The following is a 144,179-nucleotide window of genomic DNA, read 5'->3' on the forward strand; positions in this document are numbered from 1 at the left end:
TGTGAATGGTGGATCCTGTATTATCTACTGTATATAGAGGTGTTATCATTCATTGCACTGGAGGAGGAGGAGGTGAGCTGTGAATTCACCTATTGTGAATGGTGGATCCTATGTTATCTACTGTATATAGAGGTGTTATCAGTGATTGTACAGGAGGGGGAGGAGTGAGCTGTGACATCACCTATTGTGAATGGTGGATCCTGTGTTATCTACTGTATATAGAGGTGTTATCAGTCATTGTACAGGGGGAGGAGGAGGAGGTGAGCTGTGATATCACCTATTGTGACTGGTGGATCCTGTGTTATCTACGTTATATAGAGGTGTTATCAGTCATTGTACAGGGGGAGGAGGAGGTGAGCTGTGACATCACCTATTGTGAATGGTGGATCCTGTGTTATCTACTGTATATAGAGGTGTTATCAGTCATTGTATAGGAGGAGTAGGGGGTTGAGCTGTGACATCACCTATTGTGTATGGTGGATCCTGTGTTATGTACTGTATATAGAGGTGTTATCAGTCATTGTACAGGGGGAGGAGGTGAGCTGTGACATCACCTATTGTGAATGGTGGATCCTGTGTTATCTACTGTGTATAGAGGTGTTATCAGTCATTGTACAGGAGGAGGAGGTGAGCTGTGACATCACCTATTGTGAATGGTGGATCCTGTGTTATCTACTGTATAGAGGTGTTATCAGTCATTGTATAGGAGGAGGAGGGGGTGAGCTGTGACATCACCTATTGTGTATCGTGGATCCTGTGTTATGTACTGTATATAGAGGTGTTATCAGTCATTGTACAGGAGGAGGAGGTAAGCTGTGCCATCACCTATTGTGAATGGTGGATCCTGTGTTAAATATCTATATATAGAGGTGTTATCAGTCATTGTACAGGAGGAGAAGGAGGTGAGCTGTGACATAACCTATTGTGAATGATCCTGTGTTATCTACTGTATATAAAGGTGTTATCAGTCATTGTACAGGAAGAGGAGGTGAGCTGTGACATCACCTATTGTGAATGGTGGATCCTGTGCTATCTATATATAGATGTTATCAGTCATTGTACAGGAAGAGGAGGTGAGCTGTGACATCACCTATTGTGAATGGTGGATCCTGTGCTATCTATATATAGATGTTATCAGTCATTGTACAGGAGGAAGAGGTGAGCTGTGACATCACCTATTGTGAATGGTGGATCCTGTGCGATCTATATATAGATGTTATCAGTCATTGTACAGGAGGAGGAGGTGAGCTGTGACATCTCCTATTGTGAATGGTGGATCCTGTGCTATCTACATATAGATGTTATCAGTCATTGTACAGGAGGAGGAGGTGAGCTGTGACATCACCTATTGTGAATTGTGGATCCTGTGTTACCTACTGTATATAGAGGTGTTATCAGTCATTGTACAGGAGGAGGAGGTGACCTGTGACATCATCTATTGTGAATGGTGGATCCTGTGTTATCTGCTGTATATATAGATGTTATCAGTCATTGTACAGGAGGAGGAGGTGAGCTGTGACATCACCTATTGTGAATGGTGGATTCTGTGCTATCTGCTGTATATATAGATGTTATCAGTCATTGTACAGGAGGAGGAGGTGAGCTGTGACATCAGCTATTGTGAATGGTGGATTCTGTGCTATCTATATATAGATGTTATCAGTCACTATAAATTTGTCTGTGATGATAATGAGATGACTACATCTAATATAATGTTCGGCTCAGAGTGAAAACTACAAAATTTCAAGATGTATTTTATTATAGAACAAGACATGAAAATTAAATAAAACATCATTAAAAATTGTTAAAATATATGTTTGACATAGAAAATGAATCCTTAGCTGTGCTGAAAACTCTGTTTCTCTAACTTTTCTAGTGATTGGTGGAGGTCCCAGGGGTCAGACCCACCGCTCTTATCACCCGTCCCGTAGAGGGGTAATGAGTGACTGTGGCAGGAACTGCTCCTTAATTGTAGGATTTAGAATTCTCATCAATGATTCCTAAATATCAGCTAATAGAGGAAACGCAGGTTTATAGGTCCTCGATAGACAGAGTGTGATGCAGAACATAGGAATCATTTCCTTCCGCTCCTTGCAGGAGTTTTTCCATTGGCAGAGTGTTGATGTCTTGTCTTGACTCGTCCAGTTCCTCCGGCGCAGGATCCTGAGCCGCAGCAGGTATGGGGGGGACAAAGTGTTGGCTTTGGATTGGGGTTGGCGTTGCTTGGTACGGTATTGAATGTGTTGCGGCAGCGGGAAGGCTCGGGATGGTCTGCGGCCATGGAAAGTAAGTCCATGGCGCTTGCTGCTCCGCATGTTCTAACTGGGTGGCGACACATGGAGACGGGTTCCTTGTCTGTTTGGAAGAAGTTTGTGATAAGTTTATGCTCATTGATCAGTCAATGAAAAAAAAAATAACCTCCATCCTTCACATAACTTCTGCAGCCAATCACTGCTACTATGTATGCCACCTGACGGCTGACGCCAGTGATTGGTTGCAGCAGTCACATGACTAATGGATGGGACATCATCAATAATATACCAGCAGGGACTACCTTTCCATTCATCTCATGCCGATGTGACTCATGGGATAGCGGATGGTGATTACATTACACAGCTGTCACCCACCTGTAACTGACACAGTCAGCATCAGCTCTGTCCGAGCCATTTTTAGCCCCAAGGGGTCCTCTGTTACCCCATGCACCCAGACACAGGGTCCAAGCTGGGTCGTTATGCCAGCAGGGTTACTATTGAAGGTTTCTGGGTCAACCATCTTGCTAATTAGCTAATTACAAAACTTTGCATAACTTTTTACATTCAAGTAATCGCAGGTCCCTCAGGGGCACTATGAAAAGTGAAAAAAAAGGCTTCATTTTTTCCTTTTAAATACTAAAAAAGCCCCCCAAAAATATTTAATAATAAATGTTAGTGATGAGCGAACGTGCTCGCCACTGCTCGGTACTTGCAAGAGCATCACTGTGCTCGACAAGCTCGGAGCTCGGCGAGTATTTCCAGGTTGCTTGGGTGGGAGCTCGGGTCCCCTCCATGCATGCTTGGCGCTCTTTGGAGAGCCAATGAATATGCAGGAATTGCCTGCCACACACTGTAACGCTGTAGCCATGTTGGTTGTGGGCATTACAGTGATTGGCTGGCGGCACAGCGTCATCAGGTCTATATAAGACCGGGCGCCACCATGCTCGTCACAGTCACTGCGGAATCAGGCAGAGTAGGGAGAGGTGCTGCTGCGTCAGTTAAAGATTTGCTTGTTTAGAGTTAGTATAGATATTCCACAACATATATATATATATATATATATATATCCAACTGAACTAACAGTCCTTCTGAGGACTAATCCAGCTGCATATATTCAGTGGTGATAGCAGGAGTTAGGCAGGCAGGCAGTGTGTGTGGCAGACTGCAGTGCATATAGCAAGAGGGTCCATTGAACGTCCTGTCAGTATAGGTATTCCACAACATATATATCCATCAGAACTAACAGTCCTTCTGAGGACTAATTCCGCTGCATATAATCAGAGCTAGGCAGGCAAGCAGTGCATGTGGCAGACTGCCGTGTGTGATACAGCACAAGAGGGTCCATTGAACATCATGTCTGCTGCTGCAGTAATAATTACAGATATTTGTAGACATACTCACAGATATCAGGAGCCAGGTCAAATCTTTTTTTATCTTAATCCTGGTTATTTGCTTAAAAAGCAATCCAGAGTATACCATTTTTCTGCTCCATTTGCTTGTTCTCACTGCAGAATAAAGCCAGATCTGTTCCATATTTCAGCTATAAAAATCCAGAAATTTGAACTGAACGTGGAAAATATTGGCCTCCTTTTCTATTCTGTTGCAGTGTGTCGGTCAAGCTATTCACACTAGGTGTCTGTGAAGAATAGTATTAGTAAATTACAGGCGTGCTATTTAAAACCGTGGTTCTCTTTCAGACATATCACCTATAAGACTGTTCCAAAATCAGCAATTTCTTCCATTTCCATTCTGTTGCAGTGTGTTGGTCAAGCTATTCACACTAGGTGTCTGTGAAGAATAGTATTAGTAAATTCTAGGCCTGCTATTTAAAATCGTGGTTCTCTGTCAGATGTATCACATGCAACTGCGTTCCAAAATCAGCCATTTCTCGTGAACATGGAAAATACTGTCCTCCATTTAAAATGGGCAAGGTGCGTGGCAAGGGACGGGGAAGTGGATGTGATGGTGATGGTGCATGCAGAGGCAGAGGACGTGGACGTGGGCAAGCTAAAATTGTGCCACAACAAACACCCACATCTTGTCGCTCGATCTTCCTGTCCCAATGTCTAGGGGACCGCAGTACACCACTATCGAACCCAAAGCAGTGTCAAAAGGTTATTGGTTGGATAGCAGATAATGCTTCCAGTCACTTAGCCACCACCACCCTGTCTTCGACACGCTCAAGTCTCAGTAGCCGTGAGTCTGGACCGCATATTTCTTACCCTGATCCTCCGTCCTCCCACCATGCCGAGTGCCCGGAGACAACTGATCCCACACTTGGACACTCAGAAGAGCTGTTCACTTTTCCATTTGTAGATTCGTGCCTCTTGCCTGGCCAGCTTCAAGAGAGTCAAGAGGAGAACATGTGTAGCGTTGCCCAAATATTGGAGCAGCCACGGTCACATGAAGGCAATGGTGGTAAAGTGCAATTACTGTCGCCAGAGGTCGATGATTATGATGATGAGACACAATTGCCAGAAAGTCAGGAGGAGGACCATGGTGCAGAAGTGGAAGACGAGGTGGTGGATGATATAGTAACTGATCCAACCTGGCAGAGGGACATACAGAGCGAGGACAGCAGCACATAGTGGGAGGGAGATGTAGCACCACAACAGGCAGGAAGAGGCAGCATGAAGGCCGCAGACACAAGGCGGGAAAGCGTTCCTCGTAACGCCAACCCGACGGAAGTTGCCAGAACAATTGTTAGGTTTCCTGAGTCTGGTTATTTTTTAAAGACTCTGTAGATAACCCCAAAAAGACCATTTGCACCATCGGCCAGGTCAGCATCAGCAGGGATAGCAAAACTAGCAGCCTGACCACCATCAGCATGATCAGGCACATGGCAGCAAAGCACCCGACTAAGTGGGCCGAACCCCAGGGTCCAGTAAGGGTCCAGCAACAGTGTCTGTGGGTGACACGACTGCTTCCGCTGTTGTGCGTGCACACCAATCCCCTGTTCATGGTGCATGCCAAGATGCCTCCCTCACTGCACCTGTCATTGCACACTCTCAAATTGCACCATCAGCAAGCACGTCCACATCCTTGTCCCAGCGCAGCGTTCAGTTGTCCCTACCCCAGTCCTTGGAACGCAAGCGCAAAGATGCAGACAATGCCCCACAGGCCACACTACTAAATTCACATGTTTCACGAATGCTTGTGCTCGAAATGTTGCCTTTTAGGCTCATTGAGACGGAAGCTTTTCGCAACCTGATGGCGGTGGCCGTCCCTCGGTTCTCGGTCCCCAGCCGCCACTATTTCTCTCGGTGTGCCATCCCCGCATTACACGAGCACGTGTCCCACAATATTAGACATGCCCTCAACAACGCAGTTACCGGGAAAGTCCACCTAACCACGGACACGTGGACAAGTGCTTCTAGGCAGGGACCGTACATCTCGCTGACAGCATACTGGGTTAATATAGTGGAAGCCGGGACCCAGTCGGACCTTGGGACGGAACACGTCCTCCCGACGCCGAGGATTGCGGGCCCTGGGTAAATCAGGGTTGCCCCCACATTCTACAGCTCCTGCACCACCTCCTTCTCCTCTTCAGCCTCCATCTCCGAAATGACCACATCAGTCGCAAGCTGGAAGCACTGTAGCATTGCCTCGGCCAAGCAGCAACAGGCGGTGCTGAAGCTAATATGCTTAGGTGACAAACCGCACAACGCTGAAGAGTTGTAGACAGCTCTGAAAGAGCAGGCAGATCTGTGGCTGACACCGCTGACCCTACAGCCAGGCATGGTCATGTGTGACAATGGCTGGAACCTGTTGGCGGCTCTGAGGCGAGGCGAGCTCACACACGTACAATGCCTGGCCCATGTGCTTAACCTCGTGGTTCAGCGGTTTCTCAAAACCTACTCGGGACTGCCAGATCTACTTGTCTGCTGTTTGCCCATTTTAGAAAGTCAGCTACAGCTTACGCCTTACCTTACCGCCCAGAAGAGGGCAGTTGTTGACTACCAGCATCAACAAGGTCGTCAGTATTCAATTCAGACTCCACACATAAGACATCAGGAGTGGACATGGATGTCAGACATATGTACCATCCTCCAACACTTTGAGGACTCCACCAAGATGGTGAGCGGCGATAACGCTATAATTAGCATCACCATCCCGCTTTTCTATAATCTGAAACGCTCTCTACTCACAATTAAAGGGGATGCATTACAGGCGGAGCACAATGAGATGGCGCAAGGAACTGTGGCCCCCCTGCGGGTTCAGTCGCCACAGAGGTGCTGCATCTCAACCAGAGGTGTGGTACCCCACTCTCAAGTAAGGAAGGAGTACCACCCGGGGCCCATCCGACTCGCATCCAACACTACACTATTCCAGGCCAGTAGGCAGAGGCAAGATGCACTTGAGTAATGCTGAGCCCTGTTCCTGGCTGGAATGGGGGGAACCAAGAGAGGGGGAACCATGTAGTGGGTGTGGGTGGAGGAAGCAGCACAGTGGAGCACAGGCAGAAGGAGTATAAAAGAAAGGGGTGGAACCATCTAGAGGGAGATTGAGAAGTGATTTGAGAGGAGAGAGAGCTCAGAGCAGGAGCTCCGCGGGAGCTCTGCTCAGGAAAGCAGGAGAGGAGCGGGCCTAGTAATAGAGGCCCAGGGAAAGGAAAGAAGGAAGAGTGAGAGAGGACGGGAGCAGAGGAAAGGCTCCAGAGAGACAGAGGGGATCCCAGGGGCACAGTGAGTGCAGGAAGGCACCCGTGCGCCCGATTCTACACGGTCGTGGAGGGATCAGACCGCAGAGAGGGGACCGGCCCCTAAACTAGTGGAGAACTACAAGGCTCAGCTAGAAACCGGAGGCTTCTGTACTTTCAGGGTGCAGTTGCCACAGCCACAATTAATTGCCAAAAAGGTAGCCGCACAGGATCCAGGGAACCCCAGGTTGCCTGCCAAGGTCTGAGGATACTGGCTTGGGACACTGATTTTGAAGCACAGGGCAGGAGGGTGAGAGCCAGTGCAGTGAGACGACCGAGAAAGGAACACAGAACGGGGTCCCGTTTAAGTACTCCTGAGAGACTTGAGAGTTGCTGAACCCCTTCCCTGGTGGACACAGGATGACGTGGGAGGTTACTCTAGTACTGGTAACCTGGAATTCAACAACTGTGAGTAAACCTTGAAGACTGCACCCCACTGTGTCCTAGAATTATTATCTGTGCCATCACCTGCCCTACACAGCACCAACATCTACCTCATCATAAAATCTACACTGCCCTGGAGCTTGGCTCCGCCTGTGGAGAGCTGAACCAACTCTGCTGCGTCACCACCAGCTCCAGAGGATCTGCATCGCAGTGGCGGCCCCATATAGTCGCATACCACAGGTTAGGTCACGAACATTATATATAAAAACTTTATCCCCTTTACTATAATCCCCTTTTATTGACCCCCCTGGGTCACGGACCGGGTCGCTGCCACTGTGACATCCCCCAGCACCGACCGGCCCGGCTATCGAGTACCCCACGGCCCAGGGGGCGCGTCAGAACCATACAGGGTGATTCCACACAGCCAAGCCTCATTTCATCCCAACATGGATTGGGTGACAATGAGGAAGAGGAGGAGGAGGAAGAACAGGAGCTAGTTTCATGCAATATAGACAGTACTACCTGCACAACTGTCATACCATCTGTTCAGTGTGGATGGCCTGATGACAGGGAGGAGGAGGATGAGGAGGAGAGCATGGTCAGTCGTCCTCTAGGCGAGGACATGGAAGTCTTGCCTCTTTGCAGTCTGGCACACATGGCTGAGTTTATGTTACGCTGCCTTACCCGTGACCCTCGCTTTGTCCAAATTTTGGGTGACAGTCATTATTGGTTGGTGACACTTCTAGACCCAAGCTACAAGGAGAACTTTCTGTTTCTTATTCCTGCGCAGGACAGGCCTAATAAAATGGGGCAGTACGAGAAGGCCTTTGTTGCTGAATTATTTAAAAAATTCCCATCTGAAAACCCTGGTCACAGTTCATTGCACAACCAAGGAGTACAGGCGAGAGAGACACACATGCAATCCAGCAGAGGCAGGGGAACACTGTCATAGTTCTGGGAGAGTTTTCTCAGACCCTCCCATCGCACAAGCCCTGATGCAAGGGGTACTCTCACAAGGAGGGAAAAGTTTGGGAAGATGCTGAGGGAGTACCTTGCCGACCGTACCAACGTCCTCCGTGATTCCTCTGTGCCTTATAATTATTGGGTATCCAAGCTGGATACGTGGAATGAACTGGCTCTCCATGCCTTGGAGGTCCTGGCCTGCCCTGCCGCTAGCGTTTTGTCAGAGCGGGATTTTCTTGCCACTGGTGGAATTATAACCGATAGGCGCATCAGCCTGTCAACTGAAAATGCTGACAGGCTGACTCTTATAAAAATGAACAAGGGCTGTATTGGGCCACACTTCTCAACACCACCGAAAGATAGCAGCGTAACATAAACTCAAATACAGTGTCTATTTTTTGGGAAGTCTAACTCTATTCCCATGCACCTCTGTCTTCACACCCAGACATGGGTATACGCTTCCTGATTTTGTCTATTTGCTCTTGTCCTCCTACTTCTCCGCATCCTCATCCTCCACCAACATATCACCACTGTATGTACCATATCAACATATCTATGTCTCTTGGAAGGAACATTGGAGTTCCTCCAAATTTTTGGCAGCCGTTGCTTCACTGCATAGGCAAACAGTAGGCCCACCTCTATGTGTCTTTAAATTGTTATTGGGGTTTTTCCTAAATTTTGGCAGCCGTTGGACTCACTGCATACCCTATAACTGAATAGCAGACCCTCTCCTTTCTAATGGGAACATGTTGTACTCGTTACTGTGGCCCAGCTCTATGTGTCTTTAAATTGTTAGTGGGGTTTTTCCTAAATTTTGGCAGCTGTTGGACTCACTGCATACCCTATAACTGTATAGCAGAACCTCTCCTTTCTAATGGAAACATGTCATTACTGTGGCCCAGCTCTATGTGTCTTTAAATTGTTAGTTGGGTTTTTCCTAAATTTTGGCAGCCGTTGCACTCACTGCATATGTAATAGTGGGGAAGGGCGTAGCCTTCCCTTGGTACTGAGATAGTTAAAGGAAGTGTTCCTGAAGTCAGACCTCTCTGAACTGTTGGTAGACCAAGCTAAGGGGTTAGCTTTAGTGGTCCAGTCAGTAGAGTAAAGGGGGAACTTAGTGCCTGATCAAGCCTTGAGTGACATAGGGCTTGTTCCTGGCATAGTTCCTTGTGGGCTGCAGTACCTGTAAACAGCCACAAGATGCCACTGTTCTGGGTGCAGATGTCAGGTTGAGTCTGCTAGCAGGGTTACAGACAGTGATGAGTTAATGCTGTGTGATGACAGCTCACCGAGGGTGGGCACTTTAGGAAAATTCCTGCTTAAGTTTCCAGAAAGCAGGAGGAGTCACTCAGTAAGAGATAGGACAGAGAATCCTACAGGCAGCCTGAGTATATTGGCTGCTAGGGTAGACGGGAGCTCCATACCCTCAGACAGTGGGATCACCAGTGTGCAAGTCTCCCTACGCAAGAGCACGAGTCCTGTTAGCTGGCTGGAGAAACTCATCAAAGGTAGTGAGGACCCGGGGCACTTCTAGTCTGCAGGAAGCAGAGGAAGATAAATAGGACTCCAGGCTAAGACGTGGGGGAGAGATTGGATCCAGATCACTGTTAGTATTACAGAAGAGTCTCTTGGGCTAGAGATAGAGTCACAGAGATGCTTCACTCAAAGAGGGAACCAGGGCTGAAGATGTTGCCAGCGCCTGTAAGAGAGATGATAACCTGTCGGGCCTTATCCATTATTTCTGCCTGTAAATATTGTACATATTCGTCTTCCCCAAGTAAAGTCCAAGTTCTGGTTAAGAACCTTGTGTCCTCTGAATTTATTGCTGTCCTGGTCCCAGAAGAGAAATGCCTGGAGACAGCCGCGATCGGATGGCTTGAAGTAAATGAAGAGCACCACATACACAGCCACACTTCAGAGGGAGGACACGTATTGTCTGTAGGGTGCCAGAGAGAGAGTGGGCTACAGCTCACCTACGACTACCTCGCTGGGGCACCTTACACATACCCTATAACTGTATAGAAGACCCTCACCTTTCTAATGGGAACATGTCGTACTCGTTACTGTGGCCCTGCTCTATGTGTCTTTAAATTGTTAGTGGGGTTTTTCCCAAATTTTGGCAGCTCTTGAAGTCACAGCATGGGCATTACCACTATAGGAGACCCGCTCCTTTATAATGGGAACATTTTTTTTACTGAGACCCTCCTCTATGTCTCTTCAAAGGGGTATTGGGTTGCGTCCATATTTTTAGCAGCCCTTGTAGTCACTGCATATTCAATAACAGTATAGGAGACCCACTCATTAATAATGGGAACAACAAAGCATAGCCGGCTGATGGCTCTCTAACAATAGCAAGGGCCGACTGCTGGTCCTTTAAGAATACTAATGGCCGCCTGATGGCCCTATAAAAATAGGCTTTATGATTTTCAGAGTCCCTCCATCATAAATAAAAAAGGATGTGTCTGATGATGATGGCGCGCGCATTTTGAAGCTTTTTTCACTGTTTTCAGAACATTAACAGTAAGAACATGGAAGAGTCCAGGAGCCATTTGGTGAGCTGCATATCCTGCTACATGTTCACAGACTTGCCAGTGGAAAAGCCAAACTTCACATGCCAGAAATGCAAGCTTGTGTCCCTGTTGGAGGAAAAGTTGCGAAATCTAGAAGAGAGGTTAACTACCTTGAAAATCATTAAGGAAGGTGAAGAGTTCTTAGACAGAGCAGAATTATCTCTTCATGATTCAGAAAGAGAAGAAATTCGAACTGCACCTGATGAAACAGAGGAATGGAAGCATGTGACCCACAGAAGCAGGAGGATCGAGAGGCAGTCAGCACCCATACTGCTCAGGAACCAGTACCAGGCTCTCACGCAGGAGAACCATGAAGAAATACCGCAAAATAAGACTTTGCCAGCAATGAATAACCTTGTAAGCCCTCAGAATCCTCCTGGATGGAGAAAGAAGAATGTTGTGAAGAAAAAACGGAGAGTGGTGGTCATGGGGGATTCCCTGCTAAGAGGAACAGAGGCCGCTATCTGCAGACCAGACATAACCTCAAGAGAAATGTGCTGTCTTCCAGGAGCAAAAATTAAAGATGTGTCTGACAGGATATCAAGACTCTTCAGACCTACAGATCACTACCCATTCCTGCTAATACATGTGGGGACAAATGACACCGCAAGAAAGGACCTGGAAACCATCTGCAGTGACTTTGAAGACTTAGGCAAGAAAGTGAAAGAATTGGGAGCGCAGGTGGTCTTCTCATCCATCCTCCCAGTGGATGGCCATGGAACAATGAGGTGGAATAAGATTCTACAGGTGAACAACTGGCTACGTCGATGGTGCCGTCAACAAGGATTTGGATTTCTGGATCACGGAATGAATTACCTATACGATGGACTACTTGCTAGAGATGGGGTGCACCTTACGAAGACTGGAAAACGTGTATTTGGAAGTCGCCTTGCTACACTCATCAGGAGAGCTTTAAACTAGAACAATGTGGGAAGGGAAGCAAAAGGCCAGAAAAAGCCATACAGCTGACAAATACTATTGAGATCTCTGCTACTGGAAGTGGAAAGGAAGAACAAAGACAAAACAATTTAAATAATAAAAATATGGGAGGAAGAGAAACCAATCACAAACTAAAATGTTTTTATACAAATGCACAAAGCATGGGCAACAAACAAGGAGAATTAGAACTACTAATGCAGGAAAAGGAATATGATGTCATTGGAATCACTGAAACTTGGTGGGACGATACACATGATTGGAATAAAAGGCTAAAAGGATACAACTTATTTGCAAGAAACAGACTTGATAAACGAGGAGGAGGTGTCGCATTGTATGTTAGAAAAGCGTATATCTGCACAGAGATTGAAGCTTCAGAGACTGGGAGTTCTGTGGAAACTGTTTGGGTAAGAATACAAGGAGAGAACAACGGAAAGGACACCATTGTAGGCATTTACTACAGGCCACCTGGGCAAGCTGAAGATATGGATGAACTCTTTATGTATCAAATGACCAAGTTCTCCAAAAAATATGACGTAGTGGTCATGGGAGATTTCAACTATCCAGACATTTGTTGGGAATCTCTCTCAAGTAAAACTAACAGGTCAAGCAAATTCTTATCCTCTCTTGCTGACAACTTTATCTTCCAAAAGGTAGGGGAGAAAACAAGGGGATCTGCTACTTTGGATCTAATCCTTATAAACAGGGAGGAAATGATTGAGGAGGTAAAGGTGGCTGGGACCCTAGGAGGCAGCGATCATGCTATTATAGAATTTTGGATAACTAGAGGAGGAAGACATGTGAAGACTTAAACTTCAAGGTTAGATTTTAGAAAGGCAGATTTTAAGAGACTCAGAAAGAGAATAGGAGGGATCCAATGGCTGGATGTCCTTAAGGACAAAAATGTCCAGGAAGGATGGGAAATTTTTAAAAATGAGATTCTCAAAGCACAATCGTTAACAATCCCGAAAAGTAGGAAGAATGGGAAGCATTTAAGGAAACCAGGATGGATGAACACAGAACTTAAACACATGCTAAAAAGAAAGAAAGAAATGTTTATTAAATGGAAAGAGTGAGGCATATCTAAAGAAGATTATAATGCAGTCTGCAGATCCTGTAGGGCACGTATCAGGTTAGCTAAAGCTGACAATGAATTAAGGCTTGCAAGAGATGTCAAAAGCAATAAAAAAGGATTTTGGGGGTATGTCAAAAGTAAAAGAAAAGTCAAAGATGCTATAGGATTTTTACAGGATGAAAATGGAGAAATGGTAAGAGAGGATGTTGAGAAGGCCAAACTTTTTAACTCCTATTTTGCATCTGTTTTCTCTCAGAAAGAAAATGTAACATCAACTAATCTTCACTGTCCTTTTAAAGGAATAGAGGAATCCAAGTTATCTGTAAACAGAAAGATTGTGAGGGAATATTTAGCTAACATAAATGAGTTCAAGTCTCCAGGTCCAGATGAATTACACCCCAGAGTACTGAAGGAGATTGTAGAAGAAATTTTAGAACCACTCTCCATAATCTTTGAAAATTCTTGGAGAACAGGAGAAGTCCCAGAAGACTGGAGAAGAGCAAATGTTGTTCCTATCTTCAAAAAGGGGAAGAAGGTGGACCCAGGGAACTATAGGCCGGTGAGTCTGACTTCTATACCAGGAAAGATCTTTGAACAAATTATTAAACAACATGTATGTAAGTACCTGGATAAGAATGAAGTGATTAACCAGAGTCAGCATGGGTTTGTAACTAACAAGTCATGTCAGACTAACTTAATTTCCTTCTATGACAGAATCACTGACTGGGTGGATCAGGGAAATGCTGTAGATATAGTATATCTTGACTTCAGCAAAGCATTTGACAAAGTATCTCACACCATCCTTATTGAAAAAATGACCAAGTATGCAATGGACCAGGCAACTGTTAGGTGGATTCATAACTGGCTTAGTGATCGGACTCAAAGGGTGGTTGTAAATGGCTTCACATCCAGCTGGATGAATGTCTCAAGTGGGGTACCACAGGGCTCCGTCCTGGGACCTGTATTGTTCAACATCTTTATCAATGATTTAGATGAAGGAATTGAGGGTAAACTGATTAAATTTGCTGATGACACAAAGCTAGGAGGGATAGCTAATACTAGAGAAGAGAGAGGGAAGATTCAAAAAGACCTAAATAAACTGGAGCAGTGGGCAGCAACCAACAGAATGGTTTTTAACAGGGAAAAATGCAAAGTACTACATCTGGGCAATAAAAATGAAAAAAGCATATACAGAATGGGAGGAATAGAGCTAAGCAACAGTACATGTGAAAAAGACTTAGGTATACTAATAGATCATAGACTGAACATGAGTCAACAGTGTGATGCAGCAGCAAAAAAGGCAAATACAATTCTGGGATGTATTAACAGAAGCATACAGTCTAGATCACGTGAAGTCATTATCGGTCTTTACTCCTCTTTGGTCAGACCTCATCTGGAATACTGTGTACAGTTTTGGGCACCACATTTTAAAAAAGACATAGACAAACTGGAGCAAGTTCAGAGAAGAGCGACCAGAATGGTGACTGGTCTGCAAACCATGTCCTATGAGGAACGGTTGCAGGATTTGGGAATGTTTAGCTTGCAAAAAAGAAGACTGAGAGGAGACTTAATAGCTGTCTACAAATATGTCAAGGGCTGTCACATTGTAGAAGGATCATCTTTATTCTCATTTGCACAAGGAAAGACTAGAAGCAATGGGATGAAACTAAATGGGAGGAGACACAGATTAGATATTAGAAAAAACTTTTTGACAGTTAGGGTGATTAATGAGTGGAACAGGCTGCCACGAGAGGTGGTGAGTTCCCCTTCAATGGACGTCTTCAAACAGAGGCTGGACAGAAATCTGTCTGAGATGATTTAGTGAATCCTGCTTTGAGCAGGGGGTTGGACCAGATGACCCAGGAGGTCCCCTCCAACTCTACCATTCTATGATTCTATGATTCTATCTCACACACCACATGGCCAGATAAGGTTGTAAAATGTTAAAATGACATTTCCCGGTGAATGCATTTGTCACGGTTGAAAGCAATATAAAAGTGCAAAAACGCATAAAAAATGCTACGTGTGAACATAGCCCAAGGTGTGGAGGAGTATTTTTGTTTTTGTATATTTATCTTGCCTTATATACAAGTCTTTACCCTGGAAAGGAAGTTCCTTAACATATTTCCCAGGAAAATCCATTTTGGTTTCGTTTTCGTATGTTTGACTATGACAGCAGTGACCTGGGAGTCAGAAATGCTTCCAGGGGTCTTCCCCATGCTGTTCCCATGTCATTTGAGCACTGTTCCCATCGATTTGGGCAATTTTTAGGCCCTCTGCAGACCGCCGGGGGGCCGCCGGAAAAATGCTCGGGTTTCCCATAGACTTACATTGGGCTCGTTGCTCGGGTCGAGCACCCGAGTATTCCAATTTGCTCGACTCGAACAACGAGTTCCCGAGCATTGTAGTGCTCGCTCATCACTAATAAATATCTATAAAATATATTAATAATAATAATCTTTTTATTTATATAGTGCCAACATATTCCACAGCACTTTACAATTCAGACAATTTACAGACATTATTATTGCTGTCCCGATTGGGGCTCACAGTCTATATTCCCTATCAGTATGTCTTTGGAGTGTGGGAGGAAACCGGAGAACCCAGAGGAAACCCATGCAAACACAGGGAGAACATACAAACTCCTTGCAGATGTTGTCTTTGGTGGGATTTCAAACCCAGGACCCCAACGCTGCAAGGCTGCAGTGCTAACCACTGAGCCACCATGCTACCCTTAGAATGTTAATATCGCTATAGTCATAAAATTGCAAACTTTTAAAATATCACATTGTTTATTCACCAGAGTAAATGTAATAAAAATTGAAAGAATTAATCCCACAAAAATACAGATTATGACCTGCAGTAAAAAGATAAAAAACAATATATAAACATATATATAAATAATAATAAAAATCATATACACTACCGTTCAAAAGTTTGGGGTCATTTAGAAATTTTATTATTTTTGAAAGAAAAGCACATTTTTTTTCAATGAAGCTAATATTAAATGAATCAGAAATACACTCTATACATTGTTAATGTGGTAAATGACTATTCTAGCTGCAAACGTCTTGTTTTTATTGCAATATCTACATAGGTGTATAGAGGCCCATTTCCAACAACCACCACTCCAGTGTTTTAATGGTACATTGTGTTTTCTAACTGTGTAAGAAGGCTAATGGATGTTTAGAAAACCCTAGAAAACCCTTGCACAAGTATGTTAGCCCAGCTGAAAACTGTTTGGCTGATTTGAGAAGCTATATAATTGACCTTCCTTTGAGCTAGTTGAGAATCTGGAGCATTACATTTGTTTGTTCTATGAAACTCTCAAAATGGCCAGAAAAAGAGAACTTTCATGTGAAACTCGACAGTCTATTCTTGTTCTTAGAAATGAAGGCTATTCCATGTGAGAATTTGCCAAGAAACTGAAGATTACCTACAACGGTGTGTACTACTCCCTTCAGAGGAGAGCACAAACAGGCTCTAACTAGAGTAGAAAGAGAAGTGGGAGGCCCCGCCACACAACTGAGCAACAAGACAAGTACATTAGAGTCTCTAGTTTGAGAAATCGACGTCTCACAGCTCCTCAACTGGCAGCTTCATTAAATAGTACATGCAAAACGCCAGTGTCAACGTCTACAGTGAAGAGGCGACTCCGGGATGCTGGCCTTCAGGGCAAGGTGGCAAAGGAAAAGCCATATCTGAGACTGGCTAATAAAAGGAAAAGATTAATATGGGCAAAAGAACACAGACATTGGACAGAGGAAGATTGGAAAAAAGTTTTATGGACAGACGAATCAAAGTTTGAGGTGTTTGGATCACACAGAAGAACATTTGTGAGACGCAGAACCACTGAAAAGATGCTGGAAGAGTGTCTGACGCCATCTGTCAAGCATGGTGGAGGTAATGTGATGGTCTGGGGTTGCTCTAGTGCTGGTAAAGTGGGACATTTGTACAAGGTAAATGGGATTTTGAATAAGGAAGGTTATCACTCCATTTTGCAGCGCCATGCCATACCCTCTGGACAGCGCTTGAGTGGAGCCAATTTCATCCTACAACTGGACAATGACCCAAAGCACACCTCCAAATTATGCATGAACTATTTAGCGAAGAAGCAGGCAGCTCCCATTGAGCTGTGGGAGCAGCTTGACCGTATGGTACGCAAAAAGTGCCCATCAAGCCAAACCAACTTGTGCGAGGGGGCTTCAGGAAGCATGGGGGGAAATTTCTCAAGATTACCTCAGCAAATTAACAGCTAGAATGCCAAAGTCTGCAATGCTGTAATTGCTGCAAAGGGAGCATTCCTGATGAAAGCAAAGTTTGAAGGAGAAAATTATTCTTTCAAATAAAAATCATTATTTCTAACCTTGTCAATGTCTGGACAATATTTTCTATTCATTTTGCAACTCATTTGATGAATTAAAGTATGAGTTTTCATGGAAAACACAAAATTGTCTGGGTGACCCCAAACTTTTGAACGGTAGTGTATATATTTGTATATATTTTTTATTATTATTATTATTATTTATTTATTTATTTTAAAAGGGTTGCACCCATCTTTATAGATGGGTATTGACAGATAGGGTTTGTAGGAACAAGCATTTTCATTTTTGCAATTTACTGCTTATTAAAATTTGCAGCCATTCTTGAGATAGTAATACTTTTCTTTTGCTTACAGTTCATTGCCTAGGAGCCCGACCACCGCTGCTGTCTAGTTTATAAGTACTGTGGTAACTCGGCTGAAGCTGCCAAGGATTAGCGATCCTGGCTGGCTTCAAAATAGTGCTTACCAGCTCAATAGAAAAGAGCTTGTAAGTGCTGCACTTGTTCTGATGTTTAGCGGCGGTGGTCGGTCTCCAAGGCAATGAGCTGTAAACAGGAAAAAAAGTGTTAATAGCTCAAGATCGGCTGAAAATTTTAAGAAGCAGTAAATTGTAAAAGTGTTAGTATTTACAAGCCCTATCTGACCACACCTGTTTATAAAGATGGGAATAACCCCCTTTAAGTCCCATTTTTGGGGGGTGAAATAAAGCAAATAATATAATTTCAATAGAGTTTGACTTACTGTGAAATTAGTTAGCAGAGGTTGTGAAGTGTATGTCAAGACTGAAGGTGGACCGACCACGGTGTAGCCCTGACACATCGGCTGGACATACATGTCCCCTGTGTAAGGGCAACTGACCGTCTCGTGTGAGATGTACTCCGGGCACGCCGTCCATTGGGTTATAGGCTGAAAGGAGGATGGCTGAGAAATCCATCCGGTGTAGAACGTGCCTTCGTCTTGGATTGGCAGTAGTGAGGTTGCAGTATCCAAATCCACATACGGAAGTTCAGTTGTGTTCGAGACTAGTAATAAACCATTATGGCATCGTTAAAAAAGGCTGAAATTTGGGATAAATGACTAAAGTAGTAAAAATGAATCCATTACTATGATTGATTACCTACTGACGTGTAGGTGGGAAGAGTCTGGTAAGACGCGGGCACCTAGAAACAAAGAGTCCAAGATGTAGTTTTGGTATATAACAGAGCAATAATGGCGAAGGGATGACGAGTTACGTCACCATATTGAGTCACCTTACCGTGGGCGTTATGCAGTTGGTTCCTGCTAATTTCCCTCTCTTTCTTTTCAGAAGTTCTTTGACGGGTTCCTTGACCCGCACACCCAAGTAAGGTCGGTTTTGGTGAAGCAGATGCTGATCTGAAGTCCCAGCTACAAGGAAAATAAAAGAAGATGTTCATTATTCAGACATGTTGAATCCTTTGCTTTTTTAAAAATATTTGTTTATACAGCTCCCATGCAAATGCATGTATCAAGCTGGTAACAGACTACACTGTCCACATCATTGGGTATCAGCGCTACACGGCTGGCCAGATCTCCCTGAACTCTGTGACAAACCTAGCTGTGGTATGACATTGGCTATCTCTACTACACTGCTAGCCAGTTCTGCCTTAACTCTGTGACAAATCTAACTGTGCTATATCTTTGGGTAACACTGCTATAACATTGGCGTGTTCTGCCTTAACTCTGTGACAATCCCAGCTCAACTATATATTTGGGTAACAATGCTACATCACTGGCCAGATCTGCCTGAACTCTGTGACAAACCTAGCTCTGGTATAGCATTGGCTAGCTCCTGCACTGCTGGCCAGTTCTGCCTGAACTCTATGACAAATCTAATTGTGCTATATCTTTGAGGATCCCTGCTACATCACTGGCCAGTTCTGCCTTAACTCCGTGACAAACCCAACTCTACTACATCTTTGAATAACGCTGCTACAGCATTGATCAGTTCTGCCTGGACTCTATGACAAACTCTGCTCTGCTATATCACTTGGTAATTGTGCCTAACCAGTATGCCAGTGCTGCCTAGGACTATGTTAAAAACTCAGCTCTGCTTTTTCGTATAGGTTTGTGCAGTCTGATACTGCAAATAATTGTGATATAAAATTAGTTTGTCTTCAACAGCCCCTAAGTAAGGATGAAAAATTTGCCAAAATTAGAATTTGGAAGATTTGCTCAAATTGGCATTAAATTTATTCGATATGTGTCACCCCAGGCCTGGATGCCACAAATATTAAAGGCTGTGTCTCTGAGAGCAGGAGGGAGGTCCCCTGGTCAGGGACCATTAGCATGCAGCACCTCCTGTCCCAGGCCAGTAGGGGGAGCAGGCTGCCCCTATAAAAGCTGGAACTGAGGGCAGTGTTAGAGAGACCAGGACCCACTTCTGAAGCATCCAGAAGGGTTCCTAGAGGAAAGGGACAGGTCAGCAGCAGCTGAGGAGTCCGGGAGGCAGAGGAGGAACAGCAAGCCAGGGACAGAGGCGACGAGAGCCGGTCCTGGCTGAGAGAGAACTACACAACCGGACACTGGGGTCCGAGGCTGTCAGGGTTGCAAGCCTGGCAGCAGATAACCAACCCGCGAGGGATTTCAGGTCCCTTGGCCTGAGAAGCCTGGAGGCTCCGCCACACAGAGGGACCGGTACAGCATGGAGAAGCAACAGGTACCTAAGGCCCGAGTCGCAAGCCATACAGGCGTAGTACACGGCCAGCTCAGGGACGTGGGCTATCACACCACGAAAAGGGGGATAGTCAGCAAGGGCAGAGAGAGAACGGTAGGCCTACCCACTCACCCTGACCAGTGGGGCTTGCCCGAATGCTCTCAGACACCCAGGCCCATTCCTACCTTGTACTCCTGTTGGGTCATTAGTACTAACTACAATAAAGACCCTGGACTGTTTGAAGCAGACTCTGAACCCTTATTATTGCGGGCTGCACCATCACCCCCAGCATCCTATTACACTGCCCTGAGGCTACACTCTTCCCGTGGGGAGTTATCCTATCCTTGTGCTGCATACCAACATCAGCCTCAGCGGTCTGCCTTGCAGCGGCGGTCATCCCTGACCGCAATCCACGGGTGGCGTAGTCGGACATTGAAAACCCTACAAATAGACCGCCACAGCATTTGGTCTGACCACCCTGAGCCACGGGATCGGGTTGCCACTACTACCCCCAACATTGCACTGAAGCCCGGTTCCGGGTGCCCCACGGCCCAGGGGGCGAGTCAGATACAAATCGAGTTATTTCGGATTTGGACTCCAGAGAATAAAAACCAAAAAAATGAAATGAAAAAAAATTATACTCACCTAGCCATGACCTTTCCACCACACTACTCTTTTCCGGTCCGATCATCTTCTTCTATCCAATCACTGGTGCAGTCTCTTCATAGTATGGACTAGTTGTCATGCGACATTGTTCCACATCACAACACCACATGGCCTGTTCTGCACCGTATGTGCCTTCGAAAAGACTGCATTGGTGATTGGACAGAAAAAACGACACACAAGAGCAGCATGGAGAATAAGTGAAGCCTGGTTGAGTACATTTTTTTTAATTTATTTTACCCTCTTCCTAGCAGACTATGACTTAGGGCACTTGCTTGCCAGAAACGCGCCAGTTTGCTACTCGTGGTGAATATTTTTTACTTCTTTCAATGGAATTCCAATAAAGAAGATTTGGGAAGATCTGGATAGGACAAATGTGCACAGATAGGGCAGTCCCTTACATAATAATATGGAGGTGAGGGTGATGGTAGCGCTCGCCTGTAAGGGTTGTGTAAGGAAATAACACCTGTAGAAGCCTGATGTACCATAGCTGCAGCCCAGTGGCTGGAGGAGATAACAGATTGGCAAAGCAGAAATGATCACGATGTACGGGCTGCGCTCATGGAAAGGATGAGATCAGGAGAGTATAAGCAAGGTCTCATATTCCAACGCGTTTCGGCGCCGGACCAGCGTCTTTCTCAAGGTAAAAAACAAGTGTAAAATTTGACATTTTAAACAATGTGGATGCACTGTTTTCCCTTACAAAATCCTTCCTGTCCTACCATAAGCCAGGCAAAGGTCACCCAAAGCGAGTCACCCAAAATATTGAATCCAAACTTTTTTGTAAAACTAGCCTCGAATGGATTTGGTCCTGCCTACCCCCGTCATTTCCACCGACACCCTTATCCGGTTCTGTACTGTTGATATAAAGTTTATGCTAAAAGAAACAACAAATGAACTACACCATAAAGATTTTTGTAGAATCGCAATAGAAGCTCCGTAAACCAAAGTTACAAGTGTAAATAGCAATATAAAGGTAATGTGCAGGTGGAGTGTTACTTTTTGTCTCCGAAGGTAAAGGGAGTATACGAGCCATAGGTTATTTACTCTGGAGTAAAGGTGACTTATGCAAAATGTGGTTACGAGAAATTAGTCAGTGAAGTGGTAAAATGCTCCAGCAAAGTACAGTGCTGTGAGCAAAGAGTACAGCGCTGAAAAGATCACAGCCCCCCAACATCCGAGAAACAGAACTTTCCTCCAGCATAAAAATATTAAAGATGCAAATTGGCAAAGGTATAAAGATATAGGGAGCAACATAAAATGCTATATAAGTTATCACTCTGCATGCACCAATGTTGTACAGGGCGGAACAAGTTGTTTTTGGCACCTCAGGGAAGCAATATTCCATAAAAAGCAGCATTATTGTAGCAGTAGTTTAAGCTGTGCCCCATTACTGTCAGCGCGATACCCCAACCCTCCAAGAATATTAGCCCCAATGCTCCCATGAAATCCAGGTCTCAATAAACCCACCTGCTCCTGGTTTCACCTATGCCCAGACACATATTCAGCCAAAAGCCATCTCAGCCGACTTTCCCATACACAGGAGCGCTCCTTTGTTCTCTATGACACATCGGCCGCCGGCTTATCTCCAGGAGAATAATGCGAACAGCAGTCCAAAATCGGACATGCGCCATCAGTAGGCCATTGACCCCATTCACTTTAGACTGTCGGCTGAACCTATTGATGTGAAAAGCACATTTTCCAGAAAATCCAGCAAAAAATCTTCTGGGTATGCTCTTCATTGGAACTTACCTGTTACTCACCTGTTCTGGCTCCAACACCAGGCTCTGCATCCTCCTCCAGCCTCAGCCAGCTCCCTCTGCACATCGGGTTAATATGAAAACCCAGTGTTCTCCTGTGTGCTCATGCTCTCAAGCTTTGTAGGTTGTCTCAGGCATCCATACAAATACTGTGGACCTCTTGAAAACCCATCAGTATAGCAGAGTAGGTTTGCAAGAGGTCTAATGTTGCTGCACTACTGTCCATATCATTGGGCATTTCTGCTAAACTGCTGGCCAGTTCTGCCTGAACTCTGTGACAAACCCAGCTCTTCTATATAATTGGCTATCTCTGCTACATCACTGGCCAGTGTTTCCTTAACTCTGTGACATACCCAGCTCTACTATATCTTTGGGTAACACTGCTACATCACTGTTCAGCTCTTCCTTAACTCTTTGACAAAGCCAGTTCTGCTATATCATTGGTTATCTCTGCTACATCACTGGTCAGTGTTTCCTTAACTCTGTGACATATCCAGCTCTACTATATCTTTGTGTAACACTTCTACATCACTGGCCAATTTTGCTTGCACTCTGTGATAAACCTAGCTCTGCTATATCTTTAGCATTGATCAGTTCTGCATGGACTCTATGACAAACTTTACTCTGCTATATGACTGGGTAATTGTGCCTAACCAGTGTGCCAGTGCTGCCTAGGACTCTGTGACAAATTCAGCTCTGCTTATTCGTTGAGTTAACTCTGCTAGACCTGTTTTGTCTCAGAACATCCTATGCCACTTAGCTCTGGTTCTTCCTCACTTAATCAACTCTGCTACATTGCTCCGAACCCTGCTACACTAGTTGCCATGACTTTTACTCTGCTTCATCAGTTCCAGTGGTTCCAGTTGCACTCCTCTTGTTACTGTTGTACTGCATCTGACTTCTATGGCATCATTCAATAGATGCCCTTTCTACCCGTGTCTGCCAGTGAATGCCTCTTCTTGGGATCTTTTCATGTGTTTGCAAAATCCACAATGATTTCATATTTTCATACTGAGTCACAGGAAACAATGAAATGAGAAATACAATCTACATCTTATCTACAGATGAAAAGAACATGTTACTTCTTCTAACAATACAAAGCCAAAAGATTGACACCTTTCCTCCCCAACATTCCTGCAAAGAACAAATACGCCATGAGAGGACAACCACAGCTCTAGCACGCAACCCGCCGAGACTATTCACTAATAAAAGATTTATTGCTTTACACTGCACTTTATAGATCTGTATTGAAGCGAGCTGGTTAAATCAGTGCAATATATAGTCAGGCTAACAGACGGGGATTAAATAAATGCACGATGCAATGAAACTCAATTGTAAAAAACATTTTTAGTCCCAAATACATGCATTAACAATGACCTGAAAGATGTACAACCCATCTGTTACTGTGATGGGTATTTAATGCTGCTGCTTTCTAATAAACCTTTATCCCACCCAGCTGTTAATTCACAGCTACACAGCTTAGTACTGATGTATAATGAATTCCATGCTGATGCTTTCTAATAAGTGTTTATCCCTCTCAGCTGTGGATTCACAGCTATACTGCTCAGTACTGATGTATAATGAATTCCATGATGATGCTTTCTAATAAGTGTTTATCCCTCTCAGCTGTGGATTCACAGCTATACTGCTCAGTACTACTGTATAATATATTCAATGCTGCTGCTTTCTAATAAGTGTTTATTCCACCCCAGCTGTGGATTAACAGCTACACTGCCCAGTATTGCTGTATGTCTTCCATTCTGCTGCTTTCTAATAAATGTTTATCCTACCCCAGATGAGGATTCACAGCTACACTGCTCAGTACTGCTGCAGAATGTCTTCCATACTGTTGTTTTCTAATGTTTATTCCACATCAGCTTTGAATTCATAGCTATGCTGCTCAGTACTGCTATATGATATCTTCCATGCTGTTGCTTTCTAATAAGTGTTTATCCCACTCCAGCTGTGGATTCACAGCTGCAAAGCTCAGTACTGATGTATTATATCCCTCATGCTGCTGCTTTAGCTTCTGACAATATACTACATAGAGACAGGAGAGTAAGAACCCCTCATGTCTGTGTGTCCAGTGCATAAGATACATTACAGCAGTCAGTCTATACTTACTAGCTCAAAGAAAATTTTAAATTAGTTAAGGAGTCTGCAGAGGAGAAAATTGCTGAAAATGCAGCAGAAGATTCATGTAATGACCAGAAATTGTGTTATTCTTCCTGTACATACACACAACAGCTTATTTTGAAAAATCACCTAAAAAACAGTTATGTCAAAAGATATGAAATCTGTCAAGGGGATACGCGACAGAGAGGGGCCAGAAGGTCGCAGCATCTGGATACACGAACTACGTAACTGATTAGAACTGCTTCACCATCCTATTATATAAAGCAGGTTTTCCTTTCTTTGCTCAGTCATTGCAAGGATTAATCAGTTTAGTTAATTTCCTGAAGCTCTCCATCCTGAATTGTCTCAGCTGTTCTGTGTTGGCTACTCCCCTCTGGTATGCATGCTCACCACTGGCACTTGGGAGTTGGCAGTGATAGTTTTTCCACTTCCTGGTTTGGAGTTGAAGGAGAAGTTCAGTGTTTGGAGCTGGCGGTTTGAGAGTTTTTCTGGAGATTGCTGCATGGAGTTTGTCTGCGTGTTTATCCTTATCTTCTCCCATTTGGTTTATGCTTCCTTTTTTCCTTTGTTTCCCACTCTATTGTTTTGTGAGTGTATTTGTATGATTGTAGTTTTCTTTTATCCCTGTCTGTTAACCCCTGTCTGTCTGATTAGTGTTTTGCAATATACTTCAGCCTCACACCTCCCTGGGTGGAGAAGGGAACAGATAAGGGTTAAGATAGGAGCATAGCAAGCCACCATCAGGGGTAATCTGGGGGACAGGGATAGCCTACGGTGCCCCTAGTTAGAGGTATCGTGTACGTACCTACAGTCCCTTGTTACTACGTGACAACATCCTTAGTAACAGATGTACTAAAAAATCTCTTTTTAAACAAATTGGACTCAGAATAGTCATTTTGTGGCTACATTTCAACTTAAGATAGTTTTGGTTGTGCGATCAGCTTACTTATTCTGGTTGCCTGCCTTTACTTTATTCACTATGGTAAATATTTCTGACACTTTTTTTATACTTTGTTGCCAAGTTCTAATGCCAGGAACAAATATTGACTTTTCTTCTGTACAGTCCTTCAAATTTTTGGCTAACCACAAGAATGTGAATATATAACAAATCGTCTGCTTGTTAGAAAATGAACAAACATAGCTCCAACCGCTTCTATGTTCTCGATTTAATACAATTTCACAATAAAGCGGGTTATTCCACATAATTTCTGCACATCGTGTAGTTACATGGGGGAAAAATGTTTAACATTGATGGATCAACTTATAACCCTCTATAGAATTGGCTTATAGATAAGCATTCAACATTTTTCTAAACGCTGGCATTGTACCTATCATTACAACCTCTTGTGGTAGGGCGTTCCATACATTGTCTAGGCTGTAACCGTAAAGAACCCTTTCCTATACTGATGTCTAAATTGACTTTCCTCCACAAGTAATGAATGTCCACGAATGTATTATATATTTACTGTATATATACCAGGATGTCTAATGGGATGGGCCAGTCTAAATATTGCACCAGGACCCATCAGACTCTAGTTATGCCACTGTTGAAGTGTTGTCCGGTGATGACAAGTTATCATCTATCCTGAGGATAGGTGATAATTTAATGATTGCGGTGGTCCAACCACCAGGATTTTTCCAGCAGCCCCATAAAAATAAATGGAGCTGCATTTGGGTGGCTGTCCTAAGACTCTATTTTGTAAAGGGGACAAATATTTTCCGATTTGCCGATTGGTGCCGACTCAGTGGTTGGACTTCTATCCTGCGCATAGATGATAACTTATTTCCCCTGCAGAATCCCTTTAATCTACTGCCTAAATATGTAAAGAGAGAGAGTCCTGCCTGCACTTTGTTTGTTACCCAGGGTCCCATATTAAAAAAAACTAAGGATATTAGAGAAGTAAAGCCGATACTTTGCTTTCTATCTACTCTTCTTATGAGCCTGCAATGTGTACATCAGCCAGGGCCGCGTACAACTTTGTAGTTTCATTTCTGCTTGTCTGATATTTTCAGGCCTCAGTTTTGGATGTCGCGAGTTATCCTCCTGCATATGTTACTTTCAGTTCTTGACTTTTTGTGTTTATTGGACAGATCATTTAGAAACATATTTCATATGGTTGTGGTTTTTCTGCAAATCTCGCTACGAAAATGAGATGACTTCATCTAAAATTGTGAAATATTAGGATTTCTACCCTGTCCTTTTTAAGGACTGGTCATAAAGGAGCTGTTTCATTGCAAAGCCCACATCACTGGTCTTAATCTGGGCCACTGGGGCTTGCACCCATTTGGAGCCCAAAATTATGGAAAGCAGCTGAATAGAATGCAGCTTGTTTCCTGTTAGGCTCACCAGGTGAGGTGAATCCTCCAAGTCCAAGGTCCTTGTGGGCACACGGGCCATGGGCGTTAGTGATACATATAGGTGGGGCACGCGGGATGCATAAAACTGAGGGCCAGGAGATCGCAGGTAGGTTGGCAGGATGTAGGAAAACGCAGGCTGAAGGGAGATGCCCAGGAGACCACAGGCAGGCGGAAGACGTCAGGAGACCAAAGCAGGCAGAGTGCAGGAAACCACAGGCAGGCAGAAAATGTCAGGAGAACAAGGCAGGCAGGTGGAGTGCAGGAAACTCCTGGCAAGTAGGCAGGAGACTTCAGGAGACCGCAGGCAGGCAGGTGGAGTGCAGGTAACTGCAGACAGGTGGAAGACGTCCAGAAGACAGCAGCTGAGCAGGTCATGGTGTTAGAGCAAACCAGAGTCTAGCAACACTTAATACCAAGACACAAGTGTATGTCTTTGGGAGCTTTATGTTGGCCTGGGCAGATGCTCACATGGGATCATGCTGTACCAAAAGAGTCTAGCGAACCAGGGTTAGGCAAGCAAGGCACAGATCCGGGACAGGTGAGTAACATTTTCTTGTTTATTGATTTGAGAATTAGGTAATATTTAGGGGATCTTTGGCAGAATTGTTTGCCAATGTTTTTTTTTTGTACACAGTATATTTGTATCACTGCTGTATATATGCTTGTCCCCCAATAAAAATGACACCCTTTTTCTAAAAATCTGATGTTCCAGTCATGAGAAATGCAGCGTAGAATCCATATGCAAATCTGGCATAAAGTGCACTGGGGCGTGTCTGCTTCATCCAAGTGCACTGACACGCCCCCAGTGCCACTAATTTGCTTATGGATTTAATCCTAGATTTCTCATGACTGGCACATCAGATCTCTACAAGAAAGATGTCATTTTTATAGAGGAAAATGCATCTATACAGCAATACTACTGCAGTCATATATAAAAAATGTGCTGACTGGTTCCGTTTAAAAGTCAATAGATAGTGATGAGCGAACCCGTGACTGGTTCAGCCGAACGCGTGACTGGTTCAGCCGAACGCCGAACAGTTTAATATAATTTCGGGTTCGGGACCCAGAAGTAGGTACCTGAGTAACAGTTAGAAGAAGGAGTAGGGGGAAAAGTACCAGGGAGCCCAGTCCTGATCTGTCACAACCTAGTAAATATGCCTGTTTGGATGATATTAGGAATGCTAGCCCAGGATTAGGATCACTGCAGCAGGACGTTGCTCCTTGCAACCAGGAAGACCACTGCTGTAGGAAGGAGGGAAATAGGAGTGCAGCAAAGGCCATACAAATGTTGGTGGTAGGGGATGCTATAATCAGGTGGACAGACAGGGGCATCTGCCGCTGAGGCTGTGAATGCCAAACAGTGTCTTGTCTGCCGGGTGCTCGGGTCGACATATTGCGGATCGGATAGACAGATTGCTGGGTGGGGCTGGAGAAAACCCAGTGGTCATGGTACACATCAGTGCTAATAAAGCTAGAGGGAGGTGGAAGGTCCTTAAAAATTATTACAGGGAACTAGGAGAGAAGCTGAAGACCAGGACCTCCAAGGTGGTGTTTTCAAAAATACTGCCGGTGCCACGAGCATCACTAGAAAGACAGCGGGAGCTTAGGGAGATAAATAAGTGGCTCAGAAATTGGTGTAGGAAAGAGGGGTTTAGGTTCATGGAGAAATGGGCTGACTTCGCTGTCGGCTACAGGTTCTACGGTAGGGACTGGCTTCATCTCAATGGGGAGGGTGCAGCTATGCTGGGGGAAAAAATGGTCAGACGGATGGAAGAGCTTTTAAACTAGGATCTGGGGAGAGGGAGGGTATTCGTGCTAATAAGGGGATAGATAGAGTAGAAAGAGAGAGTGGGACAGCAGGGGTTATAGAGAATCTAGGGGGTGCTGGGATAGGCAAGGAAAGTAGGGAGCTGAGTAGAATTAGCAAATGTTCTAATGGTATTAAATGGCTGAACTGGAGACTCTTGTCGGTCACAGAATACGATGTGGTGGGTATTACGGAAACCTGGCTGGATGAAAGCCATGACTGGATGACAAACATGGAGTGATACACTACATTTAGAAAGGACAGGAAAGACAAAAAAGGTGCAGGGGTGTGTATTTTCATAAGATCCAACTTAAAACCTGTGCTCAATGACAACATTGGGGTGAGCTGCAACAATGTAGAGTCAATCTAGGTAAATGTAAATGAGGATGGCAATAATGGAAAGCTGCTAATTGGAGTTTGTTACAAGTCTCCTAATATAGCTGAACTGGTAGAGGATGAAATGCTGCAACAAATTAAAAAGGCAGCAAATAATAATAGGGTCCTTATTATGGGGGATTTTAACTATCCAGATATTCAATGGGACATAGAATCATCCAGTTGTGCTAAAAGCTGCAAGTTCTTATCTACAGTTTAGGACAATTACCTCTCTCAGCTGGTAAATGAACCAAACAGGGGAGGTAATCTGCTGGATCTGGTGCTGTCAAATAGACCAGATACTGTTTCAGATCTACAGGTCCAGGAGCATTTGGGAAACAGGGACCATAATATGGTAAGTTTCAATGTAATATTCAATAAAACATTTCAAAAAGGAAATGCAAAAACCTGGAACTTTAGGAAAGCTGAGTTCAACAAATTAGGGGAAGAGCTTAATCGTGTAGACTGGGACCATGTCATGGTAACTAGGGATATCGAATGTAAATGGGGCATGTTTAAGGAAATACTACTAGAAATCCTGTAGAAAATGTATACCCTCTGGTAATAAAATGTCCAGGAATAAAAAGAAACCATTATGGATAAATAAGACAGTACAAAGTTTAATAAGACAAAAACAAAGGGCATTCAAAATTTTGAAGGCCGAGAATACAGAAATAGCATATCATGAGTATAAAGACCTAAATAGGAAATGTAAAAAAGAAATCAGGACAGCAAAACTATCTACAGAGCAACAAATCGCCAGCGACATTAAAATAAATACCAAAATATTTTATACATACATCAATGCCAAAAAGAAAAAATCAGATGGTATCGGCCCCTTAAAAAACGATAACAACAAGATAATTATAGAGGACAAAGAAAAGGCTGAGATATTAAACAGGCACTTTTCATCCATGTTCACCAACAAACTGTCCGTTCCAGGGATCTTTCAACAGGGCAAAAATCAAAGTTCACCACCTAATATAACACAAACACCTAATATAACACAAAAAGAAGTACGTCTACGTCTGAGCAAATTAAACATTGACAAATCCCCTGGCCCAGATGGTATTCATCCATGGATACTGAGGGAATTGAGCTCAGTAATTGACAAACCACTGTATCTCGTATTCTTAGACTCTCTTGTAACAGGGGTAGTGCCACAGGATTGGAGGATAGCCGATGTGGTACCAATATTTAAGAAAGGTAAAAAGGTGGATCCAGGTAACTACCGTCCGTTAAGTCTGATATCAGTAGTGTGCAAAGTTTTTGAGGGCATCATAAGAGATGACCTGCAGAGTTATATTGCAGAGAATCATATAATAAATGATAATCAGCATGGATTCATGAAAAATAGGTCGTGTCTAACCAACATGTTGGAGTTCTATGAGGAGGTAAGTGTAAAGCTGGATGTTGCTAATGCTGCGGATGTGATTTATCTGAACTTTGTGAAGGCATTTGATACTGTAACACATAACAGCCTTTTACTGAAGCTTCAGAAGTAAGGACTTGGGAGAACTATATGCAGATGGGTAAGGAATTGGCTAAATGATAGAAAACAAAGAGTTGTCATAAATGGTACGTTCTCTAAATGGGACATAGTAAGCAGTGGGGGCCACAGGGATCTGTGCTAGGACCAATTCTTTTTAACCTCTTTATTAATGACTTTGGGGATGGGATTGAGAGTAAAGTGTCAGTTTTTGCTGACGACACCATACTATATAGGATATTAAAATCTGATCTTGACATTATGATATTGCAGAACGATCTGGATAAGATGACTGAATGGGCAAACACTTCGCAGATGAGGTTTAATGTAGATAAATGTAGAGTAACGCACCTAAAGGCCCCGTCACACATAACGAGATCGCTAGCGAGATCGTTATTACATCACGGTTTTGGGATCGCTGGAGAGTCGTTTCGTGATCGCTGGGGAGCTGTCAAACATGCAGAACTTCCCAACGATTTCGGCCGCCCCAGCGATCTAACTAACGATCTCGGCGGTCGTTGGGACGCTTTCACACAGCAGCTATTTCAACGATCCACACCTTGATAGGGACTGTGCTGTGTCACAAAGGCGTGCATAAAATTACTTTTCCGCGCCCCCTCATCTACGATTGGTGGACGCTACTGCGTACGGCCAGTCACAGCCGGAGAACGCTACAACGATCCGCAAAATTAGGACTCAGTCGAATGAACGGATATCAACATCCTGGAGAATTCTGCTAGGATCTGCAATCCAGCACGAGGTCAGAAACAAAGGATGGAATCGCTATTCTGTTGCCTTCTTTATGCACGGTGGAAAATGAGAACGCTGTAGCAACCACCAATCGGGGACGAGGGGCGCGGAAAAGTCCAATTTATGCACGCCTACGTGTCTCAGTTCTGAATCGCTAACGAGGTCGTTGATAAGGTGTCAAATACAGCGATGCACACTGCCCAGTGGGAGCGCAACGACCCAGGAATGGTCCAGGAAGCTTTGTAACGATCAGCGATCTCACAGCAGGGGCCTGATCGTTGCTACCTGTCAGACATAACGAGATCGCTAGCAAGATCGCTATTGCATCACAAAAGCCGTGACGTATCAACGATCTCGCTAGCGATCTCGTTATGTGTGACGGGGCCTTAAGACGGAGTAATCCTATTGCATCATATACATTAAATGGGAGTATCGAGACTACAGAACAGGAGAAGGACTTGGATATTCTGGTTACAAGTAAGTTGAGAAGCAGTACTCAATGTCAAGCAGCAGCAGCAAAATCAAACAAGATATTAGGATGTGTAAAAAGAGAAATAAAATCCCGCAATCCCAATATACTGTTACTCCTCTATAAATCACTGATGAGGCCACATCTGGAATATGGGATCCAGTTTTGGGCTCCACATTTTAAAAAGGATATTCAGAAGTTAGAGTCAGCTCAAAGGTGGCAATTCGATTATTACAAGGGATGGAAGGCCTCTCATATGATGAGAGGCTGAAAAAGTTGAGTCTGTTTAGCTTAGAAAAACGACGCCTCAGAGGAGATCTCATTTACATGTATAATATATATGTGTGGTCAGTACAGTGGACTAGCACATGACTTATTCCTTCCAAAGACCACCCGAAGGACCAGGGGGCGCTCGTTACGGGTGGAAGAAAGGCGATTCCGGCACCTAAACAGGAAAGGGTTCTTCACAGTCAGAGCAGTCAGACTGTGGAATGCCGACCACAAGAGGTAGTGATGGCCGACAGTATAACAGCTTTCAAAAAAGGGCTGGACGATTTCCTCAATACACGTAATATTCTGGGTTACAGTTAAATTAGACAAAATATTACACCTATAGTAGTACATTAAATACGATAATAGTAATTACATAACTAGTATCATAATTAGGTTTGATCCCGGGTTCTAGGACTGATCACCTTTTCTCGGGGTCAAGAAGGAATTTTTTCCCGTGATGCAAATTGACTGAATGTGTCCTGGGGTTTTTGCCTTCTTCTGGATCAACAGATTTAGGTACAGGGATTTTAGTAATACCATTATTAGAATCACAAAAGTAATACAAAATATAAAACTAATAAAAAAATTATAAACGGGTTCATTTTTAATTGTAATAGTGCAGCAATAATAAAAATGGTTATAATACATTTGTGAGGCCTAGTCCCAGTAAGTTAGTGTGTTAGTGTAGGGAGTACAATTGGGGGAGAAAGGTTGAACTGGATGGACCAAGGTCTTTATTCAACCTACGTTACTATGTAACAGTACCGAACCTGAACATGGACCTCATTCACATGAATAGGGGTCCGAACATAGGGTGTTTGTCACGCTGTCATATGCATGACAGCATGGCAAACACTGCCTCTGATCAGCGGTAAGATCATTACCGCTGATCAGAGAGCTTCGGTTCCCACGCTGTCAGATGACAGCATGAGCCCGCTGCTGTGATCGGAGGTAAAAAGTTTACAGGTGTCACAGGTGTCGGCAAATAGGACAATTACACCCATCAGCCTACGCCTGCTGTCACAGATAACAGCGAGAGCAGGCGTGGCTGACGGGAGTATTCATCTGCCTGAACCTGCGCTATAAATAAATGTTAAAAAATGGCGTGGGTTCCCCTGTATTTTTGATAACTAGCCAGGCAAAACTGACAGCAACCCTCAGCTGTCAGCTTTAGCAAGGCTGGTTATCAAGAATTTATTAATTATTTAAATAAGTAATTAAAAAAACGGCTTTTTTGACAACCAGCCAAGCTAAAGTACAGTAGACAGCCGGGGGCTTTTATTCTCAGGCTGGTAAAGTGCCATGGATATTGCCCCCCCTAGCCTAAAAATTGTAGCCCCCAACTGCCCCAGATAATGTGCATCTATTAGATGCGCCAATTCTGGCGCTTTGCCCAGCTCTCCCCCCTGCCCTGTAGCAGTGGTAAGTGGGGTAATATTTGTGGGGTTGATGTCACCTTTGTATTGTCCGGTGACATCAAGCCCACGGGTTAATAATGGAGCGGCGTCTATAAGACATGAACCTCAACCCTATTACCCAACTTGCCAAAGCTACAGGGCAAGTGGGAAGAGTGAGGCTAAGCATCAGATTTGGTGCATCTTATTGATGCACCATTTCTGGGGCCACTGAGGGCTGATATTATTAGCCCCGGAGGGGGCCAGTATCCAAGGTCCCTTCCCTGGCTATTAATATCAGCTCACAGCTGTCTGCCTAGCCTTTGCTGGTTAGATTTTATAGGAGGACTCCACGACAATTTTTTTTCTGGGGTCCCCCTTTAACCTAGAGAGAGTAAAGGCTAATCAAACAGCTGTGAGCTGTTATCAATAGCCAGGGAACATTTTGGGATAATGGCCCCTTCCCTGGCTAGTAATATCAGCCCCCAGTGGTTGACTTTCCCTCTGCTTGTTATGAAAATTACTGTTTGGGTTTGCCCATCTCTATCAATAGACACAAAATAGCTCTCAATCTCCCAAACATATGTATGCTCTGATTGACCAAGCGTGCATGTGTGTTACAAAAGAGTAAAGTAGAAATGTCACTGCTCTTACGTCCTGGGGACAAAGGATTGGGCATGATGAAATAATCTTCAGGTTTCATGCTGTATTTATATTGCTGTTGGAAATTCTGGGATGTATACACCTTGGCATAGTCTAGGAACTCCAGGACTAACAATTTATAGGAAGGTTTCATGTAAAATCCTGTCCCTTTTTCAGCCCGGTACATTCCCGACAATTCTTTGATACAAACCAGATGAGCAGCACTATGCAAGTTTTGCAGCAATCCACAATCCGTATGTCAATACTTTTCTCTTTCAACAAGGGACATTCCCTATTACACATTTCTGTAGGTCGTTTGCTGATCTTGCCAAAATGTGCAAGTTCAACCAATGTGCATGGCGGGCGTATATGGGGAAGATTTATGGTATTAGTATTGGTGCACCGTGCAATGTTTTTAACATTCTTATAAGAAAATAAACATAAAATATATTATGTCATTTACTCAATATTTAGCGTCAACATATTCTGAAAATTAGCAACATTTACATCAGTCCCTGTACACATTGGGGTCCTCAATATCATCGGGACACATTTATCGAAAATGGTGAAAAACTATTCACTGTATGTTGCTGATAATTGGACTGATGTTAGTGCAGTAGTTTCACAATTATGTCATCACCAAATGAAAGTCTTTATAGAGCAGCGCACAGGGACCCTCAGATCATACCACCGTTCTTAATTGTCACCACATCTAATACAAATATATAAACTATATGGAAAAAAGTATGTGCCCCCCCCCCCCCACATTACATCTCCAGGAACATTTCTGACCTCCGATTCTACATCCATGGATATTAATGTGGAGTTTTTCCTCTGCAGATATAATGGCTAACGCTCTTCTGGGAAGGATTTCTACTGGATTTTTGAGGAGTCTGTCGGAATTTTTGTCCCTTCATCCAGATGAACATTTGTGGGGTCAGGCTCTGATATTGGAGGAGGCCTGGCTCACAATCTCCATTATAGGATGGGGCTGAGGTGCGGGCTCTGTGCAGCCGCTCATGTTCTTCCCTCCATGTCTGTATGGATGTTGTGCACTGGGTGCAGTCCTGGGGAACAGAAAAGGGTGAACCCCAAACTGTTCCCACAAAACTGAAGCTACAATTGTCCACAATGTCTTGTGCTGAAGCATTAAGAATCTTTCTCTTCACTGGAGCTAATGGCCCAGTGCCGACCCCTGATAATAGCCCATAGCATTATCCTACTCCACCATCTGTACAGCAGGCACAATGCAGTCAGGGGGTAACGTCCTCCTGGAATCACCAAACCCAGACTCCTCCATCAGACGCCATATAGAGAAGTGTGATCCGTCACTGCACAGAACAGGTCTCCTCCAGAGTCCAGTGGTGGCAGCTTTATACCTCTCCATCCGACGCTCAGCATTGTGCTTGGTGATGTACGGCTGCATGCAGTTGCTCGGCCATGAAGCTCCTGGCGGGGGCGCAGTGTTTGTGCTGATACCAGAGGAGGTCTGGACTCTGCAGTTATGGGGTCAGCAGAGCTGTGGCGACTTTTCTGCCCTTTGCTCCTCAGCACTCGGCCCCGCGCTCTGTAACGTTACGGGGTCTCCACTTCATGGCTGAGTCACTGCGGTTCCTTCAACTTCTCAGTAATATCACTCACAGGTGATGGGAAGATTCAGGAGGAAGAAATGTCATGGACGGACTTGTTACCCCAATTGCTCCTATTACAGGACCGCGCTGGTATCAGTGAGCTCTGCAACACGAGCTGTTCTGTCACATGTTAGTAAAGGCAGTCGGCATGTGGGGGGCTGGAGGTTATACACCGGGGCTGAGGGGCCAGATGTTATTCACTGGGGGCGGATTGCCGGATGCTATACACCGGGCGGGGAGGCAGATGTTATTCACTGGGGGCGGGTGGCCGGATGTTATACACCGGGGAGGCGAGAGGGGCCGGAAGTTATTCACTGGGGGCAGATTGCCGGATGTTATACACCGGGGAGGGAGGCAGATGTTATTCACTGGGGGCGGGTGGCCGGATGTTATACACCGGGGAGGCGAGAGGGGCCGGAGGTTATACACCGGGGAATGAGAGGGGCCGGAGGTTATACACTGGGGGTGAGGGGCCGGATGTTATTCACTGACTGGGGGCGGATTGCCGGATGTTATACACCGGGGGGGGCAGATGTTATTCACTGGGGGCGGGGGGCCGGATGTTATACACCGGGGAGGCGAGAGAGGCCGGAAGTTATTCACTCTGGGCGGATTGCCGGATGTTATACACTGGGGGGGAGGCAGATGTTATTCACTGGGGGCGGGTGGCCGGATGTTATACACCGGGGAGGCGAGAGGGGCCGGAGGTTATACACCGGGGAATTAGAGGGGCCGGAGGTTATACACTGGGGGTGAAGGGCCGGATGTTATTCACTGGGGGCGGGTGGCCGGATGTTATACACAGGGGGGCAATGGGACCTAATGGAAATATCTGAATTCAGTGATAATGATTTCTCAATTCTCTTCTCCATAAAGTGTATCTGGAAATGACAATTCATGTCAGGTACTCAGGTTATATTTGTGATGACATCAGTGGGGCTGGCCCAAACCTATAACATGTAAACCCCTCGCTCTCGGCCGTATGTTTGTGCTCGGCTAATTATTAGCTCCACTTTCATTTTCCAATTCTTGGTATTCAGAACAGGAGTGCTCAGAGCACAGATCGATATCTTCAAAAGGATGGTATTTTTGTGTGTGTGTAGGTGTGGAAAGTTTCATGAATAGGCGGTAATGGTAAAGCTTCCTGGGAAGCCGATGCAAGAAACAATAGTGATCTGTACGAGCTGCAGCCGAACGCGCTGCCTGTCCTCTATCTGCACCGTCTGTAGTTCACATTAACACCTTGGTATCTAGAATAAGAAGAGTATTTTTCATGCTCCCATTTTGGAGTAAAAACAGTATGCTAAAAAAAACTTTTATTATATTTTTGGGAAGAGTGGGTGGAAAAAACAGTCATTATGCAAAGTTTTTTGTTTTGTCTTTTGAGGGTTTTTTTTCTGTACTTCATATGGGGCATAAGGGACACAGTAACTTTATTCTGTTGGTTAGGTTGATTACAGTGATACTGAGTTATATCTTTTTTAATGTTTAACAACTTTTGGACAATAAAAAAAAAAGTTTGTTGCACTATTCTGATATGCAGGATGGCCGCCATGGGGATATTTATTTGGTACTTGGATGCCATGACAATGCAACAACATCCTACAGATGATTGATGAGGTGACAGAGGGAGCCTCCTCCCTCTGTCTAACTACTTAGATGCAACAGTTGTGATTTAAGGGGTTGAATTGTGAGGATTCAACTTCTGAGTGAACCCTGTTTCTGTGTGTCCTCTTGTTTCCTGCACATAACACCCACAATAACAACATGACATATAGTTACATCATATAGAGAGCAAGACGACCCACGTGGTCTCCAAACCAATCTCTGGCTATCATTGCATCAAAGACAAAATCAGGACTCATCGCTGATGAGGACAGACCTCCATTCCATCCGCCATTGCTGTCTTGCTCTGCACCATGATAGCCTGTGAGAGCCGTGGTGTGAGGTGAAGAATAGACCTTCATGAGGGCAAGTCACGCCAGTCCTAATACCAGGATTATGGTGTAGGGTGGCATAAAATTCGGTAGCCGGACACTTAAAGTCTTAATTCCAGGTACAGCATTATATTGATTTGGTTGTGGAACCAGTGGTGTGGCCATTTCTCCAAAAGTGTCCCAGGAGCTGTTTGTCAACACCACAACATCAATCCACATGCTGCTAGTGTTACAATGAGCAACCTGCATGGCCTCAATGGTGTTATGATAGAGAACGAACTCACTTAGGAAAATAGGTAAGACACTAAAAACTGCCACCGACCTGCCGGTTCCTATACAGACTAGAGATCCTGACCCTGCTGTCCCTAATGGTTCCTGCGTGAGCAGAGATAGCCCTAACCACAGACTAGACATTGGCAACTCGGACCTATGCTGCCTGAAAAGCCATCAAGTGCTTCACGTTCCTCCTAAAGAATCAGAGGGCAGATCAGAGTGTAAATTACCTACAGAAGGGAAAGTGTGCTGAAATAGAAAGATCCCAGAGTAAGTAAAGCAAACCAGAAAAAAAAACAAAATAAAGGATTAAGTACGTACTGTTAGAGAATATGCTGCCTACTTCCTAAAAAGAAATAATAAATATGTGTAGGGAAAAGGACATAAACAGCAAAGAGATAAACCCTAGCTGGTCTTTCACTGACTGGCTTAAACTACATCAATATGGCTGGTCATCCAAATGAGACTATCACCAGCAGGAAATACCAGCAGAGGGAAAGTATATAAAGCCTCACCTGAAACGTGATAGGGCAGACAAATGAGTAAATGAAAACACTTGTTACCCTAAAAAGACTGAAGTAAGGATAACAGAAACTAAACAGCCGGAGAAAAGTTGTATCTAATGTGGCTCAGCAGACATAGAAGCTGACCACAAAGCACAGACTTAAGGGTTCGAACCGAGACGCATGACAAATTGACAAATGGGCTCCCATGGCTGCAGCATCTCCGGACTTGTCTCCACATCTGAGACGTCATTGCTCGGTGATTACACAGGGAGCTGCCTGCAGTGGTTCTTGATGAACGCCCAAGTACGTTCATCAGCAGAACCTTCCTCAGACCACCATTAATATCCTCATGGATAGCAGCCGAGGCTGTAAGTTTAGGGTTTTCTGCACATAGTGCTCATACTCCAGACTGAATAAATCGAGATGTTTTGAAATTTTTGTTTCCACTTTTTCATCATTTGTAGATCAGTAACTTGTCTATTCATCCTGTGATTTCCACAACTTCTTGGTGTTGTAAAGTCAGGGCTGAGGAGTTTATGCATAGGTGACACCTTTCTAGATCACATTTTTCTTACTCCTATATTTTTTCTCGTGTTATCGGATAAGATCTGGTAGTTTCTACTTTAGGAATCAGTTCAATTACCCAGCAGTCAGTGAAATGACGATACTTTTTATGGAACATGAATCATTAGAAAACTTTCAGGCTAAAATTCGACAAACGTGTTAGTATCACAGCATTTGTGAAAAGGAGCTGAGAGGAAGCAAGAAATCATGAAATACGTGGCTCATTGTGGACCAGAAAGAAAACCACAAAGAAAGGATCAGATGTAGAAGCAAAACTCATCCATTATTACATACCTTGTCTATGCCTATGGCTGCCATACATCGTCCTGCAGAAAATATGGGTTGATAACTTTTTTTAAGATCTTGTAAACAATTTTGCTCAAGTATGAAAATAAAAAAAGTCTCTGATATGTAAATGTCCAAGCATATCCTTCACTGATTGACAGGTTGAACACCTCCAAGGCGGTACGTTTCCAATGACGCCCCGAGATTTCCATCCAACTAGATGTATAGTTTGAAGGTCTCAGGCTAGAGAAGAAATAATAAAAGAATTGCTAATTTTCTGATCCCCCTTGGCTCCTTTTCCAATGTTCCCTAGGGGTGTGCACGAGGTAATACTCGTACGTTGTAAGGTAATACTATTTAGATACCGTAGCGGAGGAATACTTAGCTGTTATATGGTGGAATTATCTGGGCACTAAAGGGCAGTATTGCGTGGAAGTTTTATGTTAATACTCAGGAATAAACATTCAGATGAAATACGGAAACAGTATATATTGAGATAATGAATTATATGCAGATTTTCATATAACGAGAATATCTATTTAGAGGTTAACGAATTGAGTAGAGATGAGCAGGGACGTAACTATAATAGGTGCAGGGGTTGTAATCGCACCCAGGTCCTGGAGCCTAGGGGGACCCAAAGGATTCTTGGCCCCATATGAAAAGACTATTACTATTAAACACCTGTGTTAGTTGAGGGCCCTATTGGAGATTTTGCCCTGGGGCCCACAAGCTTCAAGTTACACCACTGAAGTCGAGCGAGCGGCTTCAAGGCAAATCCAATTCACTTCGAATTAAAAAAAAAAAAAAAAAAATCAAAGTTGCCAGAATCCAATTTTCTTTCAAAGAGCCAAATTGTCGCATATACATGAATGAATAAAGAAAACTTTTTTATATATATTTCCCATCTGAAGGGCTGACATTTTCCTGGATAGATAGATAGATAGATAGATAGATAGATAGATAGATAGATAGATAGATAGATATAGTACAGACCAAAAGTTTGGACACAACTTCTCATTTAAAGATTTTTCTGTATTTTCATGACTATGAAAATTGTATATTCACACTGAAGGCATCAAAACTATGAATTAACACATGTGGAATTATATAGTTAACAAAAAAGTGTGAAACAACTGAAAATATGTCTTATATTCTAGGTTCTTCACAGTAGCCACCTTTTGCTTTGATGACTGCTTTGCACACTCTTGGCATTCTCTTGATGAGCTTCAAGAGGTAGTCACCGGAAATGGTTTTCACTTCACAGGTGTGCCCTGTCAGGTTTAATAAGTGGGATTTCTTGCCTTATAAATGGGGTTGGGACCATCAGTTGTGTTGTGCAGAAGTCTGCTGGATACACAGCTGATAGTCCTACTGAATAGACTGTTAGAATTTGTATTATGGCAAGAAAAAAGCAGCTAAGTAAAGAAAAATGAGTCGCCATCATTACTTTAAGAAATGAAGGTCAGTCAGTGCAAAAAATTGGGAAAACTTTGAAAGTGTCCCCAAGTGCAGTTACAAAAACCATCAAGCACTAAAAAGAAACTGGCTCACATGAGGACCGCCCCAGGAAAGGAAGACCAAGAGTCACCTCTGCTTCTGAGGATAAGTTTATCCGAGTCACCAGCCTCAGAAATCGCAAGTTAACAGCAGCTCAGATTAGAGACCAGGTCAATGCCACACAGAGTTCTAGCAGCAGACACATCTCTACAACAACTGTTAAGAGGAGACTTTGTGCAGCAGGCCTTCATGGTAAAATAGCTGCTAGGAAACCACTGCTAAGGACAGCCAACAATCAGAAGAGACTTGTTTGGGCTAAAGAACACAAGGAATGGACATTAGACCAGTGGAAATCTGTGCTTTGGTCTTATGGACCGCAGAGTGAAGGCAAAAGGGCCAACAAGTGCTAAGCATCTCTGGGAACTCCTTCAAGATTGTTGGAAGACCATTTCCGGTGACTACCTCTTGATGCTCATCAAGAGAATGCCAAGAGTGTGCAAAGCAGTCATCAAAGCAAAAGGTGGCTACTTTGAAGAACCTAGAATATAAGACATATTTTCAGCTGTTTCACACTTTTTTGTTAAGTATATAATTCCACATGTGTTAATTCATAGTTTTGATGCCTTCAGTGCGAATGTAAAATTTTCAAAGTCATGAAAATACAGAAAAATCTTTAAATGAGAGGTGTGTCCAAACTTTTGGTCTGTACTGTAGATAGATAAGATATAGATAATAGATAGATAGATAATAGATAGATGATAGATAATAGCTAGATAGATAGATAATAGATAGATAAGAGATAGATAATATATAATAGACAATGGATAGATGATAGATAGATAAGAGATAGATAATAGATAGATAAGAGATAAAAGATAGACAATAGATAATAGATAGATAATAGATAGATGATAGATAATAGATAATGACAGATACGAGATAGATAATAGATAGATAGACAATAGATAGATAATAGATAGATGATAGATAATAGATAAGAGATAGATAAGAGATAGATAATAGATAGATAGATAATAGATAGATAATAGATGATAGATAATAGATAGGTAGATGATAGATAGATAATAGATGATAGATAATAGATAGATAAAGAGCTAATAGATCTCTGTGTCTTTGTGCCTCTGTGTCTCTATGCATGTGTGTCTCTGTGCATGTGTGTCTCTGTGTCTCTCTGTCTCTGTGTCTCTCTGTCTCTGTGTCTCTGTGCCTCTGTGCCTCTGTGTCTCTGTGCATGTGTGTCTCTGTGTCTCTCTGCCTCTGTGTCTCTGTGTCTTTCTACCTCTGTGTCTCTCTGCCTCTGTGTCTTTGTGCCTCTGTGTCTCTCTGCCTCTGTGTCTCTGTGTCTCTGTGCCTCTGTGTCTCTGTATGACTTTGTGTCTCTGTGCATGTGTAGTGCCACGAGGGTTCGGTTGCTACAGAGGTATTGCATCTCACCCAGAGGTGTGATATCTCACTCTCAGGTAAGGATGGAGTATGGCTCAAGACCCTAACACCCACATGCATTACACCACATTTCCGGGGGACAGGGCGACAATGCTCCCAAGAGTGAGCACAACTGTCCCTGATCCCTGGCTGGAGTGGGGGGGAGGGAACACCTAGAAAGGGGGAACCCGGTAGTGTGTGGGTGGGGAGAGTAGATCCTGGATGCACTGAGTAGGAGCATATAAAAGGGAGGAGCCATCTTAGGTTCGGTGGTCAGTCTGAGGAGAAGTGACAGGGAGCAGGGGCTCTGCATGAGCTCTGCTCCAGAGGCGGGCCTAGTAAGGAGGCCTGAGCCTGGAGGAGAAGAAGGAGAGCAGGAAAGTCTCCAGGAGTGGAGTGAAGGGACCCCAGTGGTGCGGACCGGCCAGTCGCCACCGTACGCCCGCCGCTACCAGAGTAGGGGGGTCAGGCCAAGACAGGGAACCGGATCCCTCAACTAGTGGAGGAGAGCAACTACCCTCAGCTAGTAACCGGAGGCCGTGGCATTGTACGTGCACGGCCCCTCACTACACCCGTTAGGAAGGCACCACATAGGACCCAGGGAAACGGAACATACGTTTGCTCGCCAAGGCCCGAGGCAGCTGGACAGAAATGTGGTCACTTGTGGGGTACAACAGGCCAGAGAAAGGATACACGAAGGGGGTCCTGAAAAGCATTCCAAAGATACCTGGGAGTTGGCCGAGCCCCTCACCTGGTGAGCACAGTACGACGTGGGCAGCCATTACCTACGCAGAAGTGGCTTGGAGTGTAAAACTGTGAGTAAAGACCCTGGACTGCATCACTGGACTCTGAGTCATTACTGTTGCTCCTGTGTACCATCACCCCCATCATCTGCACTCACTGCCCTGAGGCTATACTCCTCCCGTGGGGAGTTATATTACCCTCTGCTGCGCACACAACACCAGCCTCAGCAGTCTGCCCTGCAGCGGCGGTTCCCAGTGACCTCAATCCACGGGTGGCGTAGTCGGACATTCAACATATAGACTATCCCTTTGGTTTGACCGCCCTGGGCACGGACCGGGTCGCCGCCACGGAGTCTACAAACCCCCAGCATTGCACAGAGGCCCGGCTCCGGGTATTCCCCACACACACGGCCCAGGGGGCGCGTCAACTTTGGCGTAGTCGGCAGGATTTTGTGCCCGCAACCACCGGGTACTGCGTGCCTGAAAAGAGACTGTTTTACTGTGGTGGATGTGGCACCCGCCCCAGCAGAACGAACGCCATTCTGTGCACGCCAAAAGACAACAAGAAGCCACCTCCCATCGTGGGCCAGGTCCCAGAATGGCGCCAAAGAAGGAGCCCACCCCCAACAGCCATAAGTACGGCTGTAGAGATGTCCATCAACGTGGGGGGGCTGCGCCTGAGAGTGATTGCCAGCAGGTTGCCCCAGGACCACCCCCAACAGGGGCGGAGGGAAAGAAAACGGAGGGGCAGGGTGTGGTTTGGATCAGTCTTGGCAGACCACAACCGGAGATGGCGAGCGGTACCAGCCCCAGTACCCATACAAGAGGCCTGCTGCAGGCCGAAGCAGCTCCGTACAGCCTCGTGGAGCTGATGGCCCAGCTCCCCGGAGAGGACTCTGAATTCCTCCGAGCTGCGCTGGAGGATCTGGACCGGCGGATAGTCCGGGCGCAACGGGAGGCCATCGTGGGGTGGCGAGAGGAGATGGACCGGCGGGTCGCGACTCGGCAGCAAGTGGCGCTGCCACCAGCAGGCAGCGTGCCTGCCCCCGAGGACGGAGAAAGACGGCCGGAGGCCGAGAGCGACGCTGCTAAGGAAGCAGGTAAGGGGGACACCCCTGCCACAAGCTCTGAAGCCGTTAGCCTGCCCCTGGACCCCGTCGCGGAGCCGATAGTCCCGGGAGTCGCTGCACCTTCCCCGCTCCCGCTGCCTACACCTAGGCCCCAAGCTCCGAGCACAGCCACCAGACCACGCCCCACGCCGTGCCCCTTGAACCCGGGTGCGGCCGGGAGCGGCCCGCTCCAGGCCTGGTCGCAAGGTCTGATGCCCCCAGGTGCCTTCCATCAACTGGCGCCCCTGGTCCCAATGTTACCACCCCTGGGCACGGACCTGTACAGCCAGATCACCGGCCCTGCTGGGGAGCCGCTTCCCCTTCTGCGCGGATGGGTTCCCCCTTGCCATCGGAGGGATCTGTCGGCGGAGGCCTTAGTCCCACTTCCTACGCTCGCTCCAGCTTCACAGCCAAACACCGTCCTCCAGCTTCTGGATGAAGAAGTCCAGTTAGAGTGGGACCAGACCGGGGAGGACCTGATGGGGTTCTCGCAGGAGAAGCGGGCGGACACAGCCTGCAGGTGAGAGTTCTGCCGCCGGGAGTTGGCGCAGCAGGAGAGGGAGGGGCAGGTGCGGCGTCAGAGGCAGGAACAGCTGCAGGCCCGGAGCGTGGATGAGAAGACGCGGACCGGCCGAGACCCCCAAGCAGCACGCGGTCCCACCGTTACCGGGATCGTGGTCAGGTTCCACCAGGAGAAGGGGTGGGGGTTCATTCGGAACCAGACAACCGACACACACCTTTTTGTTAATAGAAGGGATGTGGAGAGTCACCTGCCCGCGGGTAACCCGAAACAGGATCTCTTTCCGGGGGATTGGGTAACATACACCCGACACCGAGGTCTGCGAGGGTGGTACGCCCTCAATCTCCATCGGGTAGAGGAAGAACACTACCCTGAACACTACTACTCAGAGGACCCGGACAGGTCTGAAGAGTATGAGGAGGAGGAACGTCCACCAGGGGGACACCGCTATTAAAGAAAATAGCTTGAACTGTAAATAGTTACCCGTCAGGGTAAAAAAAAAAAAGTTGATAAAAAAGTTCACCCTGGTTGGGGATTAGTGCCTCTTTGTTAAAGCTACCCGAAAAGGGTCCGTCTATTTGAACTATCCGGCTGAGGACTGGGAGCAGACAAATTCTGTAAATAGTTGCACTTCTTAAAGTGTCCTGTATTGGTTTTATAAGAATTTACAACAACCGACCTCAGAACAAAAACCCGTTTGGCGTGGCGGAAGACGGGGTCCAACAGCGGGATCACCAATGCCCTGCAGCCACGCCCAGGGCCTACGTTGAGGGTTTACGGACGGGTCCCTCCTGTTAAATGTTTGTAAGTTTGCACCTTCAAAGAATGGACACCTGGTCGCGGAATGAACTGTGACCTGTTGAGAAGAGACTTCGCCGTTGTCATGCTGCTGATGATGTTTTATATATTTTCTACTGGAAAGGATGTTTTATATGAATAAGAAGTGTTTGTGTATGCGAAGGAAGTGGTATATTGTGGAAAAAGAAAACAAGTCTCCCATGAAGGGAAAATAATTAATTGTTGATAGTTTTATATGTGAACGCATTCTAAAAAAAAAAAAAAAAATTTTGTTGCATGTCTGTAAAATTGTCTTTTGCTCTGTTCCAGCCCGAGGACGTGCTGTGATTTACCAGGGGGGAATGTAGCGCCCCGAGGGTTCGGTTGCTACAGAGGTATTGCATCTCACCCAGAGGTGTGATATCTCACTCTCAGGTAAGGATGGAGTATGGCTCAAGACCCTAACACCCACATGCATTACACCACATTTCCGGGGGACAGGGCGACAATGCTCCCAAGAGTGAGCACAACTGTCCCTGATCCCTGGCTGGAGTGGTGGGGAGGGAACACCTAGAAAGGGGGAACCCAGTAGAGGCCCGGCTCCGGGTATTCCCCACACACACGGCCCAGGGGGCGCGTCACATGTGTCTCTCTGTGTCTCTCTGCCTCTATGTCTGTGTGCCTCAGTGTCTCTGTGCCGCTGTGGCTCTGTATCTCTCTGCCTCTGTGTCTGTGTGCCTCAGTGTCTCTGTGCCGCTGTGCCTCTGTGTCTCTCTGCCTCTGTGTCTCTCTGCCTCTGTGTCTGTGTGCCTCAGTGTCTCTGTGCCTCTGTGTCTCTCTGCCTCTGTGTCTCTCTGCCTCTGTGTCTGTGTGCCTCTGTGTCTCTCTGCCTCTGTGTCTCTCTGCCTCTGTGTCTGTGTGCCTCAGTGTCTCTGTGCCGCTGTGCCTCTGTGTCTCTCTGCCTCTGTGTCTCTCTGCCTCTGTGTCTGTGTGCCTCAGTGTCTCTGTGCCGCTGTGCCTCTGTGTCTCTCTGCCTCTGTGTCTCTCTGCCTCTGTGTCTGTGTGCCTCAGTGTCTCTGTGCCGCTGTGCCTCTGTGTCTCTCTGCCTCTGTGTCTCTCTGCCTCTGTGTCTGTGTGCCTCAGTGTCTCTCTGCCTCTGTGTCTCTCTGCCTCTGTGTCTGTGTGCCTCAGTGTCTCTGTGCCGCTGTGCCTCTGTGTCTCTCTGCCTCTGTGTCTGTGTGCCTCAGTGTCTCTGTGCCGCTGTGCCTCTGTGTCTCTGTGCCGCTGTGCCTCTGTGTCTCTCTGCCTCTGTGTCTCTCTGCCTCTGTGTCTGTGTGCCTCAGTGTCTCTGTGCCGCTGTGCCTCTGTGTCTCTCTGCCTCTGTGTCTCTCTGCCTCTGTGTCTGTGTGCCTCAGTGTCTCTGTGCCGCTGTGCCTCTGTGTCTTTCTGCCTCTGTGTCTGTGTGCCTCAGTGTCTCTGTGTCTCTCTGCCTCTGTGTCTCTCTGCCTCTGTGTCTGTGTGCCTCAGTGTCTCTGTGCCGCTGTGCCTCTGTGTCTCTCTGCCTCTGTGTCTCTCTGCCTCTGTGTCTGTGTGCCTCAGTGTCTCTGTGCCGCTGTGCCTCTGTGTCTTTCTGCCTCTGTGTCTCTGTATGCCTCTGTGCCTCTGTGTCTCTCTGCCTCTGTGTCTCTCTGCCTCTGTGTCTCTGTGCCTCTGTGTCTCTGTGCCTCTGTGTCTGATCGCAGAGAAGAGACTGTGGAGCTCTGGCGAGTGGCGCTGTACCTTAGTTCTGCTGATCGGTTGATTACCTGGATGGTGAGACTCCAGCTTACTACACATTGATTGCTTAGCCTAAGGTGGATCCGTCAATAAACAAAATCCCTGAAGACCCCTATACGCAATCATTTTAAGGACAAAGAAAAGTCACATCTCACATGGAAATTAATTTAGCAAACACCTTAACCACACAATTCAGAAAATTACAGTAACCAGTTAGCTCCTGTACTAAATGAGGACATCGAAAGAATCCTATCATCAGTAGATTATATCAGTCGGTGACATTTTTATTGTGGTGTTGTATTCTCTACAGTAGTAGGAAGTCGGCTATGTTGTTGTTACTGTAACTTGTACCATCACACTAACATATCAAACAGGTTTGAGGATAATAAAACAGAATATAACAAATAGTTGTAATTTCTGGTGACTTCTCAGAATCGTGTATATACCTGGGTAATATCACTATATTGACTATTATATGACATGTATCTCCCATGTAAAGTACACAGAAAAAAAGTTGATCCTTTTTCCCTATCGCTAATTCAAACACACAGAATCAACAGTAGCACAGAGGTCATTAAAAGCTGTACTGAGCTGTGTAGCTGTGAATACAGAGCTGGAGTGAGACTTACTTAGAAGCAGCAGCAGCATGAGATAGCAAAACACTTACTAGTAGCAGCAGCAGCATGGAGAGCATTACACAGCAACAGTGAGCAGTGTAGATGAAATCAAGCACTGGGGTGAGATAGAAAAACTCTTACTAGAAGCAATAGCAGCACAGAGGACATAATACATTAATATTGAGCAGTGTAGTTGTGAATCTAACAGAGGAGTGAGATAAATAAACACTTACTAGAAGCAGTAGCAGCATGGATGATATTACACAGCAATACTCAGCAATGTAGCTGTGAATACAGAACTGGAGTGAGATAGCAAAACACTTACTAGTAGCAGCAGCAGCATAGAGAGTATTATACAGCAGCACTGAGCAATGTACTGTAGATGGAATCCAGCATTGGGATGAGATAGAAAAACTCTTACTAGAAAGAATAGCAGCATGGAGGACATGCTGAGCAGTGTAGTTGTGAATCCAGCACCAAAGTGAGATAAACACCAGAAGCAGTAGCAGCATGGAAGACATAATACATCAATACTCAGCAATATAACTGTGAATTCAGAACTTGGGCAAGATAAATAAACTCTAAGGCTGTGTGCCCACTATGCGTTTTGACTTGCATTGAATCGCTTAATATCCGTATGACTACATGTGCATATGACTCGCCCCCTGGGCCATGGGGCACTCGGATCCGGGCAATAGGGAGCGATGGGGGTAGTAGTGGCAACCCGGTTCCGTGGCTCAGGGTGGTCAGGCCAGTGGTAGTCCGTTATGTGCTATTGATTATGTCCGACTACGCCACCCGTGGATTTGCGGTCATTAGGAACCGCCGCTGCAGGGCAGACCGCTGGGGCTGATGATATATGCAGCTGGGATGGTGTGACTCCCCACGGGAAGAGTGCGGCCCCATGGCAGTGTGGTGGATGGTGGGAGTGATGGTAATGAGAGTCCCGGTGCCGATAGTGCTGGAGGAGCAAGGAGCACACAGACAACAAGTTGCAGTCCAGGGTCTTTACTAAAACAGGTAAACTGACCCATAAACAGTTCCGGCTAGGAGGGGACCTGGATGTCTGAGAGCAACGGGGAAATTGGCCCTGGTCAGGGTGAGGGTGTAGGCCTACCGTGCTTTCTGCGCTCCTTCTGGCTATCTCCTCGTTATAGGGTAATAGCCCACGTTTCCGAGCTTTCCGTGTATTCTCGCCTGTATGGCCTGCGACGTGGGTTCCTTTCTGCTCCCAGCCTTGTACGGCTTTACTGGTCCCTTCGGTTGTGGCAGGGCCTCCAGGCTTCTTAGGCCAAGGAATATACAGTCCCTTGCAAACTGGTTATCTGCTGGAGAATGTGGAATCCTCCCAGCCTCAGACACCAAAGTCTGGTAAAGTAAGTCTTTTATCTGCCAAGACAGGCTCTCTTCGCCTCTTGTCTCTGGCTTGTGGCTCTCCTCCTGCCACACTTCCTCTTAGGTGCAGTGCAACTGTCTGTCCCTGCTCTGCTCTGGCACAAGTCTCAGTGCTGAGACAGGCCATCAAGTTCTCCCTAACCCTGCCCCCAGTACCAGCTTTTATAGGGGCAGCCTGCTCCCCCTACTGGCCTGAGACAGGAGGTACTGCATGCTAATGTTCCCCTGACTAGAGAACCTCCCCCTTGCTCTCAGACACAGCTTTATTACATTTTGTGGCATCCAGGCCAGGGTGACACACATATGCGGATATTAAGCGATACAATGTGTGGATGGTACCCGGGTCTGGAGAAGAGGAGACTCTCCTCCAGACCCAGGTACCATAGTACCTGTAAAAAAAAAAGAATTGAAAATAAAAAAACACATTATACTCACCTTCTGATGTCCCCCGGTCTTCTATCCGGTACGTCTTGGCTCCCCGGTGGCTCGTGATGGAGTAAAAGGACCTTCCATGACGTCATTCAGTCATGTGACAGGTCACACGACCGCTGACGTCGGCTGTCGCATGACCTGTCACATGACTTAATAACATCATGGAAGGTCCTTTTACACCACCGCTAGACACCGGGTAGACCGGACGTATCGGAGAAGGAGACCGGGGGCCATCGGAAGGTGAGTATAACGTTTTATTTTTTACCATTTTTATTCTTTTTTTAACTAACTTGGTCACACTATATAAAATCAATGCCAGTTGCATGGATTTATATAGTGTGACCAGGTTGCCAAACACTTTTCCAAGTGATGCTAAAATCGTTTGGAAAGAGCTTGACAACCGGCATGCCAAATCGCATGTGCAAAACGCGTGAAAAATGCTTGTCCCTGGCTGAAAAAACGCATGTAAAATCCGCATGAGTTTTTTCTGCCAGGGAGATGCAGAAACGCTCAGGAAAAATCCGGAGCATTTCTGCATCGTGGGCACATAGCCTTACTAGAAGAAATAGCAGCATGGAGGACATGATCCATCAATACTAAGCAGTGTAGTTGTGAATCCAGCACCAGAATGAGATAAATAAACACTTACTAGAAACAGTAGCAGCACGGAGGGCATTATATGTCATTACTCAGCAAGGTAACTGTGAATTCAGAACTAGGGCGTGGTAGCAAAGCACTTACTAGTAGCACCTGAAGTGTACTTTCTAACTTTTTGGATGTTGGTTGAATTTCTGGGTTATAACTTGAATGATCCAATTTTTCAGACCTATCTTACAAGTGATCAGTTTTTCATACTTTTATACTATAATTTGAATAGGTAAGCATAACACCAAACCACAAAGTCTATTGGAGATCTAATATGCACATTGGAGACGGACAGAAGAAGATCTCTATAGTAATGCAATTATTTTTTTGAGGGTCGTGTGTGTGGAGGTTGGGAAGGGAAAAAAGGAGGATTGTCCAAAAAAGGGACTTTGGGAATTATTCTACTGTATATACCCAATTCTCACTTGTAAAATAGTTCAGATCTGCCTATAATTGTCTGGTCTCATTCAGACAACCACTTTAAGCCAATAAGTGAAGGTACATTATTTGGAAAAAGTATTCTGGACCCATCCTCATTACACCTACAGGAGCTCCTCTGCAGATATAACCGCTCCCGCACTTCTGGGGAGGATTTCTACAAGATTTTGGAGGTGTCCGTGGGAATTTTTGGTTCTTCACCCAAAAGGGAAAGAGATTAGACCTTGATGTTGGGGAGAGGCCGGGCTCTAGTTCATCCCAAAGGTGTTGGATGGGGCTAAGGTCCGGGCTCTGTGCGAACGCTCATGTTCTTCCACCATACTCCTCAAACCATGTCTGTCTGGACCTTGTGCACTGAGCACATTTATGGGGGACATAAATGTGCCTTTCCCAAACTGTTACCACAAAGTCAGAAGCTACAATTGTCTGTGTAACGTTACGGGGTCTCCACTTCGTGGCTGAGTTGCTGCGGTTCCTTCCACTTCTCAATAATATCACTCATAGGTGATGGGGAAGATTCAGGAGGAAGAAATGTCACGGACGGACTTGTTACCCCGGTGGCTCCTATTACAGGACCGCGCTGGTATCAGTGAGCTCTGCACCACCGACCGGTCTGTCACATGTTAGTAAAGGCGGACGGCATGGCGAGGGGCCAGAGGTTATACACTGGTGATGGGGGCCGGAGGTTATACACTGAGGGCAAGGTGCTGGATGCTATTCACCGGGAGACATTGGAGCCAGATGTAATACACTAGGGGTGGGCAGTGATGCCGGATGGTAAATATCGGGGGGCAACGAGGACGGATGTTATACACCTAGGGGCAATGGAACCATTCAATGTTCATCTTGTTTCCTATACTTTTTGCCAAGAAAAGAGGCCTGTAATTGACATCATAGGTCGACCTCAACTATGAGAGACAAAATGAGAAAACAAATCCTGAAAATCACATTGTCTGATTTGGAAAGAATTTTTTTTTTAAATTTTGGTGGAAAATAAGTATTTGGTCAATTACAAAAGTTCATCTCAATACTTTGTTATATATCCTTTGTGGGCAATGACAGAGGTCAAACGTTTTCTGTAGGTCTTCACAAGGTTGGCACACACTGTTGCTGGTATGTTGGCCCATTCCTCCATGCAGATCTTCTCTAGAGCAGTGATGTTTTCGGGCTGTCGCTGGACAACACAGACTTTCAACTTCCTCCAAAGGTTTTCTATAGGGTTTAGATCTGGAGACTGGCTAGGCCACTCCAGGACCTTGAAATGCTTCTTACGAACCACTCCTTCATTGCCCTGGCGGTGTGCTTGGGATCATTGTCATGCTGAAAGACCCAGCCACGTTTCATCTTCAATGCCCTTGCTGATGGAAGGAGGTTTGCACTCAAAATCTCACGATACATGGCTCCATTCATTCTTTCATGTACACGGATCAGTCATCTTGTGCCCTTGGCAGAGAAACAGCCCCAAAGCATGATGTTGCCACCCCCATGCTTCACAGTAGGTATGGTGTTCTTTGGATGCAACTCAGCATTCTTTCTCCTCTAAACATGATGAGTTGTGTTTCTACCAAACAGTTCTACTTTGGTTTAATCTGACCATATGACATTCTCCCAATACTCTTCTGGATCATCCAAATGCTCTCTAGCAAACTTCAGACGGGCCCAGACATGTAATGGCTTAAGCAGGGGGACACGTCTGGCACTGCAGGATCTGAGTCCCTGGTGGCGTAGTGTGTTACTGATGGTAGCCTGTGTAACGTTGGTCCCAGCTCTCTGCAGGTCATTCACTAGGTCCCCCCTTGTGGTTCTGGGATTTTTGCTCACCGTTCTTGAGACCGTTTTGACCCCACGGGGTGAGATCTTGTGTGGAGCCCCATATTGAGGGAGATTATCAGTGGTCTTGTATGTCTTCCATTTTCTAGTTATTGCTCCCACAGTTGATTTCTTCACACCAAGCTGCTTGCCTATTGCAGATTCAGTCTTCCCAGCCTGGTGCAGGGCTACAATTTTGTTTCTGGTGTCCTTCGACAGCTCTTTGGTCTTCACCATAGTGGAGTTTGGAGTGTGACTGTTTGAGTTTGTGGACAGGTGTCTTTTATACTGATAACAAGTTCAAACAGGTACCAGTACTACAGGTAATGAGTGGAGGACAGAGGAGCCAGTACTACAGGTAATGAGTGGAGGACAGAGGAGCCAGTACTACAGGTAATGAGTGGAGGACAGAGGAGCCTCTGAAAGAAGAAGTTACAGGTCTGTGAGAGACAGAAATCTTGCTTGTTTGTAATTGACCAAATAGTTATTTTCCACCAAAATTTTAAAATAATTCTTTTCAAATCAGACAATGTGATTTTCAGGATTTGTTTTCTCATTTTGTCTCTCATAGTTGAGGTCTACCTATGATGTCAATTACAGGCCTCTCTCATCTTTATAAGTGGGAGAACTTGCACAATTGGTGGCTGACTAAATACTTTTTTTCCCCACTGTAGCCTGTAAAATCCAAACAATGCAAAATGTTAAAGAAACCCAATTACAAGAATGTGTTTTTAGCCCAAAATACATCCATGTAAGTAAAATAGTAGATAATCTTTTCCCAATAATCGGAATGTGTAAATAGAACGTCATTCACCCAGCGAATATGCAACATGTTCAGTCATCAAGTGATTGGCGCAAGTTTGATTCCTGTGCCCTCATTATCATGGTGCCACAAATCTAATGGTTGTGGTGGGCACAAATCCCTGGTTCCCAGTGCTATGCATAACATTAAAGGGAATCTTAGCAAAGGTTTTTGCCACCCAATTGGAGAACAACAAAATGTAGGGGCGAAAACCTTGATTCCTGTGATGCGTCACTTACTGGGCCGCTTGCAGCAATTTTGATAAAATCAAAGTTTTATCAGCAGGAGATTCTCACTAGAGGACTAGTAAACCTTCTACCAGGTAGTCCAACCCCACCCCCACCACTTATTGGCAGCTTTCTGCCCAGAAAGCTGCCAATCAGTGATGTGGGCGGAGTTATACAGCATTTGAGCTCTATTAGATCTGCAGCAGATAAAACTGTGATTTTATTGAAACTTCAGCAAGCAGCCCAGAAAGTGACACATCACTGGAATCAGGGTCTCTGTCCCTACATTATGCTGCTCTCAGATGGGGGAGCGAAAACCTGCTGCCAGATTCCCTTTAAGGAGTTAAATAGAAAACTTGTAGAAAAAAAGGTTAATGCTGGGCGTGGTGGGGACTATTGTGATATTTCCTTTTCTCTGTTTTTTCATGTCTAATCACAGCCATCGGAAAATATGGGTGGAAATCAGATTGTTTCACCTTGTGAATTAGCACACATCACTATACTTTGATTCTATCTCTGTGGGAACTGTGAGCTGACATAGATTTGGATTTTACTAACTGTGCCATAAAAGTTACTTTATATGTTGATATGCAACTTTTGAAGTCTGTTTCGTGTATCATTTTTGTAGAACCTCATATAAAGCGACAGAATGCGTCACTCACCGCCATGCTACAAATCAGGACGGCGGTGAGAAGCCCCAAACGGATCATCATGACACATCGGTCATGGTGACTCAGACACAAGGGAGTCGCAGAATGAAGAATCATAAGATTTAGAAGCAATTCACAACTTGCTTTACTGTAGCCACTTGGTCAGAACAAACCTCACTCAGAAGCCACTTCACTCACTTCTATGGGAGAGTGTTGTGAGAAAGCTCTGCGATATGTACCAAGGTCATTGGACAGACGCATCCTCTTGTGACCTTTCCTAATAATCCTGGCTGTGATGATAATGAAGTGACTGCTGAAAAGTCATCTCTACAGTGTTGGAAGTGTCAGCGTACTACAAGGGTCCATGGCCAATGGACCTGGGTCTGCAAATCAATTGATGTTTTAATGAATAATGAAAGCAGCATTTACAGTAGGTGTTATATCCCCCCTCCACCTACTTCATCGGTCACCACCATCCTTGTGCTCCTACAGAATCCAGTTCGCAGCAGTGCTTCATATCACAATGTATGATAACACTAAACATCACAAGTTCAAGAAGAACCCTCGGTGGACTAAAGATGAAATAAATATTAAAATAAAAAATATATATTTAAAAAAAAAGTAAAATCCTAAAAATTTAAATCACCCTCTGCCTGAAAAAATACAACAAAACCACACACACACATATATATATATTTTGGAAGAGCGGCTTGCTCGGCTGTATGCAGAGGTAGACAAGGAACACTGTCTCTTTAAATTTCGGGTTGATTTATTAAAGCTTATAAATCAAATTGGAGTCCATAAAGTAAATACAGCCCATTTGGCATAATGGCAAAACAAAATACAAAGATGCAGCACAGTCCGTATATCGGCCACTCAGGGTTATGCACACATGGTTCAGCACAACTCATGCAAGTTTCTCCAGACACTGACCCCACCTGAGTGTAAAGGCTGGCTATTTAAAGCCCAGACCACTCCCTGGAGTGGAGATATGGTGGATGGCCTCCCGCCCTGCACTAAGCCATCCACCCATAAAGCATGCCCTTGTAAACCTGGCTCATTAACCCTCTCTGCACCTAATATGCAGGAGCAACTTCCATGTTTCACATCACTGAAGGCAATAGCCTCAGTGAAATATATCTCTCCTCTGACACACTGCCAGTGACTTTGTCGCAATGTATATATATATATATATATATATATATATATATATATATATATATGTCTACGAGGGGATACACAAAAAAATTAGAATTATTTTCTATAGGGAAGAGTGTTGGCAGTTCTGTCCTCTCCCGCTAGATACGCTTGCTAGACACTCTCCCTGCTCGGTTGGCCAAGTTCATGAGAAACCATCGCGGCGGACAGAGGCTGGTTTTCTTAAGCCCCTCCCAACCCAATGGCAAACTTTAAGGAGCAACGCGTCAACATCAAATTCTGTTTCCTGTTAAAGAAAACAGTGGCAGAAGCGGTTTCAGTCTTCGGGAAGCTCATGGGAAGGAAGCTCTAAGCTAGGCAAGAATTCACAAGTGGTTTTCCCACTTCAGAAGTGCCCAAATGTCACTGAAAGATCCTCAACGTCCAGAACAGATGAAAATGTTCAAAAAGTGCGCAATGTTATCATGTTTAATGAGCACGCATCTGCCCACATAGCATTGAAAATTAACCAGTTTTTGGTGAAGAATGGCATGACAATAGCTTCTCATCCCCCTTACTCGCCCAACCTAACCCCCTGTGACTTCTTCTTATTTCCAAGAATGAAGAAATACCTAAAGGGAAAGCGTTTTCAGGACGTAGAAGAGGTTAAGAAAAAATATAACTGGAAGCAATTCGCAGCATTAGTTCAGAAGAATATAAAAAATTTTTTGAACAGTGGAAAAATCGTTGGGACAAGTGCAGATCATCTAATGGACGGGATTGTGAAGGGGATTCATGTTTTAAAGATGTTATCTTGAATAAAAAAAATGTAAATAGGTAATTCTCATTTTTTTTCGGTGCCCTCTCGTATATATATTGTACGATGGCCACCGGACAAGTCCTTGAGGGGAGATATGTATCGCTGAGATTGGTAGCTTCAGTGATGTAAAACCAGGAAAGCATGCTCCAGCACACATAGTGCTGAGAGGGTTAATAGAGCGTATCAGGGCCGGTTTTTACGAGCAGTCATAAGAGACGGGACTGTGTATAAAATGGAGACCAAATGTCTCATTCAGTGTCTGTGGCTGGAGGTGTGGAGACCTCCAGCGTGTCTGTGCTACAGGACACTGACTGTGAGCAGGTGAACCCGCAACACTGTATAGACTGTTTATTTTCCTGCTTTGTTACTTTGTGCCAGTCAAGGCGTTGTTTTGTTACTTTGTGCTGGACAAGAATATGCTTCAGTTACTTTGAAAGTGTAGATAATGAAGTCCGAATAAACCTGCCTTGGTCATTTTAAAGAAACTGACTCTTGTGACTACCTCAAAAGCAGCTGAGTGAGTACCCAACAACTACAATATATACTGTAGGGATTCACTCTCTCTCGTAGGCATTAGGTAGCGTTCACACATGCAATGTGGTTTGGTCCAAACATGCAGTTTGATTGCTTTCATAAGACTCCAAGTGATTCAAAACCAAAAGCAGTCTCTTCTGGGCACAAAGGTATCACAGCAAATAAACAGTTATTTCAGCAGGCCCATATATGTCAGTGCGGGCTCACCCGAACAGATTAAAGTTTTCCTCCCGGAGCAAACTTTATACACAGAAGAGGCCCGATCCCACCAGTCTCAGTACCCCCTCAGCCTGAGCTCCAGCAGCATCCAGCGCAAAACAGAAGTGTTCAACTCCATGCACAGCTCACACTGAACAGGCTGCAGCTTCAACAAGTTACTCTGCAGCTCCAACACACAGACTGCTTAGCTTTCCTTGCTGACCAATGCAGTCTCCATTCAGAGAGAGACCTCTTTTTAAAAGCACAATCTATCCAAATATAAACTTATTTGACCCATACGATACACGCCGGAAAGGAAAATGAAAACTCTATAAATGCAGTTTTGTCATCACTTGACCTCCTAAAATTGCATTAAAAAGTGATTAAACCAATGTATAAACCACAAAAAACGTACTAAGAAAAACTACAGCTCAATGCTAAAAAAAAAAAAAAACCTCATCCATACGCATAAAAATTATGGATCTAAGAAAATGGCAACACTTTTTTTTTTTTTTACGAAATTCTCTAAAATACAGTGTAAAGAAAACCTACACAAATTTGTCTTTCACCATAATCATGCTGACCTGGAGAAACAGGTTACAGGGTCATTTTTACCACACAATGAATTTTCGTAACAACAAACCCCCCAAAAAGCAAGGCAGAATTTGTATTTTTTTCACCATATTATTTTTCCTCGTTTTCAGTACTTTTTTATAAGGTAAAATGAATTTAGTTATTCACAACTGCAACTTGTCCTGCCAAAGAAAAAAAACAAGCCCTCGTATGGTTATGTAGATGGAAAAATAAAAAAAACACAGTGTACAGATCCAGAACAGCACAGTGCCACACACTGTGCAGTGGCCATTCCCAGGTACTGCAGCTTAGCCGTTATTGAAGATTTTCGTTTTAAACTGGTAGAATTCCTAAAGGGAGAGATGCCAGATTATCCCACATTGATTGCCTACCCTATAGAGGACCTATCTATAAAAAAAATCCCAAAAACCCATTTAAAGGGAGATGACCTATCATTTTTAAAGTGAGATGACCCATCATTACGATAGTATTTTCTATAGAATAGGTCATTAATATCAGATCAGAGGCTGCCCGACACCCAGTACCCCCCACAATCAGCTACTATCAGCTCTGGTGGACACCTCAGCTCCATACTCTGTATAGTGGCCAATCCCTGGTACTGCAGCTAGGATTACATTCACATCAATAGGACTGACATATGGACCAAACTGGCCCAATAAAGTGTTTGGGTCTGCAAAAAAAAATAGCACAGCACCAGAATGCATCCGAGTTGCACCCTAGTGCAGTCCATTTTCCATTGACTGATTGCCAACAGGAGCTTGGAAATCTCCATTTTTGATTTATTTTTTTGCATAACAGATGGTAAAAGTGAACACATGGACAGAAAATAGGATCCAGCACATCGATCTAAAAAGCAGAGTATGAACAGGTCTTATTGAAAAAGTAAAGGGAAACGTAGTTTGTAGCACTTTTATTAAACATCTGGACACAGTAGATAAATGTATACTGTGCGGTGTAAGCTTGTTTCAGAATGGGGATCAATGGCTGACATATATTTAAGTGTCTGGGTTTCGTCAGAGATATCCTCATGGTGTATATCTCTGCCAAGAATGAAAAACGAGTTGCATCCCGAGCCTGAGGCCACATCCAGACGACAGTTTTTCACATACAAGTTCTGTCCATGGAAAACCCAGGAGCAAAGTGCAATCCATGTGCCGTCTAATTGTCATGTTTGTTTGATAGGAGAAACTTGAAAAAAACTTTGCAAAACTTTGCATAAAAAGATAAAATTCCGATGGTAAAAAACTGACACGCAAATGAAATAATTTTTTTGCGTATGGGAAAAATCACTGAACTTTATGGATATAATTTACCATAGGCTCATAATACTCATAAGACATATATAACATATAAAGAGAAATGAGACATGGATCAGAACTCGAAAAGATAAGATGTGCAGAACTCCTGGGTCACTTTTACTTTGGGACCATTGTTTTTACCATTACTAAAATGATCCAATCTATATTTCTAATTACATTTACATTTCATCTTCTTACATATTCATCATTTTTCCAGATTTTCTGGACATTTGCATCAATAATATTACACATTAAAGAAAAGGAACTGAAATGGAAAATTCTTTATAAAATTAAAATAATGTTCTCATAGTTTTCACCCTTCCATATAACATTATTACGTCGATCATTTAGTTAGTTGCAAAATAAAGACTTTTTTTTTTTGCAATTTGGAGTTTTATAACATTCAACTTTCTTAGACCGAAAAAAAAGCAAAGAAAAGAAACTTACTTTTTTGCCAGTGCATGTTCTGTGACAGCAAGTTGGGGTTTTTCCTCTTTGAAGTCGACAGTTTGACTGTTTGATGGTTTTCACTGTGGAACTTTTTTTTTTCTTTTTCACCTTTAATAGCAGTTCAACAATTAAAAGAGAGGATGTTTCCTTCAGGGTTTTATAACCCCAAGTGCCCGATTTTGTAAATGTCATCATCACATGACCACAAGAAATGTGTCAAACGAGAGACGCACATGAAAGGAAATCTTCCTCTTCTTCAGTCTTAGCCCATGTGGCTTCTTGAAAATTAAAAACGTGCAGATTGAGAATTATATCTACACTGTTCATGGGAAAATCTGTTAATTTTATATTTTATTTTTGTCAAAGTCCATGGACAGTATGCAGAAAAGTAACCTTCTCCATCCACTCGCCGCTCTCGTCCGTCTCCCACAATATAAACTTTACATTAACTTTGAATTTAAGGTAATATTTATGTAAAGTAAAGAACAATTCTCCACTTTTTGCTTTTTTAATTTTCTCTCTTTTTTTTTGTTTTTGAACCCTGCCCCCAAGGGCTTTAGTTTTGCAAGGAAGCACCTGCGGGGGGGTTACGCTTCGCCGAGCTTCTAACATTCTCTATTTTACTTTTTTTTTCAATACAATTATCAGTTAGGAGAAACTTAATTTAGATGTGACACGTTTTCTTAATAAGTTACATAATGCAGAGCCAATACGTTAGGAAGAGTCACAATTCCGATCAAAATGTAGAAATTGATACATATAGATACATTTATCACTTCTTTTTTTTTTGCAAAATTTTCTTGCATATTAAATACAAAAAGAAATCTGGAAACATGCAAATAATAGAACACGTCATCCATGTTCTGCTCTGTCTCCAGAACCTCGATCTTGAGATATGTGCAAGACGGTGATTGGCCACAATGGTCACGTGTCGCACTTATTGGGCATCTTGGCTACTGTAAGTGACTGGCTAATCAGAAGTACATCTTCTGACTTTGTGGATAGAGAAAAAATTAATAATTTAGGAAGCCCCCTCTGTTAGACTATGCTACTTTTGCAAAGTGTCCATCCGCACCCTATACATACCCAAACATACTACACACCCATAATAAATTCGACCACACCCTGAGATTCAGACCCCAACCCAATTCCTGAAAATTATTTAGACTTTTGATCCTAACGATAATAAAGATAAAAAATTAATACAACTCAAATCCAGACTTCAGACCAGACTCCTAAATTGATAACCAGACCCATAATTTTTCCTACTGGCACCGAAATACCAGAAACCATCATTACTCCCTTCTATCTGCTGTCTCTGGTTTTGTGGATAGAGGAGAAAAGTAAATTTGGAAGCCCCTATAGTAATTTTTGCAAAGGGTCCAGACCCCAAAATAGTTCAACCCCCAGACCATGATCCTAAATTTAGACCCCCAAACCACACTCCTAAGCAAAATCAGACCCCTAAAAAAATTCAGACCCAAAATTTTTCCTACTGGCACCGAAATACCAGAGACCATCATTGCTCCCTTTTATCTGCGGCCTCTGGTCCTGTAGATAGAGGAGAAAAGTAAATTTGGAAGCCCCTATGTTAATTTAGTAAAGGATCCAGACCCCAAAGTATAGACTCCAATATACAACCCCTGGCAAAAATTATGGAATCACCGGGCTCGGAGGATGTTCATTCAGTTGTTTAATGTTGTTGAAAAAAAGCAGATCACAGACATGGCACAAAACTAAAGTCATTTCAAATGACAACTTTAGGGCTTTAAGAAACACTAAAGGAAATCAAGATTAAAAATGTGGTACTGAGTAAGGGTAATTTTTTTCATACCAAGCAGAGGGAGAAAATTATGGAATCACTCAATTCTGAGGAAAAAATTATGGAATCATGAAACACAAACACACAAAAGAACACTCCAATACATCACTAGTATTTTGTTGCACCACCTCTGGCTTTAATAACAGCTTGCAGTCTCTGAGGCATGGACTTAATGAGTGACAAACAGTACTCTTCATCAATCTGGCTCCAACTTTCTCTGATTGCTGTTGCCAGATCAGCTTTGCAGGTTGGAGCCTTGTCATGAACCATTTTCTTCAACTTCCACTAACGATTTTCAATTGGATTGAGATCCGGACTATTTGCAGGCCATGACATTGACCTTATGTGTCTTCTTTCAAGGAATGTTTCCACAGTTTTTGCTCTATAGCAGGATGCATTATCATTTTGAAAAATGATGTCATCATCCCCAAACATCCTTTCAATTGATGGGATAAGAAAACTGTCCAAAATATCAATGTAAACTTGGGCATTTAATGAAGATGTAATGACAGCCATCTCCCCAGTGCCTTTACCTGACATGCAGCCCCATATCATCAATGACTGGGGAAATTTGCATGTTCTCTTCATGCAGGCATCTTTATAAATCTCATTAGAACGGCACCAAACAAAAGTTTCAGCATCATCACCTTGCCCAATGCAGATTCACGATTCATCACTGAATATGACTTTCATCCAGTCATCCACAGTCCACGATTGCTTTTCCTTAGCCCATTGTAACCTTGTTTTGTTCTGTTTAGGTGTTAATGATGGCTTATGTTTAGATTTTTTGTATGTAAATCCCATTTCCTTTTGGCTGTTGCTTACAGTTCGGTCACAGACATGGACTCCAGTTTCCTCCCATTCGTTCCTCATTTGTTTTGTTGTGCACTTCCTGTTTTGGAGACATATTGCTTTAAGTTTCCGGTCTTGACGCTTTGATGTCTTCCTTTGTCTACCAGTATGTTTTTCCTTTAACAACCTTCCCATGTTGTTTGTATTTGGTCCAGATTTTAGACACAGCTGACTGTGAACAACCAACATCTTTTGCAACATTGCGTGATGATTTACCTTCTTTTAAGAGTTTGATAATCCTCTCCTTTGTTTCAATTGACATCTCTCGTGTTGGAGCCATGATTCATGTCAGTCCACTTGGTGCAACAGCTTTTTAGATGAAGACTAACGAGCAGATCTAATTTGATGCAGGTGTTAGTTTTGGAAATGAAAATTTACAGGGTGATTCCATAATTTTTTCCTCAGAACACCCAAAATAGTCAAAACCCTAGACACGATCCTATCAGACCCATAGTTTTTCCTACTGGCACCGAAATACCAGAGTCCATCATTACTCCCTTTCATCTGCTACCTCTGGTCCTGTGGAAAGAGGAGAAAAGTCAATTTGAAGCCTCTATAGTAATTTTGCGAAGGGTCAACACCCCCCAAAAAAGACCCCAATATACTAATACCCAAAATAGTTAAATCCCCAGACACAATCCTAAATTTAGACTGCAAAACCACACTCCTAAGCAAAATGAGACCTCTAAAATAATTGAGACCCTAGGCCAGACCCATAATTATTCCTACTGGCATCGAAATACCACAGACCATCATTACTCCCTTCTATCTGCCGTCTCTGCTTCTGTGGATAGAGGAGAAAAGTAAATTTGGAAGCCCCAATGTTAATTTTGCAAAGGGTTGAGACCCCAAAATATAGACCCAAATATACTAACACCCAAAATAGTTAAACCCTCAGGCACAACCCTAAATTTAGACCCCCAAACCACACTCCCAAGCAAAATCAGACCCCTAAAAAAATTCAGACCCATAATTTTTCCTACTGGCACCCAAAAACCAGAGACCATCATTACTCCCTTCTATCTGCTGCCTCTGGTTCTGTGGATAAAGAAAAAAATAAATTTGGAAGCCCCTATGTTAATTTTGCAAAGGGTCCAGACGCCAAAATACTAAAACCCCCAAACCATAATCCTACATTTAGACCCCCAAACCACACTCCTAAAAAAAATCAGACCCCTAAAAAAATTCGGACCCATAATTTTTCCTACTGGCACCCAAATACCAGAGACCATCATTGCTCCCTTCTATCTGATGCCTCTGGTTCTGTAAATAGAGGATAAAGGTAAATTTGGAAGCCCCTATAGTAATTTTACAAAGGGTCCAGACTCCAAAATAAAGACCCCACTATACTAACACCCAAAATAGTTAAACCCCCAGTTAAACCCCCAGACACAATCCTAAATTTAGACCCCAAAACCACACTCCTAAGCAAAATCAGACCCCTAAAATAATTCAGACCCTAGACCAGACTGCTAAATTAATTCAGACCTCCGACTCAAATCAACACAGACCCTTAAGTTAGATTGCAGCATTAATCCAGACCCCTAAATTAATTCAGACCCTGAGCTAGGCTCCTAAATCTACTCAGACCTCAGATCAACCCCCTAAAATAATACAGGCATTAGACTAAACTCCAAAATGAATTCAAGACCCCAGACCAGACATGAAAATATAAACTTCCGCTATATCACTGCTCTCACTTCCCCCTGGATGTGCGTTTCATAGGGTCACTCACTATAGGTCTATATTTCAGCATTCAAACACACAAGGTCAGATTTATCAGTGTATTTTTACAATTGAAAAGCTTGGTGTTTGGGCTCTAGGAAGAAACTGCTCTTTGTTTGCACCATATTATTTGACTTCTTTCTTTCTTTTTCCTCTTAGATGTTTAGCCAACTGTATAGAAAAACACGTGCAGCTGTATGCCAGGCAGTTGGACACTTCTGCCTATCGAATTTTCTTGCAATTGGGTTTCATTAAGAATTATGCATTGTTTGCCTTCTATAGTTCTGTGTTGCACTGTCTATTGCAGGCTGCAGAATGAGCAAACTTAGAATCCATCAGTGAGACCAATCTGACAGTCTGATGGAAAGATTGGTACTCTTTTATCTGTCTTTTTCCAAGCTCATCTCAGCTGATTTATGACCACAGACCGCATCAAAGTTATATGTAAGCAAATCAAAGACTGTAAAAACCAAACGGCGCAAAATTTTTAATGGAACCCAAATGCATAAATTCTTTTTAGCCCCAAATACATATATTTAGGTAAAAAAAAAAAATCTCCCCTTAGATGGACAACCCGTTGTCCTGGTGTACTACTGGTACTGGATGCGGATGCAGCAGAGACTGAGAGCCGTTGAATTTCTTCCCAGTCATAAGCCCAAGGCTACTTTAGGCTTCTATCCTATCAGGGAACATGACCACACAGGGGATGTCAGTGGCCCGCCACCGACAGTGCAATGACATCACTGCATTGCACCACCCGCACCGGGCAGCAGACAGCAGGGACTGTAAAAGCAACGGCACACAAAAGACAACTCTATGTGGCCACAAAGGAGACCTGCTACTGTGTAGGAGCTTAAAGGTGGGCTTCTTCTGTGTGGGGGTCACAGAGGTAAAAAAATACTGTTGTGTGGGGACACAAAGATGGATATTGCTATTGTGTAGTGATGGAAAGGTCAATTTTTCCAATATATGGAGGCTTGAAAGGGGACATTACCATTTTATGGGGCCTGAAAGCCGGATATTACTATTGCATCGAGGCTCAAGGTTGAGCATTACTACTGCAAAGGGGCTCAAAGGGGGATGTTACTGCTGTGTGGAAGCACAAAAGAAAAAGTACTACTGTGTGCCGGTACAAAGGGTCCACTATTACAGAGGAGCCCTATTACTGTAAGGAGTATTATGGGGGCACTATTACTGGTTAGCACATAAGAAAGATGCTATAATTTTGTGGGGCATCATAGGGGCATTAATATCTGGAAGTTGTTTTAAAGGGTGGAGAAATATTGGAAAAGGGAGGAGCCAAACATGACCGTGACAAAATCTGCAAATTCTCAGAGACAGGTTATGGCTTGGAGAAGTCGTCTTGGCGGTCTGGGCTGGATAGAGAAGAAAAGACAATAGGAAAGACTAAAATTAGAGAAAAAGTCACCTGTCGATTTCACTATACTGTTTATTTTCCTGCAGAACCAGTATCTGTGCAAACACCTCTACAAGTTTCCTCTTGCGCATTTTCAGTAGCTTGAAGGGATGATGCTGCTGATGGACACTCTTTACTCTCAATATTAATCCAATCCATCAATCATTAGCAATTACATGAGCTTACCATCATGTTTGAATACTACTTCCAGGCAAATGAGCGTTTATCAGAAAGCTCATTCTGGATCGTTCTGGATTTCCATAGGAAAGTACACTATTCTAAAAAATCTTTTTTGAATAACACCTTAGAGGGGATGTCCACTACTTTTTCTTAGTTTAAAAATGGGATGATCTTATCATTCAAAAAAATACACATAATCACCTCCTAGCGGACCGGTGCAACATACTGTTGCAGGTGTCACCAGCCGGTTACCTACCTTTATCTTCCAGTAGATGACCTGGTTTTCTCTTTGTCTAGTGAGTGACCACTGCAGCCAATCATTGGAGGCTAATTGACATTGGAGGCCGATGGAGGATACCAGAAACAGTACAGAGTAGCGGCAGGGGCCATGTATGTCTTTGGAGTTTTTTTAACTAAGGATCTCCATAGGCCTATTTTTAAACTAAATAAAAGTAGTGAAGAACATATTTTATCATGGACTTTATCCAACAATTTTACATATGATCTATTTTTTGTTTATTGTTCATTTTTTTCCTAAATGCAAAATTAAGCAGAATTTAAAATATCTTCTACTATTTTGAGTTGTAAAGTCTGTGTAACTCCTACTCATAGCTGACTGTCCTGCTGCTTCTTCATAGCTCCCAACAGAGACTATTCCTGACTATCAAACAGCAGGGTTTGGACTGCCCTTATTATTTTCCAATAAGCTTTTATCTATTGCATTGGACTTTCATGATGTCATTAATTACACTTCATAATGGAATTATGCAGAAAAAATAAATGTGTTTATAGAAGTGAAATTTGAATCTGATACTTTTTTATGTTTCATTATTAATATTTGTTTGCCCCATGTTCTTCCCATGATACTTGATCATTCATTTTCCACCCCCCTATTTGAGAACTTTGTAGAACCTGTTGTTAGACCCTTTGTCTTTCAGGATCCAATTCAAAGGTCCCATAGTTTACATTTACACCCATGAGATTAATCGAAAAGAGAGTTAATTATTTTATGTGCATGGTAAAATTGTGGGAGGATTTCTCGATTTATGGACTTTTTTTATTATTTTCTCTGCCCGGTTTAGTTTACCTGTGGGAATATATTAAAACTGCGGTGACAGGTAAATATTTAGTCAAGTGTTTGGCAAATAATGATGGTAGATATAATGACACATTGCTTTACACTCCTTCTGAGAATAAGTCCATGAAAAAAAAAACTTTTTGACACCGTTTCAAGAGTTTGCTGCTACTTTACCCACCGCTCCCATGACTGACACTAAGAAATAATGGGTGTAATGAAAAACAAAACACACAAAGTGCAACATTGCTCTTTTCTGTTGGACTTCACCCAAAAAATGAAATTATTTGGCCGGCCCAACCTCCTTGCTGCAGCTTAACTTAGTTTTAGATTGCAGCAACGTAAATGACTGGGCAAGGTTTGCCAAAGTAGGTAGGGGATCCTGGGTTTGAATCTAATGCTACAATAAGGGCTAAGAAAGTTCTTATTATCACTATTATAAGAGTTGACCAAGAGTTGACCAAGAGTTGTCATGGGCGTGGTGAGCCCATGACAAGATCACGATTTGCGATTTGCATAGTACAAGCAATCGGTTGATTGCAAGTTGAAGTCCCCTAAGAAGACTAATAAATACACTAGAAAGTGAAAAAAAAGTTTGAAAAAATATGAAAAAAAATAAAAAAGATATAAAAGTTGTCCTCTGCCTTCGACACAGTTGACCACTGCCTCCTACTACAGATCCTATCAAACGGGAGAGCCGTCGTGGAGCGGCAGCGCCAAGACTTTTATGCCCATAGGGTGCCAACCTCCGCTGCCAGGCAGGGTAAGGGTGGTGTTACCAATAGGGATATTTAGAGACTCTAGATAGACAGTGTCATTGTTGTCTTTTTTCACTTGTTTACGGGTATCACTGTTTTGGTGTACGTGTATGTCTTATTTTAATTGGATTTTTCCATTTTTTTAACTGTGGAAATAAAAGTTATATTTTATTCTAGGCCCTTCTCGTGCCCAGCATCATGGAATCAATGGTGCTATATAAATAATAATAATAGTAATAATAATAATACTAGTTCAAATCACCCACTTTTCCTCCATTAAAAACAAAGAAATTAAAAATACTCAAATTTAGTATCGCTGCATTTGTAAAAGTCAGATCTATCAAAATATTAAATAAATTAACCCGATCGGTAAACGGCATAACGAGACTAAAATCGAAACCCCAGAATTACAGAGTTTTTTGTCCACCGCAACACTGCCGGAAAATGCAATAAAAGGCGATCAAAACATCGTATCGACCCCAAAATGGCATCAATAAAAATATCATCTCTGGGTAAAAAAAATAAGACCCCATCGACCAAAAATTGAAAACGTTACGGATCTCAGAAAATGGTGACACACGTGAAATATTTATATTTATTTTTTTGCAGATTTCCCAGAAAATTTTTACCACTTAACCAAAAAAAAAATTTATAGATGTTTTGTATCTGCATAATTGTATTGAGCTGGAGAATCATATTGCCAGGTCAATTTTTCTGTATAGTGAGCAAGATAAATAAAAAAAACAAACAATTGCATTATTGCTCTTTTTTCGGAAGTTCACCGCACTTGGAACTTTTTTTTACCGCTATCCAGTACATCACATGATAAGATGAATGGTGTAATTCAAAAGTGCTGATTTTGTATGATTTTTACTAAGGGGGAGGTGCTCACGGAGTAATAATGCAACCTAGAGACACGCCCCTGAGGATCCAGTGAGTCATGACCCCTTGGTAAAGACCATAAGTCTGAGTGAAAAGTCTCATATCTCAGGCATCGTATGGTGGATTAAAAAAAATGCATACTTGGGAACAGCGAGAATAAAATAAGACAAAAAACTGGAGACTTTTGATCTGATGACAGGTCCTCCTTAAGAAGTTTCTACTTTTAATGCTTATAAATGAAACATACAATAAAGTCTAATCAATCTACTATATGAAAGTATTTCAGGTTCTCCTTCTGCGCTCGTTGTTAGAGTTGTCATCCTCACAGATTTCCTATTGTAAAACTGGCCACCGATGGAGGAGCATGTGGCCAGACCTGTCCATCAGTCTCCTCCGATAGAATAACAGCTTTCTCAGTTGGACAGGTCTGGTCACATGCTCCTCCATCGGTGGCCATAATGAAGACAGGAGGGCTGTGATGAAGGCTGAACTTACAAGTTCAGGAGGAGAACCTGTTATATTTATATATTAGTCATTGCCACAAAATCATGTCTTCATCACATCTGTTAAAATAAAGATAACGGGGACAAACTCCTTTAACAACCCTTAAAGGAGCAAAGTCCCACAATCAATACATAGATTTCCTGTAGTAAACAAAAGGGGTTTTCCAGGGGTTCAAAATTAATTTTAAAGGTTTTTAACTGGTTAAAAGAAAAATAAAATAAGTAATACTCATCCTACCCGGTCCCTCACAACTTCCTTCTCGAAACTTAGCCGGCCCTCGCTGGTCTCTATTTTTCTGATTCATCTCAACACACCAAAATCATTGTAAAATGTCTCTTGTAATAAGCGAACACTTAAAACTTGAACCTTATTCATAACCCCAACATCTCAGTCATGATTCATCAGCATCACAGGAAACTCTGCTCCTCTCTCAGAGAATTTCTTGATTTTTACTTGTAGACTTCATATTTCGTTGACCGGTTGCCATGCTACAGAACACAGTGTGAAAATAAGACAACCCGATCTTGGGGCAGGAACTCATCTGGGTAGTCGGATGCACATCTATAATATAACGCTGCAAGCGTCCCTCTGTCTGAAGCCTTTATAGACTGCGCATGCGTGACACGCAGTCTGGCTCCAGACAGAAGAACGCTTGGAGCCGTTACAGGTAAGAGGAGGTGTATGGCACCGGAGATCGCGGTATGTGTAGACACTGAACGCATACTGCGATCTCCGGCGCCATACTTAGATACTTACCTGACCGGGAGGAGCGTTGCCGCGGCGCCTCTCTCTTCGCCGGAGACCGGGGCAGGAGTGAGGCGTCGGATCGGCGCATGCGCATAGCACTATCCGGCGCCATTTTACTGAAGACACATTTGCAGTGTCTTCAGCAAAATGGCGCCGGACAGCGCGGTGCTCTGGCGCAGCACTCCTCCCCGGTCTGCGGCAGAACAGGACGCAGCAGCGCTGGAGCACAGAAAAGAAAGGTGAGTATAAGTGTTTATTTTTTTTGGATGTGTGTACAGCGTGAAAGGGATGCGGGGGCTACACATGCCAGGATTGGGGTGAGGGGTACCACACATACCAGGATTTGGGGGAGGGGTACCACGCATACCGGGATTGGGGGGATGAGGGGTGTCACGCATACCGGGATTGGGGGGATGAGGGGTACCACGCATACCAGGATTGGGGTGAGGGGTACCACGCATACCAGTATAGGATGGTGGGGACAGGAGGGGGGCAGAACATACCAGCATGGGAGACCATATACCAATAAAAATGCTCGCCACCCGGACGTAAAACGGGTTCAATAGCTAGTTAATATATAGTCCGATAGAATATGGTCAACTGGTCCAGGAACCTGCAGATTGTCGTGGCCTCTTAGATTTTGAAGCAGCAGCGCCTCGCTCCAGTAGACCAAAGGTACTAGTCTCTGACCCCTTTGAGGACTGTCACTAGTTTGTCATCCACAGCCACTCATTCTGGACTTGGGTTGTAGAGGACCACCACAGTCCAACAGCCTATGTGTGAATATGAGTCCCCACACCACCTGGTCTGGTCACGCCAGCCGTCCAGCTGCCACATATCCCTTTTATGATGTTATTTTTGTTCTTGAGATGAGATAGGTGGTCGGGCATACATGCGACCATACTTAACACATTGGCGATGTCGGAAGACCTGTTCGACTTTGCTATACAGAAAAAAATGTACAGACCACCAGTCCAGCACATGTTCTCGGGTGTAGGCAGGAGGTCCATAGCTCCCAGACCCTTCCCAATCAAACTCTGCCCTTCATATTCCTCTGTACTCCACCTCATGCTGCTGAAGATATATCTATAGTTCCTACATAAGTCTGTAGTGAAATAGTAGAAGAGTTCAGATGGACTGACTGGTCTCCCGATTTGTGCCAACCAGATGAATGTTCTCCTGTTCTCCGGCTCTTTGGTAAAGTTTGTTTTCTTTGCAGCACTTCTCCAGACCTGAATTACAGCACCCCATCCACTTCTATGGGACTGAAGTCTCATCGGTCTCAAATATAAGTGAATGGAAATCTGGAATCGGTAGAGGTCCCAGTTGACCACTAGACCCTGGAAGGTCTGGTGAATGGAGCGATGGTCATGTACTGTATGTGCACTACCACCAAATTCACACAACAGACTTTGGGACCATTGTTCTCATGATTGGTCTAGGTCCCAGTGGACCTCTGGTATATAACCATAATGAAATGAGTGGATCAGGCTCAGGAGCTGTACAAAGTAGGTGATGGCAGCACCTGAAACCACCAGCACAGATCAGATCTCTGCTGATCAACCACTTAATTACTGCTGTCAGTCTCTAACATGGGCATTTAAATGGAGCAATCTTGCTGGGTCATTGATTCAGTTGTCCTCTCCTGCCCCTCAGTGATATGATTATAGGGCGCCGATGGATTGCAATGGCAGCCGGGTCCCTATAATTGGCTGCCCCTTCATAGGAGATTGTGATTTTTCTGCATACAGCAATACTTTAGTATTGCCGTATATAGAACAAGTCCCTTATGGGAACCGAAAAATAAAATGAAAAGTGTTAAAAAAAAAAAAAAAAAAGTTATTCAAAATCTAAAAAATTAAAATTCAAAACAGTTCCCAGTATAATATCTAAAAATATCTAGAAAAAATTAACACATAAGTTAAAAAACTATAAGGAAAAAAATAACAAACACCAGAATTTTCTTTTTTTTTATTTGCCTCCTTTTTGGCCACCGTTATTTTGAGTATCCTTCAAAGTAAGAAACAAGTGTTTGTAATGATGGAAAAATAAAAAAAAAAGTTTTGGCTCTTAGTTAATGGGGATAAAAAAAAGTGTAAAAACAAAAATTGGTTATGTCCTTAAGGAGTCCGAGATCATAGATTTTATCACCAATCCTGTGGATGGGTAATGATTCACTTTGGAAATGAGGGACGTATTTCTAATGAACAAAGCTGAGAGCATCCGGCATAAATATGTGCCCAAAAACGAGGAGGATGAGTCATGTCACCTTCACTTGTTATTAACACCTACTCTCTATGACTACACTGAATGTTCTGCACAACCAGCGTCTCGATGCGGGAAACTGCTGCTTGTATTTCAGTTAATGCAGCCGCTTGGATTTCCGCATGTGTCATCTTCTAAAGCTTATGTCCTATGTCAGAGCGGCGTGCGGTCAGCATAGGATGCGATCAACTCCGTCTTCCTTGCAAGTTGCTTACAATTAATCAGTATCTTCTTCATTTCTTTTGTTTTGTACAAAATAAATATTAAGTACATCATTAAAAAAATCTCGACGGCTTTCTTCAAAAAACAGGGTTGATCTGTCCACAGGCTGTTTCTGGTATTGCCGCTTTATATCATTGATGTAAATGAGGCTGCAATACCAGATGCAACCTGTGGACAGACGTGACACTGTTTTTCAAGGAATGATGTAACAATATTTGGGCTTTTTATAAAGAAAAAAATGATTTTTTTTTTCTTGTAATTATTAATTTATGTTTTAGATTTTTTACAATTTTATTAACCTTCATTTAACTTTTTATTTTAGTCAAGGCTGAGCCTATTAGACTAATATGAGCACTAAGATAGATGTGATGGGACCATTGTTAAACACACATACCGGGGCAATTTCTATTTTACGCTAACTGTGTGCTTTAACCTTGCCCAGTCCTTTATATGCACCCACAAAGAAAAATTCTCCTAGTGAGGCCCAATCATTTTCCCACACGGTATAGTACCCCTTTCGTGGCCCCTATAGCACATTCCCCCACACACAGTATGATGCCCCCACAGTACATTCCCCCACACACAGCATGATGTCCAGACAGTACATCCCCCCACACACAGTATGATGTCCCCTAAGTATATTCCCCAACACACTGTATGATGTCCCCACAATACATTACCACACACACAGTATGATGTTCCCACAGTATATTCTCACACACACACAGTATGATGTCCCTACAGTACATTGCCATACACCGTATGATGTCCACACAGTATATTCCCCCACACACAGTATGATGCCCCCACAGTACATTACCACCACACTATGGTGTCTCCACTGTACATTCCCCCACACACAGCATGATGTCCACACAGTACATTCCCCCACACACAGTTTGATGTCCCCACAGTACATTCCCCAGATACAGTATAATGTCCCCACAGTACATTCCCCCACAAACAATATGATGTCCCACAGTACATTCCCCCCCTCACAGTATGATATCCCCGCAGTACATTCCTCCACAAACAATATGATGTCCCACAGTACATTCCCCCCCACACAGTATGATGTCCCCAAAGTACATTCCCCCACACACATAGTATGATGTCCCCATAGCACATTCCCCCCATACAGTGTGGTGTCTCCACTGTACATTCCCCCACACACAGTATGATGTCCCCACAATACATTCCCCCACACACAGTATGATGTCCCCACAATACATTACCACACACACAGTATGATGTTCCCACAGTATATTCTCACACACACACAGTATGATGTCCCTACAGTACATTGCCATACACCGTATGATGTCCACACAGTACATTCCCCCACACACAGTATGATGCCCCCACAGTACATTACCACCACACTATGGTGTCTCCACTGTACATTCCCCCACACACAGCATGATGTCCACACAGTACATTCCCCCACACACAGTTTGATGTCCCCACAGTACATTCCCCAGATACAGTATAATGTCCCCACAGTACATTCCCCCACAAACAATATGATGTCCCACAGTACATTCCCCCCCTCACAGTATGATATCCCCGCAGTACATTCCCCCACAAACAATATGATGTCCCACAGTACATTCCCCCCCACACAGTATGATGTCCCCAAAGTACATTCCCCCACACACATAGTATGATGTCCCCATAGCACATTCCCCCCATACAGTGTGGTGTCTCCACTGTACATTCCCCCACACACAGTATGATGTCCCCACAATACATTCCCCCACACACAGTATGATGTCCCCACAATACATTCCCCCACACACAGTATGATGTCCCCACAGTACATTCTCACACACACAGTATGATATCCCTACAGTACATTCTTCATACACTGTATGATGTCCACACAGTACATTCCCCCACACACAGTATGATGCCCCCACAGTACATTACCCCCACACTATGGTGTCTCCACTGTACATCCCCCACACACAGTATGATGTCCCCACAGTACATTCCCCTAGAAACAATATGATGTCCCCATAGTACATTCCCCCCCACATAGTATGATATCCCCACAGTATATTCCCCGCACACACAGTATGATGTCCCCGAAGTACATTCCCCCACACACATAGTATGATATCCCCACAGTACTTTTCCCCACCCACAGTATGATGCCTCCAAAGCACCCCACACAATATGATGTCCCCAAAGTGTACATATACACACAGAGCTTTACTAGATCAACATACACACATACACAGCTCTGCTACATCAAAACACAAAATTCTGGTACATCAACACACACAGCCCCTGGGGAGCAAAGATAAAATGCCAGCGAGCAAAAAGAATGTGGCCAGGTAGCAAGAAGAAAGAAATTTATGACTATTCAGTGACAGCCATCTCCGGGTCTTTTCTATATGGGCCTCTCTTCTTTCTAAAATAGAAATGAAATAGAACAGTGAGAAGCGATTAAATTATAATCCCGTAGACAATGTTAAAATAATTGATCAATCTATGCTTACAGCAGAATAAATGGAGGTACTCTGCAATTTCATTGTACCAATGGTATGCAAAACCAATCCTTGAAAGACAATGTCTCTGGTCTCACAGTGAAAATATATTGAAAGTATATTTAGAATTGATGTTACAGTAAAACGTCTAAGATTTAAAGAAATGCACAAAGAACCAGTCCCTAGCTGAGCATCAGGACATTGTCTGCTGCAGTGCCCGAGGAGTGTAATATACAAATGAGCTGGGCAGAGGAAAACATTTTGCTCTCAACTTTGAAGTCTCCTTTAAGTCTCATCCCAAAGGTTGTTAAGTAAAATAATTAATAAATTATCATGTGACTTTTTCTCCAATATTATATCCAGTGGTGGATTAAGAGTAGCAAGGGCCCCGGGCAGTTTAGAAGGCGCGCGCCCCCCCCCCCACACACACACACCTGATTTATCACGTGACATGTCACATGATCACCTGTGATAGATCATGTGATAGTTCACGTGAAATTAATTTGGCACAATATTAATTATAATATTTTTTTTTTAGGCTGTGTGCCCACTATGCGTTTTTTAAGCGTTTCCGCAGCGGCAATTCCGCTGCAGAAACGCTTAAAAAACGCTTGGTAGAAGGTCTGCCATGTTCCCCAATGATAATCCGCATGTGCTGTGCACATGCTGCGGAAATTTCCACTGCGGATTATCATTGCGGAAAAATCCGCAGCATTACCAATTATTTTGCGGAAGCGCGGCGTTTTCGCCGCCATTGACTTGCATTAGAACGCATGGAATCCGCATCCCTGCATCTGTACATGCAGAATCCATGCGTTTCAATGTGCGGATGGTACCCGGGTGTGGAGGACAGGAGACTCTTCTCCGGACCCGGGTACCATAGAACCTGTAAAAAAAGAATAAAATAAAAAATAGATATTATACTTACCTTCTGATGGCCCCCGGTGTCTTTATCCGATGCGTCCTGGCTTGCCGGCAGCTCGCGATGGTCTGAAAAGGACCTGCCGTGACGTCATTTAGTCATGTGACGGGTCACGCGACCGCTGACATCGGCAGGCCATCAGAACGTAAATATATAGTTTATATTTTTTACCATTCTTTTACGGTCACACTACATAAATCCATGCTGGTTGCATGGATTTATATAGTGTAACCAAGTTGTCAAGCCCTTTCCAAGTGATGCTAAAATCGCTTGGAAAGCGCTTGTCAACCCGCATGCGGAAATGCAAGTGAAGAACGCTTCACATCCGCATGTCCCTGGCAGGAAAACACATGTACAATCCGCATGTAAAATCCGCATGTACAATCCGCATGCGTTTTTTCTGCCAGGGAGATGCAGAAACGCTCAAAAAAAATCCGGAACATTTCTGTATCGTGGGCACATAGCCTTACATTAATTGTATGACTCAATATTGAGCACACGTAGCCATCTATACACAGCGGGAGGCTGCACGGTGCCATCTATACACAGCGGGAGGCCGCACGTAGCCATCTATACACAGCGGGAGGCCGCACGTAGCCATCTATACACAGCGGGAGGCCGCACGGCGCCCCCCCCAGAGACAGCAGGAGGCCGCACGGCGCCATCTATACACAGCGGGAGGCCGCACGGTGCCATCTATATACAACGGGAGGCCGCACGTAGCTATCTATACACAGCGGGAGGCCGCACGGCGCCATCTACACACAGCAGGAGGCTGCATGGCGCCATCTATACACAGCAGGAGGCCACACGGCGCCCCCCCCCAGAGACAGCAGGAGGCCGCACGGCGCCATCTGTACTCAGCAGGAGGCCGCACGTAGCCATCTATACACAGCAGGAGGCCGCACGGTGCCATCTATACACATCAGGAGGCCGCACGGCACCATCTATACACAGCAGGAGGCCGCACGGCGCCATCTACACTCAACAGGAGGCCGCACGTAGCCATCTATACACAGCAGGAGGCCGCATGGCGCCATCTATACACAGCGGGAGGCCGCACGGCGCCCCCCCAGACACAGCAGGAGGCCGCACGGCACCATCTATACTCAGCTGGAGGCTGCACGTAGCCATCTATACACAGCAGGAGGCTGCACGGCGCCATCTATACACAGCAGGAGGCCGCACGGCACCATCTATACACAGCAGGAGGCCGCACGGCGCCATCTATACTCAGCAGGAGGCCGCACGTAGCCATCTATACACAGCAGAAGGCCGCACAGCGCCATCTATACACAGCAGGAGGCCGCACGACACCATCTATACACAGCAGGAGGCCGCACGGTGCCATCTATGCTCAGTAGGAGGCCGCACTTAGCCATCTATACACAGCAGGAGGCCGCACGGCGCCATCTATACACAGCGGGAGGCTGCACGGCGCCCCCCCCAGAGACAGCAGGAGGCCGCACGGCGCCATCTATACACAGCAGGAGGCCGCACGGCGCCATCTATACACAGCAGGAGGCCGCACGGCGCCATCTATACACAGCAGGGGGCCGCACGGCGCCATCTATACACAGCAGGGGGCCGCACGGCGCCATCTATACCCAGCAGGGGGCCACATGGCGCCATCTATACACAGCAGGGGGCCGCACGGTGCCATCTATACACAGCAGGGGGCCGCACGGCACCATCTATACACAGCAGGAGGCCGCACGGTGCCATCTATACACAGCAGGGGGCCGCATGGCGCCATCTATACACAGCAGGGGGCCGCACGACGCCATCTATACACAGCAGGGGGCCGCACGGCACCATCTATACACAGCAGGAGGCCGCACGGCGCCATCTATACACAGCAGGGGGCGCACGGCACCATCTATACACAGCAGAGGGCCGCACGGCGCCATCTATACACAGCAGGGGGCCACACGGCGCCATCTATACACAGCGGGAGGCCGCACGGCGCCATCTATACATAGTGGGAGGCCGCACGGCGCCCCCCCCAGAGACAGCAGGAGGCCGCACTGCGCCACCTATACTCAGCAGGAGGCCGCACGCAGTCACGCATGCAGTCACGCACACACACAAACATATACAGACATATACATACACGCATAAACACATTTGAAACACAAAAATACATATAAACAGACATCACACAATGATATCTGCCTACACACACACACACACACACACATACACACATACACACACACATACACACACAGACTCACCATCCCCCGGCTCCATTCCTCCTGCCTGCTCTGACTTCTCCGTTGCAGCAGTGCAGGCCGGGCGCGCACTGCGTGACGTCACAGCTAGGAGACACGGCCGCGCACAGGGCCGTGTCTCCTAGCAGTGACGCGGCCGGGCCAGCACAGGGAAGTTAACTGCTGCAGTGCTGGCCCGGCCAGTGAAGAAGTAGCGGCCATGCGCCGCTGCTGGGGGAGCGGTCTGGGGCCCCCCCTCCCGCCACTGCTACCGGTATGTGCCGCGGCGGCCCGCACATATAATGAGGGCAATCCAGCATTAGACACCCCGCCCGGAGCCGCGGGCCCCCTGCAGGCTCGGGGCCCCGAGCGGTAGCCCGGATTGCCCTCATTATAATCCGCCTATGATTATATCCTTCTAATGGGGTATAAAGTATGTATATTTTTTGTAATTCCCTCTGACCCACCCCCACACAGTATGATGCCCCCACAGCAACTAATACACAGTATGATGACCCAACAGCCCACACACAAAGTATGATGCCCCCACAGCAACTAACACACAGTATGATTTCCCCACGGACCACCAAACACAATATGATGTCCTTACAGACCACCATACACAGTATGAGACCCTTACAGCACCCCATACACAGTATGATGACTCACAGACAACCGCACACAGAATGGTTCCCGCATAACCCCTCACACACTGTATGATGCTCCTACAGCTTCTCACACACAGTATGATGTCCCAACAGCTCCCACACACAGTATGATGTCCCTACAGACCACTATACTCAGTATGAGGCCCTTAAAGCAGCACCCCACACACAGTATGATGACTCACAGTCATCCGCACACAGTATGATGCTCCAACAGCTCCCACAAACAGTATGATGCCTCCACAATGTACAGTACATACACACATAGCTCTTCTACATCAACACTCAATCACACAGCTCTGTTACACACACACACACTCTTACACACATACCTTGTCTGTGAGTCCTTATCCTTGTCCGATGCTTAGTCCCATGCCCCAAAGGTCTTGGCAGTGCCTTCAATTTCTACATAGAATGACCGTTTCACTAGTCATCTGATGGTTCCCTGCACCACCATAATACCAAGCTGTATCTGTATTCTCAAGCCGAAGATACAGCTGAAATTAGGATATACCCTGATGACCCGGGATTGTGGTATTGCTCACCAATTTCAAGAAAGTCCCACTTGGTCTGGGATGGTTGGGAGGTATGGACACGCACCATTGGCAGAAATTTTCATGAAATCATATCCACTTTACTTGGACAATATCAGAATTCCTGTTGTCGTTCTACAGTTTGACTAGTATTGGCTGCTATTGTTCACCTTAATAATTGTGCTGCAATCCAGCTCCCTACCACTGGAGGCTGCTGTTGTGTTCTGCAATTGCTCTTTACTAAGATGGCAGATTCTGAACTTGTGGGATCCATCTTGTTTCCTGTTTGGATCTACTTAAAGCTGCATGGATCTCTCACTCATTGCTTGAGTATTGTGTCTAGCTGTTAGCCTACTTCCAGTCTCCAGCTCCTGAACTTTTTTACCCAGACTGTTCTCACCTATCTGCGGATTGTTTCTTACATCTCCTTTGCTAACTCCAAGAACTTCTACTACCGCTTGCTGTTCATGCTTGTGCTCCTTCGGCCACTGATTTCCAGCAGTACTATGCCAGTATCGTAACAGGATACTCAAGTCTTCATCATGGATGCTGCCGAGGGAAATTTGGAGGTTCGTGTAAATAAGATAAGAACTGTTTGGTTACCAACATCTATGCAGATATGCAAACACTAAAAACAAAATACACAGTATTTGAAATTCAGACATCACATAACGTTCAAATTTTTGGACAAGGTACACAGGACCTACAGAATATTGTGCAATATCTACACTGTGTGCAGAATTATTAGACAAGTTGTATTTTAGATGACTATTTTTTATTATTGACCAACAACTATGTTCTCAATCAACGCAAAAGACTCATAAATAACAAAGCTTAATATTTTTGGAAGTTGGAGTGGGGTTTTTTTTAGATTTGGCTATCTTAGGAGGATATCTGTTTGAGCAGGTAACTATTACTGTGGAGAATTATTAGGCAACTTAATAAAAACCAAATATAGTCCCATCTCACTTGTTTATTTTCACCAGGTAAACCAATATAACTGCACAAAATTCATAAATAAACATTTCTGACATGCAAAAACAAAAAACAAAAAAAATAGTGATCAATATAGACACCTTTCTTTATGATGACACTCAACAGCCTTCCATCCATAGATTCTGTGAGTTGCTTGATCTGTTTTTGATCAACATTGCGTGCAGCAGCCACCACAGCCTCCCAGACACTGTTCCGAGAGGTGTACTGTTTTCCCTCCCTGTAGATCTCACATTTTATGACGGACCACAGGTTCTCTATGGGGTTCAGATCAGGTGAACAAGGGGGCCATGTCATTATTTTTTCTTCTTTTAGACCTTTACTGGCCAGCCACGCTGTGGAGTAATTGGATGCATGTGATGGAGCATTGTCCTGCATGAAAATCATGTTTTTCTTGAACGATACCTACTTCTTTCTGTACCACTGCTTGAAGAAGTTGTCTTCCAGAAACTGGCAGTAGGTCTGAGAGTTGAGCTTCACTCCATCCTCAACCCGAAAAGGTCCCACAAGTTCATCTTTGATAATACCAGCCCATACCAGTACCCCACCTCCACCTTGCTGGCATCTGAGTCGGAGTGGAGCTCTCTGCCCTTTACTGATCCAGCCTCTGGCCCATCCATCTGGCCCATCAAGAGTCACTCTCATTTCATCAGTCCATAAAACCTTTGAAAAATCAGTCTTAAGATATTTCTTGGCCCATTCTTGACGTTTTATCTTATGTTTCTTCTTCAAAGTTGGTCGTTTTCAGCCTTCCTTACCTTGGCCATGTCCCTGAGTATTGCACACCTTGTGCGTTTTGATACTCCAGTAACGTTGCAGCTCTGAAATATGGCAAAACTGGTGGCGAATGGCATCTTGGCAGCTTCACGCTTGATTTTCCTCAATTCATGGGCAGTTATTTTGCGCCTTTTTTGGCCAACACGCTTCTTGCGACCCTGTTGGCTATTTGCCATGAAACGCTTGATTGTTCGGTGATCACGCTTCAAAAGTTTGGAAGTTTCAAGACTGCTGCATCGCTCTGCAAGACATCTCACAATTTTGGACTTTTCAGAGCCCATCAAATCTCTCTTCTGACCCATTTTGCCAAAGGAAAGGAAGTTGCCTAATAATTAAGCACACCTTATATAGGGTGTTGATGTCATTAGTCAACACCCCTCCTCATTACAGAGAAGCACATCACCAGATTTACTTAATTGGTAGTTGGCTCTCAAGCCTATGCAGCTTGGAGTAGGACAATATGTATAAAAAGTATCATGTGATCAAAATACTCATTTGCCTAATAATTCTGCACACAGTGTAAGCAATAAGATTGCACTGCAGTCTGAACAGATCCATCAATTACAAAATCAACATATTGATCCGGCCCCTTCACCCACTCTTCCACTCCCATCTTTCTGGTTTTGTAGAGATCGTGCCAAATTTTGTGGATTCATGAACCAGTGCTCACTTCCATACTGACAAATCAAAAGTATTGTGTATCATTATGCTACTGACACATAAAGCTTTGGCTTGGGCCAGCCCCCTTATTGAAACTCATGCTGATCGACTTAATGATCTGGAGGCTTCCTAGCAGCCATGAGCCAGGTGTTTGATGACCCTAGTTATTGTGCAACAGATTCAGCTACACTGATGGTGCTACGTCAGGGTAAACGCTCTGTTGCGGAGTACGCCACAGAATTCAGATGGTGGGTGATTGATACCAAATGGAATAATGCTGCAAAATTATCTTTTTTTAAGAACGGACTCTCCAGCGCACTCAAAGATGAACTAGCCTGGGCCGATGCTCCCACAAATTTTGATGACTTAATTCACTATTGTATTCATATAGACAACTGATTATCAGAGAGAAGATTGGAAAAGTGGAATTCAAACTGGTCCCGCAACAGTAATCATTTTCCACCTGCTGCAGCCACCAGTCCCAGAGACTTTGAGACAAAGCGTCCTCACATATCTGAAGTTGAATCCATGCAGGTCGACAGCCTGTTAAAACATGAAAGTGTTTAGAGAAAAGAAGGGAAACTTCGGGAAAATCAGTGATTTTATTGTGACAAGTCGGACCACTTTCTCATCAATTGTCCTTCTCGACTATGTGAAACAGTGGCAGTGTTAGCGGATCCCAACTTTTCTGATGAAGAATCAGTCTTGTCTGAACCAGCGCCTCCAGTGAATGCTGTCATCCATTCAATTTCTTCTATTGCACCCAACATTAAAAAAGAAAACAAGGACTCTCATTGCTTCATTTCTATCAAGTTTCAAGTTGATTCTCAATGGATTTCCACATCTGCCATGGTCAATTCAGGAGCAAACAGAAATTTTATGGACATATCTTTCGCAAAGAGCATGAGGTAAAATTTCAAAACAGACTTTCATCTATTAGCATGGAAACTGTTGATGGATCTCCACAAAATTCGAGACCAGTGAATCAAGAGACAGACTGAACCCCTAGAGATAGTTATGGAACCTAATCACCATGAGGTTTTATCCTTCCTACTAATCTCATCTCCACATTTTCCAGTAATACTGGGGTTGTCAAGACTACAGACTCAAAATCCCACAATCAATTGGGAAACCAAAGAAGTGTCTTTTCCATCTACTGTACACTTCCCACAGGCTTCACCAAATGAAGAGGTTGTAGGGGATCCTGAACAATCTTCTAATCTACCATCTATGTATAAGGAATTTGATGATGTATGTGACAAGAAAATCGCAGACAAACTCCCTCTTCATCGGCCATATGATTGTCCGATTGATCTATTGCCTGGAACAGCAATACCATTTGGAAGCATTTACCCACTGGCAGAGCAGGAAATAAAAACACTCAAGGAATACATAGATGAAAATGTACACTGTATGCAGAATTATTAGAAAAGTTGTATTTTAGAGTATTATTTTTATTATTGAACAACAACTATGTTCTGAATCAACCCAAAGACTCATAAATATGCAAGCTTAATATTTTTGGAAGTTGGAGTGTTTTTTTTTTTTAGATTTGGCTATTTTAGGAGAATATCTGTTTGTGCAGGTAACTATTACTGTGCAGAATTATTAGGCAACTTAATAAAAACCAAATGTAATCACATCTCACTTGTTTATTTTCACCAGATAAACCAATATCAGTGCACAAAATTTAGAAATAAACATTTCTGACATGCAAAAACAAAAACCCAAAAAATTAGTGATCAATATAGCCACCTTTCTTTATGATGACACTCAACAGCCTTCCATCCATAGATTCTGTCAGTTGCTTGATCTGTTTTCAATCAACATTGCGTGCAGCAGCCACCACAGCCTCCCAGACACTGTTCCGAGAGGTGTATGTGGCATCCCAGAGGGTCTGGTTGCCACAGTGGTAGTAATACTGTAGCACCCTGAGGATTCGGCTGCTACAGGGGTATTGCACCTCAACCCAGAGGTGTGATATTCCACTCCCGGGTAAGGATGGAGTGTGGAACTGAGCTCAGTTAGCTGCATGCACTACACACATCCCATTTCCGGGGAACAGACCGACGGTACTCCCACAAGTTTATGTGCAGGTACGACAGTGTCTGTTCCTGGCTGGAGTGGGAGGGGGGTGGAACATCCCAGTAGTGTAGGGGCAGATAGGGGGAGCAGCCTGGGTAAAGCTAGGAGCTCATTGGGTGCTGGTCACCTGAGCTCACACATAGAGGGAGTATATAAGGTGGGAACCATCTTAGATCAGGGTCAGTCTGTCAGAGTTGAGTCAGAGAAGCAGAGCAGCTCAGCCAGCTCCAAGGCCAAGAGAGAGAGAGAGGAGAAAGAAGGACCCAGAGGGGAAGAAGAGGGAACTCCAAGAACCCAAAATTAGATCAGAGGGTGAAGAGTTGGCACAAGGGTACCGGATCCCAAGCTGGTGGAGGGCCCTAATCCTTAGCCAGAGACCGGAGGTCGTGGGCAGGATCTGCCACGACCACCCACTAAATCCACCCGGAAGGCAAACCAAGAATAGGGTCAGGGAACCCAGAGACAAGGGTTTACCAACAAGAGGCCCGAGGGAGCCGGACTTAGGTGGATCCCTGGTGGGGAAGGCCGGAGAGGAGGACAAGTCAGAAAGGGAGCTCAGGACTACACTCCGGAGTTGCCTGGGAGTTGACCGAGTCCAGGACCTGGTGGACGCAGCACGGCTTGGGTGGTCACTGCTGTACACAGTGACCCGAGCAACACCAGTAAGTAAAACCCTGGAACTGCATTTTATGCCTCTGAGTCTCCTTGCTGCACCTTCACAACCACCATCCTCCACGGCTGACCCCCTGAGGCTATACCCCTCCCGTTGGGGGTTATACTACCGCAGCTGCACACACACCACCAGCCTCAGCGGACCATCTTGCAGCGGCGGCCTTTTGACCGCAAATCAACGGGTGGCGTAGTCGACACTAATAACATCTATAAGGACTGCCGCACACTGAGCTTGACACCCTGGGCACGGACCGGGTCACAGCCACTCGGAGACTACAACCCCCATCTGATCCGGCTCCGGGTATCCCTAACAACATGGCCCAGGGGGCGCGTCAACTTTGGCGTAGTCGGCAGGATCACGTGCCCGCAACAACCGGGTACTGCGTGCCTGAAGAAAAGATCGCATTTACCTCAAAAAGAAGTCTCCCGCCAATTCCAGAGGGTCCCCGCCATCGGACGCCATCTCGGATCAGTTCCCGCCATTTGCCCGTCATCTGCAGTCTTTTCCCGCCATCCACAGAGTTTCCCGCCACTGGGAAGCGGTTCCCGCCATCTGAGAAGGTTTCCCGCCTTGGCAGAGCGGACGCCATTATGGGCGTGCCAAAAGATGGCAAGAGGCCACCTCCCATCGTGGGCCAGGACCGAAAATGGCGCCAAAAGTGGAAACCGCCCCCACCAGCAGAGACTGTGATGATTGATATGTCCATCAGCGTGAGAGAACTGCCCCTGGAACTGGCAATCACAAAGTTGCCCGAGGACCGCCCTCGGGATGGGCGTAGACAGAACAAAAGAAAGAAGATGGGAGCAGCTTGGAGGAGTCTGGAGGAGAGTCCAGAGAGAACACACCTGGAGATGGAGGGAGAGTCAGGCAGCACCGACCCAGTGGTCAGGAGCCTGTTGCAGGTCGCCACTCCAGAAGGCCTGCTGGAGATCCTGGCGCAGCTCCCCGGAGATCGGGAGCGTGCACAGACCGCGTTGGAGGGCCTCGCACGGAGGATGGCCCGGGTGCAGCAGGAAACACTGGTGGAGTGGACTCGAGAGATGGCCCAGCAGGCTGGAGCCCGCCAGCGAAGCATGCCACCCGCAGCGAGGAGCAAGCCCACCTCTGAGGACGGCGAAGGAGGGACGACGGCCGGAGACGACGCCGCGGAGGGAGCCGAAGAGATAAAGGCAGGTAATGGGGACGACAGCATCCCGTGCCCAGAAGCCGTAAACCTGCCCCAGCTCCCCGTCGCAGAGCCTGAAGCCCTACTCACCGTTCCCGTAGCCGCTGCGTCATCGCTCCAAGCTAGGCCTCAAGCGGCCGGAGCCGCGGCCACGCCCCCTGCTACGTCACGCGCCTCAATCCAGAGCGCGGCCAAGCAGGAGACGCCACCGGCCTGGTCGCAAGGCCGAGTGCCCCCGGGCGCCGCAGTACCAACAGCGCCCCCTACCTCTGCCGAACCACCGGCCTGGTCGCAAGGCCAGGAACACCCGGGCGCCGCCGTCTTTACGGTGCCCTTCACCTTCAGGGTGCCCCAAGCCTGGTCGAAAGGCCTGGTAAACCTGGGCGCCGCTACCACCTCCGCGCCCTCAACATCTAGAGTGCCGCACCTGGGTGAAGACGTGTTCGCCCAGCATACGTGCCCGGATGGGCAGCCCTTTATATGGCCACCGGAGTATTACCAACTTGAGCTCCAAAAAGAAAGACCCCTAGATGAGCCCCTGATTCCGGTTCCGAAGCCCGTTAAGATCACCCCACTCTCGTTGGAGGAAGCGCAGTTTGCGTGGGACCCCACCGGAGGAGACCTCATGGGATTCACCCAAGAAACGCGGGCGGCCGCAGCTGAACGTGCGGAGTGCTGCCGGCAGCAGTTAGAGGTCTTCGACCGGGAGAGGAGAGAGAGGCGGGTCCGAGAGCAGCGGCTGCAAATCCAGAGCGCAGAGCAGAAGAGCCGGACCCGGAGGAACCCCCGTGCAGCCCACGGTCCCCGTGCCACCGGGACTGTAATTAAATTCCAACTGCAGCACGGTTGGGGTTTCATCAGGGATCATCACACCCCCGGCGACGTCTTTGTCACCCGCAGAGACGTAGAAAGCCATCTGCCGGAGGGACACAGAGGTCGTGACCTGTATGTAGGGGACGAGGTCACCTTCACCCGGCACAAGTGTGCCAAAGGACCCTACGCCCTCCATGTGCATCGCCTGACGGAGGAGGAGCTGCGGTGTGAGGAGGAGCAAGAGGACCCGGACGGGTCTGAAGAATCTAAAGAAGGAGCAGGAGGACGCCGTCGTTGAAGTACGGTAGAGAGAGACTGTACATAGTTACCCGTCAGGGTATAAGAACTGTTCTAGTTAAAATATAGTCCCTGTTGGGACCAGCAGATTGAACTGAAACCCGTGTGTCCCTATTCCCACTGACCGAGGACTGAGAGCGGTCAATCCTCCCTAATACCTGGCGGAGGACTGAGAGCGGCCATATTTCCCTTGTATATAGTTGCGCTTCCTAAAGCGCCCCCTACCGGTTTTATAGGAAACTGTTTTCTTCCAAGAGAGACTGTCGCACTTGACCCGGTCACAAGTTGCACCGTGGCCGGAGGAACAAGAATGTTTCTAATGAGGAGTTTTATATGAAAAGTTTTATGATATATATATATTGTTTTATATGTTTATGATGTTTATGAAAAAAAAAAAAAATTGTATGTTTTTGGATGTTTTGTTATTTTACAGCCCGAGGACGTGCTGTGATTTACCAGGGGGGAATGTAGCACCCTGAGGATTCGGCTGCTACAGGGGTATTGCACCTCAACCCAGAGGTGTGATATTCCACTCCCGGGTAAGGATGGAGTGTGGAACTGAGCTCAGTTAGCTGCATGCACTACACACATCCCATTTCCGGGGAACAGACCGACGGTACTCCCACCAGTTTATGTGCAGGTACGACAGTGTCTGTTCCTGGCTGGAGTGGGAGGGGGGTGGAACATCCCAGTAGTGTAGGGGCAGATAGGGGGAGCAGCCTGGGTAAAGCTAGGAGCTCATTGGGTGCTGGTCACCTGAGCTCACACATAGAGGGAGTATATAAGGTGGGAACCATCTTAGATCAGGGTCAGTCTGTCAGAGTTGAGTCAGAGAAGCAGAGCAGCTCAGCCAGCTCCAAGGCCAAGAGAGAGAGAGAGAGAGGAGAAAGAAGGACCCAGAGGGGGAGAAGAGGGAACTCCAAGAACCCAAAATTAGATCAGAGGGTGAAGAGTTGGCACAAGGGTACCGGATCCCAAGCTGGTGGAGGGCCCTAATCCTTAGCCAGAGACCGGAGGTCGTGGGCAGGATCTGCCACGACCACCCACTAAATCCACCCGGAAGGCAAACCAAGAATAGGGTCAGGGAACCCAGAGACAAGGGTTTACCAACAAGAGGCCCGAGGGAGCCGGACTTAGGTGGATCCCTGGTGGGGAAGGCCGGAGAGGAGGACAAGTCAGAAAGGGAGCTCAGGACTACACTCCGGAGTTGCCTGGGAGTTGACCGAGTCCAGGACCTGGTGGACGCAGCACGGCTTGGGTGGTCACTGCTGTACACAGTGACCCGAGCAACACCAGTAAGTAAAACCCTGGAACTGCATTTTATGCCTCTGAGTCTCCTTGCTGCACCTTCACAACCACCATCCTCCACGGCTGACCCCCTGAGGCTATACCCCTCCAGTTGGGGGTTATACTACCGCAGCTGCACACACACCACCAGCCTCAGCGGACCATCTTGCAGCGGCGGCCTTTTGACCGCAAATCAACGGGTGGCGTAGTCGACACTAATAACATCTATAAGGACTGCTGCACACTGAGCTTGACACCCTGGGCACGGACCGGGTCACAGCCACTCGGAGACTACAACCCCCATCTGATCCGGCTCCGGGTATCCCTAACAACATGGCCCAGGGGGCGCGTCAATACCATGTCTGGGAGCAAAACAGGAGTTTCCTGGTCAGGGAACACACTACAGGCAACACCTCCTGCCCCAGACCAGAAAGGGGAGGATCCTGCCCTTTATAACTGGATCTGGAGGCGGGGTTAGCTCAGACAGGGCCAGTAGTCGAGTTGAGGACACAGGAGTCAGAAGCCAGGGACTGGAGCTGCGGAAAGCTCGTCCTGGATTGTTCATACAGAGAACCGGACACCGGAGTCCGAGGCTGTGGGGATTATACAGAAAGGAGGGAACAGTATGCTGAGGAGGGGGAGTGTGATGAAGGGGCACAGTATAGAGACTGGGCAGTATAGGGGGGACACAGTGTGAGAGGACAGTGTGAAGAGGGGGCCCAGTATGGTAAGGAGAGGACAGTGTGGAGAGCAGGTACCATAAGAGGGGTAGAGTGTATGTCATGTTTTGTGCAGGGAGCATTGTAAGAGTTAGGTTTATTCAGGGGTTCAGTGTATATATTTTTATTCAGGAGCATTATAATAATTCTGCTATCTTTAAGGGCATCATGTGGGGATGAGCTGCAGAAGACCGGAGAAGATGGAAGTCTGCAGAGACGAGCTGTGGATGAGAAAAGTCATCATCGAGTCTGGGCAAGAGGGAGACGAAAAGAGAGAGAACGACTCTAATCAGAGAAGACGTCTCGGGTAAGATACCTAGATGTAAATGTTCATTTGTGATCCTGCCTGTGTCTCATCAGTACTGTGGTTCCTGTATGGTCCGCAGTCTGATGATGACTGATAACAACTCCCAGTATCTTTATCACTGGGAGTTGTAGGTTTATGCGATACAAAGATATATGGGGCTGACCTGACATTACAATTGATGGTGGTTCAGATGATGTATTCATGTACTGATGTGGTTGCGCGCGTCTGTGTGTTTGTGCGCGTCTGCGTATCTGGAATAATATGTATTTTTGTAAGATGAGTGTATGTAACTGTGCATTGTGGTGTGTAATAACATTCATACGCTTGAGGCACCTTTACCAAACCTTTTAGGTCTCTTTCACACGTGTTAGGGAATTCCACTTGTCTTTCCACATTTAGGAACAGACAAGTGAAATTTGCTAACCTTGTCATAACTGTCACCATTGGGATGTGCTTGTATGGAGCGGGTTCGGGAGCTGAGCCTGCTCCATACCGGGCAGATGTCGGCTGTGTTACATAGCCGGTGTCTGCCTGTAACAGCAGTGATCAGAGCTCGCCTTGATTGCTGCTGTTTTGAGTATTTAAGTGTCCTTGTCAATCACTGACAGTGGTATTTAGATAGCATGCAGTCACCTGTTCCCTTCAGCCCCCTGTGACGCAATTGCAGGTTGCTGTTCGGTTGCCAGTAGTGCTGAGTGAGCGTGGTCGGATAAGAGACATTACAGTCACCGCGAACTACAAAGTGATGGTGCTGCAATAACGTCCGGCACCTTGATTGTGACTCTTCCATGGAGCCCAACCTCAGGTTGAGCTTCATTGAATGACTAACATGGCAGCAGCACCTGGCAACTAGTGCTGAGCGAGCGTGGTCGGATAAGGTGTGATCCCAGCATGCTCGGGTGTTATCTGAGTATCTTGTAGTGCTCTGCTAATATGCTCGAGTGGCCGAGGTAGCATGCTTTGCGGCGGTAGACAGACGCAACACATGCAGGAATTGCCTGTTTGTTAGGTAATCCCTGCATGTGTTGTGACGCGCCCCCTGGGCCGCGTGGGGAACCCGGAATCGGGCCTTTTGTGGGATGCTGTGGGTTGTAGTCACCGTGGTGGCGACCCGGTCCCGTGGCTCAGGGTGGTCAAACCAAACGGCAGTCTATTTATGCGGTTTTTATGGTTAATTGTCCGACTACGCCACCCGTGGATTGCATTCAGGGTGTACGGCGGCTGCGAGGCAGACCGCTGAGGCTGGTGTTGTATGCGCAGCAGAGAATGGGATGTATAGCCTCAGGGCAATGTAGAGTGATGATGGTGGCTGTGGTGCGGGGCGTCCCAGTACTAGTAGTGCTGACGCGGTGAGAAAGCATAGAGACAAGGTGTTGCAGTTCAGGTTCTTTACTCACAGTTCTCATCCAGGTCACTTGTGCACAGATAGGACCGCCTGAGCCGTGCTGCATCCACCAGACAGGGGGGCTCGATCAACCCCCAGGCAATTCCGGAGTGTGGCACAGGACTCCCTTCTATCCTTTCGTCAGCCGTGCCCCACCAGTGACACTACCTCTGTCCAGCTGCCTCGGGTCTTCTCCTGGGAGGACTGGGTGTCCACTTCCCTGACCCTATGTGGTGTGCCTTCCTAGTAGGTGTAGTGAGGTGTCGCACCAGTAAATGATCACGACCACCGGTTCTTGGTTAAGGATTAGTCACCTCCACCAACTTGGGATCCGGTACCCTGTTCTGCCAACCCGTCACCCTCAATCTCCTGGGTCCTTAGGGTTCCTTCTGCCTTCGTGTCTCTGGGCCCTTCTATACTTTGGGTACTTCTCTTTCTTTGCTGTTCCTTTCCGTTTCTGTTTCTGTTCCTTTCTGTTTCTGTTCCTTTCTTCTGGCTCCGGCCTTCACCCTAGGCCTGCCTCGTGGAGCTGGGCCCAGACCGAGCCACAGCTCCCTGTCAGCCCTCTTTGGCTGAACTTCTCCTCTCTCTGCTCTGTACTCAACTCAACTCCAACTCCACTGACTGAACTGAACTAAGATCGTGCCCACCTTATATACCTTCCCCTAGTGTGCGAGCTCAGGTGACAAGCAACCAATGAGCTCCTACCTAAGCCCAGAAACCGTCCCCTCCTGCTCCTACATCACTGGGTTTTCGTCCCCCCTCCCCACTCCAGCCAGGGACATGTTCTGTCGTGCCTGCATTACTGTACTAATGGGAGCACTGTTGAGCTGTCCCCCGGAAATGGGGTGTGTGTGATGCATGCAGCTAACTGAGTCCCGGTCCACACACCATCCTTACCCGGGAGTGGGATATCACACCTCTGGTTGAGGTGCAATACCTATGTAGCGACCCAACCCTCGGGGCGCTACAGTTGCTTCTGTCTACCGCCACAAAACATGCTACCTCGGGCACTCGAGCATATTAGCAGAGCACTACAAGATACTCAGATAACACCCGAGCATGCTGGGATCACACCTTATCCGACCACGCTCGCTCAGCACTAGTTGCCAGGTGCTGCTGCCATGTTAGTCATTCAATGAAGCTCAGCCTGAGGTTGGGCTCCATGGAAGTGTCACAATCAAGGTGCCGGACGTTATTGCAGCACCCTCACCGACCCTATGACAGGAAGCGAGTGGCGGCAGGGAGAATAAAATGTAATTTTTCTCCGTGTAGCCAACGCTTTTCCAATAAGCCGTCTAACCAGGCTTTAAACCCTTTTAACCTGCAGATTACCCCAATATCTGCAGATAAATAGCGTTTTTCAAGGTGACAAGTTACCATTAAAGGGACTCTGGCAGTACGGAATGACTGTTCGAACAAAGTCCTGCCACTTGGTGCTCCACAGCGCGGCCGATCATGTAATTATAGTGCATTATAGAAAAGCATAACAAGTAATAAAACTGTTTATGGTGGGCTGTAGTGTGGGCCCCTAGAGTCAGTTCCCCTGGTGGGCCCTAGGCACCCCAGTCCGACCCTGCCCTGCACTACTACCACCATCATCCATACACGCTGCCCTGAAGCTCCGTTCTTCCTGTGGGGAGTCACATCACCTTGCTGCACACACCATCAGCTTCAGTGGACTGCTCCACAGCAGCGGTTCCCAATAACTGCATTCCACAGGTGGCGTAGTCAGACTATACATAACAGAAATACATAAACTACCCTTAGATTGACCACCTGGGTCACGGACCCGGTCACCGCCACGGTGACTACAACCCCCAGCATCTACAGGCCCGGCTCTGGGTACCCCACGGCCAAGGGGGCGTGTCAACTTTGGCGTAGTCGGCAGGATTTCGTGCCCACGACCACCGGGTACTGCGCGCCTTCACAGACTGTGTCGCATTCCGTGGTGAAGATTTCCCGCCATCTGCTGCCGTTTTCCCGCCATTGTCCGCCATTTTCGGGTCGCCGCGCGGGAAGAAGAGGGGCGTGATCGCTGAAAATGCGTGAAGTCCGAAGCCCCGCCCCACACGCTGACGCAACCCCAGGTCCTGGAAGGAGCCACCGCGAACGCTGAAGTCAGACGCGTGCGACGCCAGGTCCTCGATGGGGCTCATCACCTGCCGAACTGCAGCCTACGGAAGGAAAGAGAAAGAAGGTAGGCCATGGTTCACTAGGGGGGAAGAAGACGCCTGATATGGAGGGAACTTCCACCGCCAGCGCGGCCGCTGCCGCAGTGATGCCATTCACAATGCCCTATATCCCGGGAGCGGCGTGGCTGCCCCAGTACTCAGGAGAGTCACACATCCTGAGTGACTTCAAAGAGAGACTAAGCAGCCTGTTTAAGGTATATCCCCTGTCCGAGGAGCAGAAAGTGAGCATCCTTATAGGCCAGTTGATTGGTGCAGCCCAGAGAGATGTAAAATCCTGGTCAGCGAGAGAAAAAGGGACTGTAAAGGAGATACTGGCCCGCCTAAAGGACACTTTTGACACCCGCACCACCGCAGAGATAAAAATGAAGTTCTATGGGTGCAAACAACGGGCACAGGACAGTGTACGGGACTATGCTTTAAACCTGCAGGAGGCGCTGAGGGCCATCAAACAGGTAGACCCTGACAGTGTGCGTGATGAGAACAGACTGTTAACTGAGCAATTTATTGAGGGTTTACTGTCCAGCGCCCACCGCACCCAGCTACACATAATGGCTCTGCAAAACCCTGATTTGGACTTTGCTCAATTTAAGGACAGGGCCATCCGGGTGCTACGAGAACCAGCACCAGGTGGTGCTACAGCTCACCGCCGTCCAGCTATCACCTACCACCAGGAGGTGGCACCCTTTTCCCCGGAGCCTGTAGGAGCTGATGCACAAACTCTGGACAATGCCCCGTCTACAGACCTGCACCATCAGGTCCAAGAGCTGACTAAAAGTGTAGCAGCACTAACCAAAACTGTGCAGTCCTTGCAGGTATCACCCAAAGGAAAGATCCAGCTGGCTTCCAGTCCGGAGGACGTCCCGTGGCGCCGACAGAAGAGGACTCCACCATCCCGAGGGAGGAACAGCGACTGCTACGACCAGGACGGACAACCCATCTGCCGCCTCTGCAACCAGCCAGGACATTATGCAAGGTACTGTCATTTAAACGAGCAAAACCTGGGGCAGAGGGCCAACCCCCAGGCATAAGACCACCAGGCCCATCAAGCTGGCGAGACAAATATGTGGGAGGACGACCGGTCCTACCTGTCGTGCTGGACGGCTTTCCAATGAGCGCGTTGCTGGACACTGGATCCCAGGTGACCATCATCCCCTACATTCTTTTCAAACGGTAATGGACTGATTCTGACATTACCCGCCGTCCAGATGAACATTTGAGCATCTATGCCAGCAATGGTCAACCCGTGCCTCAGGTGGGGTTCAAAGAAGTGACCATAAAGGTTGGCAAAGTCGAACTGCCAGCACAAGGACTGATTATTGTCGACATTGATCGCCGAGAAAGTCATCCTATGATAACTTTAGGCACTAATGTCATTGAAAATTGTCTTGCAGAAATAATTGTCTTATTGCAGCAGGTTGCGGAAACCGCCAGTTCCAGCCAGCAGCGGGTTCTACAGAGGGAGATCAGAGCCCTGATGAAAAGACAACAGGTAGAACTGTCTGGTGGTGAAATTGGTAGTGTTAGGATGAGTGACCCATTCCCTATCGCCATGCCCCCAAAAAGTGAAATGATGATATGGTGCCGGGCAGCTATCGGTCTAAGGGGTAGAGATTACCAGGCCTTGGTAGAGCCCGTCTACTCTGACAGTAGGCCCACCATTTTCACAGCCCAGGGGGTGGTTGATGTCCCCATTGGGAGGATACCCGTCCGCATCCTAAACATTGGGGAGAGAGAAGTCCATTTGCCCCGGCATGCCACCCTAGCCAAACTGTTCACTGTCAACCAGAATTCTATAAAGACAGTGGAACCCTTGCCTCCATCCCAACAGGTGGAGGATAACGGCTCCAAGGGACAAATGGAGGACTGGTGTCAGAAGCTGCATGTGGGCACTGACTCCACCCCTCCACACCAAAAACAAGGAGTATACCGGGTGGTACAGGAATACGAAAGGGTCTTCAGTAAACATCCACTTGACTTCGGGCAGGTAAAAGGGGTTCAACACCATATCCCCACGAGAAACCTTCCACCCATTAAAGAAAGGTACCGGCCTGTACCCCCTGCACACTACCAAAATGCCAAAGGGATGTTGCGAGAAATGAAGGAGGCTGGGGTAATAAGAGACAGTTGTAGCCCCTGGGCAGCTCCATTAGTTCTTGTAAAGAAAAAGGATGGCACTATGAGAATGTGTGTAGACTACAGGAAAATCAACCGCCTAACACACAAAGATGCATACCCGTTACCCAGAATAGAGGAATCACTAGCTGCATTAAAGTCTGCTAACTATTTCTCCACTTTGGATCTTACTAGTGGATATTGGCAGGTTCCTGTAGCAGAGGCGGATAAGGAAAAGACCGCATTCACCACCCCGATGGGCCTCAGCGAGTTCAACTGCTTGCCATTCGGGCTCTGCAGTGCCCCAGGAACCTTCCAGCGGTTGATGGAGTGCTGTCTGGGACATAAGAATTTAGAGACAGTCCTGCTGTACCTGGATGACGTCATTGTATACTCCCAGACGTATGAGGATCATCTGAAGCACCTGGCGGAAGTGTTTGACGCCCTGGCTGGCTTTGGTCTAAAGGTGAAGCCCTCAAAATGTCATCTGCTGAAGCCCAAGGTACAGTACTTGGGGCATGTGGTGAGCGCTGACGGTGTAGCTCCAGACCCTGATAAAATCACAGTAATCAAGGACTGGCCAAGACCCTCCACCGTAAAGGAAGTGCGGCAGTTCCTCGGGTTGGTAGGCTACTACCGAAGATTTATTCCAGGCTTCACCAAGATGGCGGCACCCATGCAGGACCTCCTGATAGGCCAGTCCAGGAAGGCCAAAAACCAGAAGGCATTCAAATGGGGCAAGCTGGAAGATGAGTCCTTCCACCAGCTGAAAATGGCCCTCACGGGGGACGAGATCCTGGCTTACCCTGATTATGGCCAGCCCTTCATCCTCCACATGGACGCGAGCAACGTGGGACTGGGAGCGGTGCTGTCCCAGATCCAGCAGGGCAGAGAACGGGTAATCGCTTATGCCAGCAGGAAGCTCCGGCCCACAGAAAGGAACCCTGAAAATTACAGCTCCTTCAAGCTAGAGTTCATCGCAGTGGTATGGGCAGTGACAGAGCGCTTTAAACATTACCTCGCCTCTTCCAAGTTCACCATATTCACAGACAACAACCCGCTGACACACCTGGACACTGCGAAACTTGGTGCCCTGGAGCAGAGATGGATGGCCCGACTCTCCAATTATGAGTTCACCATCAAGTACCAGGCTGGGCGCAAGAATGCCAATGCAGATGCACTGTCCAGGATGCCTAACTTGCCAGATACGGGAGAAGACCCAGAAGAACTGGAAGAGATATAAATCCCCGAGTTCCACCGTCATGGGATAACTCAGTGCTCTCACTGTGTGAAAGACAGGTACTCTGCCACCAAAGAGGCCACGTTCAATCCCTTGCCCCACCACGGCTGGGCAGAAACACAAGACAGTGACCCGGCCGTCCACCTAGTCAAAGAGTTGCTGACACGAGCCGACTCATACCCTGATCCAGATGCTCCAGAGGAGACCAAACAGCTGTGGAAAGAGAAGAGTAAGCTGTTCATCTATGAAGGGAAGCTGTGTCGAAGAACTGTCAACTCCCGGACACATGAGCTGGTCTGGCAGGTGGTAGCCCCGAGACGGGGGGCGTCTATGGTCCTGGAAGCGTACCACGATGGAGCGGGACATTTCGGATGGAAAAAGCTGGAAGTCCTGCTGCGTGAACGGTTCTATTGGGTTGGCATGAGAGGAGCAATCGAGAGGTGGTGTCGAGACTGCGGACCGTGCAACCTGAGAAGAAAAGACCGTAACAGCCAGAGGGCTCCCCTGCAGCCCATCATCACCAAGCAGCCACTCGAACTGGTAGCCTTGGACCACGTGAAGCTAGCCCCAAGCAGGTCAGGCTATGTCTATGCCCTCACCATCGTAGACCACTACTCCCGGTTCCTGGTAGTAGTGCCAGTCAAGGACCAAACGGCTCAGACAGCAGCCAGAGCTTTCCAACAGCACTTCTGCCACCCGCATGGTTACGCAGAACGTGTGCTAACTGACCAAGGTCCGGCCTTCGAAGCGGAGGTATTCCAGGAATTCTGCAACCTGTATGGCTGCAAGAAGATCCGGACAACGCCTTATCACCCCCAGACCAACGGGATGTGTGAAAAGATGAACCAGGTGGTGATTGACCTACTGAAGAAGTTGCCCCTGGAAGAACGCAGTCTGTGGCCAGAAAAGTTGCCAGATCAAGTGGACCTGTACAATCACATCCCAGTGAATTCCACTAACTGCACGCCTGCTTACCTGATGAGAGCCAGACCTGGTAAGCTGCCCATTGACCTGGATATGGGAGTCCTAACACCAGAGGATGCCTCACCAGATGCGGATTGGGACACTGAGCGGCAGCAGCAATACCGTAAGGTACAAGAAAGTGTTGAAAGAAGTCTGTCCCAAGCAAGAGAAAGGCAAGAGAAGACTTACAATCAACATGCACCTGCTATTCCCCTGTCACCGAGAGAGCGAGTCCTAAAGAGGAAAACGCGACTCCACAAGCTGGATGACCAGTGGGAAAAAGAGCCGTACACCATTCTACCCTCAAACCATGATAACACCAAAGTGTGCCTCATAAGTAAGGACAGAGGTGAGACAACAGCAACAGTTTCCAGAGACCACCTGAAGAAATGTCCCAAGCAGCTACAGCATGCTGAAGAAGGCCAAGATATCCCTCAACCCGCAGAGGAAGTGGAAGCAATGGTCAGCACAGTACTCTGAGAATTTCCCCGGTCATGGACACAAGTGAATAACGCCATTGTTGTGCCTGTCCTTACATTTCTCCAACCAGCCCCTCAAGCGCCTACAGAAGTCTCAGTTGAGTTGGAAGAACCATTGGCCCCGGAGACAGAAGATTCCTCATCAGCAGACCAGGAGAATCTACCCTCTGCTAGTAGCGAGCCTGTCGTACCCACGGTAAGCCAAAGGATCCGTAGGAAGCTGCCCAACCTCCCAGAGACACCTCCAAACATCTGTAGTGAGGTGAACATTGAGCCCACCACACCAGGGGTAAATGCAGGAGACCAAGGTAGAACACTGACAGACAGTGTGTTACGTAGGTCTACCAGAATCACCAGAGGTCAAATTCCTGCTTGTTGGAAAATTTAAATGTAACTATAACTGTAATGTTGAATTGTTTTATGTGTGTATTAACCATGTTTTACCAGTTACCTGATAGGGTTAAAGGGCTTTCAGGTTATAGACGATGAGTAACCAAAAACTTACCTTGTAAATAGTTGCACCTGTAAAGTGCCCCTTTTCAGCAGACCACTGAACAAAAACCCGTGGAGGTGGCTGAAGACGTGGTCCAATTTCGGATCATCAATGCCCTATAGCCACCCCAGGGCCTACGTTGAGGGTTTGGGACGGGTCCCTCAGATTGCACCTTGTTTCAGTGAAATGGACACCTGGTTGCGGATGATACCGTGACCTTTAAAGACTCTAATGGTTGTAAATATGTTAATGTATTGTTACCTGTTGTATTTTTGCAAAATATTCTCAGTCCCGGAGTACTGAAATTTACTAGGGGGGAATGTGGCACCCCAGAGGGTCTGGTTGCCACAGTGGTAGTAATACCATGTCTGGGAGCAAAACAGGAGTTTCCTGGTCAGGGAACACACTACATGCAACACCTCCGGCCCCAGACCAGAAAGGGGAGGATCCTGCCCTTTATAATTGGATCTGGAGGCGGGGTTAGCTCAGACTGGGCCAGTAGCCGAGTTGAGGACACAGGAGTCAGAAGCCAGGGACTGGAGCTGCGGATAGCTCGTCCTGGATTGTTCATACAGAGAACCGGACACTGGAGTCCGGGGCTGTGGGGATTGTATACCCAGCAGCAGATACCGCAAGGCAGGGGATTGCAGGTCTCCTGGCCCATCAGAAGACCCTGCGTTGATTAGAGAATTGAATAGAATGACTATAAAGAATCGTTACCCTCTGCCTTTGATCCCTGAATTGCTGGACAGAGTTCGTCATGCAAAGTTGTTCACAAAACTGGATCTTTGAGGGGCATACAATATGGTTTGTGTTAGACCAGATGATGAATGGAAAACGGCATTCAGATCACGTTATGGACACTATGAGTACTTACTTAGTCATGTCGTTTGGACTGTGCAATGCTCCTGCAACGTTTTAGCATTTCGTTAATCACATTTTCAGAGACTTGCTTAATCAATTTGTAGTCATTTATCTAGATGATACTGTATACTAATCTGCAGAAGAGCATCAGAATCATGTGAAAACTGTGCTAGAACGTCCAAGAACCCATCATCTTTATATTAAGCTGGAAAAATGTGAGTTCCATCAAACAGAGATCCACTTCTTAGGTTATATAGTCTCTACACAAGGATTGCAAATGAACTCTAGCAAAATTCAAGCTATCACTGAGTGGCCAACACCAAGAAACGTGAAAGAAAGCCAATAATTTGTGGGCTTTGCCAATTTTTACAGACATTTCCTTAAAAAATTTTCAGGTATAATTGCACCATTCACCAAATTAACAAAGAAAGGCATATTGGGTTTTTTTTGGTCTTCTCAAGCAAAAGATGCTTTTTCTTGCCTGAAGAAGAAGTTTACCACAGCTCCTATACTAATTCATCCCAATCCTGAGCATGCCTTTGTTGTAGAAGAGGATGCTTCAGATTGTGCAGTAGGGGCCATTCTATCACAAAGAACAGGAACAAAAGATTTGCTACATCCTTGTGCCTATTTCTCCAGAAGTTTGACAGTGACAGAGAAGAATTATGATGTGGGGAACAAAGAGCTCTTAGCTATCATTGCTGATTTTATGAATGGAGACATCATCTAGAAGGAGCAGCTCAACAAATTGTTGTTCTGACTGCTCTAACCTATCTACTGATTGCTTCCTAAAACTCCTTTTCTAACTCCAAGACCTTCTACTACCGCTTTCTGTTCCTGCTCGTGCTCCTTCGGCCACTGGTTTCCAGTAGCGATAAGCGAGAACTAAAATTCTCGGGTTCTCGTTGCTCGAGTCGAGCACATTGGAATACTCGAGTGCTCGGTCCGAGTAACGAGCCCAATGTAAGTCTATGGGACACTCGAGCATTTTTCCTGCGGCTCCCCCGGCGGTGTGCAGAGGGCCTAAAAATTGTCCAAACTGATGGGACCAGTGCTCAAATGACATGGGAACAGCATGGGGAAGACCCCTGGAAGCATTTCTGACTCCCAGGTCACTGCTGTTAACAACGTTGTCAGAGTATTATGCCACTTTTACGGACTCACAATAAAACATACAAAAACGAAACCAAAATGGATTTTCCTGGGAAATATGTTAAGGAACATCCTTTTCAGGGTAATGACTTGTATATAAGGCAAAATAAATAACCAAAACCAAAAATACTCCTCCACACCTTGGGCTATGTTCGCACATAGTGCTTTTGATGCGTTTTTGCACTTTTGCATTGCTTTCAACCAAGACAAATGCGTTCACTGTGAAATGTCATTTTAACATTTTACAACCTTATCTGGCCATGAGGTGTGTGACATTTTATCAGACACATGTATACAATGCTGAAAAGACATGGGAACAGCATGGGGAAGACCTCTGGAAGCATCTCTGACTCCCAGGTCACTGCCTAAAAGTGTACCCATCATAAGTGATCCTTGGCGCATGCGAAGATGCCTCCCGCCATGCACCTGTAATTGCAGACTTGCAACAATCACTGTCCACGTCCTTGTCCCAGCGCAGCGTTCAGTTGTCCCTACCCCATTCCTGCAAGTATGCAGCCAGGTACCCACCCTCCCACAGGCTGCAATACTATACTGCCAAATTTTTGACAGCTGCTTGCACTTGAAGTGTGGCCTTTTAGGCTCGTGGAGGTGGAAGCTGTCCACAACCTCATGCCAGCGGCATCTGGGTGTCCATACTCGGTCCCCAGCCACCACTATTTGTCCCAGTGTCATCTCCGCCTTCCACAAGCACGGGTCCTACAACATTACCCGTGCCCTCTGCACTTACTGGGAAGGACCGCCTAACCACAAACACGTGGACAAGTGAATGTGGCCAGGGATGGTACGTAGCCAGTCCACAGCTTTTTGTGAGAGTTGTATTTCACCACAGCCATATTTTTTAGCTCAGTGAAAGGACTTGGGAAACCATATCTACCCTGGGTGTCATTTCTCCTAGGAAGTCCTCTAATGCAGCTTGCGCATAAGCAATGGCAGCCTGTCCGTCAACTCGCACTTGTCGGTGGTGCTTCGACACGCAAACATATTTCTTTGCCCTTTAATTTCATGACTACAGAGTTGGGCAATGGACTGATCTGCAATGCGGTTTCAGAAATAACATGCAATTAAGCACGTCCAATCCACATTAAAAAAAAGCAGCCATAGAGTGTCCGGGAACCTTCCCACACACTTTTCTTAGCCAGGACTGCTTCTCGGCAGGGTTGGACGGTCCCACCAGAGAATCCTCTGTTGTGCCCTGGCTTCTACCTCAGGAGAGTTCATGATAGCGCTAACTTTGCAGCTGCTATGGGGCTCTTGAGCAGGGGAGAAAGGTGAGCCCTCAGAATCAAATCCTCTGGTGGGCACAATGTTTTTCAATCTGAAACAGCTTCTCAGTGGGAGTTGTATTTCACCACAGCCATATTCTTTAGCTCGGTGAAAGGACTAGCATAGAGGGAAACCGCATCTACTCCGGCTGTCATTTCTCCGTCACCAGGTTCCGCCCATTGTCACACACGACCATGCCTGGCTGTATGTTCAGCGGTGAGAGCCACAGATCAGGCTGCTGTGTTACAGCTTTCAACAACTCTGCAGCGCTGGGCGGTTTGTCACTTAAGCATTAAGCATGTTATCTTCAGCACAGCCTGTTGCCGCTTGGCCAAGGCAGTGCTGCAGTGCTGTCAGCTTGTGACTGATGTGGTAATTTCGGAGATGGAGGCCGAACTGGAGGAGGAGATGCAGGAGCTGAACAATGTGATTACATTGAGGTTACATTGGCGAGTCTGGTTTTTATACTAAACAAATATCCTACTGTGTTTTTATTTTTTTTATTTATTTATTTTTTTTTTTACGTTATTTTTTAAGACAAAGGCATCCACCGGGAAATGTCATTTTAACATTCTACAACCTTTTCTGGCCATGTGGTGTGTGACATATCATCAGACACATCCTGTTTCATTTATGATGGAGGGACTCTGAAAGTCACAAAAATAGGGTCATCAGGCGGCCCTTTCTATTTTTAAAGGGCCAGTAGTCGGCCCTTGCTATTGTTAGAGAGCCATCAGCTGGCTATGCTTTGTTGTTCACATTATTAACGAGTGGGTCTTCTATACTGTTATTGCATATGCAGTGACTGCAAAAGCTGCCAAACATTTGGACGCAACCCAATACCCCTTTGAAGAGACATAGAGGAGGGTCTCAGTAAAAAAAAGTTCCCATTATAAAGGAGCGGGTCTCCTATAGTGGTAATGCCCATGCTGTGACTGCAAGGGCTGCCAAAATTTAGGAAAAACCCCACTAACAATTTAAAGACACATAGAGCAGGGCCACAGTAACGACATGTTCCCATTAGAAAGGAGAGGGTCTCTCATACTGTTTGCCTATGCAGTGAAGCAACGGCTGCCAAAAATTTGGAGGAACTCCAATAGTCCTTGCAAGAGCCGTAGAGGTCGGAGGGCCTCCTGAAAAAAATGATCCCATTGTTAGGAAGTGTGTCTCGCATACTGTTTGCCTATGCAGTGAAGCAATGGCCGCCAAAAATTTGGAGGAACTCCAATGCCCCTTGCAAGAGCCGTAGAAGTCGGAGGGCCTCCTGAAACAAATGTTCCCATTATTAGGAAGTGGGTCTCCCATACAGTTTGCCTATGCAGTGAAGCAGCGGCTGCCAATGATTTGGAGGAACTCCAATGCCCCTTGCAAGAGACATAGATATTTTGATATGGCACACATGGTGGTGATATGGTGGTGGAGAATGAGGAGAAGGAGGAGGACAAGAGCACATAGACAAAATCAGGAAGCGTATACCCATGTCTGGGTGTGAAGACAAAGGTAGATGGGAATAGAGTTAAACCTCCCCAGAGAAAGACACTGTTTTTGAGTTTATGTTACGTTGCTATCATTTGGTGGTGTTGAGAAGTCTGGCCCAATCCAGCCCTTGTTCATTTTTATAAGAGTCAGCCTGTTGCCTCTTGGCTGAAGCAGTGCTGCAGTGTTTCCAGCTTGTGACTGATGTGGTCATTTCGGAGATGGAGGCTGAAGAGGAGGAGGAGGATGAGGTGCAGGAGCCGTAGAATTTGGGGGTAACCTTGATTGACCTAGGGCCCGCAATCCTCAGCTTTGGGAGGACGTGTTCCGTCCCAAAGTCCGACTGGGTCCCGGCTTCTACTATGTTAACCCAGTGTGTCGTCAGCGAGATGTACCGTCCCTGCACACAAGCACTTGTCCACGTGTCTGTGATTAGGTGGACTTCCCAGTAACTGCATTGTTGAGGGCATGGCTAATGTTGTGGGACACGTGCTTGTGTAATGCCGGGACAGCACACCAGGAGAAATAGTGGCGGCTGGGGACCGAGTACCGAGGGACGGCCGCTGCCATCAAGTTGCCGAAAGCCTCTGACTCGCCCCCTGGGCCGTGGGGCACGCGGATCCGGGCGATAGGGGAACGATGGGGGTAGTAGTGGCGGCCCGGTCCCGCGGCTCAGGGTGGTCAGGCCAATGGTAGTCTGCTACGTTCTGCTGATAATGTCCGACTACGCCACCCGTGGATTGCGGTTGTTAGGAACCGCCGCTGCAGGGCAGACCACTGGGGCTGATGATGTATGCAGCTGGGATGATGTGACTCCCCACGGGAAGAGTGCGGCCCCAGGGCAGTGTAGTGGATGGTGGGAGTGATGGTGGTGAGAGTCCCAGTACTGGTAGTGCCGGAGGAGCGAAAAAGCACACAGACAACGTACTGCAGTCCAGGGTCTTTACTCACGGTTAATATCCAAGTCACTTCTGCAGGGAATGACTGCCCGAGCCGTGCTGTATCCACCAGGTGAGGGGCTCGGTCAACTCCCAGGCAGTTCAGGAGCATGGCACAGGACCCCCTTTAATCCTTTCTCTGGCCTGCCTCACCAGTGACCCACTTTTGTCCAGCTGCCGCGGACTTGTGCGGGTAAACGTGGGCCCCGTCCTCCGCTGTCCTATATGGTGCCTTCCTAGCAGGTTTGATGAGGTGTCGCACCAATAAATGATCACGACGACCGGTCTTTGGCTGAGGGTAGTTTCTCCTCCACCAACTTGGGATCCGGTACCCTTAATCTGCCTGACCCTTCACCCTGGATTCTCGTGGGTTCTTAGGGTCCCTTCCACCTTCTTGTTCCTGAGCCCTTCTGTTTCTCTCTCTCTTCTCCTTCTTTCCTGTTCTGTCTTCTCCTCCTTCCCTTGGCCTCTTCTCCAGGCCCACTTCTCCTTCTCCTCTCAGGCTCCGGCCTCTTCTCTAGGCCTGCCTCTGGAGCAGCACTCAGCCTGAGCTGCTGCTCCCTGTCAGCTCTCCTCTCCTCACAGACTGAACTTCTTCTCCCAGAACTAAGATGGTGCCCACCTTTTATACCTCCCTCTGACCATGAGCCCAGGTGACCAGCAACCAATGAGCTCCTTGCTACGCTCAGGAACCAACCCCTATCTGCCCCTACAGCACTGGGTGTTCCACCCCCCTCCCCACTCCAGGCAGGGACATAGTCGGTCGTGCCTGCACTTCTGTCTAGTGGGAGCACCGTTGAGCTGTCCCTCGGAAATGGGGTGTGTGTGCTGTATGCAGCTAACTGAGCCCTGGTCCATACTCCATCCTTACCCGGGAGTGGAATATCACACCTCTGGACTGAGGTGCAATACCCCTGTAGCGGCCGAACCCTCGGGGCGCTACACCTCCATCTCCATGAGCCTAAAAGGCAACATTTCGAGCACAAGCATTCGCAAAATGTGTGAATTTAGTAGAGTTGCCTGTGGGGCGTTAGCAGCATATTTGAGCTTGGGTTCCAAGGACTGGGGTATGGACAACTGAACGCTGCGCTGGGACAAGGACGTGGGCATTCTTTCTGATGGTGCTAGTTGAGAGTGTTCAATGACAGGTGCAGGGCAGGAGGCATCTTGGCATGTGCCATGGACAGGGGATTGGCGTGCACGCACAACAGCGGAACAAGCAGTGGTGTCACCCGCAGACACTGTTACTGGACCCTGGGGTTCGGCCCACTTAGTCGGGTGCTTTGCTGCCATGTGCCTGATCATGCTGGTGGTGGTCAGGCTGGTCGTTTTGCCACCCCTGCTGATGCTGGCCTGGCAGGTGGTGCATATGGCCTTTTAGGGGTTATCGGCAGAATCTTTAAAAAAACAACCAGACTCGGGAAGACTTAACAGTTGTACTGGCAACTTCCGTCGTGTTGATGTTACGGGGAACGGTTGCCTGCCTTCTGTCTGCGGCCACCACACTGCTTCTTCCTGCCTGTTGGGGTGCTCAGCCTCCCTCCCCCTGTGTGCTTCTGTCCTCGCTTTGAATGTCACCTTGCCAGGTTGGGTCAGTGACTTCATCGTCCACCACCTCATCTTCCACTTCCACACCCAGGTCCTCCTCCTGACTTTCTGGAAATTGTGTCTCATCATCGTCCACCTCTTGTGACAGTTTCCCACTGCCGTCTTCATGTGACCTTGGATGCTCAAATATTTGGGCATCGCTACACGCGATCTCCTCTTGCCCTGCTTCAAGTGGACCGGGCGAGAGACCCGAATCTATAAATGGAAAAGTGAACAGCTCTTCAGAGTGTCCAAGTGTGGGATCAGTAGTCTCCGGGCACTCGGCATGGTGGGAGGAAAGAAGATCAGGGTGAGGAATATGCGGTCCAGACTCACAGCTACTGAGACTTGACCGTGTGGAAGACAGGGTGGTGGAGGTAGCTAAGTGACTGGAAGCATTATCTGCTATCCAACCAATAACTTTTTGACACTGCTCTGTGTTCAAAAGTGGTGTGCTGCTGTCCCCTATTAATTGGGACAGGACGGTCGGGCAAGAAGATGTGGGTGTTTGTTGTGGCACAATTTCAGCTTGAACCATGGCCTCATCCTCTGCATGCACCATCACGTCCACTTCCCCATCCCTTGCCACGCGCCTTGCCCATTTTAAATGGAGGACAATATTTTCCACATTCACAACAAATGGCTGGATTTGAACTGCAGTGATATGTGTGACGGAAAACCACAGTTTTAAATAGCTGGCCTGTAGGTTACTATTTTTCACAGCAGTCTCATGTCAATAAGTTCACTAACACACTGCAACAAAATTTAAATGGAGGCCAATATTTTCCACGTTCACTACATATTTCTGCATTTTTATCGCTGTAATATGGAAAGGATCTGGCTGTATTCTGCAGTGCCAACAAGCAAATGGAGCAGAAAATGGTGTTCTCTGGATTGCTTTTTAAGCAAATAATCAGGATTAAGATCAAAAAATTTTTTCACCTGGCCCCTGATATCTGGGGCTATGTCTATAAATCTGTGAAAACAGCAGCAGCAGGAACGTTAAGTGGACCCTCTTGCTATATGTACTGCAGTCTGCTACATACACTGCTTGCCTGCCTAGCACTGATTATATGCAGCTGGATTAGTCCTCAGAAGGACTGTTAGCTCAGATGGATATAGATACATAAGTTGTGGTATACCTACACTAACTAGAAACAAGGAAATCTCTCCCTAGCTCAGCAGCAGCTCTCCCTATGTGACACCCCAGTGGTCTGGTTGCCACAGTGATAGAGATATTACGTCTGAGAGCAGGTGGGAGGTCTCTTGGTCAGGAATCCTATGCATGCCACACCTCCTGCCCAGTCCTGGGAGGGGAAGAACTTCCCCTATATAAACCTAGGGCTGAGGCAGGGTTAGTGAGTAGAGAAGAAGTAGAGACAGAGAAAAGAAGCAAATATAGGAACAGAACATCAGGAGCTCTGTGGGAGCAGTGTTACAAGGAGTCAGGGGCTGGCAGCTGCAGAGCTCGCCCTGACTGAGAAGTATCACCGGACCCGGAGTCCGAGGCTGTGGGGACTAATCTCTACCCAGCAGCAGAAACCGACCGGCAGGGGATTGCAGGTCCTCTGGCCCAGAAACCCGAAGGCACGGTCACACGCGTGGGACCAGCACCGCCATCGTGGAGCGGAAGCCATTAGAAGGCCCCAAGTCACCGGCCATACGGGTGAGCACCACACGGTACACTCAGGGACGTGGGCTACTTTTACCTGCCTCTAGCAAGGTAGCCAGAAGAGTACAGTTAGTTGGGAAGGCCTACAACTCCGCCTGGCCAGGGGAGATCCCATCTGCTCAAGGACTGACCAGGCCCCGATTGCTAGCAAGTACTCCGGGAGGGTCTATCTTTGTCACCAGTAAAGACCCTGAACTACACCGCATCGTCTCTGAGTGGTCCCTGCTATCCCCATCATCCACGTCGGCTGCCCTGAGGCCATACCCCTCCCGTTGGGGGTTATACCATCCACGCTGCACCATCCTTCCACCGGCCTCAGCGGTCTGCCCTGCAGCGGCAGCTCCATAGCTGCATTCAACGGGTGGCGTAGTCATCCACCATCTACTGCTAATAGACTGCCAGCCACTCAGTTTGACTCCCTGGGCACGGACCGGGTCACCGCCACGAGACTACTACCCCCATCTGATCCGGATCTGGGTAAGCTCCCCCGTGCGCGCGATGCCGCGCGAAGCAGCAGGCCCAGGGGCGCGTCTACTTTTGGCGTAGTCGGCAGGATTTCGTGCCCGCAACCACCGGGTACTGCGTGCCTGAAAAAGAGACTTTTAAAACTTACCATCCGTGAAGTTTTCCCGCCATCCGGCGCCATCTTCAGCCTTCTTCCCGCCATCCGTGAAGATTCCCGCCATCCGGCGCCATCTTCAGCCTTCTTCCCGCCATCCGTGGAGTTTTCCCGCCGTTGGCCGCCATCTTGAAGACGCCGTGCGGGAAGAAGAGGGGCGTGGACTCCGAAAGCGCGCGAGAACTGAAGCCCCGCCTCACGTCCGGACGTTGCGTAAGGTCCTGGAAGGAGCCCAGCAGACGCCGACGTCACAGGAGCGCGGCGGAAGGTCCTCAACCCTGACGATCCACTGCGGAGCCGCGGCCTACGGAAGAGGATCATCGCAAGGTAGGCCACGGTCCACTAGGGGGGAGAAGGATGTCGGATACGGAGGAGAGCTTCACCGCTCCAACCCCCGCCAGCGCCACCGCTGTGGCGGTCATGCCTTTCACCATGCCCTATATCCCGGGGGCAGCCTGGCTACCCCAGTACTCAGGGGAGTCACATACCCTGCAGGACTTTAGAGAAAAACTGGATAGCCTCTTCCAGGTGTACCCCCTCACAGAAGAGCAAAAAGTGAGCATCCTGGTGGCCCAATTAACCGGGGCAGCCAAAAGGGAGGTAAAGTCCTGGCCACCTGGGGGGAGGACTGTCGCAGGGATACTAACCCGGCTGAGGGACACCTTTGATACCCGCACCTCAGCCGAGATCAAGCTTAGATTCTACGGGTGCAAACAGCGGGCACATGAGAGTATAAGGGACTATGCCCTGAACCTACAAGAGGCCCTGAGGGCCATTAAGCAGACCGACCCTGACGGCGTGGGAGACGAGGACAGGCTGTTAACTGAACAATTTATAGAGGGTTTATATTGCAATGCCCACCGAACCCAGTTGCAGGCAATGGCCTTACAGGACCCTCATCTGGGATTTGCACAGTTCAAGGACAGAGCCATCCGGGTGCTCCGAGAACCGGCACCAGGTGGTGTTGTGACCCACAGACGCCCCACTACCACTTACCACCAGGAGGCGGCGCCCTTGTCGGCAGGGCCTGTGGGAGCTGATGCGCAGGCTTTGAACAATGACTCGGCTCCAGACCTGCACCATCAGGTCCAAGAGCTAGCTAAAAGCGTTGCTGCGCTAACCCGAACTGTGCAGTCTTTACAGGTTTCCACTCCAGGGAAGATCCAGCTGGCATCCGGACCGGAGGACATCCCGTGGCGTCGACCAAGGAGGACCCCACCGGCCAGAGGAAGACCCAGCGACCGATACAACGAGGACGGACAACCCATCTGCCGCCGCTGCAATCAACCCGGACATATGGCAAGGTACTGTCCTTTAAACGGGCACAACCTAGGGTAGAGGGCCAACCCCTAGGAAAAAGATCATCAGGCCCATCGAACTGGCGCGACAAATATGTACGCGGACGTCCAGTCTTGCCTGTGGTACTGGATGGCATTCCTATGAGTGCCCTACTGGACACCGGATCACAGGTCACCACCATCCCGTACGTGCTCTTCAAGCAGTACTGGAATGACTCGGATATTACCCGCTACCCTGACGACGATTTGAGTATCATCGCCAGCAATGGTCAGCCCGTGCCACAGATCGGACTTAAAGAGGTGACCATTAAAATTGGTAGAGTTGAACTGGCAGCACAGGGACTGATCATTGTAGACATTGACAAACACGAGAGTCACCCAAAGATAACTCTAGGAACTAATGTAATTGAAAATTGTCTTGCAGAGGTGATTTTCCTTTTACAGCAGGTTGCCAAGAACGCCAGCTCCGGCGAGCAGCGAGTGCTCCAAAAAGAGATCCGGGCACTGATGCGACGGCAACAGGTGGAACTCTCCGGCGGTGAGATTGGTAGCGTGAGAATGTGTGACCCTTTCCCTATTGCCATGCCCCCAAAAAGTGAAATGATGATTTGGTGCCGGGCAGCTATTGGTCTGAGAGGTAGAGATTACCAGGCAATGGTAGAGCCAGTTTACTCAGACAGTAGGCCCACCATCTTGACAGCACGGGGGGTGGTTAATGTACGCCATGGGAGGGTGCCCGTTCGCATAATCAATATCGGGAAGAGGGAAGTGTACCTGCCCCGGTATGCCACGCTAGCCAAATTATATACCATCAACCAAAATGCTATACAATCTGTGGAACCCTTGCCTCCATCTCACCCGGAGGAAGGTAACGGCTCTAAGAAAACAATGGAGGACTGGTGTCAGCAACTACATTTGGGTACTGACTCCACTCCCTCACACCAGAAACAGGGAGTCTATCGGGTGGTTCAAGAGTACGAGAGAGTGTTTAGTAAACACCCGTTAGACTTCGGGCGAGTCAAGGGGGTAGAACACCACATCCCCACGGGTGACCATCCTCCCATAAAAGAGAGGTATCGACCCGTACCCCCTGCACACTACCAACACGCCAAGGGGATGCTTAGAGACATGAAGGAGGCTGGGGTGATCAGGGATAGCTGTAGCCCCTGGGCAGCTCCACTAGTCTTAGTCAAAAAGAAAGACAACACCATGAGGATGTGTGTAGATTACCGGAAAATCAACCGTATCACACACAAGGATGCGTACCCCTTACCAAGGATAGAGGAGTCTTTGGCTGCTTTAAGATCTGCTAACTTCTTCTCTACCTTGGATCTCACTAGTGGGTACTGGCAGGTTCCTGTAGCAGAGGCGGACCGGGAGAAGACCGCATTCACCACCCCGATGGGACTTAGCGAGTTTACCTGTATGCCGTTCGGACTCTGCAACGCACCAGGAACCTTCCAATGATTAATGGAGTGCTGTCTGGGCCACAGAAACTTTGAGACGGTCCTGTTGTACCTGGACGATGTCATCGTATATTCTAAGACTTATGAGGACCACCTGAAACACCTGGCGGAAGTGTTCGAAGCTCTGGCAAGCTACGGCCTAAAGGTGAAACCCTCCAAGTGTCACCTCCTGAAACCAAAGGTGCAGTACCTGGGACACGTGGTGAGCGCTGACGGAGTGGCTCCCGACCCTGATAAGATCACCGCAATTAAGGAATGGCCAAGTCCCTCCAGTGTAAAGGAAGTGCGGCAGTTCCTCGGGTTGGTAGGCTACTACCACAGGTTCATCCCCGGTTTCACCAAAAAGGCAGCGCCTATGCAAGACCTCCTGATAGGCCAGTCCCGGAAGGCCAAGAACCAGAAGCCGCCCTTCAGATGGGAGAAGTTGGAAGAAGAGTCCTTCCGCCAGCTGAAGATGGCCCTCACGGGGGATGAAATCCTGGCGTACCCGGATTACAGCCAGCCCTTTATCCTCTACACCGACGCAAGTAACATCGGGCTAGGAGCCGTGCTGTCCCAGATCCAGCAGGGGAAAGAGCGAGTAATCGCTTACGCCAGCCGAAAACTGCGACCCACCGAAAGAAACCCTGAGAATTACAGCTCATTTAAGCTAGAGTTCCTGGCAGTGGTGTGGGCAGTCACCGAACGCTTTAAGCACTACCTCGCTTCTTCCCGGTTCGTCGTGTACACGGATAACAACCCGTTGACACACCTGGACACGGCAAGACTCGGTGCCCTAGAGCAGAGATGGATGGCCCGCCTGTCCAACTACGAGTTCACCATCAAATACCGAGCAGGACGCTCCAATACCAACGCGGATGCCCTGTCCAGGATGCCAAACCTACCGGACGTAGGAGAAGATCCAGAGGGACTGGAAGAAGTCGAACTCCCCACGTTTCACCGTCATGGGACTATCCAGTATTCCCATCGGGTAAGGAGTAAGCAAGGCGCTACGCTTAACCCCTTACCTCACTACAACTGGGCGGAAACGCAGGACAGTGACCCTGCCGTCCGGCTGGTGAAGGAGATGCTGACTCGGCCAGAGGCTCGCCTTGACCCAGACGCTCCGGAGGAAGCCAAGCAACTGTGGGCAGAAAAGAGTAGACTGTTCCTTTACAAGGGGAAGTTGTGCCGCAGAATGGTTAACTCCCGGACGCATGAACTAATCTGGCAAGTAGTGGTGCCACGAAGGGACGCAGCCATGGTGATGGAGGCATACCACGACGGGGCTGGACACTTCGGATGGAAGAAGCTGGAGTTCCTGCTGCGCGAGCGGTTCCACTGGGTAGGCATGAGGGGAACCATCGAGAGGTGGTGCAGAGACTGTGGCCCGTGCAACCTAAGAAGGAAGGACCGTGCCAGCCAGAAGACTCCCCTGCAGTCCATCGTCACCCGGCAGCCGTTGGAACTGGTAGCCTTGGATCATGTAAAACTGACCCCAAGCAGAAGTGGCTACGTCTACGCACTAACCATCGTGGATCACTACTCCCGGTTCTTGGTTGTCATCCCCGTCAAGGACTTAACAGCTCGAACAGCAGCTAGAGCCTTCCAGCAGCATTTCTGCCGTCCACACGGGTACCCGGACCAAGTGTTGACAGACCAGGGACCTGCCTTTGAAGCGGAGGTCTTCCAAGAATTCTGCACTCTGTATGGCTGCCGGAAGATAAGGACGACACCCTATCATCCGCAAACTAATGGACTTTGTGAGAAAATGAACCAGGTGGTAATGGATCTTCTGAAAACGTTGCCCCTGGAAGAACGCGGTCTGTGGCCTGAGAAGCTGCCCGATCTGGTGGACCTATACAACCACATCCCGGTAGGTTCCACCAACTGTACCCCGGCTTACCTAATGAGGGCTAGACCTGGTAAGTCACCTGTTGACCTGGAAATGGGAGTCCTGACACCCGAGGACACTTCACCAGAAGCAGACTGGGACACAGAGAGGCAGCAGCAGTACCGGAGAGTACAGGAGAGCGTGGAGCGAAGTCTCTGTCAGGCTAGGGAAAGACAAGAGAAAACTTACAACCAGTATGCTCCCGCTGTTCCCCTGGTACCCGGAGAGCAGGTCTTGAAGAGAAAAAGACGGCTCCACAAGTTGGACGACCAGTGGGAGAAGGACCCGTACACCGTACTGCCCTCAAGCCACGACAACCCAAAGGTCTGTACCATCAGTAAAGACGGAGGGGAAACCACAACCATTGTATCCCGGGATCACCTGAAGAAGTGTCCCGAACAGCTACGGAACCCTGAAGAGGAACAAGAAGACCCTCGACCCGTATAGGAAAGGGAAGACATGGTTAGTACTGTGCTCGGAGACTTCCCTCGGTCTTGGACTCAAGTCAATGGCGCAGTTGTGGTACCCGTACTCACCTTCCTCCAACCAGCATCCCAAGCACCTACGGAGCGACAGGTAGAGCTGGAAGAGCAGCCGGTCCAGGAGGCAGAAGACTCCACACAAGCAGAACAGGAGGATCAACCCTCTGCTTATAGTGAGCCTGCCGTACCCCTAGTGAGCCAAGGAGCCGGTAGACAGCTGCCCAGTTTACCCTTGACAGCTCCTACACCCTGTAGTTCAGGGCTAGACAGTCAGCTCCGTAGGTCCACTAGGGCCACTAGAGGCCAGTTACCCGCACGTTGGAGGATTTGAAATGTATAAATTGTTTTATTTGTGGTTACCTGTTTTTCTTGTTGCTTGTGTATAATTATGTGTTTCTAGTTGTTTATAGGAATCTTTGGTGGATTTACCGGGAATCCTTTGTACATAGTTGGAGCGTAACCCAGGACGGACTAAAGACTGTTAAGGACTCGGGGCAGGACAGACCCCTACCTGGTTACGTCTCCCTGTTTTGGTGAAATGGACACCTTGCTTTCTTCAAAGACTGCACCCGGTTACGGACATGCCGTGACCACCTTTATGTGTTTCTTTATTGTATTGTTATTGTTATACCTTGTTATGTTTTTCCAAAAATATGTTTAGTCCCGGAGTACTAAATTTCACTAGGGGGGAATGTGACACCCCAGGGGTCTGGTTGCCACAGTGATAGAGATATTACGTCTGAGAGCAGGTGGGAGGTCTCTTGGTCAGGAATCCTATGCATGCCACACCTCCTGCCCAGTCCTGGGAGGGGAAGAACTTCCCCTATATAAACCTAGGGCTGAGGCAGGGTTAGTGAGTAGAGAAGAAGTAGAGACAGAGAAAAGAAGCAAATATAGGAACAGAACATCAGGAGCTCTGTGGGAGCAGTGTTACAAGGAGTCAGGGGCTGGCAGCTGCAGAGCTCGCCCTGACTGAGAAGTATCACCGGACCCGGAGTCCGAGGCTGTGGGGACTAATCTCTACCCAGCAGCAGAAACCGACCGGCAGGGGATTGCAGGTCCTCTGGCCCAGAAACCCGAAGGCACGGTCACATGCGTGGGACCAGCACCGCCATCGTGGAGCGGAAGCCATTAGAAGGCCCCAAGTCACCGGCCATACGGGTGAGCACCACACGGTACACTCAGGGACGTGGGCTACTTTTACCTGCCTCTAGCAAGGTAGCCAGAAGAGTACAGTTAGTTGGGAAGGCCTACAACTCCGCCTGGCCAGGGGAGATCCCATCTGCTCAAGGACTGACCAGGCCCCGATTGCTAGCAAGTACTCCGGGAGGGTCTATCTTTGTCACCAGTAAAGACCCTGAACTACACCGCATCGTCTCTGAGTGGTCCCTGCTATCCCCATCATCCACGTCGGCTGCCCTGAGGCCATACCCCTCCCGTTGGGGGTTATACCATCCACGCTGCACCATCCTTCCACCGGCCTCAGCGGTCTGCCCTGCAGCGGCAGCTCCATAGCTGCATTCAACGGGTGGAGGAGTCATCCACCATCTACTGCTAATAGACTGCCAGCCACTCAGTTTGACTCCCTGGGCACGGACCGGGTCACCGCCACGAGACTACTACCCCCATCTGATCCGGATCCGGGTAAGCTCCCCCGTGCGCGCGATGCCGCGCGAAGCAGCAGGCCCAGGGGCGCGTCACCTACACTGTCTGATTCCGGAGTGACTGTGACGAGCATGGCGGCGCCAGGTCTGATATAGACCTGATGACGCTGTGCGGCCAGCCAATCACTGTAATGCCATAACCAACATGGCTGCGGCATTAGAGTGTGTGGCAGACTATCCCTGCATGTTCATTGGCTCTGTAAAGAGCGCCAAACATGCAGGGAGGGGACCCGAGCTCCTTCCGAGCAACCCCAGAAATACTCAGCGAGCTCCGAGCATCTCGAGCAGTGAGATGCTCAGGCGATTACCGAGCAGTAGCGAGCATGCTCGCTCATCACTGGTTTCCAGCAGTACTACACCAGTATCATAACAGACTGTTAGGCCGTGCTCACACCTAGCGTAAGTGTTTGATTTTTCTTAATTTTTTTTTGTTCAAAAAATCTGCTGCATTTTACTGTCCAAGGAAAGTGGATGAGTTTCATGAAAACTTCTATCCACTGTGCATCTAAGGACGCTGTTAAACTGTGAAGTTTTGGTGCTTCTATGAAGTTAAAATTTTTTGCAAGCGTCGAAATCAAAGCTGTACAGCACTGTTCTGTACTATGACAGCACATTAACGCTGTGTTTACATGCAGCGCTTTTGCAGCATTTTTTTTGCTGCTTTTTTTCATGCAAATTAATTTAGATTCCTTTTTTGTTCATTCACTTTGCATTTTGTAAATTGATATAAATAAACTATTAACATTTCTATTTAGGAAAGTATTTTTCTTTTCCAGCATTTTTTCCACACCTGCCTATAACTTTTGCTAAGTACCGTATATAGATAAATAGTATATATTTGTGAGTTAGGCTGTGTGCCCACGTAGCATTTTTCAAGCGTATATGCTGCGGAATTTCCGCAGCGTAAACGCTTGAAAAACGCATGTATATCCGCACCCCATGGTCCCCAATGGGATTCCGCAAGTTCTATGCACATGCTGCGGATTTTTCCGCAGCGTTTATGCCGCGTTCAAAAATCCGCAGCATGTCATTTAATTTTGCGTTTCCGCAAGCGGAATTGCCTTTGTCCAATGCATAAAAAACGCAAGGCAATTCCGCATGTGGAAAACGCGTGATAAACGCGCGAAAAATGCGCGATAAACGCGTGCGGAATTCCGCATTCGTTTTTCCGGGAGAGAACTTGCATTTATGCAGCAGAAATTTTCTGCTTCATAAATGCAACGTGGGCACATAGCCTTACTGCTTATGTGTATCGCTGTGATATTTCACAATCTAGTAGACGTAACCTAGTCTATCTAGAGACTGCCATCGTGTGGAGAAACGTGGCACTAGCCACCTGGGATGCTTCTTGACAAAAAGCAAGAAGACGGAGTGTGCGAAAACCTAAGAGCCTCGGCAGCCATTCTCTACCATGCAGAATACCAGCATATCGGACTGCAGCTTCACCGCTCATTTAGGGTTGGCCCCTCTGCAAATATGTAATGCATGCTGTCACGGATGGCTGATCCGTTCTGCCTGATGGACATCTTCCAAAGCTGGTGTCTTTCACAATGACCAATACAGTTCCAATTCAAGTCCTTATAGTAACTCTGTACACTTCACCTTGTATACACAAGGAATAAGTAATAGGAGTGATAATCTTGCACTTGGCCAACTTTATCCTACCACTCCTGCTGCAGCACTGTCCATTCTCTGCTGGTCTCTGTATCTCTTCTTCCAGAAAAGGGCTTCCAGTTGACCTCAACGTCTTATAACCGCAGCAGATGCCCTTATATTTTTGAATTATATCTGACTTTGTGCTTTATTGCTACAACACTGCCAGAGTAAAAAGGAGGTGACCTGTGGGATTAGTGTGTTTCCAGCCCCTTCCATTAAGACGTGTGATCAGTATGTTCTCATTATCTCTCTCTGTTGGAGTCCCTCAAGGCTCTGTCCGAGGTCCCCTACTCTTCTTCATCGATACCCTTGGCCTGGAACAACTCATAAAGTCCCATGGCTTCCAATATCATCTATACACTGATGACACTCAGATCTACCTCTCTGGCCCAGACGTCACCTCTCTGCTGTCAAGAATCCTGGTGTGTCTATCAGCCATATCCTCCTTCTTTTCTCGCTTCCTCAAGCTCAATGTGGACAAATCTGAACTCATTATCTTTCCTTCATCTCACACATCTTCCCCACCTGATCTCTCTATCACAATAAACGACATCACACTTTCCCCTGTACCGACAATCCGCTGCCTCGGAGTAACCCTCAACTCTGCCCTGTCCTTCAAACTAAGCTCTCGCCACCTCCTGTCGCCTCCAGCTCAAAAATATTTCCAGAATCCGTGCTTTCCTCAATCTACTAAGCTGCTTGTGCATGCCCTCATCATCTCCCGCCTCGACTACTGCAACAACCTCCTCTGTGGCCTACCTGCTAACACTCTCGCACCCCTCCAGTCCATCCTCAACTCTGCTGCATGACTAGTTCATCTCTCGCCTCGCTACTCCTCTACTACCCCCCTTTGCAAATCCCTTCACTGACTCCGAATTCCCCACCGTATCCAGTTCAAACTTTTAACACTGACCTACAAAGCCATCCATAACCTTTCTCCTCCGTACATCTCCGAACTAATCTCCCAATATCTTCCCTCCTGTAATCTCTGGTCCTCCCAAAACCTCCTTCTCTCCTCCATACTTATTTGTTCCTCACCCAATCGCCTCCAAGATTTCTCCCGAATATCCCCATCCTCTGGAATTATGTGCCTCAACACGTCCGATTATCCACCACACTCGGATCCTTTAGACGGAACCTGAAAACCTATCTCTTCAAGAAAGCTACAGCTTGCAATGACCCTGCTGCTGCCTCACCAACACCGGAGCTACCGCAACCTCCCAACCTACTGTCTCCTTCCCCATCCTGTAGAATGTAAGCCCGCAAGGGCAGAGTCCTTTATCCTCTGTACCAGTCTATCATTGTCAGTTTGTTTACTGTAAGTGATATCTGTATTTGGTATGTAACCCCTTCTCATGTACAGTGCCATGGAATCAATGGTGCTATATAAATAAATAATAATAATTATCTCTGTTTATTTCCAGCAATGCATTCTGTGTGTGCGCTGCGTGCCTAGGAGGAGCACTTTCACACTAATGCTGTAACAGTTTAGGAGTTAAAGTCTGTTGTCCGGGAAGTCTAGGCAGAGAGTGTGAATTACAGACAGAGGTTATTTACGGGCTAGTATCCCTCTATCCAGTGTCAGTTGCAGAGGGTCTACATTGAAGAAGTTGCAGAGGGCCTGTGTAGTAAGGAAGAGCCATGTAACTGGGTAGTGGCGAGCAGACACATACTGGAAACATCTTGAAATCTGTGCTGCACCAGGTTACAGAGGATGATTGCCTCTGACTGTCCAGGCATAGACTGACATAAAGGAATGGAGGAAGATACTGTCCTAACAGAGAGTGTCCACCTCATAGAAGACAGAAGCCAGGGAAGATGGGAAAATGTATGTTCATGTTGCCTGTAGTAGTTGCCACAGCCAAATTGCGGGTGCACAGAGTTGAGAGAGTGCAAGCACGGGCTTTTTGAAGTAGCTTCCTTCGTAGCCAAAGCCAAGTGAGCATAGCTAGTAGGCAAGAGGAATGAATGTCTTCACCTGAAGTAGCCAGTGGTCCAAAGACTGGTGAGGTGACAGATGATCGTGATCCATGAAGGACCTTAGAGTTGTGTAAGTAGGTACTGTGACGTTGAGGGCCAGGAGCGCAGGTCAAGAGCATGTCAGGACAGGACGATTCAGTTGTGCAAATAGGTAATGTGAGAACAAGGGTCTAAAGGGCAGAGACAGCAAGAGAATTCTGATGGAGAGTGCTGCAAAACCAACCAAATGAGCTGGAGCATAAGTTGGTATACATGAAATGTGTAAGAACACGTTCACACTGAGGCCATTCACAGACAAAACCCAAGAAAAAAACAAACGGAGCTGCCTTTCATGTTGTAGTGGACTCACCTGCTGAGTTGGATTTGCTAAGCCGTAGGTCAGGTTTAGCAGCACGGACCAGGGGACTTGATGCAGCAGAGCTAAAATATCTGGACTGCGCATGGAACAGTGATGATCAGTCAAGCCGAATATGCAGGATGACACATGGTCCTGCAGAGCTGAAAGAGATGAAAGTATTCGATGGAGCAGAATCAAGTGTGGATAGCACCTTGGAATAGCAGAAACGACCAGAGGATTTGATGCAGCAGAGTTGAATTTGCATACAGCACTTAAAAATAGCAGAGCTAGATTGGTTGTCAGGTGCAAGGTTGTATCAGAGATGGATGTGTGTACAGAAACAGCAGAGAAGTATGCATAGTGCACAAAATCAGCAGAGTTGATTTTGTGCCAGAAGAGTAAGTTTAGCTTGTGGTTCCCACATAGATGAGGCTGGACTGGGCCTCAAATTCAGGTCTGCCAAGTGGAAGTACACAGGCCCACTTGCTGGTGTATGTGAAACATCATTGTGAGTTACGACATATGACAAATACAGAATATAAACTGCTGTAACCTGTTATCAAAATTTTGATTGCTTTTGAAGAAAGTCAGTGAAATATGTTTGGGCCTGCCTTCAAGAAAAATCAAGATACACTGTAATATAAAGCGTATCTGCATTATATATCAAGAAAATGTAAAATACCATGGTCATTCTGACCTCTCACACCACAGCAAGGTAAAACTGCTTTTGGTGAACATACCAGTCTCATATGTGCAGGAATTGTCCTGGTTCTCATATTCATACTTGTCATTCACTCTGTTTGACTGGGTGTTTCCCATGCATCAGCATTCTGCCAGCATTGTAGGTTCTAGAATTTTTTTTCCCTATCTTCCCAGTATGCATTACACCTGCCATTATCCAATGGCTTGCTTGCCCGGAACAGAAAGCCTGCCTCTCTGTTATGCTTGTATGCAGTTTAACAGAGAGGATAGCACGATAGCAGATACAAAGTCCTGCCCCCACTTCCTGTAGAGAGACAAAGACCCGCCCCCACTTCCTATAGAGAGACAAAGGTCCATCCACACTTCCTGTAGAAAGACAAAGACCTGCCCCCACTTCCTGTAGAAAGACAAAGTCCTGCCCCTACTTCCTGTAGAGACACAAAGACCCACTCCACTCCTTGTAGAGAGGCAAAGACCTACCTCCACTTTCTGTAGAGAGAAAAAAGCCCATCCACACTTCCTGCAGAGAGACAAAGACTCGTCCCCACTTCCTGTATAGAGAAAAAGACCCGCCTCCACTTCCTGTAGAGAGACAAAGACTCGTCCCCACTTCCTGTATAGAGAAAAAGACCCGCCTCCACTTCCTTTAGAGAGACAAAGACCCGCCTCCACTTCCTGTAGAGAGGCAAAGACCCACCCCCACTTCCTGTACAGACACAAAGACCCTTCATTTCCTGTAGAGAGACAAAGACCCACCCCCACTTCCTGTGGAGAGACAAATACCTGTCCCCACTTTCTGTAGAGAGAAAAAGACCTGTCACCATTTCTTGTACACAGAGACCCAACCCCACTTCTGTAGAAAGACAAAGACCCTTCCCCACTTTCTGTAGAGTGAAAAAGAACCATCCCCACTTCCTATAGAGAGACAAAGATCCGCCCCCAATTCTTGTAGAGATACAAAGACCCTTCCCCACTTCCTGTATAGAGACAAATATCCGCCCCCACTTCCTGGTGAGAGACAAAGACCCACCCCCATTTTCTGGACTACTATAGTCCTTCTGCCTCATTGGCATATCAATTCAGAAGCTGATTTCTCTGAGCTGCAATACCATACACAACCTGAATACAGAAGTGGCGCTGTTTTTGAAGAAGGAAATAACATTTTGTTTTGTTTTTTAACATGTGTCAATGCAAACTGTATAGAGATAAGCATTTGGTAACATTGTCAACAGCATATACCCTCTTTACATGAGGAAATGTGCTGCCCACAACAATGATCTAGCATGCTATAAATAGCTGTGTTCGGAGTGCTGCGTAAATATGTGTGACAAGTTCAGGTTGAACAGCTGAAGGAAGACTTTCTGTACTTGTAATACTGATATTCACTGCAGCTTCTGTATCAAAGTGTGCGGATTTCCTGTTTTTTTGCCCACTGCAACTGCGGTACTCACAAGAAGCTGTAAAACAATAAGTTCAGCCTTTGCTTCAGGCCTCTTTTTCAAGTGACTCCTTAAATCTCAGAAATACATTTACCAGAATGGAGATTTATAGTCAATTAAACCAGAAAAGCGTACAACAAAAATATACTGCCCAAGGCACGAGCTAAGTTCACATTAGTTCACCAAGTGTGTGGGGTCTGAACATCAATGTGCAGAAAACTTTACAAACTTTACAGAAAATTAGCAGTTAGACTCTTGTGCCGTTGGCCTGTGGCTTTCTAGTGTAAGAAAAATACATGTGAATATTCACTTAAGGATTCGCAGTTATAAAGTACAAATTCAGTCCAGCTGAGACCAGTAGTTTCACAAGAGATCAACACCAAAAATACTGTCACAATTTTTCCTTAAAGAACTACTGTGTATAGCACAGCACTGCAGGACAATTCTAATCAAGGTTTTTTATTATACGCGAAAGAATATATTAGTTAAAAAATACATTAAAAAAATACATCAAACATGATAGCTTCTATCAAACTCTAGGTTTCGCCTATTAGCTTCTTCTGGGGGCAAGAGCTTGGTACAAGTGTACATAGAAAAGCACTGCTGGATAATTCTAATTTGATTTTTTTTTATTATACTCACAAGACTATATTAGTTAAAAATCCATTAAAAAAATACATCCAACATTTCAGCTTCTATTGGACTTTGGGTTTCGCCTATCGGCTTCTTCTGGGGACAAGAGCTTGGTACCTCTCTAAGCTAAGTAATGTAAATGAGCAGACATTGTTGGGTGATTTTTCACAATCGGACATTACTTTTTATTCTTTGAACAGCCATAATGAATTTTCTGCTTTTTAATAACTTTTAATAGCTGATAATAGATCACATAATCAAGTCACCCTCAAAACAAAAGTGCAAATAAACCACCATAATAGTAATTTTTTTGATCTTTTAGGCCAGCTGGCTTCTTTGTGTTTTCTCTACAATCCTAGTGCTGCTGGGCATCAATGTTAACGCCGTTATGTATGAATTTTCCCTTCCTAATGTTATTTACAATTGGTCTTCAATGATTTTTAGGTTTCTGGGTAAGTGTGATATTATTCGTGCAGGTGGTCTCAGAAGTTTATCCAATGCTTTCTGTGTGCCAAATCCAATGTTGTTCTTCTTCTTTAGGATCAGATTTTTACTGGCTTTGTTCTTGTCTTCTCCACAGCCAAAAACCTTCAAACTGCACAAAATCCCTCCAGGTATCTGAGGTTGACTTGTCAGTTGTGAACTTGCCAAAAACTCTAAAAATTAAAACAATGGCTTCATTGCTCTGTCAGAAAAAAAAAGTACCGAAGGTAACCTTCAGAGTTTCTGCTGTTCAGCACTGTGGACCTAAACCAGGTGGTTCTGTACGTGTATATTTCACTCTCCGTTCTGGGTATATAAGTGGTTTAGAACCATGAAGATCAACCACATAAAATGCAACCTTGACTTCAGGAACCAGGACTTTTTTCTCTTTAGAGACACAAAATTACAAAGTTTTTGCCATAATTAAATACTGTAAAGTACAAAAGTTCAAAAGGTGACAAACACCCTTTAAAACTGTATTTCCATAGATCAGCTGTGTCTGGCCAGTTGGTCTATGCCTAAGCAGATCACAACTGATGACAAAGTTGAGCACTTTCGGCACCGATCCGGAGTCTTTAGCCAGATCTAAAAAAGCCGCTTGGAAATTCTTTGACCCATGTCTAGACCAGTCCGGTGAAAAGTAGAGTAGCTGATGGATCCAGGTAGGGAATACATTGTTCCCTAGTTGACTCTGTTGGCCTTTTGGTTTGGAGAATCCAATTTTCTACAGAACTGTGGCTCTCTGAGGTCCCAAGCATCTATGAGATATTTATGGCAAATCTTGTAGAGCCATAAAGAGAGAATACATTAGGAGCTTTTAAGACTTCAGTCATGTAGGCTTGTGGAACTCATCACTTTACTTAAAAACGCGAAAGGTATTTTTGTAACTCTTTCCAGACTTGGTCAATTTTCGGTTTTAGGCTTTCGATTTTTCCTCCCCTCCTTCCAAGAGTCAGAACTTTTTTTTGTATTTTCCCATTGATGTTGCCGTAGGTTAGTTTGGTATTTTCAGGATGAATTGTTACCTTTGAATGACTTTGTTCACTTTACCGCAAAATAAACTGAAAAATGGGAAAAGAAATTCCAAGTGGGATGAAATGGTGACCAAAATGCAATTCCGCCATGCTTTTTAAGACACTCATCATGCAGTAAAAAGTATTCTTCAAGTCAATACAATTACAGTGATACCAAACTTGAATAATTTTTTATTTTATTTAAGTGGTGAAAAAAATTAAGACCAGTTTTTTATTTCTCCGTCGATAGACTGGTGTCATGGCTTGTTTCTTGCGAGGCGAGCTGAAGTTTTTATTTGCACCGTTTTGAGGCACATGCAATGTTTTGATTGCTTTTTATTGCAGGTTTTGGAGGATGCGCTGCAACAGAAAAAAGATGGTTCAAATTTTGTTGTATTTACAGCGTTTACTGTGTGAACTCAATCACTTTTTATTTTGATAGATCGGACTTTTGCAAACACGGCGATACCAGATATGCTCTTCTTCTATTCTTTGCTCTTAAATGAAAAAATGTGGGGGGTGAAAGTTTTATTTTCTTTTTTATTTTTCACTATTTTGTTTATCAGTTTTCTTTTTCATTTTTAGTCCCTTTAACCTATTTAAACCTGCAATCGTTTGATCACATCTTCAATATACTGCAATACTCGTTATTGCAGTATATAGCTAAATTGACATTCTCCAATGAGGCTCTTTGAAACCCATTAACTCCCCACGATCACGTCACAGTTAGTAGTGGGAGCAGCCACAACCTCTCCCTCTAGTACAGAGTTTGTGGAAAGTCTGGGCTTATTCCTGGACTGTATCATACCTGGAATAGTGAACAGTTTGAATTATTGTAATTGTTCTTGTATTATACCTCTTTTTCACATGTAAAGCGCCATGGAATAAATGGCGCTATAATAATAAATAATAATAATAACCTGGTGCACTGTGTTGGAGTGAAAGTTATCTTATATATAGAGAGAGAAGAGTATTGGGACACCTATGGGAGCTTTTTTTTCCTATTCCTCCAGAAGAGCTTTTGTAAGGTCAGACCCTGGTGTTTTGGAGAAACCGGGCTCACAATCTACAGTCTAGTTCATCCCAAAGGTGTTGGGTGGGTTTGGGGTTCGAGCTCTATGTGGCCTCTCATGTTCTTCCACCAAACTCCCCCTCCATGTCTGTATGGACCTTGTGCACCGGGCACTGCCATGGGGAACAGAAAAGAGCCTGCCCCAAACTGTTCCCACAAAGCTGGAGGCTACAATTATCCCCAATGTTTTGTGCTGAAGTATTAAGATTTACTTTCTCTAGAACTAATGGCCCAATGCCGACCCCTGATAACAAGCCCATAGCATTATCCTCGTCCACCATCGGTACAGTGGCACAATGCAGTCAGGGGGTAACGTCGTCCTGGAGTCACCAAACCCAGACTCCTCCATCAGAGGCAGATAAAGAAGTGCAATCCGTCACTGCATAGAACACGTCTCCTCTCGCTCATGTTCTGTGCAGTGACTTTTCTGCCCTCTGCTCCTCATCACTCGGCCCTCCGCTCTGTAATGTTACGGGGTCTCCACTTCGTGGCTGAGTCAATGCGGTTCCTTCCACTTCTCAATAATATCACTCACAGATGATGGGGAAGATTCAGGAGGAAGAAATGTCATGAACAGACTTGTTACCTCAGTGGCTCCTGTTATAGGACCACACCGTCACATGTTAGCAAAGGCAGATGGCATGGCGGGGGGCCGGATGTTATATACTGGGAACAGGGGGTCAGGTGTTATGTGACTCGCCCCCTGGGCCGTGGGGCACTCGGATCCGGGCAATAGGGAACGATGGGAGTAGTAGTGGCAACCCGGTTCCGTGGCTCAGGGTGGTCAGGCCAGTGGTAGTCCGTTATATTGATTATGTCCGACTACGCCACCCGTGGATTTGCGGTTATTAGGAATCGCCGCTGCATGCAGACCGCTGGGGCTGATGAGGTGTGCAGCTAGGGTAATGTGACTCCCCACGGGAAGAGTGCGGCCCCAGGGCAGTATAGTGGATGGTGGGAGTGATGGTAGTGAGAGTCCCAGTGCTGATAGTGCTGGAGGAGCAAGGAGCACGCAGACAACAGGTTGCAGTCCAGGGTCTTTACTAAACAGGAAAACTGACCCACAAACAGTCCCAGCTAGGAGGGGACCTGGATGTCTGAGAGCAACGGGGAAATTGGCCCTGGTCAGGGTGAGGGTGTAGGCCTACCGTGCTTTCTGCGCTCCTTCTGGCTATCTCCTCTTTATAGGGTAACAGCCCACGTTTCCGAGCTTTCCGTGTATTCTCGCCTGTATGGCCTGCGACGTGGGTTCCTTTCTGCTCCCAGCCTTGTACGGCTTTACTGGTCCCTTCGGTTGTGGCAGGGCCTCCAGGCTTCTTAGGCCAAGGAATGTATAGTCCCTTGCGGACTGGTTCTCTGCTGGGGGATGTGGAATCCTTCCAGCCTCAGACACCAAAGTCTGGTAAAGTTAAGTCTTTTCTCTGCCAAGACAGGCTCTCTTCGCCTCTAGTCTCTGGCTTGTGGCTCTCTCCTACTGCCACACTTCCTCTTAGGTTACAATGCAACTTTCTGTCCCTGCTCCACTCTGGGACACGTCTCAAAGCTGAGACAGGCTTTCCAGTTCTCCCTAACCCTGTCCCCAGTACCAGCTTTTATAGGGGCAGCCTGCTCCCCCTACTGGCCTGAGACAGGAGGCATTGCATGCTAATGTTCCCCTAACCAGAGAACCTCCCCCTTGCTCTCAGACACAGCTTTAATTACACTTGTGGCATCCAGGCAGGGTGACACATTCCCCCCTAGTGAAATTTAGTACTCCGGGACTAAACAGTAAACAAAGACAATATGCATAACAATAAAACATTAATAGACAGACGACGCACAAATTGAGTTCTTAAGGTCACAGTGTGGTCTGTGACCGGGTGTCCATATCACCAAAACAACGGGAGCCTTAACCAGGTGGGGGTCTGTCCTACCCCAAGTCCTTCACAGTCTTAGTTCATTCCTGGGTTAGGCTCCGAACGCAGTCCATACAAGGTCCCGGTTATAAAAAGTCCATAACCTGTGAGTCCTTACGGTTGCTGCAAGAGACTGAAACACACTATCAATAAACATGCAGGTAACTTTGGCAAACAATTCAACATTTGGCAACAAGGTTATTTACAATTTAGTACACTCTATATTCTCCAGCGAGCGGGTATCTGTCCCTTTGTGCTCCTGGTTGACCTCCTTAACCCACTGTCTGGTGGTGGACCAACCTGGCTTTCCCCACTAGCGTTAGGGGTACAGCTACCAGCTGGGAGTACAGGTAGGGCAGGCAGCTGTCTGCGGGTTCTTTGGCTTACCGCAGGCATGGCAGGCTCACTGTCAGCAGAGGGTTGACTCTCCTGGGCTGCTGGTACAGGCTCTTCTGCCTCTGGAACCACTTGCTCCTCTTCACCTTCCGGCTCTGGTGTTGGTTGTTGCTGTGCCGGTTGCAGGAAATGCAGGACGGGTACCACTATAGCATCATTTATGCGAGTCCAGGACTGAGGGAACTCTCCGAGAACGGTGCTGATCATTTCTTCCTTGTCCTCTGCGGGTTCAAGGTCACTCTGATCCTCTTCTGCACTACGGAGTTGCTCGGGGCACCTTTTGAGGTGGTCTCTGGAGACGACACTAGTGGTTTCTCCTCCGTCCTTGGTGATTACGCACACCTTTGGGTTGTCGTGGTCAGACTGCAGTACGGTGTAGGGTTCCCTTTCCCACTGGTCGTCCAACTTATGTAGCCTTCTCTTCCGCTTCAGGACTTGCTCACCAGGTTCTAGGGGACCAGCAGGGGCGTGTTGATTGAAGAGTTTTTCTTGCCTCTCTCTCACCTGAGCCAGGCTCTTCTCCACACTCTCCTGTACCTTCTTGTACTGCAGTTGCCTTTCCGTATCCCAGTCCGCATCCGGGGAGGTGTCCTCAGGTATTAGGACTCCCATCTCCAGGTCTACGGGCAGCTTACCTGGTCTAGCTCGCATCAGGTAAGCCGGGGTGCAGTTTATAGCGTTCACTGGGATGTTGTTGTACATGTCTACCAGGTCCGGCAATTTTTCTGGCCACAGGCTGCGTTCCTCCAGGGGCAACGTCTTCAGGAAATCAATGACTATATTGTTCATCTTCTCACACATCCCGTTGGTTTGGGGGTGGTAAGGCGTTGTCCGAATCTTCTTACAGCCATAGAGGTTGCAGGACTCCTGGAAGATGTCAGCCTCGAACGCTGGACCCTGGTCTGTCAGGACCTGTTCCGGATACCCGTGTGGACGGCAGAAATATTGCTGGAAGGCTCTGGCCGCTGTTTGGGCTGTCAAGTCCTTTACCGGGACCACCACTAGAAAACGGGAATAGTGGTCCACGATTGTCAGGGCATAGATGTATCCAGACCGGCTTGGAGCCAATTTGACGTGGTCCAGAGCTACCAGCTCAAGAGGCTGCATGGTGACGATGGGCCTCAAGGGTGTCTTCTGGCTGGTACGGTCCTTCCTCCTTAGGTGACAAGGGCCACAGTCTCTGCACCATTTTTCCACAGCTCCTCTCATGCCGACCCAAAAGAACCTTCCTCTTAGTAGGAACTCCAGTTTCTTCCAACCGAAGTGTCCCGCTCTGTCATGGTAAGCCCCCAGGACCATAGCTGCATCTCGCCTTGGGACCACGACTTGCCAGGTCAGCTCGTGCGTCCGATGGTTAACAATCCTTCTGCACAACTTGCCTTCATAGAGGAACAGCTTGCTCTTCTCCTTCCATAGCTGCTTGGCTTCCTCTGGGGCATCTGGATCTAGGCGGGCGTCTTCCCGGGTCAGCAGATCTTTCACCAGGCGGATGGCAGGGTCACTATCTTGGGTCTCGGCCCAGCTGTGGTGAGGTAGGGGATTCATCATCACAGTTGTTAGATCCTCCTCCTTCACGCGGTGAGAGTGTTGAGCGGCTCCATACCGGTGAAACGCGGGGAGTTCTACCTCTTCCAGCTCTTCTGGGTCTTCGTCACCTTCAGGTAAGTGAGGCATTCTTGATAGGGCGTCCGCGTTGGCGTTGGTTTTGCCTGCCCGGTACTTGATCACGAAGTCATAGTTGGAGAGATGGGCCATCCACCGCTGTTCCAGGGCACCTAGTCTTGCATTGTCCAGGTGTGTCAACGGGTTGTTGTCCGTGTACACGGTGAACTTTGCGGAGGCCAGGTAATGCTTGAAGCGTTCCGTCACGGCCCACACCACCGCCAAGAATTCTAGCTTGAAGGAGCTGTAATTCTCCGGGTTCCTCTCGGTGGGCCTCAGCTTCCGGCTGGCATATGCGATCACCCGTTCTCTGCCCTGTTGGTTTTGGGACAGTACGGCTCCCAGTCCCACATTACTGGCGTCTGTGTGGAGAATGAAAGGTTGGCCATAATCAGGGTAGGCCAGGATCTCATCCCCAGTGAGGGCCAACTTTAGCTGGCGGAAGGACTCCTCTTCCGGTTTATCCCACTTGAAGGGTGGCTTTTGACTTCTGGACTTGGACTGTCCGATCAGGAGGTCCTGCATAGGAGCTGCCATCTTAGTGAACCCGGGGATGAACCTTCGGTAGTAGCCTACCAACCCGAGAAACTGTCTCACCTCTTTGATGTTCGAGGGGCTTGGCCAGCTCTTGATTGCCGTGACCTTGTCAGGGTCGGGAGCCACTCCTTCCGCGCTTACCACGTGCCCTAGGTACTGGACCTTTGGTTTCAGCAGGTGACACTTCGATGGTTTCACCTTCAGGCCATAGCCTGCCAGGGCTTCGAACACCTCGGCCAGGTGCTTGAGATGGTCCTCGTAGGTCTTCGAATAGACGATCACGTCGTCCAGGTAAAGGAGGACCGTCTCGAAGTTTCGGTGCCCTAGACAGCATTCCATCAGCCGCTGGAAGGTCCCTGGTGCGTTGCAGAGCCCGAAAGGCATACAGTTGAATTCGCTCAGTCCCATCGGGGTGGTGAAGGCGGTCTTCTAGTTGTCAGCCTCTGCCACAGGAACCTGCCAGTACCCGCTAGTAAGGTCCAAAGTAGAAAAGAAGTTAGCAGATTTTAGTGCGGCTAAAGACTCCTCTATTCTAGGCAGCGGATATGCGTCTTTGTGGGTGATACGGTTGATTTGTCTATAGTCCACGCACATTCTCATGGTGCCGTCTTTCTTTTTGACCAGAACCAAGGGGGCTGCCCAGGGGCTACAGCTGTCTCTAATAACCCCAGCTTCTTTCATCTCTCTTAGCATGCCCTTTGCGTTCTGATAATGTGCAGGGGGTACAGGTCTGTGCCTCTCTTTTATTGGTGGGTGGCTCCCGGTGGGGATGTGGTGTTCTATCCCCTTTACTCTGCCGAAGTCTAGCGGGTGTTTACTAAAGACTCTCTCGTACTCCTGTACCACCCGGTAGACTCCTTGTTTTTGGTGCAGGGGAGTGGAGTCAGCACCCACATGGAGTTTCTGGCACCAGTCCTCCTTTTGTTTCTGGGAGCCATTACCCTCCGCCTGAGGAGATGGAGGCAAGGGTTCCACGGCCCTGATAGCTTTGAGTTCGACGACAAACAGTTTGGCGAGTGTAGCGTACCTGGGTAAGTGTACTTCCCTTTCCCCAATGTTGAGGATGCGGACGGGCACCCTCCCATGACGGACATCAACCACCCCCCGGGCTGTCAAAATGGTGGGCCTGCTGTCTGAGTACACGGGTTCTACCATGGCTTGGTAGTCTCTACCTCTCAACCCGATTGCAGTCCGACACCAGATCATCATTTCACTTTTGGGAGGCATGGAAATGGGGAATGGGTCACTCAGTCTTACGCTACCGATTTCACCACCAGACAGTTCTACCTGCTGCCGTCTCATCAGGGCTTTTATCTCCTTGTTGAGGACTCTCTTTTGGCTGGAACTAGCATTCACCGCCACCTGTTGTAGAATTACAATTACTTCTGAAAGACAATTTTCAATGATGTTAGTACCCACAGTTATTTTAGGGTGACTTTCATGACGGTCAATGTCCACAATAATCACTCCCTGTGCCGGCAGTTCAACTTTACCAATTTTAATGGTCATCTCCTTGAACCCCATCTGCGGCACGGGTAAGCCATTACTGGCGATGATGCTCAAGTTACTGTCTGGATACCGTGTGATATCAGCATCAGTCCAATACTGCTTAAAAAGTACATAAGGGATTGTGGTTACTTGCGACCCAGTATCCAGCAAGGCGCTCATGGGGATACCGTCCAGCACCACGGGTAAAACCGGGCGCCCCCCAACGTACTTATCACGCCAATTATAAGGGCCTGGTGATCTTATGCCTGGGGGTCGGCCCTCTGCCCCAGGTTGGACCCGTTTAAATTACAGTACCTGGAAATGTGTCCGGGCTGGTTGCATCGACGGCAAATGGGCTGTCCATCCTCTGCGTAGCCGTCTGTGGGCCTCCCTCGGAACGACGGGATCCTCCTCTGTCGACGCCACGGGACATCCTCCGGACTTGAAGTCAGCTTGATGGGTCTTGACGGGTCCACTTGCAACGCCTGGACGGTCCTGGTCAACGCCGCGACGCTCCTGGTCAGCTCCTGGACTTGGTGGTGCAGGCCTTTCGACGGGGCTTGGTTCAGGGCCTGTGCATCAGCCTCCACGGAGTCCATAGAAGAGGGCGCCGCCTCCTGGTGGTGGGTGATAGCAGGGCGCCGGGGGTTTATAGCGCCACTGGTTGCAGATTCACGGAGCACCCTTATGGCCCTGTCCTTAAATTGGGCAAAGGTCAGGTCGGGGTTCTGGAAGAACATGAGGCGCAGCTGGGCCCTGTGGGCGCTGGACAGCAGACCCTCTATGAATTGTTCTGTTAGCAGCTTATCGGTTTCCTGCACACTGCCAGGGTCAGTTTGTTGAATAGCCCTCAAGGCTTCCTGCAGATTTAGGGCATAGTCTCTGATGCTGTCCTGTGCCGGCTGCTTACATCCATAGAACCTCATTTTAATTTCAGCGGAGGTACGTGTATCAAAGGTACCCCGCAGCCGGGCCAGAATACCCTTCACAGTCCCTTTCTCCTCAGTGGGCCATGATTTTACCTCCCTTTGGGCTGCGCCAGTTAACTGCCCTGTCAATATGCTGACCTTCTGTTCCTCTGTCAGGGGGTAAACTTGGAACAAACTATACAGTCTTTCCTTGAAGTCAGTTAGGGCATGGGGCTCCCCTGAGTATTTGGGCAGCCAGGCCGCTCCAGGGATGTAGGGCAAGGAAAAGGGCATCACCGCTGCTGCAGCTGCGTTGGTGGTAGTGGGCGCCTCTGTGTCCGACATCTTCCTCCCCCCCTAGTGAAGTGCGGCCTACCTTCCGACGATCCTCTTCTGTAGGCCGCGGCTCCGCTGCTGCTCTGGACGAGGACCTGGCGTCGCACTCCGATGACGTCAGCGTCGCTCTCTCTCCCTTCCAGGACCTTGCGCAGCGTCGGTGCGTGGGGCGGAGCTTCGGATCTCGCGCGGTTTTGACGTCCACGCCCCTCTTCTTCCCGCGCGGCGTCCTGAAGATGGCGTCCGATGGCGGGAAGCAGCTGCGGATGGCGGGAAGACGGCAGAAGACGGCGGGAAACGGTCCAAGATGGCGTCTGATGGCGGGAATCGGCTCCGGATGGCGGGAAACGACTCCGGACGGCGGGAAACTTCGCCACAGATAAGTTTACAACAGTCTTTTTCAGGCACGCAGTACCCGGTGGTTGCGGGCACGAAATCCTGCCGACTACGCCAAAGCTGACTCGCCCCCTGGGCCGTGGGGCACTCGGATCCGGGCAATAGGGAACGATGGGAGTAGTAGTGGCAACCCGGTTCCGTGGCTCAGGGTGGTCAGGCCAGTGGTAGTCCGTTATATTGATTATGTCCGACTACGCCACCCGTGGATTTGCGGTTATTAGGAACCGCCGCTGCATGCAGACCGCTGGGGCTGATGAGGTGTGCAGCTAGGGTAATGTGACTCCCCACGGGAAGAGTGCGGCCCCAGGGCAGTATAGTGGATGGTGGGAGTGATGGTAGTGAGAGTCCCAGTGCTGATAGTGCTGGAGGAGCAAGGAGCATGCAGACAACAGGTTGCAGTCCAGGGTCTTTACTAAACAGGAAAACTGACCCACAAACAGTCCCAGCTAGGAGGGGACCTGGATGTCTGAGAGCAACGGGGAAATTGGCCCTGGTCAGGGTGAGGGTGTAGGCCTACCGTGCTTTCTGCGCTCCTTCTGGCTATCTCCTCTTTATAGGGTAACAGCCCACGTTTCCGAGCTTTCCGTGTATTCTCGCCTGTATGGCCTGCGACGTGGGTTCCTTTCTGCTCCCAGCCTTGTACGGCTTTGCTGGTCCCTTCTGTTGTGGCAGGGCCTCCAGGCTTCTTAGGCCAAGGAATGTATAGTCCCTTGCGGACTGGTTCTCTGCTGGGGGATGTGGAATCCTTCCAACCTCAGACACCAAAGTCTGGTAAAGTTAAGTCTTTTCTCTGCCAAGACAGGCTTGCTTCGCCTCTTGTCTCTGGCTTGTGGCTCTTCTCCTGCCACACTTCCTCTTAGGTTACAATGCAACTGTCCCTCTCTGCTCTGCTCTGGGACCTGAATCCTCAGACAGGTTGTCCAGTTCTCTCTAACCCTGTCCCCAGTACCAGCTTTTTATAGGGGCAGCCTGCTCCCCCTACTGGCCTGAGACAGGAGGCATTGCATGCTAATGTTCCCCTAACCAGAGAACCTCCCCCTTGCTCTCAGACACAGCTTTAATTACACTTGTGGCATCCAGGCAGGGTGACACATTATGCACCAATGAGCAAAGAGGCCAGATGTTATACACCGGAAGGAGAGGGTAATGGGGACGGATGTTATATACAGGGAAGTAATGTGGTTGGATATTATACACCAAGGCGGACAATGGGGCCGGATGTTATACACTGGGGGGAACAATGGGGCCGGATGTTATACACTGGGGGGAACAATGGGGCTGGATGTTTTACACAGGGGGGTAATGAAGCTGAATTAAAAAACAGAATTCAATAATTAAAAAGCGTGTCCCATATTATGTGTATACTGTATGAATGTATATACAGCTGAAGCATGTCTGTTCATCTGAGGAGCGTACAGCATTATATCAGCACAGGTTAAGTGCGGGGTTGGCACCTTTCTTGTTGCTAATCACTGAACCATTGTTTCACTGGCCAGTTTGTGTTTGGAGTAAAGCAAATGTTCTGCCTATAATTAAACAAGGGGCATAAAGCAACGATCGCCATTATCTGTGCACTGCGGCAATCAAACATAATCCGTTATCATTAATCGTTAGATTAGATAGTCTGCCAGAACCATAAAATTTCAGCTCAGTTCCTCGGAAATGTAGTTGGTTTGTTGGTGGCACGAGAAAGACGCTTAGTCCATAGTAGAACAATAGGAAATGAAAGTTAATAATTATTTGGGTTATTACCACAGCTGTTTACTTTTCTCCTTCAACACCGACTTCAGGCAAAACAGATCTTCTCTCTGTGCCAAGAGTGGAACAGGCTCCTACTAAACCTATGTGAACACAACTGAGAAAATTGAAGGAATTGCTTAACTTTTTATACTGATGAACCAGAAAAAATGAAAATGGTGCAGAGTATTTTGGCCATGTCCATATTTAAGAACAGAAGCTAGTACAGTAATATATACTGAAAATCTGTTACTGACAATAAGTCATTATTATTCTTTCGCACAAACCTTGTAGAAAAACGCAGTCTTGCTGCTCTAATCCCCTACAACAGGTTACAACTTCTTTTGGTGCACATATCAATATAATATGTCAAGGAACTGTCCTGATGCTCATGCTTTGTAACTTGCCATGCACTTTTTTTGACTGGGTGGTTCCTCTTTATCAGCATTTTACTAGCATGATAGGTGCTGGAGCTTCCTTTTTCTTACTTTTCAGCATGCATTGCTTCTAATTGCTATACTTTCTGATATGCCTGTATGTAGTTTTACAGACAGGAGAGCAGAAAAATTAACACCCACCCTCATTTCCTGGAGAGAAACAAAAAACCTCCTCCACTTCCACTAGAGAGACAAAGACTACCTTCCTGTAGGAAGATAAAGACTTGCCACCACTTCCTCTAGAGAGAGATAAAGATCAACTGCCACTTCCTGTAGACAAAGGCTCGCCATCACTTCCTGTAGAGAGATGAAGACCTGTCCCCACTAACTGTAGAGGAAATAACCCACTCTCACTTCCTGTGGAGAAGCAAAGTCCCACCCCACTTCCTGTAGAGAAAGACCTACCCTCCACTTAATGTAGAGAGATAAATATCTGCCCCCACTTCCTTTAGAGAGACAAAGACCCATCGTGACTTCCTGTAGAGAGACAGACCTGCCCCCACTTCCTGTACAGAGACAAAGACCCACTGTGACTTCCTATAGATAAAGACCCACCCTCACTTCCTGTACAGAGATGAAGATCCGCCCCCAGTTCCTGTAGAGAGACAGACCTGCCCCCACTTCCTGTAGAGAGACAAAGACCCACTGTGACTTCCTGTAGAGAAACAGACCTGCCCCCACTTCCTGTACAGAGACAAAGACCCACTGTGACTTCCTGTAGAGAGACAGACCTGCCCCCACTTCCTGTACAGAGACAAAGACCCACTGTGACTTCCTGTAGAGAAATATACCTGCCCCCACTTCCTGTAGAGAGACAAAGACCCATGGTTACTTCCTGTAGAGAGACAGACCTACCCCCACTTCCTGTACAGAGACAAATACCCACTGTGACTTCCTGTAGAGAAACAGACCTGCCCCCACTTTCTGTACAGAGACAAAGACCCACTGCGACTTCCTAGAAATAAAGACCCACCCTCACTTCCTGTAGAGAGATGAAAATCCGCCCCCACTTCCTGTAGAGAAAAAGACCCGCCCCCACTTCCTGTGGAGAAACAAAGTCCCACCCTCACTTCCAATAGAGAAGGAAAGCCCTGCCTCCACTTAACGTAGAGAGATAAATATCAGAACCACCATGACATCCTGTAGAGAAACAGACCCACTTCAACTTCCTGTAGAGACACAGACTCACTTCCTGTAGAGAGACGAAGCCCAGCCCTGACTTCCTGTAGAGAGAACCCACTTCGTGTAGAAAGATAAAGACCTATCCCCCACTTCATGTCGGAAGACAAAGACCCACTCTTACAGAGATCCTCTCCGATTTCCTGTAATCCTTGGTACCTCTGCTAGATTACACTTGACTAGAGATGAGCAAACTCGAACGGCAAAGTTCGGAGTTTGTACTGGACACCCAGTTTCCGGTGCAGAACTCCGAACATGGACTTCTAGAAGTCCGTTTTACAATTCAGGAGCCCCGAGAGGAGAGACAGCAGAGAGAGAGAGATTTTCCAGCTCAGTTCGGATCCCAATTGATTTCAATGGGGTTCGGGTTCAGGTTCAAATTCGGGTACAGTTCTGGTACTCTAACCGAACTTTAGACTAAAATTCGGTTGGGTACCAGAACCTGAACTTCCACAGGTCTGCTCATCCCTACACTTGACAGGAAAAAATTGACACCTTCTGGATAAGCACTTTGGAGTGATTTTTCAGGTGTGGCGCTGTTTCTGGAAGTAATTAACCATGCCTTTCTACTCCTGTAAGGCAATACGGTTTTTATGATCCATTATGATTGTGAGAATAGCTCGTATATTATTTCGGTCGACTCCGAACAATCCTAAATGGACAGCTCAATCCGGGTGCCTGAAGGGAGTGGGATCTTACCTTTCACGCCCCAATCCAGCTAACAAGGACAAGGCAATATTTCTATATTTGCTTGCAACAAATTGTACACCGTGGCCTCTTTCTGTGCTGCACACACTCCCTGGTTGATTGAAGTCTCATGCAGTGTCAGACATTGTTTAGATACATATTTTATATTTTTCATGCAGGCGTTTGTTTGAAGTATTTTCTAATCACTTTGGGTAATTTAAATAGATGGAAGTTATTTGTCCTCCTAGTCTGTCATAGCTTTGAATACAGAACGCAGCCCGTTCCTTATAACTTCACATCGTCCATTGAACAAAATTCACTTTGATGAACTGTTAGCAAACATCTTCAACTATGTGAACTGTGCCTTTAAATGTCACTTTCCTGTTCAGGAGCAGTGAGAAAATTACCCTTGACAATAGACAATATTGTTCTGAAACTGATGACTAAATGCAGATTAACACAAGTGTCTTTAATCCTTGTGTTGTTTGGCTACTTATAGATTGATAACTCAACACAATGTACCTCTTACAGCTAAGTACACACTTTCCTCAGAGGGAGGAATTGTTGGGGATTTCCTTCTTATGAAAACATTGAAAGTAACGGAATGAATTGTTCAACTTTGCGCTACAATCTCAAATATGTAAGAGAAGTGAAGAAGAAAGATTTCAGGGTTTTTTTCTCTACCTTTTTTTTGCCCTAGTTTTTGTAGGAGTCTAATACAGCTGCAGGCTTATGCGGGGGGGCAGTATTGACTTTTAAAGTTTATTAATGCTGTACGGTGTGACCTCTTTGGGTTTGTTTGAGTCAGTCTTTTCCTATATCCCTACATGTTGTGATGATGAAGAAAATGGTTATTGCCTGTTCCAAGTAAAATAGTTAATTTTCAGTTAATATTGAAGTGTCTAAAGATTCTGCTGAAAGCTGAAATCTACAGCAAGTGAAAATCTGAAACCAAATAGCGCAATGGGAAGAACACACAGGGGTAGCATTACGCGCTAATAATTGTATATTCTAGATGTAAGAATGCACAATGATAAAGTGATTATAGTGCAGAAATAAACTGATTCCAATAAATAAGGTAGATGGAAAAAATAGGTTTTCTGGTAAGTGTATCCCCACGTGCAGGTAGATCAATTGTGCTGGGGGATTGATTGTACACAGAATTTCTAGGTTTGCCTAAAATTCTTTCATATTATATGGTACATTAACGCACGCTGCTGATTGTCGTATCAGTCCCCATACTGACCACCATCTCAGTCCTGATGGAAAGTAGTCTGTGTGTCAAAACAAGGGGGCTGATTGACCACCTATATTACAAGATACGCCAGAGTAGTCAATGGGACAAAGTTTAAAAGATGTAGCTCAGTTCATATGAAGTCTGACCTTATTTGCACATTCAGAGTCACGGCAAATATTCTTGCTGTCCTGGTGTAATAGATGCTTTATATGTTGAGAGGTGGTTGTTTTTCGGATCTACGGTAGTGTTTTTTCGCATAGTTTTTTTTTACTACTCAAATTATTATTGCGTTGTGATTCATTCTTCTATTCAGACCCCCTTACACGTCCTGGTGATTCCGGTACTGGATAAAACAGTACTTGTGAGGTCCATGTCCTTGTGCCATTCGTGTCTACGTACATGACATTTGTGTGACATCTGTGTGTCCGTGTTATGTCCGTGTCTGCATGTTGTCAGTGTGCTGTCAGTGTGACACGTATGGAATGAAATGCAGCATAGAAATTAAAGAGGGTTAGGTATTAAAGATGTTCAAACATAGAGATAGATAGTGATGAGGAACATATCTACGGTATCTGATAGATAGATAGATAGATAGATAGATAGATAGATAGATAGATAGATAGATAGATATGTCAGTGTGATATATAATCAGTGCTTTGCGTGCTTATTTTTCTGTACTTGTATTGATTGTTTAAATAAAACTTACTTTTCTTAACTAGCTGAGGGAAAGCCGACAGCTGGGGGCTGGTGTTAACATACTGGGAAGGGGCCAATAGCCCTAAAGGTTCCAAGCCTATTAATAACAACTCACAGCTGTTTGCTTAGCCTTTACTGGTTAGTAAAAATGAGGACCCCAAAAAAATGATGTGGGGTCACCCCTATATTTACTAACCAGCAAAGGCTAAGCAGACAGCTGATATTAATAGGCTGGGAAGGAGCCGTAGATATTGGCTCCCTTCCAGACTACGAATATCAGCCCTGAGGCGCCCCAGAATTGGCACATCCATTAGACGTGCCAAATCTGGCGCTTAGCCTTGGCTCTTCCCACTTGCTCTAGTGCAGTGGCAAGTGGGGTAATATTTTTGGGGTTGATTTCAGCTGTTTTATGGGACTAGTAATGGAGAGGCGTCTATAAGACACCCCCAATACTAACCCCATAGTCAAAAGTAATAAAGGCAAACACACAGAAAATTCCTTTAATTGAAACAAAACATTCCCCTACAATAACTCTCTTATACCCATTTATTAACCAAATATAAAACGAAAAAAATAAAAGTATCCCTCACCCGTCCGCCAATAATCCATAATGTCGATGTCCCACGACGATCCAGATGGTTTGGTGAGCGGTCACATCAGTAATGTGACCGCTCACCATGCCAGCTGGAATACACTGGGCTGAGTGTGATAACCACTGACTGTGACCAGCGGTAACCTTAATGACGTCACCGCTGGTCACACGCAGCCACATTCTCACACAAAGCTCAGTGTGTTCCATTGTGTTGAAAAGGGTCAGAGATAGGTCCAGGTCATTTTTTGAGATAAGTCCCAGTGCCAGTGCTCTGAGATGCATTTATGAGACATTCAAGGCCATGCCATAAATGTCTAATATGAGAATACCCCATATGATACTTCTTCAGAACACTCATTCTTTCTGTGTAAATGCAGCCTTAATTTGATGATGATGATGAGATGCTTGTGATTGTGCACCATTTGGCACACCGGCGAGAGGAAACAATTATCTAAAATTTTATTATCCCATGTTATACTCATCTCTAGAAGCGTGAAAAAACTGACAATAACCTACATCCAAGACAATAGAAAACCCTACAGCAGACCTGGGCAAAATGCGGCCCCTAGGTATCATATGGCCCTCTGGCTGTTACAGTCTAGCCCTCTGACCGAGGCAGCGAAAGGGCCTCAAAACAGTGGCCCATAGGCCGCACTATGTGACTGCCTCTTTTCCACCCAACGTCACCGCTATCTGCATCTTCAGGGTGCAGATAGCGGTGAATATAATGGTGGAGGAGGGACAGCCGGTTCTTCCTTCCACCATTCAACGTGGGCGACTAAGACAGAGGATGAGATGATGTCACTACATAACATCTGCTGTGTGGAGCGTCAGTGCACACAGGCTCATACTGTATATAGGAGGCTTTGTGAGGGTTCATACTGTATATAGGAGGCTATGTGAGGGTTTATACTGTAGATAGGAGGCTAAGTGAGGGCTCATACTGTATATAGGGTGCTTTGCGAGGGCTCATAGTGTATATAGGGGTCTATGTGAGAATTTATACTGTATATAGGAGGCTATGTGAGGGCTCATAATGTATATAGGAGGCTATGTGAGGGCTCATACTGTATATAGGGTGGCTGTGTGTGGGGCCATAATGCATATGGCGGTTCATACTGTATATAGGGAGGTTGTGTATAGTCTCATACTGTATATAGGGGTCTATGTGTGGGATCATACTGTATATAGGGGGCTATGTGGGGCTCACACTGTATATAGGGGTCTGTGTGTGGGAACATACTGTATTTAGGGGGTTTTGTAAGGGCTCACACTGTATATAGGGGTCTGTGTGTGGGATCTTACTGTATTTAGGGGGCAATGTAAGGGCTCACACTGCATATAGGGGCCTGTCTGGGATCATACTGTATATAGGGGTCTGTGTGGGCACATGCTGTGTATAAGAGGGCTATGAGTGGGCTCATACTATAGGGGGCTGTTTTTTTGGCTCATACTATATATAGGGGGCTGTTTGTTGGCTCAGACTACATATAGGGGAGCTGTGTGGGGTCTCATTCTATATATAAGGGGTTGTGAGGGCTCATACAGTATATAGGGGTGTTAGGACACTTAAATCTGCTCAATATTAAGTGATACAATTAATATTAATATAAAATAATAATTAATATGTTAATATTAATATTGGGCAGAATTAATTTCATTCTATTGGTTCGGCCTCCACAACGCTCATGGTCTCTCATGTGGCCCCTCTGGAATATTAATTGCCCATCCCATGACTAAAAAGGAGTCTGGCTTAGCTAATAAACTGACTCCGATAGCCAGCCCCCTTCCCATCATGGCTGCCTCCATTCACATACATGTTATTGGTCACTTGCCGAAACTCAAAGAGAGAAGAGAGCTTTGTGCACCCGAGTAGGGGCTCTGTAGGCAACGTAGGCGGAAACCATAGATTTCCCTTTGCTAAATAAAAGAAGGGGTGTCTTGGTCGGGGTTTTCATGGAGAGTTTTGGGGAAAAAATGTGTGCATTAATCACTGGCGGACACAGACGTAAAATGGCCCCTGTGCAAGAACAATATATGGGCCCTTTGCAGTCTATTAGTTCATCACAATGCCACAAGTTTTTGGAGGTGGAAATGGGCCCCTGGGCGGCTGCACACGTTGCGCCAATGATATGCCCGCCCCTGGCATTAATATAACTTGCTTAAAATATGATGAAAAGGGGGATACTACAATAGTATCACTGTACATAAAAATACATAACTTATATTCTGCGCTAATTATTAGGAAGGACCTCCATCAATGAGAGGAAGAGACAATAGTCCTATGCACTGATCATTGCACCTATATAAACAATAGATTATCCTGCGCTCCTTTGCCAAGCAGTTTTTCCTTTTTGCAAACTTGCCGTGACAAGGTCTGTAGCATGGCTCCGAGCAATTATCTCCGCTCTAACTGTCTAACACACAAAGGCTGCTCTCTTGTTTTTGCTGGAAATGATAAATGCCCTCGGCCCATTTTGCCAATCACCAGTGCCCGTTGTGGTTTCTGAAATGAATGCAACAAACTCTAAAACACGACCTAGGATGCTAGGATTACTGAAAAACACAGAGACCAAATTGTGACTGTTTTGGCATTATTGGTCGTGAGTGGAACAAAGTGAACTCAAGTAATCCAGAATTGGATTGTCTTCGTGTTATTAAAGGGACGAAAATACCAGGGAGTCAATTAAATAGAAGGCAACCTTTTATTTTTCTTGCAATTTTTGCCCAATATCTGATTCATAGAAAACAATGCTGGTTTGTGTTAAAAGTTAATTTGCAATTTCCTTTGTTACTTTACAGCAAAATGGTTGGCACAAATTTACACAGAAGTAAAATCCAAAACTGAGGTATGAATGTAGCTTTACTCTGTTGATAATCCCTGCATCAAATGTTGCCACCGAATAGGGGAATGTATTAAAATCGGCATTATTCGTTAGTCTAAAGCGCAGTCAGACGGCCGTATAAATCGGACCGTCATCAGAACATACACTGGCCGGCGGTTCTCCTGATCTGAGCGTGAGAGCTTCATGTATTTCTATGGAGGCGTCACGCTCGGGTCGGGAGAACCGCCGGCCAGTGTATGCACTATGTTCTGATGACGGTCCAATTCATAGGAGCCTTCACTGTGCTTCATTGTTCCTGTAGACTCTCATTATTGTGCCACTCTCCGGCCTCCGGGGAACAAACTACTTTTGTTACAACCAAATATTTCACATTGTGACTCCTCAGTCCAGCGCACCTGCTGCCATTTTTTTGTGCACCCCAGTCACTATGTTTCTGGCCATAGTTGAGTCATTTGACCTTGTTTCCATGCAGAAGGTATGGGATTTTGGCCCCAATTCTTCCATGAAAACCTCATCTGGCGAGACGTTTCCAAACAATAGATGGTTGCAGCTGGGTCCTACTGATTTCCCGCAGTTTTTGACATTTTATGACTTTGAAGATAAGTACCGCATATTTTAGTCTAGAGATTGACTTTTTTCCTCCAAAATTTTGGAGGAAAGTGGGGGATGCGATTTATAGTCCGGATATACGGTACCTTATAGTCCAGCTGTGGATGAGGGGGGGTAGCGACAGCGGCGCAGGGGCGGGTCACAGAAGCAGTAGCTGGCTGCTGTGGCTAACACATGTGCCTGCTGTTAACCCCCTTTAACCCCGAGGGTGGTTTGCACGTTAATGACCGGGTCAATTTTTACAATTCTGACCTCTGTCACTTTATGAGGTTATTACTTTGGAACGCTTCAACGGATCCCCCTGATTCTGAGATTGTTTTTTCATGACATATTGTACTTCATGATTGTGGTAAAATTTCTTTGATATCACTTGCGTTTATTTGTGAAAAAAACTGAAATTTGGCAAAAATGTATAAAATTTTGAAATTTTAAAACTTTGAATTTTTATGCCCTTAAATCAGAGCGATACAGTACAGACCAAAAGTTTGGACACACCTCATTTAAAGATTTTTCTGTATTTTCTTGACTATGAAAATTGTACATTCACACTGAAGGCATCAAAACTATGAATTAACACATGTGGAATTATATACTTAACAAAAAAGTGTGAAACAACTGAAAATATGTCTTATATTCTGGGTTCTTCAAAGTGGCCACCTTTTGCTTTGATGACTGCTTTGCACACTCTTGGCATTCTCTTGATGAGCTTCAAGAGGTAGTCACCGGAAATGGTTTTCACTTCACAGGTGTGCCCTGTTAGGTTTAATAAGTGGGATTTCTTGCCTTATAAATGGGGTTGGGACCATCAGTTGTGTTGTGCAGAAGTTTGGTGGATACACAGCTGACAGTCCTACTGAATAGACTGTTAGAATTTGTATTATGGCAAGAAAAAAGCAGCTAAGTAAAGAAAAACGAGTGGCCATCATTACTTTAAGAAATGAAGGTCAGTCAGTGCGAAAAGTTGGGAAAACTTTGAAAGTGTCCCCAAGTGCAGTTGCAAAAACCATCAAGCGCTACAAAGAAACTGGCTCACATGAGGACCGCCCCAGGAAAGGAAGACCAAGAGTCACCTCTGCTTCTGAGGATATGTTTATCCGAGTCACCAGCCTCAGAAATCGCAGGTTAACAGCAGCTCAGATTAGAGACCAGGTCAACGCCACACAGAGTTCTAGCAGCAGACACATCTCTTCAACAACTGTTAAGAGGAGACTTTGTGCAGCAGGCCTTCATGGTAAAATAGCTGCTAGGAAACCACTGCTAAGGACAGGCAACAAGCAGAAGAGACAAGTTTGGGCTAAAGGACACACGGAATGGACATTAGACCAGTGAAAATCTGTGCTTTGGTCTGATGAGTCCAAATTTGAGATCTTTGGTTCCAACCACCGTGTCTTTGTGCGACGCAGAAAAGGTGAACGGATGGACTTTACATGCCTGGTTCCCACCGTGAAGCATGGAGGAGGAGGTGTGATGGTGTGGGGGTGCTTTGCTGGTGACACTGTTGGGGATTTTTTCAAAATTGAAGGCATACTGAACCAGCATGGCTACCACAGCATCTTGCAGCGGCATGCTATTCCATCCGGTTTGCGTTTAGTTGGACCATCATTTATTTTTCAACAGGACAATGACCCCAAACACACCTCCAGGCTGTGTAAGGGCTATTTGACCAAGAAGGAGAGTGATGGGGTGCTATGCCAGATGACCTGGCCTCCACAGTCACCAGACCTGAACCCAATCGAGATGGTTTGGGGTGAGCTGGACCGCAGAGTGAAGGCAAAAGGGCCAACAAGTGCTAAGCATCTCTGGGAACTCCTTCAAGATTGTTGGAAGACCATTTCATCAAGAGAATGCCAAGAGTGTGCAAAGCAGTCATCAAAGCAAAAGGTGGCTAGTTTGAAGAACCTAGAATATAAGACATATTTTCAGTTGTTTCACACTTTTTTGTTAAGTATATAATTCCACATGTATCAATTCATAGTTTTGATGCCTTCAGTGTGAATGTACAATTTTCATAGTCATAAAAATACAGAAAAATCTTTAAATGAGAAGGCGTGTCCAAACTTTTGATCTGTACTGTATGTCACACAAAATAGTTAATAAATAACATTTCCCACATGTCTACTTTACATCAGCACAATTTTGGAACCACATTTTTTTTTATTAGGGAGCTATAAGGGTTAAAAGATGACCAGCGATTTCTCATTTTTCCAACAAAATTTACAAAACCATTTTGTTAGGGACCACATCACATTTGAAGTCACTTTGAGGGGTCTTTATGACAGAAAATACTCAAAAGTGACACCACTCTAAAAACTCCACCCCTCGAGGTGCTCAAAACCACATTCAAGAACTTTATTAACCCTTCAGGTGCTTCACAGGAATTTTTGGAATGTGGAAGAAAAAAATTAACATTTAACTTTTTTTCACAAAAATGTTACTTTAGACCCAATTTTTTTATTTTCGCAGGGGTAACAAGAAAAAATGGACCCCAAAATTTGTTGTGCAATTTTCCCTGAGCATGCAGATACCCCATATGTGGGGAAAAAACACTGGGCGCACGACAGGGTTCGGAAGGGAAGGAGAGCCATTTGACTTTTTGATTGTAAAATTTGCTTGAATAATTAGCGTACGCCATGTTGCAATTGCAGAGCCCCTGATGTGCCTAAACCGTGGAAATCCCCCACAAGTGACACCATTTTGGAAACTAGACCCCTCAGGGTATGGGAAAACCACTGTTTGGGCGCACAGCAGAACTCGGAAGAGAAGGAGCGCCATTTGAGTTTTTGAATGTAAAGTTTGCCTGAATAATTAGCAGACGCCATGTTGCGTTTGGAGAGCCCCTGATGGGCCTAAACAGTGGAAACCCCCCACAAGTGACACCATTTTGGAAACTAGACCTTTCAGGGAACTTATCTAGATGTGTGGTGAGCACCTTGAACCCCCAGGTACTTCACAGAAGTTTAGAACATTGAGCCGTAAAAATAAAATTTTCACATTTTTGCAACAATAATGTTTTTCAGCCTCCAATTTTGCATTTTCATGAGGGTAACATGAGAAATTGCACCATGAAATTTGTTGTGCAATTCCTCCTGAGCACGCCGATACCCCATATGTGGGGGAAAACCACTGTTTGGGCGCACGGCAGAGCTCGAAAAAGAAGGAGCTCAATTTGACTTTTTGAATGTAAAATTTGCTTGAATAATATGCGGACACCATGTTGCATTTGGAAAGCCCCTGATGTGCCTAAACAGTGGAAACCCCCCACAAGTGACACCATTTTGAAAACTAGACCCCTCAGGGAACTTATCTAGATGTGTGGTGAGCACCTTGAACCCCCAGGTGCTTCACAGAAGTTTAGAACATTGAGCCGTAAAAATAAAATTTTCACATTTTTCCCACAAAAATGTTTTTCAACCCCCAATTTTGCATTTTCATAAGGGTAACAGAAGAAATTACACCATGCAGTTTGTTGTGCAATTTCTCCTGAGTAAGCAAAAACCCCATATGTGGGGGAAAACCACTGTTTGGGCGCACGGCAGGGTTTTGAAAATAAAATTTGCTTGAATACTTAGCGGATGTGCCCCTGATGTGCCTAAACAGTGGAAACCCCCCACAAGTGACACCATTTTGGAGTCTAGACCTCTCAGGGAACTTATCTAGATGTGTGGTCAGCACCCTGAACCCCCAAGTGCTTTACAGAAGTTTATAACATTGAGCCGTGAAAATAAAAAAAATCAAACTTTTTCCACAAAAATGATGTTTTAGCCCCAATTTTTTTATTTTCACAAGGGTAAGAGGAGAAAATGGACCCCAAAAACTGTTGTGCAATTTCTCCTGA

The 144,179-nt window shown here is 46.4% G+C and overlaps 1 protein-coding gene across 1 annotated transcript; it reads right to left on the bottom strand.

Annotated features, from left to right (window-relative positions):
• Positions 1–358: 358 nt before the first annotated feature.
• On the bottom strand, positions 359–59,827 carry POU2AF1 (POU class 2 homeobox associating factor 1). Its single transcript, XM_073655288.1, has 5 exons — positions 59,098–59,827; positions 18,459–18,589; positions 18,321–18,363; positions 17,945–18,225; positions 359–2,355 (listed from the first exon to the last, which is right to left on the bottom strand). Exons 1-5 carry the CDS (start codon positions 59,111–59,113, stop codon positions 2,032–2,034), a joined length of 795 nt encoding a protein of 264 aa, XP_073511389.1. The 5' UTR covers positions 59,114–59,827; the 3' UTR covers positions 359–2,031.
• Between the last annotated feature and the right edge of the window lie 84,352 nt (positions 59,828–144,179).

The sequence above is a fragment of the Phyllobates terribilis genome, unplaced genomic scaffold (assembly GCF_046119375.1).
Source record: "Phyllobates terribilis strain yellow unplaced genomic scaffold, ASM4611937v1 Scaffold_12__6_contigs__length_324123572, whole genome shotgun sequence".
Taxonomy (NCBI): domain Eukaryota; kingdom Metazoa; phylum Chordata; class Amphibia; order Anura; family Dendrobatidae; genus Phyllobates; species Phyllobates terribilis.

What these genes read in the sequence shown, in the direction of transcription:
- POU2AF1 (XM_073655288.1), bottom strand. An exon ending in CCAACTGCATAACGCCCACG is followed by an intron (nt 18,364 to 18,458) that starts GTAAGGTGACTC and finishes CTTTGTTTCTAG; the next exon opens with GTGCCCGCGTCTTACCAGAC. An exon ending in CTCTGCTAACTAATTTCACA is followed by an intron (nt 2,356 to 17,944) that starts GTAAGTCAAACT and finishes TCTTCCAAACAG; the next exon opens with ACAAGGAACCCGTCTCCATG.